Source organism: Epinephelus lanceolatus, chromosome 5, assembly GCF_041903045.1.
Source record: "Epinephelus lanceolatus isolate andai-2023 chromosome 5, ASM4190304v1, whole genome shotgun sequence".
Classification (NCBI taxonomy): domain Eukaryota; kingdom Metazoa; phylum Chordata; class Actinopteri; order Perciformes; family Serranidae; genus Epinephelus; species Epinephelus lanceolatus.
Window position 1 is genome coordinate 819602 of NC_135738.1, and position 140788 is coordinate 960389.

Below are 140788 nucleotides of genomic sequence, written 5' to 3' on the forward strand. Positions count from 1 at the left end.
TTACCTGGTGCTGAATTAATTAGCTGGATTGTTTTAACAACAACCAATAAAAATATATCCGGAGACAGTTAGCTTAGCTTAGCTTAGCTAAGCATAAAAGCCAAACCTAACAAACCCACCCACCAGCATCTCTAATGCTCTCTTATCAAACTGTCATGTGTCTCGTTTGTTCAAACGTGTAGTAAAAACCAGAGGTGGGGGACTCGAGATACAAGACTTGACTCGAGTCCGATTTATCGCAAATTTGAGGACTTGAGACTTGCTTGACTAACACTGATGAAAGACTCAACTTGACTTTGACTTTGTATTCATGACTTGAGATTTGACTTTGACTTGAGACAGATGACCTGAAAGGACTTGACTTTTTTTTATTTAATATTTGTGTTTTCGAGATGTTGAGAAGTTACGTTTTGTTTTTTAAATATGATGACGCACATGTTGCAGCGAGGGAGGACCAGCCTGCTGACATTCGTGCCCACGCTACCACATCTGTCCTCAGAGTAATGGCGGTACGTACGGCAGCATCATGAGCTTCATTTGTTTATAACCTACGTAATCAGGAAGGCTGCGTCGAGCTTCTCATCAAACTCTCGACAAAAAAACAAACGGACATATTTCCCAGAGTGCTAAACTATTCCTGAACATCTTGGTTCTGGTGATCCAACCTCAACAAAACGCCGCGTGGTCGCTCCTCAGGGCAAAATCCAACCTTCACGTATGTTTCTGTGGTTCCTCTGTGCCGACCTCAGCCTCCGTCCTCTCATTTCTTTTCACTGTTAATAAGTCACGTTGGCATCAAAGCTTATTAATAAAAAGGTAAAGTGGCCAGAAAAAGCAGAGCGGAAGAACATTTTTGCTTTAATATGCAAATTCAGCAGCTAACGACACAACGTGAATCCTGCTCAGGTCCAGGTCAAAGAAGAACGTGTGTGTGTGTGTGTGTGTGTGTGTGTGGGTGTGTGTCCACTTTACTGACTTTAACACAGACTGCAGAGTCCCAGTAAGACGACTGGAAACAGACTCCAGTCCAAACATGGTGAGACATGTCAGGACTCGTTGTGAGCCTCTAAGAAACATGAAACACCTCCTGTTGACTGAAGCTTCATGAATCAGCCTGAAGGTTCATCAACACTTTGATGTGAGCTGACACACACACACACACACACACACACACACACACACCTGATGGTTCACACTGTCAGTTATCTACATGTGGAACGTTACCTGAAAGCTGATGCTTCACTGTTTGTGTTGAAATGATCCGTGATGTTTAAATCTGTCCTCATGTTTGTCACAGGTCACTCTCCTGTTTCTGCTGGACTGTCAGATTAATTTAATATTTCTGATAATCTAAATGTTTAGATTAATTCATCCTGAGTGGACCTACAGTCACAACAGTCTGCTTCAGATCAGTCCTTCAGTCTTTAACAGAATCTATCTGCAAACTTTCTTACTCTGTCTCTCAGTCCAGATACACCTGTAGGTGGGTGTGGTTACCTGAGGTAGTCCCTGCGGCAGAGGATGAGGTTGGCGCGGGTGTAGAGGGTGGAGCCCACCCGGCCCAGGCGGCAGTCACAGCAGGCGCACTTCAGACAGTCCTCGTGCCAGAACCTGTCCAGCGCCTGCAGCATGAAACGGTCCCGGATCTTCCCGTTACAGCCGGCGCAGCCCCGCGACTTCTCCCTGGACTGGAGGGACACCAGAGACACACCTGGCAGGAAGCAGTCCAACAGGTGGACAGAGAGACGAGGACAGAGACACACGGGGTTAAATCAGAAAAGCTCAGGAACATGTCAACGTCGATCATGATTAACGGCCACGTTCATGGGAATATTAAAGGTCCAGTCTGTCAGATTCAGGAGGATTACAGATTACAGATTACAACCATCTGAAACTTCTTCTGGATTCCTTCAGTGTTGATTGTTGAGGAGCTGAATCATCCACAGAGGTCTCTTCCTCTCAGAAACACACAGATCAGACGTCTCATCTATAAAACAGTGGGTAGGATCCAAACTAAAAATGTACGTACAGACAAAAGCCAAAAATAGCGTCAGCAATAAAATCTGAAAGCTTGTCACTGAGGGGCTGCTAACTTTGGTGGCCGATGCAAAAACATGAATGTCTCTATCTAGAGTCAGTGTTTGGTTTGTCCGCTCTGGGCTACTGAAGAAACATGGTGATCTCTGTAGACGAGGACCTGCTGCCTGTGTAGATATAAACAGCTCATTCTGAGGTAACAAGAACAAAACCATTAGAGCAGTGATGACCAGTCAGTGTGATCTGCAGGGACTTTTAGCTCTGTTTTTGGTCTCCACCAACTCCTGAATGCTCCACCAGCTAGCTGCTAACGTTACCTGTCTGTTTGCTGCTGAGCTGCTGGTTGTTCATCTCCACCAACAAGTCAACGTTACATGTAGCAAAAACACAATTAGTCTTATTTTCATCTGAAGAAAAGACAACAATCAGATTATATTTAAATCCGACACACTGGAGCTTTAACATAATAATCAAAGGTATTGATAATCCAGAAACTTTCTAAATGAATGTTTTTAGTGACAGATTTAACAACTGTGAAGAAACATGTTACAGACACTGTGGTGCGTGCCAGTAAATTATAGTTATATCTAATGAAAATAAACAGTCAGGTTGGATAATAATTATCAACAGATGTAATCAGGAGTATAAAACATGTGAGAAGTCAATATCAGGTCCATCATGCCTGAAAATATGAGTTGAGTTTCAGTCTTCTTCATTCAGCTTAATAAAAGTATCACAGACAAAGTTTGTCTTTAAAACTGGAGACAACGTCTGTTTTCTGTCACAGTCCTGGAGGACAGACAGTCCTCAGACCTCCCTGTGTGTAACATGAAGAGAAGAAGCATGAAGACAGACATGTCTCTGTACTCACTGTCCTCCTTGTCCAGCACCATCCTGTCGTCACAACAGTCCAACAACAGATCCAGGAGGGTGAGACAGGCTGAGGCTCAAACTTCACAGCAGCAGCAGCAGCAGCTCCGCAGGAAGCAGCTCACACACACCGGCCATCAGAGCAGAGACAAACCAGCGTCTTCCGGTCCCGGTCCGTCCCCTGATCTGTCCTCTGATCTGTCCTCAGTGTGTCCTCTGATCTGTCCTCAGTGTGTCCTCTGATCTGTCCTCAGTGTGTCCTCTGATCTGTCCTCAGTGTGTCCACAGCCTGCTGCTGCTCTCAGATCAGCTCCTCTGTGCGGACTGAGCCTCCTCACACAGCTCCCTCCTCCTCCCTCCCTCTCCTCCTCCTCTTCCCGCCTGCTCCTCCTCCTCCTCCTCCTCCTCCTCCTCCCTGCGTGCTAATTATATAAAGTCATTATGCTCAGATGTGATAGAATCAATTATTCAGCAGGGTCCGGGCCTCAGCTCTTTTACAATCAGCTTATTCAACACCAAGGACACCAATTATCTCCGCGGCGCCCTGTAGACACAGCACCGGCACCACCGGCACCACCGGCACCGGCCCGGGCGCGTCTCTTTCTACTCTACGTGACACAGTTGTATCCAAAAAAAAAAAACAAAAGCCAGGTCACAGGTGAAGAAACAGGAATGATATGATGTCATAATATTAATAACATAAAATCTTCTGCGTCTGTTGAGTCAGTAAAACGCACAGTTTTACCTCTGAATAAAAAGTAACGTAAATTAATAAAAGTAAAAGTAAAAAAATAAAAGTATATGTACTTCAGATCTGCAATAAAGTACAGTACAGAGTAAATATGACATACTTAGATACTTAGTTACATTACACCTGTTACATGTAAAATTTAAAAGTACAAAAGTATCAACATCAATTTATAATAAAGTACCAAAAGTAATTTATTACTCGAATGCCTCATTTTAAAATAACATCCATGATGTCATTGAACTATAAAAAGTGACTGGCATTTATGTGAGCATCTCTTGAATGTCACAGCCGATGAAGGCGGGGCTAATTTGACTTCCTTTATCTGTAATATTACATCATAATGTATTAGTTGATTTTAAGGCTGGGTGATATGGCTTTAAAAAAATTTGCAATATATTTTAGGCAGTACTCGATAAATATCTTGATATTTTAAAATCCCCTGTAAACTACACCACTAAAATACAAGATTATTAAATGAACTACAGTTACACTAAAGTTAAATAAAGTGGTAACTGTCATATAATTAAGTTTAATAAAGTATTATTACAATGAAGTATTGTTATAATTAAATAAATCAAAGTGGAACCGTCTGTGCTTTTATTTTGAAGCCCCTGGCTCGTCTTGGACAGGAAGTGTCGATGTTTTTGCTGTGAACTTGAAGTTTCCTGTCAACAGTTAGCTGTTAGCAGTTAGCACAAAGTTAAACTGTTCCTGCACCACCTTTAAATGTGAGTATTTACTCACTGTGAGCTGGTTACAAACTAACAGCTCTCCAGTTTATGTGTTAATAGTATTTGCAGATTGTACTAATCTAATTGTACTGGTGCTCCATGGTCACAAAATACAACTGTGAGTCGTGCTTTGGAGCCCCACAGGTACAAAGACACCTCACCTGCTCACACTATCGTTAAACTCATTAAGTAAAACTGTTACAGCAGCACCACTAACTGTGATGATTTATTAACTGTGAGCAGGAAGCAGCCAAACAGCCCCACAGTTATATATTAATATATGTGCATGTCACACTGGTGCTCCATGGTCACAAAATAGTGATGGTCTGCAGCTGTGATATAAAAACACTTGGAACAGAGTATTTACACACTGTGATGCTGATACGTTTACTGAAGTAAAGGATTGAATACTTTGTCCACTTCTGCCTATGGCCTGTGCTTTAACTATAAAACTACAAGTCCTGACTACGACAGAAAACTGCAGAGGAAACAGAACGACCACAGGACGTCTGTAGTGATATAAGAATATTTTAGGGATAGCATGAATAAGAGCTGCTGTGAGTTTGTCCTGAGGAGTCACACTAGTGACGAGAGGTGATGATTCAGAGTGAACCCGATCACCACGGACATGTCTTCAGTCCCAGCTGATCAATTATTGGAACATTACAGTGATTTTCATCGGTGGCATCCATAAACAGAGCGCTGCAGCCAAACACATGATGAGGCTGTGAATCGTGCTCATTACACGCTGTGGCATAAACAACTGTTCTAACATGGCCCCAGGATCAGGTCACACTAATTAACCAGCACCATCGACCCACAATTCCCTCATTATCCGCCCTCTCATCTCATCGCATAGAGGCCGTCAAGACAGCTAACGATCAACCGACTAATTAATCAACTGATGAGGTGCGAGTGAAGCTGCGGGTTCCCTCTTCATTTGGGAGACACATGGGAGCTAATTAGTTCAATTATTAATGCATCTAATTAAATAGTTTCTCTGGGTGATGGCGGCTCAGGTCTCGTCTGTGCTGATAAATGGATCGGCGGAGCATCAGACCCCTCTTGTCCTTTCCTCTGACATACTTAAACTCCAGAGCGACGCTGAGGCTAAACATTACAGGCTGTTCACAGAGCCCATTAAGCTAATGGTGCTAAGAGCAGTCTGTGGCTCACATTAAAGGTGAGCTGTGGTTCGCCTCTAATTAGCACTCTGTGAAAATAGGAGGCCTTTTTTTGGCCATCTGCTGCGGCTCGCCTCACCGCCGTGTCCTCTGTGTGAAAAAGGGCAGAGACAAATTTAGGCTATGTTTTGTGTGGAGGCTGTTTGTCACATATGAAGCCACATGTCATACAGTACCAGCTCAAGTTAGACGGAGGAAACCGCTGCAGTCTGGGTTTAAAACCACAGCCTGCTCCTGCTCCTGCTCCTGCTCCTGCTCCTGCTGCGTGTCACACTGGAAACACTAAACCATTGTTGTTTAGACTCTGAAGCCTTTTATACGTGTTAGATTCAGACTGAACTTCACCCATTCTCCAACACGTCATTACATTGTTTTTATCTTCCACATGCAGTGTGCAGGAGGCACACATATTTTAATCCTGGTTAAAGGGATGTAAAGAAAAACTCATGGACGTGAGACTGAAGCAGAATTTATACTTCTGCGTCAAGTCAACGCCATAGCCTGACGTGCACCTCCCCAGAAATGTAACTCCACAGTGTCACAGTGACGCAGACCTCCTGTCTGTCTCTGTAAGCTGAAACCATTTCCCTCAGTGGAAACAAAGCTTTGATTTACTTTAATTTCACAGATAAGAAACAATAAACTGTGAAGACAATAAAGCCTCCACACACTGTGTGTGATTTATCCTGGCTGAAATATGAGCAGAGGAAATCTCTGCTAGCTGCTAGGCTAATTTATACAATGTAAAATGCCATAGGCTTGTGCTAATAACGTTAGCATGTTGTATCTGTGGGGAAAATGTGTCCAGATAAAGACAAGTGTTTGTCTGTGAATGCTGCGAGTTATAGTGAAGCTGATTTGTGTTTGAAACTGTCTCTATTAAGCCATGTTTAATGTGTGTTTAATGTGCATTTAATGTGCGTTTCAGGTGTGTTTAATGTGCGTTTAATATGTGTTTAATGTGTGTTTTAGGTGTGTTTAATGTGCGTTTAATATGTGTTTAATGTGTGTTTCAGGTGTGTTTAATGTGCGTTTAATATGTGTTTAATGTGTGTTTTAGGTGTGTTTAATGTGCGTTTAATATGTGTTTAATGTGCGTTTCAGGTGTGTTTAATGTGCGTTTAATATGTGTTTAATGTGCGTTTCAGGTGTGTTTAATGTGCGTTTAATATGTGTTTAATGTGCGTTTCAGGTGTGTTTAATGTGCGTTTAATATGTGTTTAATGTGCATTTCAGGTGTGTTTAATGTGCGTTTAATATGTGTTTAATGTGCGTTTCAGGTGTGTTTAATGTGCGTTTAATATGTGTTTAATGTGCGTTTCAGGTGTGTTTAATGTGCGTTTAATATGTGTTTAATGTGTGTTTTAGGTGTGTTTAATGTGCGTTTCAGGTGTGTTTAATGTGTGTTGAATGTGTGTTTAATGTGTGTTTCAGGTGTGTTTAATGTGTGTGTAATGTGTGTTTAATGTGTGTTTCAGGTGTGTTTAATGTGTGTGTGTAATGTTTGATTAATGTGTGTTTAATGTGTGTGAGTAATGTGTGATTAATGTGTGTTTCAGGTGTGTTTAAAGTGTGTTTAATGTGTGTTTCAGGTATGTTTAATGTGTGTTTAATGTGCGTTTAATGTGTGTTTCAGGTGTGTTTAAAGTGTGTTTAATGTGTGTTTAATGTGCGTTTAATGTGCGTTTAATGTGTGTTTAATGTGTGTTTAATGTGCGTTTAATGTGTGTTTAATGTGTGTTTAATGTGCGTTTAATGTGTGTTTAATGTGTGTTTAATGTGCATTTAATGTGTGTTTAATGTGCATTTAATGTGTGTTTAATGTGTGTTTAATGTGCGTTTAATGTGTGTTTAATGTGTGTTTCATGTGTGTTTCAGGTGTGTTTAATGTGTGTTTAATGTGCGTTTAATGTGTGTTTAATGTGCGTTTAATGTGTGTTTAACGTCTGTTTAATGTGTGCTTAATGTGTGTTTAATGTGTGTTTAATGTGCGTTTCAGGTGTGTTTAATGTGCGTTTAATGTGTGTTTAATGTGTGCTTAATGTGCGTTTAATGTGTGTTTAATGTGTGTTTCAGGTGTGTTTAATGTGTGTTTCAGGTGCATTTAATGTGTGTTTAACATGTGTTTAATGTGCGTTTAATGTGTGTTTAATGTGTGTTTCAGGTGTGTTTAATGTGTGTTTAATGTGTGTTTCAGGTGTGTTTAAAGTGTGTTTAATGTGTGTTTCAGGTATGTTTAATGTGTGTTTAATGTGCGTTTAATGTGTGTTTCAGGTGTGTTTAAAGTGTGTTTAATGTGTGTTTAATGTGCGTTTAATGTGCGTTTAATGTGTGTTTAATGTGTGTTTAATGTGTGTTTCAGGTGTGTTTAATGTGTGTTTAATGTGCGTTTAATGTGTGTTTAATGTGTGTTTAATGTGCATTTAATGTGTGTTTAATGTGCATTTAATGTGTGTTTAATGTGTGTTTAATGTGTGTTTAATGTGCGTTTAATGTGTGTTTAATGTGTGTTTCATGTGTGTTTCAGGTGTGTTTAATGTGTGTTTAATGTGCGTTTAATGTGTGTTTAATGTGTGTTTAATGTGCGTTTAATGTGTGTTTAACGTCTGTTTAATGTGTGCTTTTAATGTGCGTTTAATGTGTTTAATGTGTGTTTAATGTGTGTTTAATGTGCGTTTAATGTGTGTTTAATGTGTGTTTAATGTGCGTTTAATGTGTGTTTAATGTGTGTTTAATGTGCATTTAATGTGTGTTTAATGTGCATTTAATGTGTGTTTAATGTGTGTTTAATGTGCGTTTAATGTGTGTTTAATGTGTGTTTCATGTGTGTTTCAGGTGTGTTTCAGGTGTGTTTTAAATCATAGTGTTTTGGAGGTGTAACCGCAGAGTGACACAGACACACCACCGCACAAGTATTAATGCTCACACAGGCTCTGCATAGAGCTGACAAACAGATATCAATCCACCTTAAGGTTTGTGAAGTTTCTAGTGATTTTTTATTTTTTATTTATTTATTTTTTTTATATACTTTTCCCCCCGAGGGGAAATTCAGTTTTTCACTCTGTTTGTCAGTTACACACAGGTCCGAACACACACATGCACATACTGGACCTATACATGCACTAAGTGGAGAGATGTCAGAGTGGGCTGCCCCTGACAGGTGCTCCGAGCGGTTGGGGGGTTCGGTGCCTTGCTCAGGGGCACCTCGGCAGTGCCCAGGAGGTGAACTGGCACCTCTCCAGCTACCAATCAATGCTCCATATTTTGGTCCGGACGGGGACTTGAGGTACGCTCATGTTAACTGTGCATCCAAGAATAAACTCTCTGTAATTGTGACAATGGAAAGTAAAATATTTGGCGAGCTACAAAATAACCTTGACCCAACTCTTTACAGAAAGGACGAGGAAGAAAGCGAAGAATCTCAGCAGAGAGCTGCCGTCCTCTCTTCAGCCAGTTTGAGCTCCTGAGCTCTGGGAGGCGCTACAGAGTCTTAACTTAAGAAGTTCTTCATCCCAGCTGACATCAGGATCCTCGACACAGTAGGTGCTGAGTTTTAAAGCACAGACAGATGATCAGCTGATTTCATGTGTTCAGTGTTTATTCACATGCTTCAGTCACCAGGTGCTGCCAGTGTTGGAACTGTACATTTTATTCTGTGTACGAATCCTCACAAATGTCTGTTTTCCCTGACGTTGTAAAGCCTGTCGTATACGCACAGCACTGTTTCGTCTTTCCCTGGATCCCATCTTGAAAAGCATCTTTGGCGCTCTCTGACATTTTGGCGTGATGTCCCACGGCTGCAGATTCAGATTCAGAGTCAGAGTCAGATGCAGGCGGCTGCTCTCCAACGGGGAAGTTTTTGATCTGTCAGATTTAAACTTGGTGAGAAATCTTCAGACATGGGAGCAGAAACTTTTCGGGGAGTGGAGCACAGTGTTACTGCATCTGACTCTTCACAGCCTCTGTATGTGAATGAGAGGGGCCTGCTGGGCGGCGTCTCCATGACGACGAACATTTGTGCTGGTTCTGAATAAATCAGAATTCACACAGAAACTGTTTGAATCATGATGTCTGTTTGAGTCATGATGTCACTTCCTGGTCTGTAACTTAATGCAATCTCTCACTCAGCATTTCTCTCATCTGTCTGTCTGAAAACATGAAGTGTGTTCCTGGAGTTTACTTCCTAGTTTATTCTGAGACAAATCAAGAGTATAAACTGTAGAGGATCTCCTCCCCAGACTCTCTGTGCTCCTCTATCAAATGAGGTGAAGGAGTTCAGAGGCCTGAGGAATGAAATGATGTCAAACAGACTTTGAAGGAGTTTGAATTAAAGACAGTGAAATGGTTCTAAAATGGCTGAAAACCTTTCTGTCCAGTATTCAACGACCTCAGAATGAGACCGTGTTGTGCAGCCTGTTTGGACCTGTCACAGTAGACGAAGTGCCGAATCTACAGTCACATCTTCTACAGACTTTATACTTGTGGTTTATATTCAACACATTCCTGCACTGACTGTACAGAACTTTGTGTTTTCTGTTGTAACTGTTTCTATTTTACAGCTAGTTATGTTTTATATGAGGTCTCTGACCTTTCACACTGTGTTTCTGTTAATGCACCTGAGGCAACTTGTACACGCAAACCTCAGTGAGCTGTAAAAGCACCTGCTCGTCATCACTCACCTGTTCTTCAATCAATTCAATCAATTTTATTTATAAAGCCCAATATCACAAATCACAATTTGCCTCACAGGGCTTTACAGCATACGACATCCCTCTGTCCTTATGACCCTCACAGCTGATCAGGAAAAACTCCCCAAAAAACCCTTTAACAGGGAAAAAAAACGGTAGAAACCTCAGGAAGAGCAACTGAGGAGGGATCCCTCTTCCAGGACGGACAGACGTGCAATAGATGTCGTACAGAACAGATCAGCATAATAAATTAACAGTAATCCATATGACACAATGAGACAGAGAGACAGAGAGAGAGAGAGAGAGACAGAGAGAGACAGAGAGAGAGATGCAGGTAATGACAGTAGCTTACAACAACATTATTGAAAGTAATAATATTATAGTTATAGTTCTGGCTACTGTGGTACAATATGTTGAAAGTATGTATTAATATCTGGCAGTATACATGTGTGACAATAGTCATATGTGTATAATAACAGTAGAAGTATGACTAATGACTAATGATGGCAGCAGCAGCAGGAGGCATCTGGCAGGACCACGGCAGCAGCACAACCACACACGTCACGTTGTCCAGGCACCACTGTTCTTCCTCTCCTCATTGACTCCGCCTGCTCGTCGTCACTCACCTGTTCCTCCTCTCCTCATTGACTCCGCCTGCTCGTCGTCACTCACCTGTTCTTCCTCTCCTCATTGACTCCGCCTGCTCGTCGTCACTCACCTGTTCCTCCTCTCCTCATCAGTTCCTCAGTATGTCAGCTGCTCCACTGTCAGTCACTCTCTGTCAGACTGTCTCTGAGCTGTGTCCCTCACAGTTGCAGTTTTTGATGTTTGTTTTCTGACTTTAATCTAGACTTTGACCCTGCCTGTAGTTTTTCAGATTCAGCTTCAGTCCGACCATCCTGATACTGACACTGTGTCGACTGCCTGTCTTGTCTTCTTGTATTTGTGCTCAGTAAAGACTCCTCTTCGTGAACCTGCCATCTGAGTCCTGCTCTTTGGATTTTTTGTCTTTGAACTGTGATGTTTGCAGAACACTCAGAATACCAGAATTAATGTTGGTGATTAAGAAGATAAAACTGTTTCAGATTCTGATTCAGGTTTTACTAACAGAACTAAGACTGTCTCCACTGGATTCATCAGTGTCCCAATGATCATGGCAGAGAGCCTGGACCCTGACACTGACGCAGCTAAATGGAACTCAACCATCAGTCATTTTATTATTTGCACCTGCTGTGAAATGAAGCGATGCTCTGACTCAGCGAGGGCATCTCTGTGACACCGAGCTCTTCGTCATGTTCACTCTGTCTGCAGAGTTTCGGCAGCCGACGTCCTCCACAGCAGCGTGCAGTGCACAGACAGACAGCAGGACGCTGAGTCCACCACAGCAACTCATTAAACATATGAACAGATTACAGATGATTCCTTCCATAAAACACCAAAAAAACTGCTTTACATTCAGTGAGTGTTTCATAAGTCCAGATGGAGCTCATCACTAAGTGTTTGCCCACTAAACTCTAAATTAAACTGAAATTTGTTTCCACGCTTTTTTTTTTTTTAAAGGTCCAGTGTGTCAGATTCAGGAGGATTTAGTGACGTCTGTCAGTGAGGATTACAGATTACAGATTACAACCATCTGAAACTTCTCCTGGTTAGAATTCCTTCAGTGTTGATTGCTGAGGAGCTGAATTATCCTCAGAGGTCTCTTCCTCTCAGAAACACACACACCAACTGATTATCACCAGGAAACAGGTTCAAGTTTCACGATGCTGCCCATCACAGAGGGGTCGCCAACTATGATGACTGACATGAAAATGCAAAAACCTGAATGTCTCTATCTAGAGTCAGTGTTTGGTTTGTCCATTCTGGGCTACTGTAGAAACATGGCGGTGCAACATGGTGATCTCTGTAGAGGAGGACCTGCTCCCTGTGGAGATATAAACAGCTCATTCTGAGGGAACCAGAACACAACCATTAGATTATATATTTAAATCATTCTGGAGGTCTAACAGAGGACGCAGAACGTTCTTCACACAGTGGACTCCTCATTTTTGGACTCAAACTCTTCAGACGCAGCCTCGTATGTTCACATCCAGCAAGCAATCACTGTGTGCACTCATGCAGCGTGGCACACAGGACATGGCAATAAAAAATGTCCCCTGGAACGAGTTACAGGCGGCTGCTGTTCACATCATGTTTCCCTTCAGATCACAGACAGTAAACATGTTTCAGTCAGGATCATTCCACCTCTATCTTTTTCTCTTTTAGCTGATTTAAATTAGATCAAACTCTTATTTCACCGCAGCGACATGTTGTCTCCTCGTATCTGAAAGAAACAGATTTCCAGGCAGAAGCAGACTCAACATCTTTAACTAGTATTTATCTGTGCAGTCAGAGTTTCAGCCGCAGAGCGTGATGCTGCAGACGAGCCGCTCCAACATGGATCCATTTCAGCCGGAGCTTCAAGTCCTTGGAAGCCGTCCAATCCCCCGTCAGTATGACTAAGCTGCAGACTTTTAGATTGGAGTGGGGATGTGCTCACCAGCTGTGAGATTAAGGGGAACTGATCGATGGCCTTTCTGATTGGCTCTCGCCGTGTCCCAGCAGCATCCAATCCCCTCGGTTCAGATGCTTTTCCTCAGTCCAGCCAAAACCAATTCTTCCACCATGCAGGGGCCAAATAAGATCGCTGACCTGAAGCTACGGGGCCACGCTCAGAGGGGCCGCCTCCCCCCATCTGTGCTCCTCATCACTCTGACAGAACTCAGACCAAGAAGAAGAGGAGGATGAAGATGTGGAGATTTTATCGGCTCTTGTTTGATTTAATGTGTATTCTCTTTGACATCATTGTCACTGAGTGCTGATGCCAGCCATGTGTGTGTGTGTGTGTGTGTGTGTGTGTGTGTGTGCGTCAGTCAAACTCAGCCGGACACTGTGACTTCCTGTTCAGTCTGCAGCGACACAGCTCCTCCATCTATTCAAAGCAAAATGCTGCTGCTGTCGCTCCAAATGTAAAATGCATGACTTCCTGTGCAGCCAAGGAGAGAAAATATCTTTATTATAGAGAGACTAAAATCTTCTCTGTGAAGAGTCAGTGGTCGTTTGTTTGTTTAAAGGCTGAAACATAAAAAGGTTTCTGCATCATGAGCAAAATGTTAAATTAAATCTGTTAATGTGACGTTTACTGAGTCCAGAAAGACGCCTGCAGAGAGTCATCCTTCATCTGCTGTGATGATGATGATGAGGAGGGTGATGATGATGATGATGAGGATGATGGTGATGATGGACATGAGGAGGCTGCAGTGCTTCTGCTGCACAAACGCACATTTATTTAACAGATTTCAAGCTGTCGTCTGTATGAAGTGTTCACATGATCAACAGTTTTTTTCTAGACCTCTGACAGTAGTTGTTTATATTCATTGATGGGATTCAGATTAAAGGCATATTATCCTAAAACAGTGCATATAATAAAGCCTCATCTCCACCAAACCCTTTCAGTACAGTACCTTTGGAACCAGCAGTGACCCTTCAGACATGGTACCTAGACCGAGCTGAATCACAGGGCAAAGCAGTATTTGATGGAAAAAGTCTTTAAAGCCATGAGTACCTGGCAGAAACTATTTGGTTGTAACACAGTCTTGTTTGCACCTTTATGTTCCTTCAGTTCAGTAGGTGGCGCTGTGGGGACAAACCCCTGGTGTCCTGTGTTGCAGCCTCCTGAGCTGCAGGACTGTTGGACTGAAGTCATTCAATGATTCTGGTGTCTGTGCTGCCCTCTGGTGGATCTATCAGGGACATGTCTTTGTCTCAGAGGACACAGTTCAGCACATTAACGGTGCATTTCTCACTTCTGCCTTCAGACCAGTTTATTTTTAGCAGCTCCACAGGAAATTCCTGGAAGGCTTTAGAGAAATGTTTCCTCTCACTGTCGTCTAATTAAAGCTGAGCTCAAAGTGAAAGCAGCAGCTTCTTATTAAACAATGTTTGACTTTAATTTCCTCTGGAACGTTATGTTTTTACAGCATTTACAGGAGGAACATTCGTCTACAAAACACTGCGTACAGAAACTTGATGTTCAGCATGGGTGGTTCGTTGTGTCTCTGCAGCGTCGTGGTGACGTAACAGGATCAGAGAGGAACAACAGCATCACATCAGTTCATGTCCTTCATCGGTGTGTGTCTGTGTTTTTATTCAAAAATATAAGTTTTATAAAGGCGAGATGTTTCTTCAGTCACAGATTCTGTTCAAACACCAAATAAATACAGTAACATTTAATATGTACACACACACATATATATATCAGATGAGATGCTTACAGACATGATCAGATAGATTAATGTGAATGATGCATTTAGTCATGAGTAACATATAACAGAGAGTATGACAGATTATAATCAACAGGAACTGAATATAAACAAACACTGTGGCAAAACAAGACGCAGTGGGTCACATCTTTTATATCTCATATATCTTGACATGTGTGCCCACTGACAAAGCGGCTGTATTTGATGAGAACGTGTTGGACTCAGGTGCAGTGCACAGTGTCCACGGCTAACATTAGCTGGGCAGTGGGCGCCATGTTTACGCATGTTGACGCAGCTCGCCGTCTGTATGTCAGCAAAAGTATCAGAAAGTAAAATAAAGACAAAACAGTAAAATGTCTCTACTGTACGTCTAAATGGACAGAGCTTTGAAATGTGGTGCTGAAGACTCACAGAGTCAACGCAGCTCCGGACTGAAAGGAAACTTCTCTTGTATTTAACGTCCGGTCACTTGGTTTGTTGACGGTAATAGGTGATGAACGAAAAAACGCAAAATGAACATAAACTGATGTCCAATAACTTAAACCACTGACTGGGATGATTAAAGGAAACATGTCACTATCTGATCATCAAGGACGGAGGAGAAACTGATTACAGCCAGTCAAAGCTTCCCAGTCTGAAACCAGTCTGAAACCAGTCTGAGGTTTCATGTGTAAAACTACAGCAATGAACCAGTCAGATAGAAACTGTTTCAGACCTCAGCGGTAAGATTTCTTATCCTGCTCAGCTGTGTCAGCTGTCATCTTTGGCACTGATACGTTACATGGTTCATATCTGATATTCTGATATTTTTAGAGATTTCATTTTGACAGTTTTAGGCCACAGTTTTGAAAATATTTGCTTGTATTTAAAAAGTGTAGCATGTGTTATAAAGGCCACACACACCCGAGGTACACTTGAGTTAACTGACACTTCCCAGCTTCACAGCTTTGATTCAGCCTTTTCTCTTTCTCTTATTGGTGCACATAATTTAATGACACGATGTAATTACCAGCGTCACTCCACCAAACTTCAACCTGAGCAGAGCTCTCATTAAAGAATATGGTTAAAGTTAAAGTGTTGTGAGGACACCATGAATGACATCACACCCTCTCTGTGTGAGGACACCATGCATGACATCACACAGGACGCCATCTCTGTGTGAGGCACAGCTGAAGTACTTGGTAACATGAGGTTAATTTTGTGAGATGCTGAGGTAACAAAACTACTTGGTTAGGAAAAAGACCGTAAAAGATCACATCTGGGTTAAAACATGGACATTTGTTACATAACAATACGTTCAAACAACACTGATTTTTAGTTTCATGTGGGACACAAACTGAGGTCTCCTGGGTGAAAGTCTTGTTTTGTTTGACCTGTCCACTGACACAGACTTTCTCATTCTTTCACCCAGCTGGACACCAACATCGTTAGATGCTGATATGTGGTTAGCTTTAGGTTGTAATGTCAGGTTCAATGTCAGGACGACTAATGCCAACATCAATATGATGTAGAACACTGACGACAGATGACGCTGATATTTTGTTGTTTTGTGTTGTTACGTAGCCAAAATCTAGCATCTTCCAAACGTCTCATGCTGACGTCATCTTGACGTATAAGAACGACATTTAAGTCGTAAGGTGTGAAGAACAAAACCAAACATCCACATAATGTGAAATTCTAAATTTATTCAATAACTTAAATATCATCAACCTGATTTACATTTCAACCAAATTTTATCATCTGTCCAACGAAAGAGTCCAACGTCTTTCTGACATCATAGTGACGTCCGGTGCCAGCTGGGATTTGCTCTCAGCATAAAGTTTTCAAATGTCAGTCATGTGTTTTATAAAAATGCTAAAGGGTGTCTTTGGTGTCAATATCAAAGTGTTGGTATTTGTTCATCTGGGGATGAGAACGGAGAGCGTTCTGCTGTGACCTCTTCTTAATTAATCCTTTCTAAATATCTCTGTAAACTCAAAGTAGAGAAAAATGTTGAGGGCGAAACCAGAGCAACAAAAAACCAAAGATGTGAAAAAGACAAATATTTGTCTGTAAATTTTGACCCCATCAGATCCGTCCCACCGTCCGCTTATTTTGCTCTCAGTGTGAATGTGACATCACTGTTCAGACTGACAAACTAAAACAGTTTCAGACCTCTGGACCAGTTTCCTTTAACTGGGCTCCAGATGCAGTAATCCCAGTCCGTCCAGCTGACCTCACTGGGACCGTCACACAGACTTCCTCCTCTTCCCAAACACATTGTTGATGAGCTTGGCCATGGACTTGGAGCCGCTGTAGCGCCGGCGGTCCGCTCTGTACTTGAGGTGCTCCATCACCTGTCGGATGAGTTGGGTGAAGAGGTTGGCGATGTCCTGGTAGCTCTCGGCAGCGGACACCTCCTGGAAATGACAGCAGTTCTCCTGAGCCAGGCTGCGGCCCTCGTCCTCGCGGACCTGTCGGGCGTGACACAGGTCCTGTTTGTTTCCCACCAGACACACAGGAACCTCCGTCTCCCTGGAGACAGAGACAGATGTCAGTGAGGACAGATCATGTGGAGACAGAGACACCTCAGTAAGGACACATCACTGTTAAAATCCTTAAAGTACTGTTTCCAAAACAAGACGAGCAACGAGCCAAATCTAGTTCCTAAAAACACCATTAAAATTGTTCTGTTTCTGTTTTATCAAATTAAATTTGACTAACACAAGTAAACACAGATGAGTCCATTCTGTCCCGTCCTGATCTCCATCTAGAGTTACTCATCTACATTAATGCGGACACACGTGTCACTGACTGAATAAATCTCCTCCCTGTTTGGCACATGAGCGACAGCCTAATGGATGTTTGGTGCGTTTCTCCTGCAGACCAAATGTCTGTAGGTTTGATCATCTCACTGATCGTCATCAATCATTCATCAGTCGACTCTCAACATTCGTCGCATTCAGAGCAACATGAAGATCCTCATTCAGCTTCAGAGGAAACACAGCAAAGATACTCTGCGCCTGTTTTCTCGCAGTCTTTACAGCATGTTCAGGTGATACAGTGACTGTGAATCAACTGTTAGCATTATATTTCCCATCAATAAAAGCATTTGACTTTTAGTTTTGATTATTTGGATGTCTGAACTGTAACTTAAGGACTTCATGCTGAGTAAAACAGAAAGTTAACACTTAAAGACACTGTTTTAAAACCATTTAGATAAACTCAAAATGTCGTTAATACCGAGCTGAAAACAAGACAGACCTCAGTCAGGAAGTTTTGTTTTAACTGAAATAAATTAAGTCTTAACGCAGTACGATCCCTCAGTCACAGCATGTTTAGGTAGTTATTTATCGTAACACCTCAAAACTTGTGTAAAGAGTTTGTAATGAGAGGCCAACAGCTGCTCTGATCCACGACGTCTCAGTTTCCTGCAACCCATCCGCGGCACCCTGTCATTTTGTCTCCACGTTATAATGAAATAACCTCACTGTGTTTCTGACCCTTTGCAGTTGTCCATGCGCGCCTCTTTGATCTGCTGCAGGATGTTCTTGGCGTTGATGAAGGAAGTGCGGTCGCTGATGTTGTACACCACCACGAAGCCGTCTGCCCAGTCCACCGGTTCCTCCAGGATACACCTGGCCTCTGAGCTCTGGCAAGGACAACACATGACTTTATTTTGGTATTGAGCAAATTAAATTCAGGTAGTATGTATATAGGTTCCTGTATGAGCTGTGGCTCAGAGTGTGTCATCCACCAATCAGAAGCTCCACCAGTCCACAAACGGCTCCTGATGGCTGCTCCATCAGTGTGTGAGTGTGTGTGAATGAGTAGCAGGTGGCACCATGCACGGAGGCCTGGGCCACCAGTGTGTGACTGTGAATGGGTGAATGTGACATGTAATGTAAAAGGGCTTTGAGTGGTATGAAGACTAGAAAGGAGCTGTACGAGTGCAGGTCCATTTACTTGTTTTTACTGGGACAGATTCAACCAGAGAGAATTAGTCGAAGTAAATGTTCTTTACTTTTAGTGGATGTTAACTAATTAACAGCTTCAGATCGACAGGCATCATTGGTTCATTGACAGTTTAGTAGTTTCGGTCCCTGTCAGCTCTGGTTTGATTAAATAAAACTCAATTTGACTTGACCCCAAAATATCATATTAATTTATTTGACTCAAAGAAAAACAAACTGTGTAAAGTTCCAAATGTAAGGTATTATATACAACAGGTTTAAGCCAAGTATGCCAATACAGATAATGTACTTTTTATGACTATGAGTATCATACGAGTAAAATGTGTCTTTATCTGTACTCATTTATATCACAGTATATACAGTGCCTATAAAGTCTTCACAACCCTTGGAAGTTTTCAGATTTCTTTACTTTACAACATTGAATCAAATGTTTTATGATTTTGTGCTCGTAAATTAGCCCTTAAACCTGTCAAACACTGCTGGAGACATGACAGTTTGGAAGTCTGCACACATTATTTGTCTAAATGAAATTTTTATGCCTTAATTCACCTTGATTCTTATTTCTGACACATGAATTATTAATTATTATTAATCATGACTAAAAGTTGACTAAAATGTTTTGAATTTTCGTCGACTAAAACTGTGAATAATAATGACTAAAATGTGACTAAAACTAATAAACATTTTTTTCTCAAGACTAAAAGTAAATCTAAAATAGCTGTAAGAACTCAACTGATCACAGTGGATCACATGTTTTCAGTGGCAGATTGTCACGACACGTCACAGCAATGTGTCCTGATGTAGAAAATAACAGACTTCATCTCCGTCTCATTCGTTACTTTCTCTACGGACTCTTTGTCAGGTTGAGCTGTATTTATGTTTCATTAACGACATATTAGAAAGTTATTCACAGTGGGATTTCTCACAGTCCTCATTACACCTGATCCTATAAATACACCACTGTGTGTTACTGTTGTCCTTCTGTCAGAGCTATTTCTACTGTGACCAACAGCAGCTGCAGAGCAAGGGGAGGACGTCTGAGTGACCTTGAGGAGAAATAAACAGCGTAGGAGCGACACGAGGCCCGAGGACATGTCTGTAAAAACTCACTTATCCCTTTCTCTTTACTGACCATGGTTTCTTTCTGCAGTGCAGGTCAGGACATCGACTCATGAAAGGACGGCTTTACAGTGAGTGTAACCAGCAAAGACAATGAGCGTCTCTTGTTCTGCTGAGTTTTCCAATAAAATACAAACTGTGCAGTAAAAGGCCTCTCACCTCTTTGGTCCGGCTGAAGGAGAGGTACGCAGGTTATATGGATCTGTTCTTCAAAGATACACATCGCCTCAGGACACTCTCATAAACCTGCTGGGTTTAACTTTAACGTGCCGTACAGATCGTACATGTGCTGACACAGAGGTTACTGTCTGAGTGGGATTCATTCAAGGTCAGGGACTGAAAACTGACATGACTGTAGTGTTGTTCAGTAAAATACTTTAATAATGATCATATTTTCACCTCAGCTGAAAGATCTTTGATGGATCCACAAACATCTTTCCTGCTTCAGCTTCAAAAACTTTTCCAACCTCTGAATATACATTTAAACATCAAGCTAAAAACAGAAGAGTTTCTGTTTGTGACATTTTGGTTTTCTGATGATTTATTGACATGTTTTTGCAGCAGTGACTTTGCCGTACCTGAAGCTAATGACTGTCATAAGTCAAATAAAATGCTGGAGTATGAAATGTAACTTCCATATGGATAGACAGCTCATGGCTGAAACGTAGGAGGAAACCAAAAACATAAACAGGAAAGTTTTTATTCTACTGCTGCTCTGCTTTTCTCTACAGTTAAGCATCTGAATGTTTGGATCAGTTAGTAAGTGTGTTAGTGATGAGTTGTACCTGAGAGCAGGGGTCAAACACCTCCAGATTCAGCTGCCTGCCGTCGATCGACAGCCTTTTATGGTACAGAGAGTCTGTGACAGGGATCAGAAACAGAAACATAAATTAAGAACACTGATAAAATACTGACTGATGGTGTAAAATATAAATCTCTCTGTATATTTCGCATTGTGTGACATTCAAGTTGATTTGCTTCTGTCATGTGTTTTGTTGAGACCTTTTTCACTCCCGTCTCTAAAGTTGGACTCAGTTTATTTTGCAGAGCTGAACTGATCAATATTTTGTATTAGCATTGAGTAAATGACTGTGTATTGAGAAAGGTGACAAACTCGTCACATGTCCACGTCTGGTCATGGACTTTCCACGTCCACATATGACGTCCAAGGTACCCTGGGTGTGTTGGTTGTTGACGTTCTGGGACGCCGTGTCAACTTCAGCCTGTTACATGCATTGTCTGTTTTCAAAATACACTTCTGTTTTCACAGGAAATGTACAGTTTGATACAGTCTCTTTCAAAATAAAAGCACTAGGTCAGTACAACACCACCAACTGACGCACTTGGTTACGTTTAGTCAACACACACACGTGGTTACGTTTAGCCAACACACACACACGTGGTTACGTTTAGCCAACACACACACACGTGGTTACGTTTAGCCAACACACACACGTGGTTACGTTTAGCCAACACACACACACGTGGTTACGTTTAGCCAACACACACACACGGTTACGTTTAGCCAACACACACACACACGTGGTTATGTTTAGCCAACACACACACGTGGTTACGTTTAGCCAACACACACACGTGGTTACGTTTAGCCAACACACACACGTGGTTACGTTTAGCCAACACACACACACGTGGTTACGTTTAGCCAACACACACACGTGGATACGTTTAGCCAACACACACACATGGTTACGTTTAGCCGACACACACGTGGTTATGTTTAGCCAACACACACACATGGTTACGTTTAGCCGACACACACGTGGTTACGTTTAGCCAACACACACACGTGGTTACGTTTAGCCAACACACACACACGTGGTTACGTTTAGCCAACACACACACACACGTGGTTACGTTTAGCCAACACACACACATGGTTACGTTTAGCCAACACACACACACGTGGTTACGTTTAGCCAACCCACACACATGGTTACGTTTAGCCAACACACACACATGGTTACGTTTAGCCAACAACCACCGGGCACCATTAAACAATAACGGGAGATGGCTGCGTGTCCTGCCGATGTGAAAGGACAGCTTTTGTCATTGGTGAAAATTACTGCCCAAGTGCTGGTTGACTGCCTCAGCGTTATGCTTTAATTAGATAAAATCATGAAAGAGAGACAGACGTGCACCACAAGAAGCTGAAATATATAATTTACTGTTTAAATCTTTTCACAGCTGTAATTATATTCTGGATCATTAATCTTATGAATGCTTAGGTGAAATTAAAGCACTAAGTGATGAGATAACAACATCCCTGACGTGTGGAGATAAACTCTGCAGGACCAAAAACTCTCATCACATTCCACTGTCAGCAGATGTGGAAACACTTACTGGCATTAGAGGCATATTCACCGATGAAGCGTCTGGTCAGAAAGCGTACGAGGACAGCTGGAGGAAACAGACAGAATGAGTCATGGCATCGCAACACTCTCATCTCTCACAGGTGGCAGCAGCGAGGGTTAAATGACCCTTCATTCACTCCTGCAGGCGCAGCGCTGTGCAGCAGCCTCTCAGACTGCAGCGCTGAAACTGTAGCCTCTCATGAAAGAGGCTGTTTGGCTTTGCTGGAAGGTCTGTGAGCATATTTGGCACGATGAATGGATTTATTTCCTCCTGTGCTTCGCCTCCACACTCACAGCTACACATAAAACACATGAGTTTTGGCCCCACAGACAATCAGTTTCTATTATGGGCTCAAGCTGTGGTCACGGGCCTCTGACGGGGTAATACAGAGGTTATACAGAGGTTGTACAGAGATTATACAGAGGTTGTACAGAGGTTACAGTAAGAGACACACAAATATGGATATGGCCTAAAAAGCTACTCATGCATGCTGGCATACGGAGCGTACTGTCTCCATCCCAGAATGTAATTTCCTTAAGTCAATGTTGGTACACTGAGAGGAAGGTGCACATTCCCTCTCTCTCAGATGATCAACATTTATACAAGTTTTGATGTTTGAGAAACACTCGTTCACTTGTGTTTGGTGCTTGTGTTAAAGGAGTACCTCAGTGACCATGTGTACATCAGTGATTCACTAAGTGAAGAATCTAGAAAGGGAGGACATTCTTGATGAAGTGAAGTCGGTCACAAAAACAGCTGAACTACATCAAAACATCAGTTTACAAACTCTGACAGAACTCAGTTTAGTCAAAGTCTCAGTGGTCCCCAGTGACTTCAGTTATCAAGAGTTTCCTCAGGTGTTTGACTCTGTGTTCACCAGACATGTGACTGACATTCAGATGGTCCTTTGGGAGGTGAAGTAACGAGTGTAACCCTGGCCATGTTGGACATCATTAGACCCAGTGTGTTATATTTTGGGAGCAATCCCTGATGGAGCTGTAGATAAGAGAAAAGTTTACTTGCTGCATATCTTCTTATTTATCGGTGGCAAAGCATGAGAACTTTATCTTGGCCCAAACGGCTGCCTCCTAGCCGACAGGTTCATGAAAACATAAAAGCAAACTCCACAAAAAGACAAACACGTTTTTAAATCTTCAGGCTCCTGTAATTATTTCAGATTACCAAAAGTGCTGCACTGATTTCATTATAAATTGGCCCAAACTGATCTGTTTATTTTACTGTATTTTTATTTTTGTTTATTTTATTCCATTAAGTTATTTTTTGGAGCTTTTTTTTTACACGTTTCATGATTTATCATTTGTATGTTTATTTACTGAACTCTGAATAGTGACTGTATAATTCAAATTTGAAAAAACATTTTGTTAAAAAAGATAAAGAAATGCACCTTTCCTTTAAAATGTGTCTGTGGGTCTATTTTATTCTGCTGTAATGTTTGTTTGTTGCAAAGAAGGAAATGTTTACTTGTTTATCAGCTTCACTAACATTATGTTTGTTTGGTTTTACCTCTGGAGAGACAGAGGAATATTTGATCAGTATTTTTTGTCAAAGAAAACTATTCAGCTCTTAATGAGGATGGATTGATTCCACCTGGGTCACAGATTATTAATCTAGAGATCCTCCCTGATTGGCCGCAGACAGCAGGTGACAGCAGGTATAAAAGGTTTGGAAGGCAACAAACAGGTCGGTGTTTTTTACGTCTGTCTGCAGATCACGCTGAGTGAGAAACATAATGACTGTTTCTGTTTCTGCTTCTTAGAGTCGGTCTGAATTTTATTTAATTTTCAAACGTGTGTTTAGTGATATTTGCAAAGCAGTGTAAAGAAACACAGCAACAGAAAAAACACAAAGCAAAACTTAAGACAGAAAAGGATAAAAGAAGACACATAAATTATCCCACAGGTTCCAGAGTCCTGTCATGTGATATAATGACACAGTTCACCTGTGAAACCATCAGCCATTCACTTTAATTCTTCAATCAAACTAACAAGTTGTTGCCAGATTTTCTTAACAAGTTTGTCTTTGTTTGACATCTGATTTTCTCCGAATGTAAAACATGACCTGATTCATTCAGTCACAAATCAAACACTGGGAGCTTCTCAGACTGTGTGGACAGAGAGACAACCTGAGCTTCACTGGGGGGACTACCAATGTAAATCAGCCCCTGGCTGCAGTTGGGTGCATCTACATTTTCTTTTTTCTTCTCTTTAAAAGGAATGTTTATTGATGTACACTGTCCCTTCTTAAACAAATAAACGTTATTGTATTCATACCTGTCCTTCAGTCTACCTGGGACAACCAGCCCAAACAGTGTGGCTAAAGGTGCAGGGGGAAACTTTTATGTATTTCTTTTTCAATCTGAAAATCAAAGCCTGCAGCAGGTCCATACTTCCCTCTCACTCTACCAATCATCCTCCAGTCCATCACAAACATTCTTTTTTTTTTTTTTTTTATCTTTCTTTGTTTTTAACCTGTAGCACTTTGAGATCTTATGATGAAAAGGACATTATAAATAAAATGTATCATTATTATTATTATTATTATTATTATTGTTATTATTATTACATTCTGGAAAATGCAAACTTAAAGTCACAGCAGCAGTTCTTCTGCTTCCTTTTTACATTAACAGTTAATTAAGAGAACAAAACAAGACAATGAGACGCATGCATTTAAAGCAACAAGCAGAAAAACATAATAAATGGACACAGACACACACACACACACACACACACACACACACACACACACATACACACACAACGTCCACAGTAACAGCTCTGCTTCACTGCCAGACAGCCAGAACAGAAACATCCCATTGTGTTATGAAGCTTGAATGCAGCTCAGAGACAGTCAATCCAAACCAGGAGCTCAGAGTCGGTCAGTCTGAACCAGGAGCTCAGAGACGGTCAGTCACAGAGACGGTCAGTCCGAACCAGGAGCTCAGAGTCGGTCAGTCTGAACCAGGAACACAGAGACGGTCAGTCCAAACCAGGAGCTCAGAGATGGTCAGTCACAGAGATGGTCAGTCCAAACCAGGAGCTCAGAGACGGTCAGTCACAGAGATGGTCAGTCCAAACCAGGAGCTCAGAGACGGTCAGTCACAGAGATGGTCAGTCCAAACCAGGAGCTCAGAGATGGTCAGTCACAGAGACGGTCAGTCCAAACCAGGAGCACAGAGATGGTCAGTCACAGAGATGGTCAGTCCAAACCAGGAGCTCAGAGATGGTCAGTCACAGAGATGGTCAGTCCAAACCAGGAGCTCAGAGACAGTCAGTCCAAACCAGGAGCTCAGAGTCGGTCAGTCCGAACCAGGAGCTCAGAGACGGTCAGTCACAGAGACGGTCAGTCCAAACCAGGAGCACAGAGATGGTCAGTCACAGAGATGGTCAGTCCAAACCAGGAGCTCAGAGACAGTCAGTCCAAACCAGGAGCTCAGAGTCGGTCAGTCCGAACCAGGAGCTCAGAGACAGTCAGTCCGAACCAGGAACACAGAGACGGTCAGTCCGAACCAGGAGCTCAGAGTCGGTCAGTCCAAACCAGGAGCTCAGAGATGGTCAGTCACAGAGATGGTCAGTCCAAACCAGGAGCTCAGAGACAGTCAGTCCAAACCGGGAGCTCAGAGTCGGTCAGTCCGAACCAGGAGCTCAGAGACGGTCAGTCCGAACCAGGAGCTCAGAGACAGTCAGTCCGAACCAGGAACACAGAGACGGTCAGTCCGAACCAGGAGCTCAGAGTCGGTCAGTCCAAACCAGGAGCTCAGAGTCGGTCAGTCACAGAGACGGTCAGTCCGAACCAGGAGCTCAGAGTCGGTCAGTCTGAACCAGGAACACAGAGACGGTCAATCCAAACCAGGAGCTCAGAGACGGTCAGTCACAGAGACGGTCAGTCCGAACCAGGAGCTCAGAGACGGTCAGTCCAAACCAGGAGCTCAGAGTCGGTCATTCCAAACCAGGAGCTCAGAGTCGGTCAGTCCGAACCAGGAGCACAGAGACGGTCAGTCCGAACCAGGAACTCAGAGACGGTCAGTCACAGAGACGGTCAGTCCGAACCAGGAGCTCAGAGTCGGTCAGTCTGAACCAGGAACACAGAGACGGTCAATCCAAACCAGGAGCTCAGAGACGGTCAGTCACAGAGACGGTCAGTCCAAACCAGGAGCTCAGAGTCGGTCAGTCTGAACCAGGAACACAGAGACGGTCAATCCAAACCAGGAGCTCAGAGACGGTCAGTCACAGAGACGGTCAGTCCGAACCAGGAGCTCAGAGACGGTCAGTCCAAACCAGGAGCTCAGAGTCGGTCATTCCAAACCAGGAGCTCAGAGTCGGTCAGTCCGAACCAGGAGCACAGAGACGGTCAGTCCGAACCAGGAACACAGAGACGGTCAGTCCGAACCAGGAGCTCAGAGACTGAACAGTGAAACACAAACACCTCCTCTGCCTCAACAACAGTTTTCACTGCAGGTTAAAAATAAAATGTGGAATGTGCCTCACGGTGCAGATTTACCGTACGATCACATCAACTGCTGCGAAATAAGCTGCTGCAGTTTTCAGCCTCAAACACGGATCTTTTTCAGATATTACTGATGTGAACAGAGTGAGTGGCTCCAAATGTCGGTGCAGTACAGCTCAGCCACAGGAAACAGCTTCATTACAACATAAACCAAACCAGCAGCAGGAACTGAAGCTCAGCTGAAGGGACCGACTCCTCAGTGTACGACCTGTTTACCAACCAGAAATCAGCACCGTGACAGATTAGCTTTACTCTAACAAAGGCTGAGACTCTCTGAAGGCATTAATAATGTCTTTATTTCAGTTCAGTCTCAGTGAATGGAGCCAGTTATGTAACATGCCACCAAAGGCCAGTGAAAATAAAAGCTCCAGTGTTTTAACCTGAAAATCAGCCAAAAATGAAAACATATTCTATAATTTCCACAGTCAGGCTTCAACCTCACCATTGGTCGACATGGGTCAAAGTTTCTCCCATCAAGTCTGTTTTTATAGATCACAACTTCTGTGTGAAGTGGCATGCACCTCTTTCAGGCCTTGTTTTGTGCATACGCAGTGTCTATAAATGAACCCAGGCCTGCAGGAGGAGTGCTGGGCTTTGGAGACAGTTTCTGTGGTGGCCAAACAGTGGCACAGTAACTTCTGTCAGGTGCCCCGTGGGCCCAAAAGACTTTTTCCCAGAGACTTACATTGGGAAAGAGACGTCATGATTTAAATATTTAATCACCACTCAAGTAAGTGGAGCGTTAAACAGGAAGTCCACTGCTCAGCTGCACTAAGTCTCTAACGCGCCTGCTCTGTGGGCCCCATGCACATGAAAAGTTCTGTGGTTGATCTTTAACTGAGATCAAGAACAAAAGTTTACCCACTGACTTAAATCACTGATAGTACAAGTTATTATATTTACATGATAAATAGATTTAGATCTATTATTAAAACACATTTCAAACCACCTGCGTTTCAGTTTGAGACTCAGGATCATTCTGAACAACTCTCACCTGGACCCATCTGACCCTGACGACACACATGATGGACAGGTGGGTCAGCGACTCACAGGTGACCTCAGTGACTCTGTCAGGGTTCACACCCACACAGAGGTTCAATCCTGCAGCTCTGCACCAGTCTGTTAGAGCTGAGGAAGCCTCGTGGATGAGACGTGACACGTCTTCATGAAACTAAAGCAGATCCAGCTGTCTATGACGCAGCACTTAGGACTGAGTCTGAACGCTTCACCAATGATCAGGGGCTCCGAAAACAAAATCCAGAGTCCAGAGAGATGGAAATGACGGGAGCAGAGAGGTGACGGACAGGTGTCTGGAGAAAAGAAATGTATTTCCCCGTTAAAGGGTTTTTTTGGGGGAGTTTTTCCTGATCTGCTGTGAGGGTCATAAGGACAGAGGGATGTCGTATGCTGTAAAGCCCTGTGAGGCAAATTGTGATTTGTGATATTGGGCTTTATAAATAAAATTGATTGATTGATTGATTGATATAGGGATCAGTTTTAAAGTGTGAAGTTAAGACACAGGTAAATGAACTGCACCTGTACAGATCCTTCCACGTCTGCCGACCACTCAGAGAACTTTTACACCACGTCACGTTGGCACATTCACACACACTTTTACATTGTTGTAAATTAAATATATGTATAAAATAATATAATTTAGCTTCTCCCTTAAACTCTGATGTCTTGTTGACCAACAGATTCATCAGTAATTATAATAATCTAATTGTTAGTTGGGGCCCTGACGTGTGACGCCCGCCAGCTTTTCAGGTTCTGTTCAACAGGAAACTCATCATTAAGATGTTATATGAAAGTTATTTGAAGAGTTTTCTGACAGTCAGCTTCACTTATTCACCACCTGTTCAGGTATTTTTACTCAAATAAATGTTGACGAGTCTGAAACTGTTTTAATGTGCTGAATGAAAAAGCTTCTGGAGCCTAAAACTGTGATTTATTTATCTGTGGAAGAAGAACTCATTTCTTAAAAGTAACCGAATTCTGATGAAAGTAAAAGTCCTGCATTTAAAATTGTACTTAAGTAAAGGTTCAAAAGTATCAACATTAAAATACACTTAAAGCACCGACAGTCAAAGAACACATGATGCAGAATATATTCTTTATAATATCAGTGGATTATAATCATGACTGCACCGATGCTGCAGCTGCTGAAGGTGGAGATTATTTCACCCACTTTACAAACTGTTTGTTTCATCTACAAACAAACATCAGAATGTTTTTGTTGATTTATATTTTATAGCCTATAAACAATATAAATCTGCAGACGTCCAAAGTATAAAGAAGCATAAATGGAAACATTCAAGCAAAGCATCAAAGCAGTATCTGAGTGAATGCAGATAGTGAGTGGATTCATTCTGCACCATAAATTATCATCACTTTAAAACACTATGACAGAAAAAGAGACACAGTAAACAGGTTTATTCTCTCAGTAGAATCTGTTGTGAGATAAATGAACCTCCTCTGCAGCCTCTCACCTGATTTCCCAGCCCCCTGACTCCCCAGCAGAGCCAGTTTGATGTCGTTCATGCTGCTGGCCTCCGTCTGGTGTCTGTGTCTGGTCTCTGTGTCTGGTCTCTGTGTGAACGTCTGCAGACTGAAGTCTCTGTACGGTCCAGGCTGGACGAAGGACAGGACTGCCCCCTCTCCTCCTCCTCCTCCTCCTCCTCCTCCTCCTCCTCACAGGGCTGGTATAGGTTTATGAAGCTCGACAGAGGGAGAGGAGGGAAAACAAGCGCTCCCTCCTCCTCTGCTCTGTTATTCTCTCTGTTTTCTCTCTCTGTCTCTCCTCTGTCTGTTTTCCTTCCTTTCCTCCTCTGCTCATATATCTCTCCTCTCTGCCTCCGCCCCTCCTACACAGAGGTCACTCAGAGGTCACGGCTGACTGAACCTGTGTTGTTGTTTCGACTCTGACTGTAATCAGCTGACACCTACAGACCAGTGTAATTCTTCATACTGTGATGTCACAGAGAGGAGACAGACAGGAACACATGACAGATATAAATGAGCTCACTAATGAAACTCAGAAATTATGTTTTAGAGACAAAACAAAATGTTTTTCATGAACGCATCTCGCAAAGTTCACAGAGAGCGCAGAGGTGATCTCACCTGCTCTGAAAAGTGTCTTAAACCTGTGTTCTCCCTGATGGCCAGCAGGGGGCGACTCCACCGGCTGCAGAAAGAAGTGCGACAGTACAGAGGACTACGAGAAAATGACCCGACCTCTGACTTGTCTTGTTAACTCAGTGAATTTCACTTTCAGTTCTTCTTCAACACATCATGATGTTCATTTAGTAAACTTTGGTCTCATCTGGAGTAAAAAAGACGATAAAGCAGGATATGCTTTAGGGCGTGATTAACTTATGATTGACAGGTTTCTGCCGCAGCACTGGCCTCCGGTTCTCAGTCAGATCCACCCCTCACTTCTCCAAAGCTCCGCCCCTCGTCCTGATACAACCCGGCCTCACTCCCACCTCGTCAGATACCAAGGCTTGATCAGTGGCCCATCGGCATCAGACAGCGCCATACAGAGGCACCTTTGTTGACGCTCCAGGCCGTCACATCCTCACTGTGACCTCGTCACATGTCCACGTTTGGTCATGGACTTTCCACGTCCACATATGACGTCCAAGGTACCCTGGGTGTGTTGGTTGTTGACGTTCTGGGACGCCGTGTCAACTTCAGCCTGTTACATGCATTGTCTGTTTTCAAAATACACTTCTGTTTTCACAGGAAATGTACAGTTTGATACAGTCTCTTTCAAAATAAAAGCACTACGACGGTACAACACTGCCAACTGAGGTTTTTTTCCACGTGGTTAAGGTTAGCCAACACACACATGTGGTTGGGTTTAGGAAAAAAGAACAGGGTTTGGCCTTACAATCTTACAGTAAGTGAACACTGGCTTCCTTGGACTTGGACTTTTGCCTCCGCAACTTGTGTTGTTGTCCCAAAGTGTTTCCCTCTGAGGCCGTTTAAACAATAACAGCGACGGACCCCATATCAAAACAACTTGAAAGGATGGCTTTTTTTCTCTGACACCAGAAGTCACCGACCAAACACCAATATTCGATGACTTCAGAGTGAGACCGGTTGTCCCGGCAACTGCCGTAGAATAAAGTAAAGAGTGCGGAAGAACAAAGCGAGTTTAAATCAATATTACACTGAAACCTGCTGCGCTTATTTAACCACGTGTCGCACTCAGGATGCGAACACCAGTCTCAAAGTCCTGCACAAAATTATAACTTAACTCCCCATAATTACAAATTCAGGTGAGTATTTTTTATCATTTACAACTTTTCATATGTTTTTTTCATTTGTTTCTCGACAGTATTGAGTTTCCATATGTTGCGTCTTTGTCATTTGGAGTCATCGTCGACCTCTTTGTGATAAGATCTGGAAAATTCTCTCTGACTGTTAATAATATTCCAGCTTCAAGGAAAATCATTTTATTCAAATTGAATCGATGTATTTTCATGAAGAGAAAGTCAGAGATATGATGAGGAAAACATTTGGATGATTTTGGTTTCGTATTAATGAACCAAACAGTCGCAGCTCAGCAGACTGATGCAGTAAAAGCTGAAGCTCAGAGCGCCGTGTCGACATCCAGCACTGAAACCACTGATCACAGCATCAAACTGAATCGATTCAGACCAGCGATCTGTTTCCTTCAGCATCAGCCGCCTCACAAACTGTGGCACATGCTGCCAATAAATCATCTTGCAGTAGCTTCGATTTCACAGCCGCTAACGTCGGCCAACAAAATGAATATTCTTTAGACTCAAACCACATTTTCGTCCCCGCTGACCCTCCTGCACGCCGGGCACTTTGGGCTCATCTCCAAACTGCCTTCATTTTGTCTTTAATCTGTTTGTGTCCAAAACGTGTGCACCTCAGAGCGGCCGTCACGAGCTGGCTGCACTTGTCTCAGTGTTAACGGTGTTTTACAAAAAGAATCCAAAGGCTGCTTTGAGCCTTAACTTTGGGTTGTTTAGTCTGTTTACATAGTTTCTTTAGAAGGATAATAGTTGGACTGAAAACCCCAAAATTCAGGGTTTCCTTTCAAACATTACTAATTTAAACAAGTCTTTAAAAACTCAGCACATGATTCAACATGTTAGTGTCAATAGTGTAGCATCAAGAAATCTGTCAGTCAGCGTGAGGATGAGAAAATGTTTCCAAACCTCCTTTTTAGGACTTCGGCTCTGCTTGTGTTGACTTTAGGATCATGGATCTTTAAATACTGTAAAGCAAAAGCTGATGAAATGAAAACAGGCGGACCACATTACGTGAGTCTGAAGCTGTTCATAAAGCTCAGCACGCACACTGGACGAGCTTTTAAAATGTTTACCAGAATGAGGCTCTTTCCATTCAGCCATGTTTAGATATCATATACTCTGACAATCAGCCTGCGTGAGGGGAAATAATTGGGACCATGTTTTGAGTTCAGACGAGGACTGAAATCACCAAAAACACGTCACTTAAATTCTTCGACTCGCTCATCAGAGCGCGGCGGAAAACTGGAAAACAGACAGATTAATATTTCATATTGGGAAAACATGTTAGACCCAATCACAGCTGATCTCAGAGCAGTGAAGGAAGAATTTGAATCAGACTGGAAACACTGGAGCTTCATGATCTCAGTCAGCTGCAGAAAAACAATACGCCCCAAAATTACAAGAACTTTTATAAAATCACTCTTCCTCTCGTGCTCCTCATCATCACAACTTCTCAGTGAGCGTCTGTGATGTTCAGGAGGAATTTGCACACAGCGTCAGGCCCGCAGCCGTCTATCCGTCTATGGCGGCTTTTATCAGGCTGAGAGGATTTCTCTGAGCTGATCAACACGTGACCGCACGGAGGATTTCACATGGGACAACGTCATGTGCCGACAAAACTGCACACACACACACACACACACACACACACACACAAATGAGCATCAAAGGGCACAGCATGATGACGTAACGTCTGCAGCAGGACGCTGTCTGAGGGTTTTTGAGATGATCCAGCGTGTGTGACATGAGAACAGTCCTGTTGGAGGTTTCATCATGACTGTGACAGGAGACGCTGTTTCAGAGGTTAATGGTTACTGGCCGTCGCTGGAGTCTGGAGCCTGAAATTTACTGGAGAAAACTAAGCGAAAAACAGTCATTAGCAGAATCTGGATGTCCTGTCTCCTGTTTGTCCTCCCACACTCTTTATTCTGTACATGTATGTTTCAATACATCAGTGTGCGCCATGTTGAAACAACCAGACACAAAGATTAACGAGTCATTGATTGATTGATTGATTGACTGATTCATTCATTCATTCATTCATTCATACATGTGCCTCTGATGTGTCCTGTGTAGTTTAGTTCTACAGCCGCTCTTTCCTGTGGGGTCCCTCAAGGCTGTATCTTAGGTCCCAGTCTCTTTTCGTTGTACATGCTTTCTCTCGGCCAAATTATCAGAAAATAAAACACTCCTGTGCTGACGACACACAGCTGTCTCACCCTCTAAAACCTGACGACACACAACTGTCTCACCCTGTAAAACCTGACAACAGGTCCAGTTTTGTCAGTCTTATATACGGCCTCAATGAGGTCAGATCAGAAGTTGTCATCTTCGTCCTCTCGGACGCCATCCGAGGGATTTCTGACCAGCTCAGCAGCCTCTCCAGCGATGTTCAACCCCATGTCTAAAATCTTGGCCTGATATTTGACTCCACCTTTAAGTTTGACAAACAAATAAATGCAGTAGTAAAAGCCAAAGCTGCAGAGAGTCACTCACACTTTGATCTCCTCCTGTTTAGACTACTGTAACTCTCTGTGTGCAGAATTCCCTCAGGAGTGTTAGTTGCTGCCCTCTGTGTGGCCAGCAGGAGGAGCCGTTGCCTGCATAGTTAGCTCAGTGCCACATGCTGCAGGCAGAGGAAGGAGTGAGGACATACGGTGTGCGCTCGTGACGGATGTAAGCACATCTTCTAAGTTATTTCCTTTCAGTTATTTATGCTTCACGTGTCCATCTTGTTGTTTTATGTTAGGAATATTGACATGGCTGGAGATAATTTCTTTGTGTTTAGCGAGCTAACGTTTCTGCTTGTTAGGGCCTGTTAAGCTAACCTACTGCCTTGGAATGATGTCAGAAGTGAAATGCAGCTAACTTATGTGACTGTTACACATTTATACAGTAGTGCTGTGTCTAAATGATAAATGTATGATTAATGTATCTGTGGAGTACATTAAGTTATTATTTAGTTAAGTTTAGTAAATTACAGACATTTATGAAACCATACATGGTTTTGTGTATATATATGTATATTTCTGTTTGTATTTCAGAGACCACACATACGCATATGTCCATGTACCTTTGTACCCTTCTCTGAAGTGCCTACATAAAGCTAACAAACCGCTCTCTGCCTTTGTGTCAACTCCTTAATCAGAGTCCCACTGTGGATGAATGCCCAGCTACCACATCACGTGTTAACACACAGTTTAAGGAGTATATTTCCAATACTCTGTACACTGGTATCAGTCAGTCCTCTCTGCCCCGCCTCCAGCTGGGTCAGAAGGCTGCTGCTAGACGCCTCACAGGTACCTGGAGGAGAGACACACCTGTCTTAGCCTCTGTGCACTTTTAGATACAAACCTTACAGATGTAATGTATCAGTGGTTTGCAGTAACATATAATGTTAATAGTTTCTTCTGGCAATGAGGCTGTGCAGTGACACCAACTCTCAGGCTGTTCTTGCACTGTTTGTACTTTGTCCTACGAAACGCACCAAACCAAGTGAACTCAGAGTCATGTTAAGGTTTGTCTTCACCATGTTTCTGTTCCTTAAACCTAACCTCTGTAACTTTACGTTAAAGTATCTGATGCCATTCATGGGACACTCATTCATAGGATATCATACAATTTATCGTATGAGGACACCTTGAATCTTAACGCCATGTTTTTCTGTACAGTTTCAATTTTTTGAAGGAATTCTGGTTTTCTTTATCCTACAAAACCAGTTCTGATCCTCTCGTGTAAAATGTGTAAAAACTTTGAGTTTCTGCAGCAGCTGACAGAGGGACGATGATGGAGGGAGTGAACACATGGAAAAATTACAATGAGGCCTTTTTATCTTTTTCAGGAACTTATGATTTTGTTACAGGAAATGAGAGGGTTTATGGAGAACATGATTCAAATCTTCAGCCTCTTTCAAACAGCCTCTCTGGCGTGAGCTGTCAGCTGTCGATCATGTCGACAGACGTCTCACTCTCTCATTGTTCCAACAAGTCTGAGTTAACACGACTTTCATGTTTTAAATTTACACCTTTTAAATCTAAAGCTTGTGATGGCCCTTTACTGTCCGGAGTCTGTGAGGTCATCAGGAGTCATTCGCTCCTTCATTAAAACATCTTGAACATGTTACTGAACTAAAACAGTGTCGTCAGCGTGAAGGGCTGGACTGATGAAGTGCAGACGCAGAAGACACTCTTCATTCTTCTTCTTCTTCTTCTTCTTCTTCGTCTTCTCAAGTCTGAATCCCAAATTTGGGCGAGGTATTTTCAACATGCTTCTGGCCGCCGCGGCCTGGGTTCGACTCCAGCCTGTGGCCCTTTGCTGAATGTCTCTCCCTCTCTCTCTCCCCCTTTCACACTTCACTTTCCTATCAATTAAAGGCAAAAAATGCCCAAAAAAACAAAACAAAACAAAAAAAACAACCATTGGACACAGGTTTTATCTCAAAGACGAGTGCTGAGGCTTCTTCCTCTGTGATTCACCAGGTTCAGACAGACAGGCAGACAAACAGACAGACAGGCAGGCTGACAGGCAGGCAAAGCGGACCTACATGAGACGTCTGTTTGATGTTCTTCAATGAAACATCTGCACATTACAACACAGAGAGGAGGGCAGACATGTGAGTGAGGTTTACTGGACTGAATGAAGCGGGTTTAAAAGACACAGGAGGGGAATAAACTCCCTTTGAAAACATCTCACGCTCAATTTCCTCCATTTTATCTTAACATTAGCCGCAGGGCTGCTGGCTTGCCTGAAAGCTCCCTCTCATCTGTCTCCGTCTGCCTTCAGTGGACGAGTGTTTTTTAGATCCTGCTGGACGTGCACACAGATCAAAGCTGGTTTTATCAGCGGCTGCAGCAGATTTTGTCTATTTGAAAGTCTTTTATTGGTTCACAGAGTGAACCCTGATGGATTATATTACACAGAGGAGCGTTCTGACAGAAGTGTATGAAAGTATGAGCTCTGTGGATCAAATGGCATCAGCTATCTCACAGCAGTCACTACATGTTCTCCTCTCTTTGACAAATGAGGCTGAGTCAACTCTTGGAAGAACAAAACGTCCTGAAACTCTTCTCAATATGTTTAAGAGCTGAAAAGTGAAAACCACAATCAGCAGTCACACGCAGCGAGCAGACCACCGAGGACGACAGCAGCAGCGTCCAGCAGAAACACAGCAGATGAATCCACAGCAGGATTAGTACAGACAGCCGAGGACACTGTGAGGAGATTTATTCAGAGAGACGTCCAAAGAAAACGAAACACGTCCTCCATTAAATGATCAGACGCTCAGTTTGGACTCAAAGTTGGACCGTCTGAGGATCCTGAGGACAACAGAATATCAATGCATAACCTCTCATTATAATGTGAGAAGTTTCTTGTTTTAATGTTGATCTATTACTGAAGGAGACAACTGGGCACATGCTCAGGGGCCCAAAGTGTCAGGGCCCCCGGCCTTTACCTGCAAAATGTCACTGAAATTAACATGTGGCGACCAGGAAGAGACTGAATGTGACCATAAAAGATGCAAGGGAAGGGTAAAGAGACAGAAAACAACTATAAACAGACATAAACCAACTGTGAAGAGACACAAACAACTACCCAAAAAGGGCAAAACAACCACAAAGAGACACAAAACAAACAAACAAACAAACAAAAAAGGAGAGAAAAGCAGCACACAGTCTGTGTGTGTTGCTTGTGTGTAAGAGATGTCAGTGTATCCTCACAGGTTCATATATGTTACAAAAACAGTTTGTATGATATCCTGTGAATTTGCACCGCATGGATGACGTCACGTCCTCAACGTACAGTTACATCATTAATATAAAGTTACAGAGGTCAGGTTTAGGAAAAGGAACACGGAGAGGACGAACCTTAACATGACTCAAAGTTCACATGGATCTGAACATGTGACTCCAGGGGAAAGAAGACACACACAGAGACACACTGAGACACACTGAGACACACTGAGACACACTGAGACACAGACACACACAGAGACACACTGAGACACACTGAGACACACTGAGACACACTGAGACACAGACACACACAGAGACACAGAGACACACAGAGACACACAGAGACACACTCGTCCATCTGAGTCTGACCTGAATACACCCGGCAGTGACACAAAGACACAAAACTCCAGCAGCGACAATAAAACAACACAGAAGATCTGAATCAAAGTGTTTCATATTTAAAGTCATTTATTGTCTCACTGTCTTCATTTTGTCCGTCTGAGCAGAACTGAGAGACAAAACCATCGTCTGCAGACTGAGAGCAGAGACACAGCAGTTTACATCAATGTGTTTCATTTATTGTTATATCAATAAAAGAAAACGCTGTAGTGCTTTAAAATCACTGTGATTTCAAATCTTTATATTTAATGAAAAAAAAAATCTAAAAGCTTCAAACTCTGAGAGACGAGCTCGCCCCCTGGTGGACGAGTCAGGAACAGCAAACAACAAACCTAAAAGAATTCAGCTCAGAACTTTATTAGGAACATTAATAACCTGAACAGTAATTAAAAATAACAAATATGTTGTGGTCCTGATTTTCTGTGAAACTGTGTTTGCTGCTATCTGATCCTTCTCTCCCTCTCCCTGCAGAGTGAGTGCCGAGGGGCGGGGCGATCTCCGGGAGCACTGGGCTCCCGGCTCACCTGCAGCTCGTTCTGCCTAATTAGCCGGCTTCTTAAGCCACACTCTCTTTGTCTCCAGTGCTGGATTATTCTCCTTGCTATAGTATTACGCTCGTGCTCTCAGTGATCTCCTGCCTCTCGCCACGTGTTTATGCTCCAGTGTTTGGTCTCCAGGTTTTGTGAGTTTTGTGCCTTGTCACTCTTGTCGTTGCACTGTTGTTCTTGCTCTTTTTCCCATGTTTATGGTGATTTTCAGTTTGGCCTTTTCTGTTGTTACTTTTCCCTCAGAAAGAGTTTTGGTTGATACTTTGTTTGCTCGTATTTTTTCTGTGAACTGATTTTTTGTTGCTACTTTGTGAATAAACTACTTTTTGTACTTAACTCTGCAACTGGGTCCTGGCTTCCTTGTCTGGCACTTAACAAAATAAATACAAACTACATTTGATTAAAGGGAGAAAGAGAAGAGGAGAAGACAGTCGGGATATTTAACGTCTGAGTATTCAGACACAGTCAGAATCAGACGGGTCCACAGAGGTGAGAGTGATCGGCTGCCATCTTTAGTACAAACTGTCTCTCTGAATATTTCATCTTTTCTAACGATTAAAAAAAGAGCATTAAATCAGACGAGCAGGAGGTGGATCGGGAGGTGGATCGGGAGGTGGATCGGGAGGTGGCAGGAGGTGCATCGGGAGGTGGATCGGGAGGTGGCAGGAGGTGGATCGGGAGGTGGCAGGAGGTGCATCAGGAGGTGGATCGGGAGGTGCATCGGGAGGTGGATCGGGAGGTGGCAGGAGGTGGATCGGGAGGTGGCAGGAGGAGGATCGGGAGGTGGATCGGGAGGTGGCAGGAGGAGGATCAGGAGGTGGATCGGGAGGTGGCAGGAGGAGGATCAGGAGGTGGATCGGGAGGTGGCGGGAGGAGGATCGGGAGGTGGCAGGAGGTGGATCGGAAGGTGGCAGGAGGTGGATCGGAAGGTGGCAGGAGGTGCATCGGGAGGTGGCGGGAGGTGGCAGGAGGTGGATCGGGAGGTGGCAGGAGGTGCATCGGGAGGTGGATCGGGAGGTGGATCGGGAGGTGGATCGGGAGGTGGCAGGAGGAGGATCGGGAGGTGGCAGGAGGAGGATCGGGAGGTGGCAGGAGGTGGATCGGAAGGTGGATCGGGAGGTGGCGGGAGGAGGATCGGGAGGTGGCAGGAGGTGGATCGGAAGGAGGATCGGGAGGTGGCAGGAGGAGGATCAGGAGGTGGATCGGGAGGTGGCGGGAGGAGGATCGGGAGGTGGCGGGAGGAGGATCGGGAGGTGGCAGGAGGTGGATCGGAAGGTGGCAGGAGGTGGATCGGAAGGTGGCAGGAGGTGCATCGGGAGGTGGCGGGAGGTGGCAGGAGGTGGATCGGGAGGTGGATCGGGAGGTGGATCGGGAGGTGGCAGGAGGTGGATCAGGAGGTGGATCGGGAGGTGGCAGGAGGAGGATCGGGAGGTGGATCGGGAGGTGGCAGGAGGTGGATCGGGAGGTGGCAGGAGGAGGATCGGGAGGTGGCAGGAGGTGGATCGGGAGGTGGCAGGAGGAGGATCAGGAGGTGGCGGGAGGTGCATCGGGAGGTGGATCGGGAGGTGGCAGGAGGAGGATCGGGAGGTGGATCGGGAGGTGGCAGGAGGAGGATCAGGAGGTGGATCGGGAGGTGGCGGGAGGAGGATCGGGAGGTGGCAGGAGGTGGATCGGAAGGTGGCAGGAGGTGGATCGGAAGGTGGCAGGAGGTGCATCGGGAGGTGGCGGGAGGTGGCAGGAGGTGGATCGGGAGGTGGCAGGAGGTGCATCGGGAGGTGGATCAGGAGGTGGATCGGGAGGTGGCAGGAGGAGGATCGGGAGGTGGCAGGAGGAGGATCGGGAGGTGGATCGGGAGGTGGCAGGAGGTGGATCGGGAGGTGGCAGGAGGAGGATCGGGAGGTGGCAGGAGGTGGATCGGGAGGTGGCAGGAGGAGGATCGGAAGGTGGCAGGAGGAGGATCGGGAGGTGGCAGGAGGAGGATCAGGAGGTGGATCGGGAGGTGGCAGGAGGAGGATCGGGAGGTGGATCGGGAGGTGGCAGGAGGTGGATCGGGAGGTGGCAGGAGGTGGATCGGGAGGTGGCAGGAGGAGGATCGGGAGGTGGATCGGGAGGTGGCAGGAGGTGGATCAGGAGGTGGCGGGAGGAGGATCGGGAGGTGGCAGGAGGTGCATCGGGAGGTGGATCGGGAGGTGGCAGGAGGTGGATCGGGAGGTGGCAGGAGGTGCATCGGGAGGTGGATCGGGAGGTGGCAGGAGGTGGATCGGGAGGTGGATCGGGAGGTGGCAGGAGGTGCATCGGGAGGTGGATCAGGAGGAGGATCGGGAGGTGGATCGGGAGGTGGCAGGAGGAGGATCGGGAGGTGGCAGGAGGAGGATCGGGAGGTGGCAGGAGGAGGATCGGGAGGTGGATCGGGAGGTGGCAGGAGGTGGATCGGGAGGTGGCAGGAGGAGGATCGGGAGGTGGCAGGAGGTGGATCGGAAGGTGGATCGGGAGGTGGCGGGAGGAGGATCGGGAGGTGGCAGGAGGTGGATCGGAAGGAGGATCGGGAGGTGGCAGGAGGAGGATCAGGAGGTGGATCGGGAGGTGGCGGGAGGAGGATCGGGAGGTGGCGGGAGGAGGATCGGGAGGTGGCAGGAGGTGGATCGGAAGGTGGCAGGAGGTGGATCGGAAGGTGGCAGGAGGTGGATCGGGAGGTGGCAGGAGGAGGATCAGGAGGTGGATCGGGAGGTGGCGGGAGGAGGATCGGGAGGTGGCGGGAGGAGGATCGGGAGGTGGCAGGAGGTGGATCGGAAGGTGGCAGGAGGTGGATCGGAAGGTGGCAGGAGGTGCATCGGGAGGTGGCGGGAGGTGGCAGGAGGTGGATCGGGAGGTGGCAGGAGGTGCATCGGGAGGTGGATCAGGAGGTGGATCGGGAGGTGGCAGGAGGAGGATCAGGAGGTGGATCGGGAGGTGGCGGGAGGAGGATCGGGAGGTGGCGGGAGGAGGATCGGGAGGTGGCAGGAGGTGGATCGGAAGGTGGCAGGAGGTGGATCGGAAGGTGGCAGGAGGTGCATCGGGAGGTGGTGGGAGGTGGCAGGAGGTGGATCGGGAGGAGGATCGGGAGGTGGATCGGGAGGTGGATCAGGAGGTGGCAGGAGGTGGATCGGGAGGTGGATCGGGAGGTGGATCAGGAGGTGGATCAGGAGGTGGCAGGAGGAGGATCGGGAGGTGGATCAGGAGGTGGCAGGAGGTGGATCGGGAGGTGGATCAGGAGGTGGCAGGAGGTGGATCAGGAGGTGGCAGGAGGAGGATCGGGAGGTGGATCAGGAGGTGGCAGGAGGAGGATCGGGAGGTGGCAGGAGGTGGATCGGGAGGTGGATCAGGAGGTGGATCGGGAGGTGGATCAGGAGGTGGCAGGAGGTGGATCAGGACTTTCCCAATGTAACCAAACATGCCTGCAGTGAATGAGTGAAACAAAGCAAGAACGTCTGAGTGTTTCTCAGAGAGACTGATCAGTGTGAGCGTTGTTCACTTCAGACCTTTGACACCACACAGCCGACATAACGCACGCTTCTGACAGGTGAAGTTTCTCTGCTGCCGCCAGGCCGTCGTTACGTTTCACCTGCTCATAAAACTAACTCAAAATCTTTTATTCCCTGTTAATATTTATTCTTTATCTCTTTTATCGATGATTGTCTATTAACTCATTTTATCATTTATACAGCAGATCCCTTTGTTCACTGAACTCCTCTGTATATTGTTTATTTTATTTATTTTTTATTTTTTATTACACATGTATTTATGTGTCTCCATGTTACTGTGTGTTACAGTCTGTGTGCAAGTTGTTCAAACAAACTGCTCCTGATGTCCGGATTAATAAAGACTGAGACTGAGTCTGAGTCTGAACGTCTTCAGAGTCTCTGAAGGTTGAAGTGGTGAATGAGATGTTGTCCAACAGCCTGTACTTTTTCTAACTGTGGGTTTTTCTTTGTACTCATTCTCACTCTGTTTGACTGATCGATGGACTTTTTCTTTTCATCAGTTATCAGATATTTTTGCTGAGTCCATTACTTATATTTTTAATTTGAGGAAGCTGACTTTGTTCTCTCTTAACTTAAAGGTGGAGACTCCTCAGAGATCAACAATCACCATCCCATTTTCAAACTTTAGGTTTTGGCTAAGGTCCATGAATCTCAGGTAAATTTACAGTTAAAACTTTTTTTGTTTCTTTGATCTAAATATTTTAAATGATTTTCAGTCTGGTTTTAGAGGTGGACACAGCACCATTACTGCTGCTGTGGCTGTGACAGATGATACTGTTGGACACAAAACAACGTCTTTGCTGGTGAATCTTTGAGACATTTGATCCAGCGGACCACAGATTTCTCCTGAACAAGCTAATGAACGCTGGTTTCTGTCTTCAGGCTGTTCACTGGCTCCAAAATTATTTCGCAGATCATTCTCAGTGTGAAATAACTAAAGGCGTCCCCCAGGGTTCCATCTTGGGACCTGTTATGTTTTCTATTTTTATAAATGCTTTGGTAAAAACATTCAAGCAAAAATACATTTATATGCAGACGACACTGTCGTTTACACACGGTTCCTCCGTAATGCAAGCTGTATTTCAGAAAACAAAGTTTATGGTATTTTCAAAAGCTTGCTAACAGTGGCTTTTGATTTTAGCATTTTCACTTCTGACTGTAAATCCATTGAAAGACTGTCCTGATACATGTACATGGGTTTATGGGTAAATTACAAACATTCATTTCATGTACATATTGCTGCTCCAATCTGGAAGCTTAAAGTGAAGATTGGTTTTTATTTTCAAAATAAGAAAAAACTTGCACACATGCAACCTCCTTCATTGTATGTAGCCTTGAGTCAGTGCACCATGCGTCTCTACATTTTATTCTACAGTCCCTGAGTCATCACTGCGTTCTTCATGATTTGGTGGGTTGGACATCACTAACCACTTGCAGACAAAAGCACTGGTATATTTTTATCTATAAAGCAAAATCCGTCCGGCCGACCTCCGCTCCCATCTGTGTGTCAGCTCTGGTAGTTTCCAGCTCCAGGTGGTTGTTTTTCTTAATGAATCCCAGGTTTTAACAAATCTGAGGAAATCTTCATTCTGTTCGTCTGTGCACCATCGACGGCGAACAATCTCCAAAAAGCTCTAAAATTATAAACTCTTATATTTAGTTTCACATATAAATCATTAAATGATTCTTTTTAACAGTGACTGAAGGCAAAAACAAACTTGACCTTGTTAAAAAACAAATATGTCCATGTGTAGATTATGAAAGTGTAAAACAAGTTTGTCTGAATGCACATATCACCACATATTATTCCTGCATCACACCTGCACTGTGACCCTGATTTAACCTCAGTTAATTTATACTAAAGTCACAAATTAACAAACGTACAGGACGTTTCTAAAACTGCACTTTTTCAAACATGCGTTAGACAAACAGGAAAAAGTTTAATTCACATTTCACATTTTCAATTCACATCTTTAAGAAGATCAAAAATAATGTGAGAAATTAGCATTTGAAATTTTTTTATTCTAAAAAACTAAACAGCATCGATCCATTAAAAATAAGTTTCTACCTGAAATATGAAAAATGACTGAACCTGATGAGTTCCCCTGAACGTCCTTCTCTTCATACAAAACTCCTGTTTTCAGAATAAACTTTAAACTCTATTAAAAAGCTTTAAGGCATCAACATACAGAGCGTCTCTGCAGGTGTTAGTTACAGGTAATATTTTTTCCCCTTGAACACGAGTCTCCTCTTCCTGTAGTTCTCCTTCCTCTTCCTGCTGAGCCAGCGGAGGCGAGCTCTGTCCGTCCGGTCCTGGCTCGCCGACTGGAACGTCCGGTCGGGAAAAATCTCCTTCAGTTTGTCCAGGAAAAACACCTCCAGGCTGCGACCGGCCTGAGCCACCTCCGAGTCCGGCTGCATGGTGGAGAGGGACAGAAATATAAAATCACAAAGTTCAGAGGTTTTTTTCAGTTTAAATTCAGAGATAACTTCTGACACCAGACTGATCAGTTTCTTTATTCCACAGCCCTGTATAGGTGGACAACAGAGCGCTGCTGCTGCTGCTGCTGCTGCTGCTGCAGGAAGGAGTCCTAAAACCCAGACATGAGTTAGCATGTTAGCATGTGTTAGCACTTCCTGTTCCCTTGTCTTGAAGTCGGTGTGTTTTTTGTTCGATGTCTGAAATAAGGTCTGTGGTTAACACAAGCTGAAGAGACCTTTTTAGTGCTATGACATAAAGTACACCAGTAAATACCTGACTGTGAATTTAGAAGCTTTTATGTGTCTTAAAAAAGACGGTTGTTAACAACGGCCACAAGTCGCCCTCACGGCCTCATCGTGTTTCTACTCACACTCCTGCAAACTTTTCTGACTCAAACTTTACAACATGTAGATTCATCAGTTTATATTATTTTTTAATTGTAGTGAGGTTGGAAGCTGAGCGACATGACGTCAAAGTCATGTGACTGTGGCGTAGTTTAGTCTAACGTTAGCTGGCGGTTGCATTTAGGCTTAAAAATAATCATGAAGTTAGTCTATGAAGGTTTTCTTACTGAACAAAACCAGTCACAGAGTTTATTTTCTGCAATAATCAGGGTCGGACTGCATCTCTGCAGCTCTCTGTGAGGAGCGAGACAAAGATCAGACTGCTGATGTGGCGTTAATGAGCTTTGAGAGTTTTAAACTGCAGATGACGACTCCGTCTGACGCTGGTGATCCTCTGACGTCTCATCAGAGTCAAATTTTATTTTGTAGGTTTATTTATGTCCAAATATCTGAAATCTAATGACATCTGCCTCAAAGCTTGTGAGACCTTAGACTTCTGTGCACTGGTTTAACTAACTTTAGGGATTTATTTAGCATGAGACCAAGATAAGGAGAAAACTTGGAAGAAAGCCTTAACCTGGAAAACCTTAAAAGAAAATCTTAACTTAAGGTTTTTGTGCAACCCACTGATTTTCACAGTGTCACAGTGAGTGTTAGCACTTAGCTCAGTAAGTATCATTGTGTCTAAGATCGTCCTCACACAGCTGCTGCCGTGACTTGTTAGACGTCACCAGAGACCTCCTGTCAGACGGAAACCCCTGTCCGTCCCTGACTGTCTGTCCCTGACTGTCCCTGACTGTCCCTGACTGTCTGTCCCTGACTGTCCCTGACTGTCTGTCCCTGTCTGTCCCTGACTGTCTGTCCCTGACTGTCCCTGTCTGTCTGTCCCTGACTGTCTGTCCCTGACTGTCCCTGTCTGTCTGTCCCTGACTGTCTGTCCCTGACTGTCCCTGACTGTCTGTCCCTGACTGTCCCTGACTGACTGTCCCTGACTGTCTGTCCCTGTCTGTCCCTGTCTGTCCCTGACTGACTGTCCCTGACTGACTGTCCCTGACTGTCTGTCCCTGACTGACTGTCCCTGACTGTCCCTGACTGTCTGTCCCTGACTGACTGTCCCTGTCCGTCCCTGACTGTCCCTGACTGTCTGTCCCTGACTGTCCCTGACTGACTGTCCCTGACTGTCTGTCCCTGACTGTCTGTCCCTGTCCGTCCCTGACTGTCCCTGACTGTCTGTCCCTGACTGTCCCTGACTGACTGTCCCTGACTGTCCCTGACTGTCTGTCCCTGACTGACTGTCCCTGTCCGTCCCTGACTGTCCCTGACCGTCTGTCCCTGACTGACTGTCCCTGACTGTCCCTGACTGTCTGTCCCTGACTGACTGTCCCTGTCCGTCCCTGACTGTCCCTGACTGACTGTCCCTGACTGTCCCTGACTGTCTGTCCCTGACTGACTGTCCCTGTCCGTCCCTGACTGTCCCTGACCGTCTGTCCCTGACTGTCTGTCCCTGACTGACTGTCCCTGTCTGTCCCTGACTGACTGTCCCTGACTGTCCCTGACTGTCTGTCCCTGTCTGTCCCTGACTGACTGTCCCTGTCCGTCCCTGACTGTCCCTGACTGTCTGTCCCTGACTGTCCCTGACTGACTGTCCCTGACTGACTGTCCCTGACTGTCTGTCCCTGACTGTCTGTCCCTGTCTGTCCCTGACTGTCTGTCCCTGACTGACTGTCCCTGACTGTCTGTCCCTGACTGTCTGTCCCTGACTGTCTGTCCCTGTCCGTCCCTGACTGTCCCTGACTGTCTGTCCCTGACTGTCCCTGACTGACTGTCCCTGACTGTCCCTGACTGTCTGTCCCTGTCTGTCCCTGACTGTCTGTCCCTGTCTGTCCCTGACTGATCGTCCCTGTCTGTCCCTGACTGTCCGACATGATGAAACCAAAAAGTGTCCCAGTCCTCTGCCACATGTGGATCTGATCCCCACGCAGCAGAAATCATTTAATTACACTCAGTAATTAAATTAAAGCGGTGAAATCCACTCACGTAATTGAAGGTAGCGCAGTTTTTAAACATCAGCAGGACGTCATCGACAAACTGCTCGGCGGTGAAGTAGTGCAGCGTGTTGCTCTTGTCCAGTTTCCTGCGGATCAGCGACAGGTCGATGGGCCTCTTGATGATCTGGTAGTAGTTTCTGGCCTGAATTCACAGAGGTTATTAGATCAGTGAGGGAGAGACTGTTTTCATTTCGTCATGTTGTTATGACAGAAAAGTGGAACATGTGACATGTCGAGGACGACACGTCTCAGACAGGTTGATTTAACCCTTTAAACACACTGTTTCACTTTGAGCCTCACGGGTTTAAATCAGGTCTTTGTTATTACTAAAACATTTTAATAAGTTCCTTTGGATTCACAGTAAAATGAAAAGATGTAGAAGATAAAAACAAAACATTTATCATGTACACGACTCTTTACATTCAGTTATTGATGAACATTGAACATTTATATCATATTTATTTTATATTTTATACATGTGGCACCAGAAGAAGACGCTGGCATCATTTCTGCAAATCACAGATACATTTACATATTTCATATGAATCATATCAGTGAGGCAGTATCTGAGCTGACTGTGTCATCGGCAGGTGGAGGGGATGGTGGACGGTGAGACACCTGAGAGATGCCTGCCGAGCTGCAGACACTGTTCAACACCAACTAACTACATAGTCAGCTGTTTTTATTGAGTCATCACTGCGCCTCCGGGCAGCAGTGAAGGCACCAAACGTTATTATGTTGTTGCAGCCTGTCACTGTGTTTCCAGCAGGGACAGGGCCACGAAAAAGTGTTTGTTTTTTATCGAGACATCATGTTTCAGTGGCGTGAAAAGTAGATGTGTTCCTAAGAGACGTGTAATTATCATGACAAATGATTCTTTCAGCTTTGCTCTGATGAATGTTTTTCAGCTGTGTCAGTGTGACGTGTCTTTAATGTGAATCTGTTGGACTGACCAGGACGCTGACGGGTTCATGGAACGGAGCGCTGAGGGTGTGACAGTACAGCAGAAGGGTCAGCTTCTCACACCTCTGTACAGGAAACAGACAGACACACAGACAGACAGATACACAGACAGACAGACACACAGACAGACAGACAGACAGACACACAGACAGACACACAGACAGACAGATACACAGACAGACAGATACACAGACAGACAGACACACAGACAGACAGACAGACAGACAGACAGACAGACAGACAGACACACAGACAGACAGACAGACAGACAGACACACAGACAGACAGATACACAGACAGACAGACACACAGACAGACAGACAGACAGACACACAGACAGACACACAGACAGACAGATACACAGACAGACAGATACACAGACAGACAGACACACAGACAGACAGACAGACAGACAGACAGACAGACAGACAGACACACAGACAGACAGACAGACAGACACACAGACAGACACACACACAGACAGACAGACACACAGACAGACAGACAGACAGACAGACACACACACACACAGACACACAGACAGACAGACAGACAGACAGACACACAGACAGACAGACAGACAGACAGACACACAGACAGACAGACAGACAGACACACACACAGACACACAGACAGACAGACAGACAGACACACACACACACAGACACACAGACAGACAGATACACAGACACACAGACACACAGATACACAGACACACAGACACACAGACACACAGACACACAGACACACAGACAGACACACAGACACACACAGACAGACAGACACACAGACAGACAGACAGACAGACACACAGACAGACAGACACACAGACAGACAGACAGACAGACACACACACACACACAGACAGACAGACAGACACACAGACAGACAGACACACAGACACACAGGCAGACACACAGACAGACAGACACACAGACAGACAGACAGACACACAGACACACAGACAGACAGACAGACACACACAGACAGACAGACACACACACACACACACAGACAGACAGACACACAGACAGACAGACACACAGACACACAGACACACAGACAGACAGACACACACACAGACAGACAGACACACACACAGACAGACAGACAGACACACAGACAGATACACAGACACACAGACACACACACAGACAGACAGACACACAGACAGATACACACACACACAGACAGACAGATACACAGACAGACAGATACACAGACAGACACACAGACATATAGTCACTGAAAACCATCACTTCACTGTCAGAGACAGAATAAATTAAAATAATTTTACTGCTTCATGATCAAACTTTGAATTATTGATACCTGTCGTTACACTGAGGGAGTTTATGACTGTTTTCCCACAAACTGATTTTCTTCTTCTCTTTATGTCGAATTAAAATAAAGAAGTGAACATTAAACATGTGACGGAGGTCAGACAGCGTCAGCTCACCCTCTGGTCCTGATTGGACAGCGTGTACGGAGCTTTGACTCCTCCACAGGACGGTTTGTTCTCACAGTCGTACGTCTCCGCAGGCTCCTGATCACTTCTGCACAGCGTACACGCCCAGTCACCTCTGCACGACACACAGCACCTCATCACATTAAATATATATCTTTACACAGAGAGATGCATCTGGAACTTGCTCTGTATTCTTTAATGAGGATGTTATTTTATCTCCACTGAACTCTGCTGTTCCAAAACACAGTGAAATCTCACAGAGGAGCCACATGCTGCGTTTGAGGGACATACTCCTTATTTAACGTGAACTCAGTTTGTAGTTTTGTTCCTGTAAACAACACAGTGAATATGACACCATGTCCCCAAACACACACACAGTCACAACTGTCCCCAAAAAACTTGTTCATTCATTCATTCATCTTCTAACCGCTTCATCCTCTTGAGGGTCGCGGGGGGGCTGGAGCCTATCCCAGCTGACATCGGGCGAGAGGCAGGGTTCACCCTGGACAGGTCACCAGTCTATCACAGGGCTGACACATAGAGACAAAGACACTCACATTCACACCTACGGACAATTTAGAGTTATCAATTAACTTAATCCCCAATCTGCATGTCTTTGGACTGTGGGAGGAAGCCGGAGCACCTGGAGAGAACCCACGCTGACATGGGGAGAACATGCAAACTCCACACAGAAGGGCTCCCACACCCGGGAACGAACCAGCAACTGTGAGGCGACAGTGCTAACCACCACACCACCGTGCCGCCCCAAAAAACTTGTTGAAAATGATAAATAAATATAACAGCAACTTTATCTTTGTGTGTTTTATTGACACACACAAACCACTGGGTCAACACAACACCAGTACCCACACTGTAACTGCTGCTGTCAGACAGACACACAGACAGTTGGCAGGGCTAACTGTTAGCATGACGCTGCTAACAGTACCCAACAGTGATTAAAGGGTTAAACAACAGAGTTGAGGCATTGAGGTTTCTGTGTGAGTTTGTAAGGACCATTTAACGGCTCAGTGTGAGTGTGAGCCGCTGCTGCTGTGTTAGCTCAGGCTAAACAGGCAGACGTTGAACTGACGCTGTAAGTCCAGAGACAGAAAGTGGAGCTGCAGGTACTGTTTGACTACAGAGGGTTCAATTTAAGTCAGTTAACGTCTTCAAGCCTCCAAAAACTGCTCACTACTCAGATGTGGTCACAAGTGCTGCAGAAAGAGTTTGGATCCACTGTCCTGAGTCTCAGTGAGGACACTGACTGTGTGCAGCTGATGAAGGTGAGGTATGAAGAGTGTGTCTGTGCAGCACTTACAGAGGGAAGCTGATGAAGGTGAGGTATGAAGAGTGTGTCTGTGCAGCACTTACAGAGGGAAGCTGATGAAGGTGAGGTATGAAGAGTGTGTCTGTGCAGCACTTACAGAGGGAAGCTGATGAAGGTGAGGTATGAAGAGTGTGTCTGTGCAGCACTTACAGAGGGAAGCTGATGAGCGGAGGAATGTGACAGGACAGGTGGTAAACTTTAGGACAGCGGTCGCAGCAGAGCAGATCTCCTCCGTTCAGACAAACAGCACAGAAATCTTCACTCTCCATCTCCTCAGTCCCTGATCCAGGAGCAGGCCTCTGCAGGGACGACGACTCCTCCTCTACCTCCTCCTCCCCTTCCTCTACCTCCTCCTCCTTCTCTACCTCCTCCTCTTCCTCTACCTCCTGCTTGACCTGAGAGCTGTAGAGATCAGGTTTCTGATCTTCACCATCGTCCATCTGAACTACTTCACATTTGGTTTCATCCTCCAGCTCCTCAGTCTCCGATCCAGGTCCAGGCCTCTGCAGGGACTCTCCCTCCTCCTCTTCTACCTCCTGCTTGACCTGAGAGCTGTAGAGATCAGGTTTCTGATCTTCACCGTCGTCCATTTGAACAACTTCACATTTCATCTCATCCTCCAGCTGCAGAGGTGGATCTGCCTGGTCTGCGTCTGGTTCTGGATCCAGCTGGATCACCATGGTCTGTTCAGGATCTGGATCCAGATAAAAAGTCTCAGTTTTCCCATCAGAGTCCCACTCGTCAGAGTCAAACAGGATGTAGGTCTGATCTGGATTCGAGTCGCAGTCGAAGCCTGAGTCCTGCTCTGGTTCTTCAGAGGGCGAGCTGTCAGGACAGATCGGTTCAGTCCACGAGGTCAAGGTGAGCTCTGATTGGCTGAGATCAGACTGAGGTGATGAAGTGTTGTCCTCGTGGTGACTGAATCCGTTCTGCAGACAGAGAGGAAGGTGATGATGAAGATGAGCACATGTTAAAGGTGAAAGTTAAACATGTGCAGACGTTCATGTCTGTACCTGCTGAGGTCGATCCAAACAGGAAGTGAGGTCATGGAGTTTGTCTCGTGTTTGACATGGCAGTCTCACCAGAGAGACCACAGGCTGCAGACATGATAACCACACAGACCGGAGGTTCAGACGCTCCAGGGTCACCACAGGTATGAAGGAGTTACCCAGAATCCTCTGGGCCTCCGGGTGAATCCTGGGGAATAAATGAAGGTTTGATCAGAGGAGAAATATTTTATATCTCTTTATTTTATTTTATTTTATTTTATTTTATTTTATTAATGTATTCTTTCTTCTCAGAGCTGGAGTTTAGCAGTGATTAGCTTAGCTTAGCATTAAGACTGGAAACAGGAAACAGCGAGCCTGGCTCTCGCTAAAGTTTGAAATGAAAACCCACCAACACCTTTAACGCTCGCTGATCAACCTGTCACTTCCTGTTTGATGAATCAAAACAATAATTCAGAACCAATCATTCATGATTTTAAAAGGAGTCACATGCTGTCACTGCACAGCAGCCTGACACAGCTGCACTTGGAGCCCAAACATGTTTTATTACATTGGGTGTCTACACATAAACGTCATGCAGAAATAACAGTAAAGTCTAAATGATACTTTCTACCTGTCCTGTATCTGTCCTGTATTGCATTAGAGGACAGGACTTAGCAAAGGCTTAATTAACATATCACAATCAGAGGTACCTGTAGAGTCTACAGCCAAGAAACCTGTCACTGCAAACTGTCGCCCAGCTAACTGTCTCCAGTTCTTGAAAAGGGGTGAATGTGTTGGGTGGTGGTTGGAGAGGTCAAATCACTGTTATGTGGAGAGTCTGGTCAGAACTCTGGGTTTGCTTTTACAGACAGGTCCTCCAATAATCAGACGTTACTGCAGAGACGAGTTCCTTTATCTTACTCTGAGTCGGATGATGGGACTTCTAAGCTGAAGTGGTTTCACTTCTCATGAACCAAGTCCAGTTCAGACCAAAGACTGATGATGAGACGAGTTGAGACAAACAACTACTGTCAATGCTCTGGAAGTGACCACCATGAGACGGCGTATTGTCTCTAGTCAACGACTCTCTGTGCTTCTGATCTGTAACGTTGACAGGAAGTGACCGCCGTGAGACGGCGTATCGTCTCTAGTCGACGACTCTCTGTGCTTCTGATCTGTAACGTTGACAGGAAGTGACCGCCGTGAGACGGCGTATCGTCTCTAGTCGACGACTCTCTGTGCTTCTGATCTGTAACGTTGACAGGAAGTGACCGCCGTGAGACGGCGTATCGTCTCTAGTCGACGACTCTCTGTGCTTCTGATCTGTAACGTTGACAGGAAGTGACCGCCGTGAGACGGCGTATCGTCTCTAGTCGACGACTCTCTGTGCTTCTGATCTGTAACGTTGACAGGAAGTGACCGCCGTGAGACGGCGTATCGTCTCTAGTCGACGACTCTCTGTGCTTCTGATCTGTAACGTTGACAGGAAGTGACCGCCGTGAGACGGCGTATCGTCTCTAGTCGACGACTCTCTGTGCTTCTGATCTGTAACGTTGACAGGAAGTGACCGCCGTGAGACGGCGTATCGTCTCTAGTCGACGACTCTCTGTGCTTCTGATCTGTAACGTCGACAGGAAGTGACCGCCGTGAGACGGCGTATCGTCTCTAGTCGACGACTCTCTGTGCTTCTGATCTGTAACGTCGACAGGAAGTGACCGCCGTGAGACGGCGTATCGTCTCTAGTCAACGACTCTCTGTGCTTCTGATCTGTAACGTCGACAGGAAGTGACCGCCGTGAGACGGCGTATCGTCTCTAGTCAACGACTCTCTGTGCTTCGTTCTGATTTGCAGCTTTTCAGACTTGGCTTTGTGGCTGAATATAATTTGTAGCTTCTTAAAATCTGATGAGGACAGTGATAGTGAGATACTGGCTACAGCTGCATTTGTTGTAGTGATGAAGGTGACGTGCTTTAAACCCAGCCGCCGGCCATTTGACCAGCTGAGTGTCAGGTGACACCATCAGCCAGCGTGAGTCGAGCTCAGACTGCTGACACTTTTCTCTGTGATGCTGTCAAAACAGTTTCGTCTCGTCATGAATCTTTGGTCTGAACTGGACTTGAAAAAGCATATTTTTTTCTTTTTCCCAAATGTTATGTTCTCAGGTGAACGTGTTCTCAGGTGAACGTGTTCTCAGTGTTCCTTATTCTTACCTGATTCTCTTCAGTAAAGCTATCACGTCTCTTCCAGGCTGATGTTTCTCAGGTGAAGGCGGAGCTGCTCTGGTGTCTCTGTTGCAGGACTGATCTGACTCCATCTCACTGAATCCAGACCTGCAGACCTGTTTAAAACAAGACAGAGATTTAGAGTCATTCTCATCAGACAGGAAGTTGAAGCTGCTCTCTTCCTGAACACAGTAAACTTCCTTCAGCTGCTGTGAAAACCTTCTGCTCCATCGTTACTCTGTCGCTCTGTGTGTGTCTGTATTACGTGTTGTGTCGGGAGCCTTGGCTCCTCTCCTGTGGTTTCTGGATTTGAACCAGTCTCTGATGACACAGCCTCCAGAGCCAGCTGTACTCTACACCTGGTTACCCTGGGCAACAGGGTGGCCCGCCTCTGGGGGAAGTTGCCATGACGTCTGTGGGGTAGGTGTGCCATCTCTCTCCGGGAGGATCAAACCTCTGGGGATGAAAAAACAGAGGAGAAAACAGAAGAAGCTGCTGGTTTGAAATCTCCTGTGAGCTCAATGTTTGACGGCAAAATACCAGAATCAAAACAAACAGGAAGACAAAGCAGAGGAGACGCGTCAGGACGAATGAACTGCGCAGGTCTACGAGGACGACTCTACAGGTGAATGAAGGATGACAGAAGGTGCAGAACAGAGACACTGAGTCCATAACGATGATCAACACAACATGAACAAGATACAGGACTCAGGTTAAAGCTGCATTATAACTGAATCTTACCTGAGTGTGATGTCAGCAGGTAAAAACCAAGATGTCTGCTGCAGAGAGCAGAGAGGTGAGTGTGAGCGGAGGACGAGAGGGACGGCGCCGTGGTCCAGTATCAGGGGGGACAGGGACGACGTGATTGGTGGAGAGCTGATTCTCGTGATGTTTCAGATCTGCACAGCAAGTGTTTCCTTTAACGCCTGAACTGATCATGTGACGCACCGAGGGATTACACGCTGAAAGCATGGAGGACAAACTGCAGCCATGAAGCATCAGACCCTGAAGTCCGTCTGTCAGTGAGCTGGTGGACGGTGTGATGGAGCTGAGTCCACATGAGGAAGTTTATCTTTCCTTCAGTTGGATGGACAAACAGTTTTTTTTTTACTCACAGTGTTTCTGACCAATGAGGATGCAGGATGCAGGCTGCAGGCTGTGAAACTGACTCAAGATTTGAATAACAGACCAACTGCATGTAAATGAGCCTTAACTAAGTGTGATGTGGCGTGACCAGATAAACACACCATGCTTTCAACACTGTGTCTATTTTCATAACTGCCTGGTCACATTATTAACTGAGGCTCGCTGAGCTCCAGACTGACCCCAGACACACCCTTACATCGTCTGCTGCAGAGGTGAGGGACGTGTTCAGGGGCCGGCTGCACAAAACACCTTAAGGGTTTCCTTTCTAATTAAGGTTTCCTCATAATAAAATCAGTTGCACGAAACACACTTAAGTCTTCTCCCTAAGGTTTCCTTGGTTTTCTCTTTGTCTCGGTCTTGTCCCTTGACTGCTACACAAAAGCCCTTAGCAACCAAAGGTAAGGTAAAACAACCTTAACATCCCTCTGACTCAGTCTTAACTGCGACATGAGTTTATGGTGATACATAAACGAACGCATCCTGATCAGAGCGTTCTCAGACCACGAGAACCTGTTTTCTGTATTTTGTAGTTTGTTCGTGTTCCTCCTGAAGTTTCATCTTTCCTCCTCTGACCAGTCTGGTTTATTCTCTTCTTTGCTTCTGACAATTTTCCACTCTCTAACATATGAGACGACTCTGTGAGACGATAACAGGCGTCACAGGAGTCCAAGCAAACAAACAGTCTCCATGGAAACTGTTGCCTCTGTAAAGTCTCCTTCAACTCAGTCATTGAGGAAACCTGCTCTCACCCTGGTCACCACCTGTTCGACCCCCCCGCCCTCAGGCAGACGCTACAGGTCACTGAAACTCTGTTTGTTTCCTGAGGCCAGTCACACTCCTGGTGCACATACACTATGGTCACAACACTGTCACTACATCCTTCTGAGACTCTGTGGCCTCGTGTGATGACATCACATTTTGGGTTTCCTGCAGCTCATACTTCATTCTGCTTCACTCAGACCTGTTGTCCTCCATCATGCACACTTTGTGGTGCCACCTAGTGGCAGTAAGAGCACATTACACTAATCCATGTAAAAAGAAGATGGCTGCCATCTCTGCCAAGTCAGTCTGCAGCTGATCCTGAGACAGGAGGACAAAACCTGATCACAGTTTATGCCTCAGACTTGCTTATTTATGATTAATAATGTTGGTAGTTTCATATGACGACAAATTTAACAAAGTTTAGCAACAGGAACAAGATCAGACGCCTTTAATTAAAAAGTACTCTTTGAAAGACATTGGGACTTTATTATGGTCTCGTTTGAGGACAATGTTTTTTACACTAATCAGGTCAAGTCATACAAAAACAAAATTTCGGGTCTCAGGAGGATATTATAGGTCTACATGGTGATAACTAGTGGGACTTGTGTAATAGCTCCTGTCGACTGGCTGATGCACTCTGATAGTTTGTTATATTCTAACTCTTATGCACCAGCCAGAAGCAACACTCCTAATTTCATTGTTACCTGCACAATACAACAACATTAAAGGCTTTCTCATCTGATTCTAACACCACACTGTGCAACAGGTGGAAAAGTCCTGCATGGTTAAAGTTACTTAAAGATAAACTCTGCAGCAGTGTTACAGCAGCGACCCCTGTCAGTCACCTCTGTGACTCACTCTGTGTGTGGTGTGTTTGTCTGCAGAGACTCAGACTCTGACAGTTTCATAACTGTGTGAAAAAGTTTTGTATGCTTGCATTCAAATCCGTGAATTTGTAAAAAATATTTGAACTAATGCATTTTATTTTTGAATGTGTAGCCTACAGAGATCCGTAGCTGTGCATGACATTTTGTTAACAAATTAAAAAGATTTGCACAATTCTGAAAATATTTTGCAGTTGTGAATCAACTTTTTACAGTCACAATTTTTTTTTACAGTTACGCATCAAATTTTCACAGGTACAAAACTATGGAATAAAATTTATTCCATGTATTTTCATCCCTCTTTCTTTAACGATGTAGAAGTCATGAATCTGTTATTAGGGGCAGTAAAAAATAAATGTTTTCAACAAAGACATTAATTCAAAAATCATCTGAATGACTGTAGATGTTACACAGAGGTGAAATAAGTACTCTGATCATCTGTTTAAATAAAGTAGCAGCACCACACTGTACTCTGTGTGTAGGCCTACTCTGTGTACTGTGTACTGTGTACTCTGAGTACTTGGTCTACTCTGTGTACTCTGAGTACTTAGAGTCTGTAATAACAAGTTCTGCACTCAAAACTTCACTGAAGTAAAAATCACAAAACAGCATGAAGGCACATACCAAAGTAGGCCTACCACAAGTACCAAAAGTAAAATTACTCATTACCTAGGATCCATCATTTCAGAGTCATTTATATCTGCAGTGTGAAGGAGTAACTAGTTACATATAACAGAATTACATAAATAAATTATAAAACAAATGTAATTAAAATACAGTTACCAGTCAGAGTGCTGGTGATTACAGAGGGCTTACATATGAATATTTTATTTCAGTATAAAGTACAGTGCATTTTCATCAGATATTTTCATCAAATAAAATCAAACTTTATTCATACAGCACATTTCATACAATCATGGAGCCCAAAGTGTTTCACAGAGCAGAATTAATACAGCACAGAAATAATCACAAGTAAAGAAGCAGACATTACAACAATAAAATATCTAAAAGAAATTAAAAAAAAACAAAACAAATAAACACGAGGTGGAAAAAGAGATTTATATTAATATTAATTGTTTCTAATTTTAGTAATATTTATATAATATTTTATAATTACATTTTTAGGACTTTTTAGCTTTATTGCCATTTAAAACAAAGTAATTAAAATAGTTACATTACTCATTACATTTTAAACAGAGTAACCTATTACATTTCAAAACAAATCTTCTCATGATTATTGTTTTATAATTACTGATAAATGTTTTTTATCACTGATGTGCAGCAGGTGAAGGTGGAGCTAATTTCATCTACTTTATGAACAGGCAGGTATCTTACTCCATAAATTACTATGATAATAATATTATTTTAATTGCAACCTATATTCAGTACGGAGAATGTGACTCAGTGAAGTAACTTAAACTTTATGATAAATGAAAACATCAACATTTGTTCCCAATGTGTAAAAGTAGTAAAAGAATAAAGAAAAACTCAAATGAAGCAAAAACCTCAAAGTTGTATTTAGGTAAAGCACTTGAGTAAATGTACTTAGTTACTTTGCACCACTGAGTAAATGTACTAAGTTACTTTGCACCACTGAGTAAATGTACTTAGACCCCTCCGCTGCTGCAGGCGGCTGTATTGTGAATGTAATTCATCCACCGCTGGGCGGCGCTGTGACTTTCTCCGCACTGAGTTAACGCCACCCAAATCTCGCACAAAACCGCGAGGTTTCCAAATCCCGTTCCTCTTTCAACTAGCCTCCAAGATGGTAGGTGCTGTGATGAAACCCTGTGCTCTGAGATGTTGTTAAATCTGTGTCCATCCTTGTTTATTGTGACAGTAAACCATCATCTGATGGCGGCTAACAGTACATCAAACTCCTGACGTCACTGACCGGAGGATTTTAACCGTAGTTTATTAATATAACGTGAGTTAGACATCGGTTAACTGTGACGGAGCTGTGCACGGCCCTCCGCTGGAGCCGCCAGCTAACACACTTTGCTCTGAGGTTTGAACAGCGGGCATTAAACCTGTGAACAGTCTGTGTGAATGTGACCGCGGTGGTCTCGGTGTTAATGTATTAACGTTACCGGGAGCACCGTGCTAACTGTCCGGTTAGCTGTGAGCTGCCGGTAAACGCAGCTGAGTTAGCATTAGCGTCACTGGATGCTACACGGCATGAGAGCAGTCAGTCAGTGAGCGGCAGGGTGAAGGTGTTAGCGTTATATGTTACCGTGTGACCATCAGTGTGTGTGTGTGAGTGTGTGACATGTGGTCAAAGTATACAGGCTGCAGAAACTGTTGATTGACTCAAACACCGTCAGGTTATTTAGCTACTTTAGCATCTCCGCTAGTGTTAGCTCTGCATGCTGTGATGGGACCATGATGATGAAGATGATGATTGTTAGGTTTTCTAATCGGTATCTAATGTCTACACTGACAGCCTACCAAGAAGACCAAGACCAGGAAGCTCCGAGGACACGTCAGTCACGGACATGGTCGCATTGGTGAGTGTTGACCTGTAGTGAAGGTGTTCTCTGTGGTTCAGTCACACCTGGGTAACTCTAACATGTCCTCTGCTCACAGGTAAACACAGGAAGCATCCTGGAGGTCGTGGTAATGCTGGTGGTATGCATCACCACAGAATCAACTTCGATAAATAGTAAGTGCTGAATGACACGGTGACGTGTTGGAGCCGAGTTAGCGGTTCAGACAGCGACCTGTTGGACGTGTGCAGAGAAATATCACTGTGAGGAAGATGTTACTGCTGACAGATGGTCTGAAGAGGTCTGGTGACGGTTTAGCTACATAGTTTAGGGAACATGAGCCTATGAACTGAACCTTTATTACATATGTAAACTGTAGATTCATCAGCCAGCGGTAACTTCTGTCATTAGAGTGACATGATGCACAGATGTGTTTGAACCTGTTCAGTCAGCTGTTGAGATGAATGTTGTTCCAGAGACTAGAGTCTCATCTTGACATGACTCGTTGTCTTGGTGTGCTAGAGTCCTCTCAGAGTGAAGACTGGTCCTATTCACCGACTGGCTCTGTGTAGACCAGTCAGCCACATGGACAGTTACACACTGATACACACTGATACACACTGATACACCACGACCTCACTGATGCAGAGGCTGTAACAGTGTGAGATTTTCACAGTATGCTAACCGTCTCAAACTATCACGATGTCATCACAGTAACAGAAGGTTTTTGCTGGTTGAACAAACGTTTTGTGATAAATGAAACAGTTTTGTTAATGGTTTGTGTAAAGTCTCTCATTTAGAAAACAACTCAAACAAAGGAGATTTTCTGTCCAGTTACATTTTTTGCCCCAGTATCGTAGATGAGTAAATGTACATGGAGTTATTACTGTCAACTTTAATATCACAGTGTGCCTTGTAACTGGTTTACTGTTGTAACTCTGAGTCAGTGGTCACATCAAATTATTGTCATTGTTTTTAGAAACATGATGCACACTATGGGAAGTGATGTGTTTAGACGTGTATTGACATTTTAAACAGTTCTGTCATCTAAACACAGATATTAGAATTAATCTTGTGTTTGCACATTAATACAGAATGTTTCAGTGTGATCTTGCAGCTTGTTATGTTTCACAAAATTTAAAGTGGTCGTTCAAAAAGATAAATGATTTCTTTGGTTTTTAAAAGAAGGGTTTGCTTTGAATAAGCTCAGCACATGAATCTGACGACTCGTGTTCATATTGTCTGATCTGCAGAGCATCACAGCGTCTCAGAATAATTTATCACTCTCCACAGTACCAACAGACAAAGCTGCCAAACACAGCCAGTGCTTTTCTTTATCTGATGTCTCAGAGTCGGTGTAGATCAACAGTTGACCTTTTCTTTCTGTGTGTCCTCAGCCATCCGGGGTACTTCGGTAAGGTGGGTATGAGACATTACCACCTGAAGAGAAACACGGCCCACTGCCCCACCATCAACCTGGACAAGCTGTGGACGCTGGTGAGCGAGCAGACCAGGCTCAACTACGGCAAGAAGCCTGACGGACCTGCACCCATCATTGATGCTGTGCGCGCTGTGAGTATCCACCAACAGTTTGATCATCAACAATATGTTCAGTTTTCATCTCTGTTAGAACAGTGGCTGCGGTTACATGATGGCTTCTCATTCAGAATGAAATAAATCTGAATGAAATCATTCTGAATGAAAGTCTTTCCAGGTACTTTACATGAGAAATATTCATTCTGAATGAGGGTTTACACGGAGATCAGTTTAATCGCCTGTATTCGGATCTGCGCAAGGTTTGGGGCAGGGAACGTTTCTGATTGGATAGGGGGCGGGGCGGATGTTACGTATTTACATTTACCAGAAGAAAACACTGCAGTCCTCGCTCCGGATAACAAGATGCTTGACGACGCCGTTTGCACGCTATATACGTCATGGCGCCAGAAGGGCAAGGAAACGAGCATGCGCAGAAAGACCGCAATGAACTTAAAGAGGAATGAGTGTATACAAGTGTGAGAAATTCTTTCATTGGGAATTAGAAACAGAATATTCCAGCCCCTTACATCGGATTGAATTTTCAATCGCATTGGCCATTTTCATTCTGAATTAGGTGTTTACAAGATCACTTTTAATAGGAATGAACTTTCATTCAGAATGAAAAGGGAATTAAACTGTCCATGTAAATGCACTGACTGTTGGTGTATTGGGTCAGTCAGAGACTGAACATCTGAGACTGCTCGTCGTGACATCAGAACACGACGATGTGCTCAGTGTTTTTCTTAAGACTGAACACCAGCGTAGTTTAAAGACTAAAAGTAAAAGACAGTATTTAATCTGGAGTTTTTAGCAGTGAGGATAAAAATCTTCAGATGACTTTGAGACAGTGCCGTCTCTGTATCTGGGGTCGTTAATGACTAGGAAAAAAAACAAGATGTTTAATTTCAGCTGTTCGTAGCGTCCTCGTTAGAACTATTTCTCAACAGCTATCAATCGCTACGTTTACATGGACAGTTTAATTCCACTTTTAATCGGAATGAAAGGCCATTCCGATTAAAAGTGGTCGTTCCGATTGACAATTAAATCCGATTAAAGGGGGGGTGGTTTATTCTGTTTGTCATTCCAAATGAGAGAATGTTGTGTGCATGTAAACGTTCATTCCTCTTTAAGTTCATTCCGGTCTTTCCGCTCATGCTCGTTTCCTTGCCCTTCTGGTGCCATGACGTATATAGCGCTCATAGCAACGGGCTGAGATAGAGCAGTCGGACTCGTTGCACTCACCGGTTTCCATTCGCCACAGCACGGTCTTCTGCCTCCCTTCTTCGACCTTCTACCTCCCTTCTCCTCCTCAACAGACGAAGCATTAGCAGAACAAGGTTGTTGTCGTACTGCTGCTTCAAGAATATAAGCAAAACAAGCCTGAAAAAGGCACTAAGAACAGCGTCGTCAAGCATCTTGTTATCCGGAGCGAAGACTACAGTGTTTTCTTCTGGTAAACGTAAACACGTAACATCCGCCCCGCCCCCTATCCAATCAGAAACCTTCCCTGCCCCAAACCTTGCGCAGACCTGAATTAAGGCGATTAAACTGATCTCTGTGTAAACCCTCATTCAGAATGAATATTTCTCATGTAAACTACCTGCAAAGACTTTAATTCAGAATGAGAAGCCATCATGTAACCGCACCCAGTATCTGAGGTCCTGTCGTCACAGTGCAGCTGGCAGATTTGCTCCGTGATAACAAAACTGATTCTGATCAAATCAGTGTCTCTGGATTTGTGACAAGTTTAGTAGATAAAAGATTCCAACATGTAAAGACAGCGTGTGGTTGTGAGGTCGTTTGTCTGGCTTCTGTTTTTCTATTTTCCTAATCTTTGGCTTTAACCCAGAGTCCTGCACAGGTCCATTTCTTAAAACCCGCACCCATAAAGCTCAGTACCAGAACCAACCCGTACCCATCATTATGTCACAGTCAAAGCCGCACCACTTTTACCGATGACACAGCTTTTTGTGGGTTACCTGCTGGAATCGGCCCGGTGCACGACTCTGTGTTCAGCCTATTTCCCAGCAAGCTTTGTTCAGTGTGAGATATTTCAGTGTTGACACACACCATCATCAGGGATGAACCAGGTCTGACACTGAGACCGGAACCACCTCATAAACGTCCAGTCTCTGTCGTGTACGCATGAAAACTGTCCAATGACAGCCCCAGTAGATGGAAAATATTTATGAGGAACTGAATGTAATGTTAATCAGACCAAACCTGAACACATCAGTCAGCAGTGTGGGAACGTTTTGGCCTTTTATGTTAAGTAAATTTGTAAAGTTAATCCACCTGTTTTATTTAATTCGCACCCTCCACCCTAAAAGGATCCTGTGGACCAAACTGGATTTAGAGAGTTGTTCGACTGTCATGGCCGACACAAAGGGAGATTTGGTGTGAAAATCCAAACATGCACAAACTTATTGCCTCAGTGGTTTTGTGACCAAATTAAATTTCTCCCAGTGTCTAATGTGTTTCTCATGTCAGTCGACACAGGTGTGTTACAGGCCACAGTATACGGAACAATAAGTGAGTTTGACAGTAGAGAAGAAGAATATTTTCACCAACACATTGAGATGTCTGAAGTGGAGTCAGTGAACTTTGTGTTGGATGAAGAATAAAAGATGTTCAGTGTTAAAGACAATCAGCCACTTGTTCCGTGTGACCTGGCTTTGCTTCAACACTGCTGTTAATTAACGAGGTGTCACTGGATATTAAATTAATTTAGTTCACAGCAGTTGATATTATGGGCTGTTTCCCTGTTGAAACGGTTTACAGAATGTTGTCAGATAAGATGTTGGTTGTTATCTGGTTGCTCTAACGTTGTTCTCATCTTCCAGGGTTACTACAAAGTCCTGGGCAAAGGCAAACTGCCCAAACAGCCTGTGATCGTCAAGGCCAAGTTCTTCAGCCGACGGGCCGAGGAGAAGATCAAGGCAGTGGGAGGAGCCTGTGTGCTGATGGCATAACGTTCCTTTCAGTGTGTTTTTGCAAAAATAAACTGTATAAATGGAAACGTCATGTTCGTCATGTCTGATTAAATTATGTGCTGCAGTTCTTCTGCTCAGTAAATATGTCAGCAGGATTGTCACATGTATTTTTTAATGCCTTAATGCCGGCGTTGGCCATGACAGGAAGTATCATGTGCTCAGGTTGATGTATGAACGTCCATCATCCTTACTGCGAGGGAATTAGTTAAGATTTGGACGAAAGAATAAACCGATGAGAATTTGGTGGTCAAAGGTCAGCTTGACTGTGACATCATCATGTTTTAACGTCATATCTCAGGAACAGAAGGGGAGACATTTGGTCAGATACTGAATTGGTGACTAATCTTGAAACTGTGCTGATTGTATAGATCTTCTGTGTGTGAAGCATCCATGTTTTCACTGACATGGATGGAGACTGTCAGAGACACTGGACTGGTGGGCGGAGTCACAACCACGGGGTGGACTGGTGGGCGGAGTCATACAACCACGGGGTGGGCTGGTGGGCGGAGTCATACAACCACAGGGTGGAGTGGTGGGCGGAGTCATACAACCACAGGGTGGAGTGGTGGGCGGAGTCATACAACCACAGGGTGGTAATAGGTCATTTAAGTGCAGTAAATTTGTGTAACTGATGACATCACTGATGGAGGCTCATTAGATATACAGTCTGGGGTCAGTGAGTCACCTCTGGGTCACTGCAGTCTGCAAAATGTGGATTTAAAACATATCTCGAACATTTAAAGTAGAAATGAATTGAAACAGCAACACAGGTGTTTGAACAGATGTCAGAGACACTGAAGGAGCCCTGGGAGTGATGGCAGAGTGTGTTATAAGGGAAGTGACATCAGAGACAGGCAAAGAAAAAAAATATTAGATGACTTTTGTTACTGTTAATAAGTGCTGCTCTCAGACCTGTTGGTTTTTGGTCTTTTTAAAACTCAGTGGGGTGCAGCCCGTCACACAGGATGTGTCTGTGAGCAGGAAATGATCTGACCTGTCTCCAGGTGGAACAGTTTGAACAGTGGAGCACTGAGGACAGAAATAAAGCAGATCTCTTAATAAAGTAAAGATCTCAGAAAAGTTAAATATGACCTGATTAATAAAGTGTGATAGAACACACAGTCAGACTGAAACACTGAGATAAGACTTCAATATAAAATAAACTAGTCCATAGCCACAGGTAGCTGTGTCACCTTCTACCTATGCCTGTCCTCAATGCCTATGTGCAGTTTCACATAGATTGACCACGTCAGTGAGGAGAAAAACGTGGGACAGAGACACGTCACTGTGGGTGTGTGAGTTGTTCTGAGGGGGCGTGGCTTAACAGGCAGGACTTCCTGTGCTGACAGTTGAAAACAGCTCGAGCTCTGCTGAGCTTCACGAGCTTCAACACAACGTGAGGACACATGGATGACGACACACCTGTGACTCTGAAGACTTTCTTAACGTGTGTCTGTCGGTGACACGCCCACCTGCCCACCTGCCCACCTGCCCACCTGTCCGCGCGCTCAGCAGGTAAACTCGTTATTAATCCGTCCGGTCAGATTTGTTGACGCAGCGCGCGGAGAGTTGTGGAACAGAAGGTGACGTCAGCAGCGGAAGCCGGACCTGTTGGGTGTTTGAGTGTCTGACAGGAGATGAAGGTTCACTGAGAGAGAAGGAAGGTAATTTCATAGATACATATATATAATCACATGTATGTGACATCTGTGGGTAAATTACCATAATCCTCACGCATGCGCTGTTAGCTGTTGTCAGTGCTGCGTTCACTTGCACTGGTTGTTTTGTGAGTAACGTGTTTGTAATATTTGATTGTTCAATCAGTCAGATGATGTGATCATTGTTTAAACACCTGAATGTGGAGGAGTCACATATTCATGTTCTACTGAGCTCTGAGCTTTACATGTCTCAACTTTACATGTCTGAGCTTTACATGTCTCAACTTTACATGTCTCAACTTTACATGTCTGAGCTTTACATGTCTGAGCTTTACATGTCTCAACTTTACATGTCTCAACTTTACATGTCTGAGCTTTACATGTCTGAGCTTTACATGTCTCAACTTTACATGTCTCAACTTTACATGTCTCAACTTTACATGTCTGAGCTTTACATGTCTCAACTTTACATGTCTCAACTTTACATGTCTCAACTTTACATGTCTCAACTTTACATGTCTGAGCTTTACATGTCTCAACTTTACATGTCTCAACTTTACATGTCTGAGCTTTACATGTCTCAACTTTACATGTCTCAACTTTACATGTCTGAGCTTTACATGTCTCAACTTTACATGTCTCAACTTTACATGTCTGAGCTTTACATGTCTCAACTTTACATGTCTCAACTTTACATGTCTGAGCTTTACATGTCTCAACTTTACATGTCTCAACTTTACATGTCTGAGCTTTACATGTCTCAACTTTACATGTCTCAACTTTACATGTCTCAACTTTACATGTCTGAGCTTTACATGTCTCAACTTTACATGTCTCAACTTTACATGTCTCAACTTTACATGTCTGAGCTTTACATGTCTCAACTTTACATGTCTCAACTTTACATGTCTGAGCTTTACATGTCTGAGCTTTACATGTCTCAACTTTACATGTCTCAACTTTACATGTCTGAGCTTTACATGTCTCAACTTTACATGTCTCAACTTTACATGTCTGAGCTTTACATGTCTCAACTTTACATGTCTCAACTTTACATGTCTCAACTTTACATGTCTGAGCTTTACATGTCTGAGCTTTACATGTCTCAACTTTACATGTCTGAGCTTTACATGTCTGAGCTTTACATGTCTCAACTTTACATGTCTGAGCTTTACATGTCTGAGCTTTACATGTCTCCATGTTTAACAAGACGCAACTATTCATTTATCATCAGTCAGGGACTGTTCATTATTTATGAGGCGGGGGGGTGTCACACTCTCTAGCTCCTTTTACACTGCCAAATTTAAGTGAATGTTGGGCCGTTTTGCCGGCAAGCTGCGGCGTTTAGACACACAGAGCCGGATTGGCGAGTTGATCCGAGGTGCCCATTTTTCCTCCTCGTAGGGTAGACATATTGATGGAACCCTTTTGGATTAAACAGACTGAGGTGGCCTTCTGCAACGGGAGGAGCTGTTGATGACTTGTAGGAGGAGCTGTTGATGACTTGTGGGAGGAGCTGTTGATGACTTGTGGGAGGAGCTGTTGATGACGCCGCACGTGCGAGCCACTGGTGGTGGATAAACAGGAAACAGCTGATAGCAGGAATTAGCGAGCAGCTAGTAGCAAGAGGGAAACACAAACCTGACAGACACTGTAAAGATGAGCAACTGAGGAGACAAGGAATTGTGCGCCCTCCTTGTCCTCGCAAACAAAGAGGCCATTAACCGTCAGATGACGGGGACGGTGAAGGACGGGCCGACTTACGAGAGAATCACCGAAGGACTGACCAGCCGCGGCTTCCCTCCCACGTCACTGTTTACGTCACACGCTGAGCTACACGTTTTGTTACTTGCTCACGCCCCCCATTGCCCCGAAAAAGGCACATTCTGTATAAACAAAAGTAGGTAGGCGGCATTTTGCTGCACTCCCCGATTTTGTTTTTATACTGCCAATGCTGAAAAAACACTGATTGGGCTTTTTTCATCTTTTCACTTTAAAACATGTAAAATCTAATAAGTGATTTATAGATAGATAAAGAACAGTCTTTCTGCCCTTTAATTTCTCAATAAAAAGATTAATGTGGTTTTATAATGTCCATAAACAGTGAGAAACGTCCGTCTCATCCTCTGAAGGTGAAGGTGATGCCTTCAGGGTCCTTCTATAGTTCATAGTCTGACGTCATAATGAAACTGTGAATCTTCGTGTTTAATCAGAAGTTTTGACGTGTTTGATTTAAAATTGTTATTTTTCAAATTTTTTGTCAGTCAAGTGTGTGTGTGTGTGTGTGTGTGTTTACTGTGAGGTAAAACTGTCTGAGATCTCTGCGTCTTCCTCGTCTCAGCTGAAGGACACCTCAGATTAGGTCGATGATGGCGAGCCAGGCGTGGCTGGAGTCTTCTCTGCGGCGCTCTGCCAGTCTGGGTCGGGAGGTTCTGGAGCGAGCGTCCAGGAGGAGCGTCGACTGGACGAGCACCGGACCGTCCCAGACGTCCACCACCACAGACGAGGACACACAGATCCCTGTCAAGGTGCCTGAAGGTCCTAAATGTCCTAAATGTCCTCTCTGTATGAACCCTACCTTCAGTTAAAACCTGCTGTGTCTCACGTCTCGTTCTCTCCACAGAGGACACACTCAGAGCTGGACGACGTCTTTGGGACCATCGCAGAGTTGATGGCTCAGACGACTCAGCAGTGTAAGGTCAGTGCTTGTTGAACCTGCAGCCCGTCTGTGTTCACAGCTGCAGGAGAGGTGAGTGATCGAGCCTCAGACAGTCACACTCATAAACTGACCTCAGGTCAGATTTAAAGTGCAGAATCAGTTGCTCATGGTGAAGCGTGTCCATCAGGATCATGGGGTCATCAACACTCAGTGCACAGGATGCATTTAGACGTGTTGTGGTTCAGATACAGTCAGAGGTACTTTGTGTTTCTGTCCTCACGTTAGTCACTGAGGCTCTGTGTGCATCAAATTTTGAGCAGTTCCTTAAGTATAAGACCAAGATGAGGAGAAAAACTTAAATCCTTAGTAAAGGTTTTAAGGAGACCTTAAGGAGCAGACTTGAGGGTGTTTTGTGCCACTGATTTTGTTTCCAAGGAAACCTGAAGTCAGACTATAAGGTGCTCTGTGTGAGCGGCTCCTGGACTCTAACCTGTGACTGTGTGTGATCTGCAGAGGTTTTATGAGTCTGGCCGCTGCTCTGAGCCCAGCCACGCTGAGAGGAACCATGTGACCAGGTTTCACTCCCGACCAGCTGTGAGGACGACGACAGCTGCACAGTCACACAGGAAACATGTGAAGGCTCCGCACAGCAAAGTAAGAAGAGTCTGCTGCTTCGTCTTTGATCTGTCACGTGTTGTTTTTGACTGTTGTGACATTAAAATTAGATTTATACAGTTAGGTCAGAGCGAGCGCTCTGATTGGACAGGAGTTAGTCCCTGTGTGCTGATACAGTTTAACAGCACTGAGACTTTTAACTCTGCGTGTATCACTCCGCTCTACAGCTGATCTGAGCCAGTAATATGTTGATGGTTCGTTAGCTGACATTAAGGCTCGTGGTCACAAATAACACTTGAGTTAAATAATGAACAGTCAGAGAAGGACGAAGGGACGGAGAGAAGCCTGAGTACTTCACTGTAGACGTCCAGGTGTGATCACATGACATCAGAAGACGACGAAGCGTATTGATTAATCTGTTAACTCACCATCATCAGACCAGTTCCACCAGAGCTGTTTTATTTGTGCCAGGCTGTTAACATGTTGATTAGGACATGTTAACATGGAGCTCTGTGGGGACGCACTCTAGTGGACGTCAGAGGAACTGCAGGGTTTGGCTTCATGTCTCAGCCTCAGAGGCTGCAGCTGCAAGAGATGCAGATTTTGAGCATCAGTAACGTCCTCTGTTGGACACGAGGAGAACTTCACTCTGCTCCCACTCCTCTCGTCCTCGGCTCTGTCGGCTGCTTAAAACCTTTCCTAAATTAGCGTCTCTCTCTCTTCAGGGTCGTGTGTCGTCGTCAGGTGAAGATTTCTTCATTGAGGTCTCTCCAGGGACGTATGCCGTCACCGCCAGCATGCCAGAGTTAAACCAGCAGACTCAGCTGGTCAGCGTCAGAGCGGGAGAGAGTGTCAGCCTCACCTTTGACCTCTGAGCTGTCACCTGAGCCAACAGGTGACCTCTGACCTCCAATAACAGAACTGACCAGTATTAAAGCTGTGTGTTTTTATTGCCTGTTTTTTCACTGCTTTCAGAGTTTACATTTATTTAATCAGCTGCACTGAGACGCCATATTTTTACTGAGTGTTTTATTATGTAGATGTTGTATCTTTATGATGTTTGTACCTGCACCAACGCCACATCAGTTTATTAAAATAAAGTATTTATACCAGTTTCTGGAGTTTCTAGACTTCCTGTCTGCACTCTGACATCATGTGTAAACAGCGGCGTCTCTAGAGAACGGTCGCAGTCCAGCCGGCGGTCGAGGTTTGAAGCTGCTGGTTCCTAAAACATCTCTGATGTCGGCTCGTCTTCCTTTAGCAGCAGGAAGTGACTGAAACAGAGAGCTGTGATTGGGCGAGGCGCTGATCTGAGGAACGGGGAATGGGAACCTGGTGGGTTGTGGTGTTCTCCTCTGCGCCGCGCTGCCTGCGGATCAATACAGAAACTGATCAATACAGAAACTGATCACCATGATCAGAGCAGTGGTGTTGAGGTGATCATGTGACTTTGACCCCAACAACTCAGGTTTAAACTCAACTTAATCCTTAAACACAGCTCAGCTATCATCAGAGCAGCCTCACCGTGTGAATTAAATCTGATGACATCATATTTATTGATCAGCTGATTGGTGTGTGTCCCACCTGGCTGTGTGTGCTGAGGCTCTGGACCTGTTCGTCTCCAGTACCTCCAGGGAGGACGCTGCTGTTTATTCCTCAGCTTCACCGCTCTGCTCCCACCTTCACAGAGAGACGAGGAGGAGGAGGAGGAGGAGGAGGAGGAGGAGGAGGAGGAGGAGGAGGAGGAGGAGGAGGAGGAGGAGGAGGAGGGCACCTCGGGGTCGCTCCTCCTCACATCTGTATCTTTGAGGTCCAGCTGTTTGTCTCCCTCCGTCCTCTCAGGCCCGTCCCGTCCTCCAGAGCTGGACGCACGGCTGGGTGGACAGAAACATGGTGGGAGGTTTGAGACGGAGCAGCAGGATGAAGGCTGACAGCAGGAGGAGGAAGAGGAGGAGCGGGCACAGAGCCAGCTGCTGCCCCGTCCGGAGGCCAAGGTCATGACGTGGAGCTCTCTGACGATTCTGTCATGTTGAGAGGACGAGATGGACGAGACCAGGCTGCAGGGGACCAGAGACACACAGCTGTTCCACATCAGCACCTGAACGCTCCCTAAACCATCAGCTGGTGCGTCACACAGAGACAGAGACACATCAACACTTTATATTAAGAGCTAATAATTATCTAATAATAATATATTTCATTTTCTCCTTTTTCTAAAACTACTGACATTAAGTTAAATATTAAAGATAAGAAGGAAAAACACCAACGAGAGAAAAGAGAGAAATATAAAGAAACTGATTTAAACTTCAGTCACAATGTTAGAATGTAGATGTGCATTAAAAGTATATCATGGAACGAAATCTAATTTAAAGTTTAATATTAATGAAAAATATGAAATGCAGTTAAAGTAAGTTATGAAATATCAAAGACAAAAACGAGCATAAACAGAAACAGTCATGTTGTCAGGAACAAACTGATTCAAACACATGAACATGTAAATACACGTTTTAAAAAGTGCATCACTTAATATCACAAACCAACACTATCTAACCTCCTAAACCATCTCTGCGTTGTGCGGCCGCCATCACTCTCCCCGGCCCGTATCTCCTCAGATCTGGTTCCCATGGCGACAGGACAGCATCACCAGATACCAGACAGTGCGTGTGACGTTTGCTGAGGTTCAACATGTCGAGAGAACAAACCAGCTGCTTCTGAGAGGAGACGACCCCCAGACCAGCTCCTCCTGGATGGTCGAACTCCACGACCCAAACTCCTCCTCCTCCTCCTCCTCCTCCTCCTCCTCCTCCTCCTCCTCCTCCTCCTCCTCCTCCTCCTCCTCCTCCTCGGCCCTGAGTGTGGACACACAGGAAGAAGACATGTCTCTGTTACTGGGCAGCCTGAGAGGTGTCAGTTAACCTTTAACCCTGAGCACTGCTGAGGAGCAAATACTGAACCCTCAAACTGCTCCAGGGGCCCGTAAGATGATCGACCCTCTGCTGTAACTGTGTGTGTGTGTGTGTGTGTGTGTGTGTGAGGTGTGTAATAAGACACATATTTGAAAGACACATGTCAGCTGCCTCGTGTGGACAGACAGTCTGTGATGATGTGGACATGTTGTCTCTGCTGAGTTGACTCAGATCACTGAGATCTGAGAATGAAAAATGACTTTCAGATTTCATGTCGCCTCGTTTATAAACAGTATAACCTGTTAACTTCAGGTTAACTTCAGGTTAAGTTCAGGTTAACTTCAGATTGAGTTCAGGTTAACTTCAGGTTAACTTCAGATTAAGTTCAGGTTAACTTCAGGTTAACTTCAAATTAAGTTCAGATTAAGTTCAGGTTAACTTCAGATTAAGTTCAGGTTAACTTCAGGTTGTCTTTAAAAAGTCATTATAGTGAATATTTGGAGTCCGATGTCTCTGAGTCACAGACGCAGGAGACGTCTCACTAACACATGAATCCAGAGCTGTTCTGCAGCTTCCTGTCGTCAGTTCGATCCTCAGTCAGTGAAACGTGATCAGGTGATTGACACCTGTCTGTAAATATGATCACATGTCACCATGCAGCGTCTCCTCACCTGTACTTCCTGTATCACAGTTCCTACGTAGTAGAAACCGTCCACCTCCCTCCTGGCCAGCACTCGGCATCCTGGGAAAAACTCCGGAGCGCCCAGTGTTTGACCAGACAGCATGTAAGGATTACCCAGACTGCACCTGGGTGACCACAGGAGGCCCAGAGACACGTGTACAGTACAGGTACGTCATTTCATCCACAGCACACGACAGTATCTGAGCAAACCTGTGTAACCATGGAAACCAACCTGAGCAGAGGGGACGACATGCTGTGTAGATTTAATGAGCAGAGACACTTGACTGGCTCTGATGACTCACTCTCCACGACAGGAAACACCTGGTGATGGATATCAACGTGACATAATCAGAAATAAACACAACAACAGTGACATGAACAAAACATATAGAAAGTAAATATATAATGCAAACAGAAATATATAGAGAGGGAAAAAAGAGTGTTTCAATATTAAAACCAACAGGTGTAGATTTTGGGCAGAGACCCAGGACACGTGTCCTCCTCAGTATTTTAAAAGCTTCCAATGAAACATGAACATAGTCGAGGAGTTTAACTCCGTCCAGCTGTTAGAGCACGACGCAGAAATGTCTCTGGTAAAGTCGATGGTGTCTGACCTCAGAGACAGTCTGACAGGAAGTAGATGAAGCAGCTGTTCGTGGTTAAAGCGAGAAGAACTGTAACATTTACACCAAAACTTTAACCAGGAGACGCACCAAACATTCCAAAGTTTGTTGGGAGGCCCTCAGACCTCCTGCTGAATATGTGATGTTTGTGATGTTGCAAACACCTTTGTTCATGCATTTACACGTTCATGCACTCACACACCGCCTCACAAACACTTCAGCTACTCGCCACATTTCAGCCTCTGAGGGTTACAATGATGGATGGAGCTGCAGGTCACAGTTAGAAACATTCACACCAGTTTATCACCAGTGAGTTGAGTCTCACCTTCTCCAGCACGCCACTCTCACCAACAGGAATCATGTAACAGCTCCCCCTGGTGGCGCGGCTCAGACACTGCAGGTAGTCTGAGGTGTGTCTGTCCAGGTGAACACCTGAGTCCTGCAGGTAGAAGATGTTAACGGGCCTCCCTGCTGACAGGACGGGCAGAGCTGCCAGGACGGCCTGTGATTGGTCAGGGAGGTCGGTGCAGAGCAGGTGGACGCAGTGACAGGCGGAGTCAGAGAGGGCCACGCTCAGGGCCGCCAGGAGGTCTCTGCCGGGGCCACAGCTGATGGAGTGGATCCAGGACAGAGACATGTAGACGGTGTCCGGAGCACAGGGGAGCATGTGGTGGGACCAGCTCATCACCTGCAGAGTAAAGAGACAGAAGATCACCTGAGAGCTGTCCTCGTCCTCCGGCTGTGTGTCAGTGTCTGTCAGTCCGTCCTCACCTTCTCTGAGAAGGTCAGGATGTTGAACAGAGAGTCTCTGAGAGAAGCTTTCATCAGCAGCGTCTGAATCAGCAGCCGCTTCACTGACCCCAGAGCAGCTCTCATCTTCTCTGAGCTCTCCACCACAAACGTGACGTTACACCTCAGTTTACCCACAAACACAGGAAGCAGTGCAGCCTGACAGGCCGCCGTCCGTCTGGACATCATCCCCACACTTTAGTCTGTATCAGAGCGGTTTGACATCATCTGAAAATCCAGAGTAACTAAAAAAAAGATCAGAGATAAAAATCAGACAAGTTACTGAAAACAAAGAGACTAAAACAAAAACAAAATTCTTTGCATTTATAGTTTATTTTTTTGCACTTTTGGTTCAACCTTTTTAATGAGTTTTGTAGATGCAAAGTTTAAACGTCTGACACACCCAGTGAAACATAAAGTGGTTCAGTTGTACTGAATATTTTACAGCACAAATAAACAGGCTCCAGGAGAGCCAGGTTCATACCTGCAGGCTGAGGCTGAGGCTGAGGCTGAAGCTGAGGCTGAAGCTGAGGCTGAGGCTGAGGCAAGGAGACAAACAGCCTTTACACTGACCCTCAGATCCTCTGAAATGTTTCGGGGCCACTCACAAATTTAATGTAGAAATGCCACAAATACCAGAAACAGTAACACTGAATCTTCCTGCTTGTTTTGTTCAAAGATCAAAATTCACTGACACATGAATCTGAATGTGACATCTGACACACTCTAAAGAAGGATTCATGCTGTTTGTGGATAACGCTTCAAATAAATTATTTTTTTCAGCATAAAAAAATGTTTGAAGTGTTTTAATCAGCTGACAACTTATTTGTGTAAATTGTTCAAAATCATACGTATTCTTGACACTTCGAATAGAGTGAAATTAAAATAAATGAGAATATTTTGAACTAAATAATCTGACCCATAGCTGGAGTGACTTCACAGATTTTAAAAACAAAACATGTGATGAATTTATAAAATATGACCCTATGATACAAATAAAACTGTCATCAGTATCTGAAGAAGTGAAAATGTGCTCCACCAGCTGTAAAGTTAAAATGCATTTATACACATAAAAGCATCAGTGATAATATTCCAGTTATATGATCATATATCATAATAAAACTCTCTGAAATAACCAACAAAGACTTTCAAACTGAACCTACAGTCAGCTGTTCAGACTTTTACTGAGTGAAATCTTGAATGTAGGATTTTTTTTTTTTCAGGAAAGTACTATTACTTTTACCTCAGTAAAATATCAGAGTACTTCTTCCTCCACAGATCAGAGTTTCCTCCTCTTCAGACGGATGACAACAGGAAACACGTGTCATGTTGATGTTACAGGAAGCAGTTAGGGACATTTCTCTTTAGTCTTATAACACAGATAAATAAAGTCAGAGGGTTCGTTACCTTCAGTCAGCTGCAGACGACAGCCTCGCCTCACTGTTGCTGTTGGTTTCCATGGAGACATGTTCAGACCCACAGTCAGTCTTCTTCATGTCCACTGGAGGGACTGGAGCGTTACCAAACACTACTGTCATGTTACAGTTGTTATGGTGCCGTCAGAGGTCAGCTGATCTCTGCTTCCTTTAACCTGACAGACAGGAGTGAGACCTGATCTCTGCTGAGCCTCCTCTGGTTTTACTGACAGCTTTAATCACCTCGGACATTAACGAGCTTTGTTCTGTGAAGATTAAACTTCTTGTGGAAATGATGCAACAATACAGAGAAACTTTGACATGATTTTATTTGATACTCAGTGCTGCACTTTGTTACAGTCGCAGGATAAAACACATCACAGGTGCTGTTATCATCTCTGTGAAGGTTAAAGGCAGTGGCCTCGATGCAAAGACACGTTTTAGACTAAAAAACACTTTGACAACATTATAAAATACAGCAGAGAAACAGTCTGCAGGAGGTTGTGCTACATGTATCAGCTACAGCTCACAGGAAGTAAAAACCTTCGCTCCCCAGTGACACATAAACACCACTGTGTGTCTGACAGAATAATATTTATTAATCAGAAACACAGAGCTATAAATCACCTCTGATCAGTAATGTTCCAGCTGAACGACACGTCCGACTGCAGTGAGCTACAACATGAGGCTACATGTTACTGCTACATGAACAAGTGTCTGTGAGAACAGCTGCTGCTGCTGCTGCTGCTGCTGCTGTGTATGTGAGGTCAGAGTCTGAGTCATTACTGCTGCAAACAAACAAACAAACAAACAAACAGGCAGAGTGAGAATTCATCAGGTGAATCTGAAGTTCCTCAGAGAGGCGTCCAGCTGTCAGGATAAATAACTGTGCTGCTTTTGGTCACTGTGTTGTTGTTGTTGTTGTTGTTGTTGTTGTTGTTGTTGGGATGCAGAGAGCTCACAGGTACCTAAAGTCAGAGGAGCTGTAGAGTAAAAAGAACAGAAGAAGAAGAGAAACAGCTGGACAGTTTACATCAGGTGAGTTGGACTATCATCTACCTAAAACAGGAAGTGCTCTGTCAGCAAACAGGCTGATAAAGATCAGAGTATCTCACCTCTCATTAACAGTCCAATAAAGATCAGAGTATCTCACCTCTCATTAAACAATGACAAAGATCGGAGTATCTCACCTCTCATTAACAGTCTGATAAAGATCAGAGTATCTCACCTCTCATTAACAGTCTGATAAAGATCAGAGTATCTCACCTCTCATTAAAAAGACTGATAAAGATCAGAGTATCTCACCTCTCATTAACAGTCTGATAAAGATCAGAGTATCTCACCTCTCATTAACAGACCGATAAAGATGAGAGTATCTCACCTCTCATTAACAGACCGATAAAGATCAGAGTATCTCACCTCTCATTAACAGACCGATAAAGATGAGAGTATCTCACCTCTCATTAACAGACCGATAAAGATCAGAGTATCTCATCTCTCATTAACAGTCTGATAAAGATCAGAGTATCTCACCTCTCATTAACAGACCGATAAAGATCAGAGTATCTCATCTCTCATTAACAGTCTGATAAAGATCAGAGTATCTCACCTCTCATTAACAGTCTGATAAAGATCAGAGTATCTCACCTCTCATTAACAGACCGATAAAGATGAGAGTATCTCACCTCTCATTAACAGACCGATAAAGATGAGAGTATCTCACCTCTCATTAAAAAGACTGATAAAGATCAGAGTATCTCACCTCTCATTAACAGTCTGATAAAGATCAGAGTATCTCACCTCTCATTAAACAGACCAATAAAGATCATAGTATCTCACCTCTCATTAACAGACCGATAAAGATCAGAGTATCTCACCTCTCATTAACAGTCCGATAAAGATCAGAGTATCTCACCTCTCATTAACAGACCGATAAAGATCAGAGTATTTCACCTCTCATTAACAGACTGATAAAGATCAGAGTATCTCACCTCTCATTAACAGACCGATAAAGATCAGAGTATCTCACCTCTCATTAACAGGCCGATAAAGATCAGAGTATCTCACCTCTCATTAAACAACGACAAAGATTGGAGTATCTCACCTCTCATTAACAGTCTGATAAAGATCAGAGTATCTCACCTCTCATTAACAGACCGATAAAGATGAGAGTATCTCACCTCTCATTAAACGTCTGATAAAGATCAGAGTATCTCACCTCTCATTAACAGACTGATAAAGATCAGAGTATCTCACCTCTCATTAAACGTCTTTTTGACAAACTGTAGTTGTTCTCTGACCGTCGTCCCAAACACCAACATCTGCCTCTCCGTGTCGATCACACTCTGCAACAACAAAACAAAAGACATGTAGTCAACATGTAGGAGATGACACAGCGTTTCCTCTGGAAGCATCTTGTTCAGTTATTTACTCGTCTGGTGGTGAGAACAGTGACGTCATTTTGTCTGTTAGTTTATTAACTCTCATCCTCGTATCTGAGTTCACAATGACCTTTAACTGTTCCCGCTGTGACTGGGTGAATGATGAATGATGAATGAATGAGTCTGAGCAGTGGAGGATTTACCTTCAGTGACTTTAACGTCTTGTTTCCCAGAGACATCAGAGGTTTGTTACTTTCTGCAAAGACACATGATCAATGTCTGTAAATCACCAGCATCAAACTGTCTTATTTTCAATGGTTTTAATTCTTCTTCCTCACCGATGACAGTGAAGGAGCTTGTTATTCTGAGCTGGCCCAGAGTCAGACTGAGCTCCCTGATGTGTCCGTCCATACAAAGCTTCCTCTGAAATGGGAAACCATCTGTTTCCTCTTTGTTCTCCTCCACCAGATCCTTCAAACTTTGAGACAAACACAAAATGACTCTCTGAACACATAAAGTGACCTAATGTTAATAAAACAGACAGATAACAAACATCTCACCCTAATCTCTGCACAGTCTCTGACGACATCAGGTTCAGTCTGCAGCCTGTGTCAATCAGCAGCTTCACCTTCTGTCCCAAACACTGCACACATCAAATATTAAAATTATAAAAACACCACAGCAACACAGTTTGTGCTAAAACTCTGATCACTTCTTGACGCTCTGACTGAAGACGTGTACAGATATAAAACCTAAATGACTGATTACAGTTCTGATGAAGTCATAACAATATAATCTATTTTAAAAGTAATCTAAATATTTGTTTTATGTACATATTCACTGAGTCACCTTGCAGGGCACATAGATGAAATCTTCCTCCTCCTCTTCCTCCTCATCCTGATGTGAATTAAACTGGGAACATGTCAGGAGCAGTGCTCCGCTGTTCGGTGTGACTCCACACAGGTTCATCCGTCCTCGGGTCAGTTTGGCCTCCAGCAGGCGCTTCTGCAGGATGTGATGAGGCTGCTGTGACATCACAACAAATACAGTTAGAAAATGTGACCACGTGTTGGTTCATACTGAGTGATAGAATATGTTAAAAAAAAAAAGGTTGTTTTTTTAAATTATTTTTCAGTATGATAAACAGAAATAGTAAAAAGTCAGAAGTATAAAATAATAATATAAATAATGATGATGATGATGGTGATGATGAAGATAAACACATGTATCCTGACCCCCTGTTTGTTTAACAGTAGTATAACAGAACGCACAGTAGGCCTGTAATGATAATAATGATAATAATAATAATAATAATGATGATGATGGTGATGATGGTGATGGTGGTGATGGTGATGATGATGATGGTGATGGTGGTGATGGTGATGATGAAGATAAACACGTGTCCTGACCCCCTGTTTGGACGTGCCGAGCTTCTTGAGTCCGTCCAGAGGAAGCAGGTCAGCTGAGTCTTTATGGAGGAACTGGATCGCCTGTTTGAGTCTCCTCTGCTGCCTCAGAGCTGCAGGGTCCAGGACCACCGGCTCCCCCCGGGGCTCCGTCCGGTTCTCCCCCCGGGGCTCCGTCCGGTTCTCCCCCCGGGGCTCGGTCCGCAGCCCGGTCAGCATGTCGGTGAGTCAGACCTGATCCTGGAGACACGGCCGAATCTGTACCGAGGAGTCCCCGATGATGATGATGATGATGAGTTAGTGAAGAAGAGGAGACGCCCCCGTCAGGATCAGTGCAGGTAGTCAAGTCACACAGGTGACTGTACAACTTCCGGTCTAAACCTTCAAAATAAAGCTCAGATTTAAAAAACAACATGGCAAATAAAAATGAAACTAATGTAGTGCACCGCTCTGTGTGAAATATGATTTAAAAAAAGAAGAGAAACATTTAAATCAGTCAGATCACTGCAGTCAGCACTGAGACAATACACGTTAAGATGATCATTTACATGCAAATAAATGACTATGAGAATTTTAATTTAATTGTCTCTACGCTGTTTAATTAATATACAAATCCTGTCAGCAGAAGTTTAAGAAGTATCACATACACCTGTTATAATCCTTGTTTCTGGGGGATTATAAATTCAAACTATAAAAATAAAGTTGGCTGTTGAATCAGAGCTTTTATTTTGACAGCATCATCCGGTCCGTGTTCGGGTCTCGTGCGTGGTCTCGTGTCAGCTTCAAGGTGGGACTACTACGTCACTTTATTGAATCGTGACTCCGTTAGAAAAAAAATAATGTGGAAGTGTAAAAAATAACTTTAGTGTAGTTTATGACCTGGTTTATTGTAAATAACTGTAAACAACTGTAAACAGGTTTAATGACACACACACACACACACACACACACACACACACACACAGATGTTTGACAGAGAAATGATGAGAAACAAGTCACCATCACACAGTGTCATTATAATTATGTAATTATGGACATAGATTTATTACCCCCAGAAAAAAAATCAAAATGTATAAACTCATTTCCTCTTAATGTTCTTATCATGAGCAGGTACAGCTACAGATATACAGTGAAGGTAACATGTGGCTGCGATTGGTTTGTTTCCACTCGGCTCAGTTTACGACACAAACCATTCAAACGTCAGACATTTTACTTCTTAGAGATTTATAGCTGTATTCAACTTTATTCTACTTTTTATGTCTTTAAAACACAAAGCTCCAGATTGTAATGTATCTCAGCTCTGAAGCTTTGTTCACTTCACCTCCAGCTCTGACTGTTTTATATTGAAGCTTCTAGACTTTTCAGCTCTGCAGTCATTTGAGTTTTCACATGTTTCAGGCAGTTTGTTTCATATTTCTGAGTTTCAGCAACGCTTTTAGATTCATTTCAGATTCCAGCATCCACATGCAAATTTAACACTTAAACAATTAAAGTTTATGTCATTATCAGTTTAGTTTATTCCCTCCTGTTTCTGAATATATTTTATAAAGGATGTATGTTGAAGTTTTGAATCTATAAGTTCAAGTCTAGATTTGGATGAATATCAGTGGTGTGGTGGTGGCCGATGAGGTGGCCGATGAGGTGGATGATGAGGTGGCTGATGAGGTGGGTAGATTCTGTGTGTGAGCTTCACTGCATTGCCTATAGTCCCCATTTGTTCTTGTGTAGATTGTGTGTCGTTTGTTCATTTGTAGATGCTGAGTGTATATTGTTGTGTGATGGCTTCACTGCATTGCCCACACTACTATTTATTCATGTGTGTATATTTTGTGTAGTTTGTCCATGTGTGTGATTATTCTGTGTGTAGTTTATTCATGTGTGATGCTGTGTGTAGATGCTGTGTGTAGTTTGTCGTGTGATGGCTTCACTGCATTGCCCACACTCCCTCTGTTTTTACCCACAGCACCTTGTTTTCAACATGGAGGCTGAAAAACCTCCGCACACAAATCTGTTTATGTAGCTGAAGAACAGCTCTAACACGTCCTGAGTCACTCTGACGCGTCTCACACACACTCTCGATTTACTGTCGTTTGACTCTGAACCTTAAATATTTATTTCTTTTAACGCCGCGGCGCATTTTCACCCGAAAGCCCGACACAATACGAAAACCGACGCGGAATGGCGTCTGCTAGGGGCCCGGGAGTCTGAATAACAGCAAACACGCAGTGTGGACTGACCAATCAGAGCGGGAGCTGGGATCCCTTCAACCAATCAGCGTGTCTGAATCCGGAGTAGGCGGGCGGAGGATTATTGGGTCATACATGTTCCCGGTGTGCGGAGCGTTTCCTGCACTGGTGCATGGTGGTCGAACAGGAGGAATTGTTGGAAATTTTCAGAGGTTAGTATATAAATTGGTTTTTACCCAGTATGCATTATTCCCACAGCCATGTCCTCCCGGAGCGAGGGAGCGACAGGCTGCGGCTCGGACCCAGAACAGGGACGGAAACACGGTGAAAGATGAAATAAATGAGACATCCACCGAGTCAGAACGATATGTTATCATTAATTAGCTCGTTGTTGTGTCCGAACTGCGGCGCTTCTTTTAGCAGCTCTGTAGGAGCTTCATGGAGACAGTTAGCTAACCCTGCAGCTGTCACACACTCAGCTCACACTTCATTCATTAACTTATTATCACCGTTTCATCACCAACGAGACAACCTGCTGAAATACAGTTTGATAATAAACCAGTAAAAAAGACGTGATAGCTCCGGTCTGCGTAGTTAGCAGTGCTGTTAGCATGGAAGCTAACTAGCCTTCAGTCCGCTAGACACCCGGTTTGAAAGCTGCTGTCAGAGAGCTAACAGCACCGTTAGCCTTCACAGCAGAGAGCCGCCTCATCACACTGAGACACAACGTTTCATTACACAGGGACTAATGTGGCGAGTCATTGTTGTGCTAACAGCGCAGCTAGCTAGCCTCCAGATGCTACATTCGAAATAACAAGCGCCAAAGAACAGCAGCTGACAGAAGAAATATACAGAGGTGGAATGTAACTGAGTACTTTTACTCTGGTACTGTAACTAAGTACACAGTTAAGGTACCTGTGTGTTACCTGAGTATTTCTATAATCATGCCACTTAACACTTATAATATTATTTCACCACATCTCATAGTTTAATACAGTGATTTCTACTCCTCCACATTTCTCTGACAGGTTGAGTTAATCTACAGATTAAAGCGATAGTTTTGATTTTAAAGGTGGGGTTGTACAAGGTACTACACCTGTTATTAAGAATACCTAGATTCACAAGTTGGCAGTTATCTGGAATGTACTGGAATTTCTCAATTGTGAGATCAATAAAGGTGTATCTTACCTTACCTTATCTTATCTTATCTTATCTTACTGTCTACATTTGCTTATCTACAATATTTGTTTGAAGAAAGATATTTGCACGTCCACCTGTCTCAGGTGCAGGTGTGTTGTAAAATATCACCTGAGTCTCTCAACAGAAAATCTCTCAGACTGCTCAGCTTCATTAACGTTTGGTCCTCCTGGAGTTTTGTCACGAGTTGAACACTCTTGATGAAGCTTCACAGCTTATAAGTGTCATATGAAGAGGTAAACAAGGACCTGCTTTGGAGTCAGTAGAGCTCAAGGGCCCCAAAACTCTGAGGTGTAACGTGTATGTTTATTTATTTATTTTCAGGAGCATCACTCATTAATCAACATCACTGTAAATGTACCAGTGTTAGTGTCATTTTAAACTGTCTCTCAGCCAGATGCTACATCAGCTATCAAACAATAATTAAACACACAACATGTAAAATTAGGGAACATTTTATGGGTTAGTCCACCAACATGTATACAGCCCCTTTCATACAAGAAATGCAGCACAAAGTGCTTTGCAATGACGGCAGTATAAGCACTGAGTGCTTCACGTGAAAACAGACATAATGAACATAAAAGAGACTTTAAAAAATCACAGAATTATAAACTATAAATCAGAAAATCAAGTAAGATGCAACATTTTAAAAGTTGCAGCAGCATGAAGCATAAAAAGAAAAGTATATGCAACATTTAAACAGCTTATTAGTGAAGATTCAACAGTTTGAGTCTGTAGATGTTCATCTGTGAGTGTGTGTGAAAAGTTACTTCATATTGTCAGATTTTTGTCATTGAACTTTTCATGAATGTGAGTAGTTCTAGTTCACCTAAATTATTGTGAGAATATGTTCATGACTTGTCAGATAAACACTGTAAATAGTCTATTAAACATCTACAGGAGAAAGTGAAACAACTGAATTGTTGAATCTCATCTAATAAACTGTTGAAGTGTCGCAGAGACTCTGTTAACTGTCTGAAGGTGGACTGTACAGATAAAGGGTGACCAAAATTAGAGATGCACAATATTGGATTTTTTTGCTGATATGGGACATGTCAATATATAACAATTTATCTGACTGATTACCGACATAATATTAATTAATAGTAATTAATAAAAATAGTCATATTCATTCATTGTGTACATTAAGAAAAAAGCATGTTGGCCAATTCTGATGGCGCGTGTGTGTCTGTGTCCTCTGTGTGTTGTCCTGACCAGTGGACACCAGTATAAGTCCTGTGTGTCCTCTGTGTGTCCCCTGCAGCAGCTGAAGCATGCTCTTGGCCCAGATCAACCGGGACTCGCAGGGAATGGCAGAGTTTCACGATGCAGACGGGCAGCCGGTCACTCTCTGTCTGACAGAGGCCGTGACTGTGGCAGGTGAGCGTTCTTCATCAGACTCATCATCGTTGAAACACAGGACCAGAACGCAGGCTGATAGAACTGGACAGTTTTTTTATTTCATAGTTTTCAGATGATCACTCAGCAGATTAACAGGAGTGTACAGAGTGTATCTTCAGGTGAACAGCCTCAGATTAAAGTTTCCATTCCTCCTGAATCTGACGGTTGAAGTATTGTCTCTGTTGAATAATGTTTCTAGATGGAGATCAGATGGAGAGCATGGACACAGTGAGCCTGCAGGCCGTTACTCTTGCAGATGGATCCACCGCGTACATCCAACACGACTCCAAAGCTTCATTCTCAGATGGACAGATCATGGACGGTCAGGTGATCCAGCTGGAGGACGGCTCTGCTGCCTACGTCCAACACGTGTCCATGCCCAAAGGAGGTAAAACCAAAGATCTGAAGGCAGTCAGTCATGTGTGTTTCATCTGGATGACATGATGTCGTCTCACTCCTGTGTACACACTGTAAAGATATCAGCAGACTCCAGATAAACAGAGGTCACTGTTGTTGTTGTTGTTGTTGTCGTAGGAGGAGACAGTTTACAGCTTGAAGACGGACAAGCAGTTCAGCTAGAAGATGGAACAACAGCCTTCATTCACACTCCCAAAGGTAAAGCACGTTAACACCTACGAGCCTGACTGATCTTCTCAGAGACTCTGAAGCTCCTGTCATCTCTTTTTTCAGGTATCTCACACAGTGTCAAAGTGTCGCCTATAAAAAATCAAATTCAGTCAAACCAGTTATCAGATACTGAAACTAATGTATGTGTCTTCAGTTGGTTATGTTGAGTTCATTCTGCAACTCATTTGTGACGAAGTGTAACCTGCTTTTAAACGTCATCAGTTAAAGACACACCTTCAACAGGTAGACCTGTTGTCATGGAGACGCAGATCCCTGCTGGGCTGGGCTGTTGGCCCAAACCAGACCAAATCAAACCAGGCCAAGACTGTTGAAAAGGAGTATTTGTGGACTTTGGGATGAGTTTCTGAACATATCTCACACTTTACTTTGAACACAACACTCCCCTGTGTTCAGCTCAGATCTGTTTGGTCTCAGACTAACGCCAGAATCCAACGTTGAACTCAACCAAGTGAAAGATGCTCAACGATTGTCTGCTCGAACTAACAAACAGACCCAGAAATGTTTAAGATGTTAATAACTCCTCTATAGCTCAGTCAGTTCGGGGGAAAGTTTGAGCGCTCTCATGTCAGAATCTGTCCATCCTTCCTGGACAAACAGCCATCGTCGTGTTCACACTGCACCTGAGCCCAGTTTCTGTCTCTACGTGAAATTGCCCCTCTGTGTTTGTGTGCAGATACGTACGACCAGAGTGGCCTGCAGGAGGTGCAGCTGGAGGACGGCAGCACCGCCTACATCCAGCACACGGTGCACATGCCCCAGTCCAACACCATCCTGGCCATCCAGGCCGACGGCACCATCGCAGACCTGCAGGCCGAGGCCGCCGCCATCGACCCCGAGACCATCAGCGTGCTGGAACAGTACACCACCAAGGTAAAATACTGCAGTGTGGAAACTTCAGGTGTGACACAGAATCACGGTCAAAGCTGGAAACTCTGTTTTTACTTATTTCTCAGGGTAAAGTCTCGATTTACTCGTGTTCAGTTTTTAGTATTTAGAGAGTTGCCAGAAAAGCACGTTGGCTCACACACTGCAAAATCTCACCTGATGAAGTAGAACATCCTGGTATTTCTGGCATACTGCTACAGACCTGTGTGTGTCCTCTCTCCTGACATCTCTCCTGGGTGTGAATGTTTATTCCTCTGATAGTATCGGCTTCAGCATGAGGTGTGTTGTCTCCCGTCAGGTGGAGAATATAGAAAACCCTCTGGGGTCCTTCGGCAGAGTGGAAGCAGACAACGGCGTCCACATGCGGGTGAGAGGATCTTTTCTAAAGTATCTTCTCCATGATGTTTTTTACTCCTCTGTTCAGGTTTAACAGCGAAGTCTGTTTTCTGTTGGTCTCAGATTGTGTTACAGGGTCAAGACAACAGGCCGAGCAGAGGCTCAAACGTAGGAGAGAAGTCTTTCCGCTGTGAATATGAAGGCTGTGGAAAACTCTACACCACTGCCCATCATCTGAAGGTAAGTGTGTGTGTGTGTGTGTGTGTGTGATTGTTTAAAGGCAGTGATCCTTCACATCGTCCTCCTGTGATGTTGTTAGTTTGTTTTTCAGCCTCTCTGCTTCACACTGTGGTTTGTGTGTCCTGCAGGTACACGAACGCTCCCACACTGGAGACAAACCGTACGTCTGTGACTATCCCGGCTGTGTGAAAAAGTTTGCAACAGGTAGCTGTGGAGACAGTTTGGGTGCTTTGAAGTGGGGATGGATGACGTACTTATCCAGAGTCAGTGTGTCACAGACAGCAGGTGTCAGCTGGTGCACACCCAGTTTGCAGAAGCAGGCTGGAGTGATGTCACAGAAGCTCAGTGACGACCTGCTGAGGACGTGGGCAGCAACAATATGTATTTTAGCCACCTAAAAAAAATCAATATCAGTTTAAGTGTGTGTTATATTTATAATATTTTCACTGTTTCACCTTAAAGTCAGTCAGTGCGTTCTGACAGGGAAGTCCTTCACGGCTTCAGTTCCCCATCTGTCCTCTCGCCACAGCACTCAGGAGCTGCTGGTCTACAGCTGCCTCCATCAGTTAGTTAGTCTGTGACTTTGGTATTTTAATGGGTTTAGTTTAGATTCTCCAAAATCACACAACAACACAAACAAACTAAGTGATGGAGGCAGCAGCAGACCAGCAGCTCCTGAGTTCACTGATGTTAAATCACTGTTTTTATCTGTGGAGGCTGGCTGAAGAGAGCGTTATAACATCTTTGGTTACCCGTCAGAAATCATACCTCATATGACCCCACTGCAAAAAGTCCAAACTACTTTGAAATGCTGTGTCACTGAGCTGTCTCGTTAACTATAAAGACATTTCATATGTGTTTTAAGAAGAATTAACTGTCATGTTCATGCCAGTTTGGCCAGATTACATAACTCAGAGTAGAAAGAGATCCAGCTGACATCAGGACATTTTGGCAGATTACTTTATTGACTGAATACCTCAATGAAAATGCTGTAATTACAACAGTGATGTTTTTGACAAACAAAATTGAGCCCAGGTGCTACAACAGATGATTACACTGAACTGAAGGTGTTTAACTGAATGTAAATGATTTGATTCTGATCTTTAGGGTACGGACTGAAGAGTCACTCACGAACACACACGGGGGAGAAGCCGTACAGATGTCAAGAGCTGAACTGCTGCAAGTCCTTCAAAACCTCCGGAGACCTTCAGAAGCACACAAGGACTCACACAGGTACACAACAAGACCAAGGACCAGTTTGACTTTGTTCTTCTATCCACCTGAGGAGGTGTGTAGATGTCTGTTATATGTATGGCTCAGGGTTTATCTGCTGTTTGCTGGTGCAGAGAGCTGAAGTGAAAACTGCTGCCTGACCTTGAGGCTGTTTATTTTTTTAAATACAGAAATGAGTGCAGCTGAAATGATGAAATGATGAATGATGAAACTACGAGGTCAGAGTCACTAACCGCAGGTTTCTGAAACAACACAGACTGCAGGGCAGAATTTGTCTCCAGGTTTTATTAGATGAGTGTGAGGAGCTGAGTTTCCCCACAAAGCCACCAAACTGCTGGAGGAGTTTTCAGCCACATGTTCATCATGAGAAATAAAACTCTGAGCTGCTGTTTGTTTTTGAATAACTGCAGTTTTAATCTCAGTGCGATGAGAAGAAAATATCAACAGACCCAAACAATAAGGAAATATGGAGATGTAAACTGGAATGATGATTAACTCTTAAAGGGACAGTTCAGCCCAAAAAAACAAAAATACATACTTCTCCTCTAACCTGTGTTCATCAGTCAGATAGTTTCAGTGTGAGCTGCAGAGTGTTGGAAATATTGGCTGTAGAGACGTCTCTTCTCTCTGATGTAATGGAACGAGGTCAAACCGAGTTTGTGGTGCTCAAAGTGCCAAAAAACTTCAGCAACTCACACCAAAACTATCTGGACTGATAAACAACACTACAGGTAAGAGGAAGGGTATTTTTGGTTTTGGATTGAACTGTTCCTTTAACCTATGACATCCCACGTCTTGTCTGCAGGAGAGAAGCCCTTTAAATGCCCGGTCGAAGGCTGCGGCAGGTCGTTTACCACCTCCAACATCCGCAAAGTTCACATCCGAACACACACTGGGGAGCGGCCGTACTACTGCTCTGAGCCAAGCTGTGGACGGTCCTTCGCCAGCGCCACCAACTATAAGAACCATATGAGGATACACACTGGTGAGTCCTTTTCCTTTACACTCCCTGTTCACACAAACTAACGAGTCCTCAGACTGTAGTTTGGTGTCATTCTGCAGTTGTTGTATAAATACTCTTCGTGACCTCTAACATTTAAAATGAAATTCAAACCTGCTGCTGTTTCTCCTCCAGGAGAGAAACCGTACGTGTGCACAGTGCCTGGCTGTGAAAAGCGCTTCACAGAGTACTCCAGCCTTTACAAACACCATGTGGTTCATACGCCCTGCAAACCTTATAACTGCAACCACTGTGGGAAAACCTACAAGCAGATCTCAACGCTCGCCATGCACAAACGCACAGCGCACAACGACACAGAGCCCATCGAAGAGGAGCAGGAGGCCTACTTCGAACCCCCAACAGGTCGATGGAGACATAATGATACAGAGATAAAATCTGTCTCTGTTAGAGGTCTGTGAGATCAATAAAGTTAGATCAAACTGAATGCAGAGAACAGTTTATGGACAGAATAGAAACGGCAACAGTTTTAGTTTTTGTTTCAAAAAAACATTTTCCGGTTGCAACTCTGTGGAAGAATTTATTTCCTTTTTTGTCGTAAATGAAGATAAACTAATGATATTTAAGGTTCACACAGTTGGTAGAATGAAACAAGTCATCTGAATACTTTACTTTGTGCTGTGGGGAATAATAACAGGCAGTTTACATTGTTTTCCTACATTTTAAATGATTCAACAAGATCATAACTGTCAGATTAATCCGTTGTGAAAATAAATGTTAGAATTGATAGAAAATTAATCAGCAACAGACAAATACTAACATGTTCCAGCTTCTCCTGTGTGACTGATGACTAAGTTTGTCATAAATGATTTCATACTGAGTATCTTTGGATTTTGGACTGATTGTCAGATAAAACTGAAGCTACTTTGAGTGGGAAATTAAAACTTTTTCCACTTTGAATTTATTTATTTTTAACAATGAAAAAAAGAAATGTTAAATTCCACCGTCTGTGACTGTGGCTGATTACAAACAGGAAGCCATAAAGAAACACTAGAATATAAATGAGTAAAGTTAAAATGAGAAGGTCTAAAAAGAGTAGCCATGCCAAAAATGTGATAACATACAGGAAATACAAAATGAAATATAAATGACATCATCTCAAACAGTGACAAACAAAATCTTTCTGTCTCCGTTCAGATGCCATCGACGACCCAAACGTCAGCTACACGGCGGCGGTGGTCGAGGCAGAAGACTCGGGCTCAGAGCAGGTTCCTGTGGAGAGCTCAGACATGATTGGTCAGCAGCACGTTGCCTTGGTAACGCAGGAGGACGGAACACAGCAGCAGGTAACAACGCAGTGACATCCTGTGTAAATATCCTTCTAAAGTGCCTACAGTCGTCCTCAGTGGTCACAGTGTCAGCATGTGACACAACACTGACGTCTCATCATGAGCACACTAACCTGACTCCAGACTGCAGCCCTCCTCTCACTGTGTTGGACAGTTAGTGTCTGACATGTATCCTGGTGTTGAAACAGTAAAGGACTGGAGGCAGGATGATGATGATGATGATGATGATGAAGCTGATGATGAAGATATGTAGAGGAGAAGGTGTTCAAACAGAACCTGGTCGTGTTGTTCAGCAGCAGATTAAACTCTCCTCTCTGTGTTGTGTCTCACATCAGGTCAGTATCTCTGAAGCAGACTTACAAGCTATGGGTGGCACTATCACCATGGTAACCCAAGAAGGAACAACCATAACCATCCCCGCCCACGAACTGGCAACGCAAGGTGCTCACTCGGTTACCATGGTAACAACAGACGGCTCAGATGAACAGGTAAACACTGACTGAGGTTTGTGTGATGGCTTCATGCTTTTTCATACAGAGGGCCGTCGTGCTTCGTCACGTGAAGGGTTAATGCACAGCTGCTGAGTCGACTGTTGTCAGACAGTTTAATGTGTCACCGTGATGTCATCAACCTTTGACTCAACATGTTACCAAGGAGACAAACAGCCACTCAACAACAGCCTGTTTCAGTTTGCTCATCTTTCACCTCACTGAGGTCAACAGCCGACTCTCTGCTGCACCTCCATGACGCCACCAGGTGGTGTCACACCGACTGATTTGAGACCAAAGCTGTTGATTGACTGGTGCACCGTGTCTCTGTCTCCCTCAGGTGGCCATCATGGCGCCCGACATGGCCACGTTCCAAACCGTGGAGGAGGCCGGCTACAGCCAGGAGCAGGACAGCATTCATCCTGTCACGTTACTGGCCACCTCCAACGGCACTCACATCGCTGTGCAGGTCAGTAGACACACGCCACAGGGGGGAGGAGTCTCAGTCTGTGAATTTGATTTGTTAGAAGAAGAAGAAGAAGAAGAGTGGATACACCTGCTGCAAAATGAATTATTGGAAAACAAGTTCAGCAACAGACGACAGTTGAATTTAGAGATTTCAGTTAAAGGTTTTGTTTTGATCCGACAGAGTTCACTGCACGTCTGTTCATCAGTTTAGTTTTAGCTGAAAACTTCACTCACTGACAGGAGCTTGATGTGATGTGACAGCAGTGACTCATGTTAGTATCATGTATTAGTTTCAGTCAGAAGGGAGTACCCCATAATGTTTCGCCATCTTGAGAATACCTCCGCCAGCGAGGGACATACAGCCCCGCCTTCTGTGTTTTCGTTGAGAGCCAGGCCAGCACTGCGTGACTGAGAAGCCGAAGGAGAGGAGCAAGAGGCGCTTCACTACGACCCCGGCACTACTGCAGCATAACACAGTCCCACTCTCTGAGCGTAATGCAGCATCACGGGAGACGAAATCCTCGTCGCCAAGAAAGCACAAAGGGAATCACACAGCCGTTACCGTAGTTGCAATACATGTTTGAAACAGTGAGGCGCTAGAGTGCGCTATCCGTTTGAATGCAGTATATGATTTGAATGCTAGATGGGAGGAGTTCCTACACACTGTGGCTTTACGTCAGAGGCAGACAGAAGAAATCTGAAATCATGAACAGAAACTAAAACACACTTCTAGTTAGGTCAAAAAAACACTCCTGTCATATTAATAAACACATTTTCACAAATATGTGTGTCAGGGTCTAGATAAATATATTTATATATATTTATATATGAAAGGCGCCTGAATGCAGCAGGACGACCTGAAGTCTCTCCAGGTGTCAGAGTGAATCGGGAGCACTGATTGGTTCTCAGTCTGTCAGTCAGCGTTTGTATTAACCTGACTGTGTTCCTTCTGTCTGCAGCTCAGCGACCAGCCGTCGTTGGAGGAAGCCATCAGAATAGCATCACGAATACAACAGGGAGAGTCCCCAGGTCTGGATGATTGATGCATTAATTATGGACAATGATTTAGCTTCAGAACATCTCGTTTGGACTTTATCATCGACAGAAATCGCGAGTCTTCCTCCATCTTTTCTTTTTTTTTCCACAAAAGAAGAAGTGAGCTTTTATGTGTACATAGGATTTTGATAACTGGAGCTCTGCTTTGCTATTTTATCCCTCGACCCTGAGACGGGAGGGGGGGGGGGGGGGGTGCTTTCTAATGTTTATGGTGCACAGTGCACAGTGCAGTGTACAGCTAATGCTATTTCTAATAAAAAAAAACAAGTGTGTGATTAACTGACTGATGGAGTGTAAATCCCTGTTAGACACACAACATCAACACAAGTACACCACACACAGAAGAGAAATGTTCTACATATGGATTCAGAATGAAGTTTACTCTGCAGGATGGATGGTCTCACACAGCAGTGATCCCTCCTCATCATCACCTACGACCCACTCTCTGTGTGTGGAGGTGGATTTGTCTGAACTCATCTCAGCGTCTCACAGAAGTAAAATTAGCCATAAAAACATACAGTCGGTGAGAACATGAACCACCAGATAAAGGACCATAAAATAAAAACACGTAGTGACAGACAGGTGAGTCTGTAGGTCAGTGTCTATTTTATGAGTCATGTTTTGTTTGTACAAACTTCATCTGTAAAGTAGTTCAACTCAGATTAATGCAGTAAAGTACAAGTGGAGTTCAAGTATACAGTTACATAAAAGTGAAAGATACTTGAGTAAATGTACTTGGATACTTTCCACCATTGTTTGAGCTTTGTAACCACTGAGAACAGATTTATGAGGGACTGTTCTTTATTTATCGGATAATGAGGGCTGGCTCAGGTCCTTGAGCCTCCCTGAGTGACTGGAGGAAGATCCTTGAGCCTCCCTGAGTGACTGGAGGAAGATCCTTGAGCCTCCCTCCACCATAAATGAGTTATTAGATTTTTAAAACTAAAAGTTGAGGATGAAATCCTGGAGTTAAAAAAGCCTTTTCTTTCTTATCTTGTCATTAATGGTGGTCAGTTCATGTCAGCAGTTTATTTATTTTTATACAAATTTTACATGATTTATAGGATGAAATCATTTTGATGAATTACCACTACTGTCTCACATGATGTGTTCGAGGACCGTCAGATATTCGAAAAACCAACAATGATTTCTGTTTCTACAGTTTCTGGCTGTGATGATGATGATGATGATGATGATGTCATCTTGGTCATTTAAAAATTTTTTTTTTTTTACTTATTTAACGTACTTTTTATGTATTATTTATTTACTTATTCTAATTTTACAAAATACTTTTTTTTCGTATTGTAAAACTTTAACACTCATGCCTTCTAAACTGCATGTTTTGTTTAAATTGGTTTAACAACACAAATTACAACCACTTTAATTTCATGTGATTAATTAATTAATTTATTTATTTTCTTATTTTATTTACTTGCTATTTATTACTTATTATTACTTACTTATTTTAATTTTTACAAAATACACCTTAATTTTGTATTTTGTAACATTTTAATGTTTTCGCCTTCCAAACGGAATGTTTTCTTTAAAATAACAGCAGTAAAAAAAAGCCCTGAAAATTCTGTATAATTACTTTATGTTTTTGATTTTTACAAATATGTAATTACCTTATTTTTATTACTTATTTACTTGTTTTAATTTCACAAAATACACTTAATTTTGTATTTTGTAAAAATTTTAATATTTTCTTGCTTCCAAACTGACTGTATGCAAACTGTATTTTGAAAGACAACAATGCATGTAACAGGCAGAACTTGACATGGCTACATCAATGCAGAGCCTATGCAGTAGCAATCTGGAAATAAATATAAAAAAAAATGTAAAAAAAAAAGGATTTTTTTTTCTTCCTTTAATACTACAATTCAATACAATTTAATACTACAATTCAATACAATTTAATACTACAATTCAATACAATTTAATACTACAATTCAATACAATTTAATACTACAATTCAATACAATTTAATAATACAGTTCTACAATGTAAATTGCAGAATCTGTAGGTACAGTATGGCATCGATTTGACGTAGAGGTATAAATCCCGCATTATGCTACGCCACTGGACTTCCTCCTTTATTCCCGTCACAATTTCTATGGCCACTAGGGGTTACTGCCAAACAATCAACATAAATTTGGTTCATAACAATCTGCTTCTACAAACGACCTGTGGGGGTTTTATTTTGTGGGAGGACAGGCTCAATAGTTTGGTAAAGTAGTTTGAGCAGGCACAAATGATGACACAACACTAGGCTAGAGTAAAGAAAATAAACTGTATGGCGTTAGTACATCGTCCACAAGAGAGTCTGGAACAGTGCGTCTGTTGATGCCTGCTACCTGTATATATATATATATATATATATATATATATACAGTACAGGCCAAAAGTTTGGACACACCTTCTCATTCAATGCGTTTTCTTTATTTTCATGACTATTTACATTGTAGATTCTCACTGAAGGCATCAAAACTATGAATGAACACATGTGGAGTTATGTACTTAACAAAAAAAGGTGAAATAACTGAAAACATGTTTTATATTCTAGTTTCTTCAAAATAGCCACCCTTTGCTCTGATTACTGCTTTGCACACTCTTGGCATTCTCTCCATGAGCTTCAAGAGGTAGTCACCTGAAATGGTTTTCCAACAGTCTTGAAGGAGTTCCCAGAGGTGTTTAGCACTTGTTGGCCCCTTTGCCTTCACTCTGCGGTCCAGCTCACCCCAAACCATCTGGATTGGGTTCAGGTCCGGTGACTGTGGAGGCCAGGTCATCTGCCGCAGCACTCCATCACTCTCCTTCTTGGTCAAATAGCCCTTACACAGCCTGGAGGTGTGTTTGGGGTCATTGTCCTGTTGAAAAATAAATGATCGTCCAACTAAACGCAAACCGGATGGGATGGCATGTCGCTGCAGGATGCTGTGGTAGCCATGCTGGTTCAGTGTGCCTTCAATTTTGAATAAATCCCCAACAGTGTCACCAGCAAAACACCCCCACACCATCACACCTCCTCCTCCATGCTTCACAGTGGGAACCAGGCATGTGGAATCCATCCGTTCACCTTTTCTGCGTCTCACAAAGACACGGCGGTTGGAACCAAAGATCTCAAATTTGGACTCATCAGACCAAAGCACAGATTTCCACTGGTCTAATGTCCATTCCTTGTGTTTCTTGGCCCAAACAAATCTCTTCTGCTTGTTGCCTCTCCTTAGCAGTGGTTTCCTAGCAGCTATTTGACCATGAAGGCCTGATTGGCGCAGTCTCCTCTTAACAGTTGTTCTAGAGATGGGTCTGCTGCTAGAACTCTGTGTGGCATTCATCTGGTCTCTGATCTGAGCTGCTGTTAACTTGCCATTTCTGAGGCTGGTGACTCAGATGAACTTATCCTCAGAAGCAGAGGTGACTCTTGGTCTTCCTTTCCTGGGTCGGTCCTCATGTGTGCCAGTTTCGTTGTAGCGCTTGATGGTTTTTGCAACTCCACTTGGGGACACATTTAAAGTTTTTGCAATTTTCCGGACTGACTGACCTTCATTTCTTAAAGTAATGATGGCCACTCGTTTTTCTTTAGTTAGCTGATTGGTTCTTGCCATAATATGAATTTTAACAGTTGTCCAATAGGGCTGTCGGCTGTGTATTAACCTGACTTCTGCACAACACAACTGATGGTCCCAACCCCATTGATAAAACAAGAAATTTCACTAATTAACCCTGATAAGGCACACCTGTGAAGTGGAAACCATTTCAGGTGACTACCTCTTGAAGCTCATGGAGAGAATGCCAAGAGTGTGCAAAGCAGTAATCAGAGCAAAGGGTGGCTATTTTGAAGAAACTAGAATATAAAACATGTTTTCAGTTATTTCACCTTTTTTTGTTAAGTACATAACTCCACATGTGTTCATTCATAGTTCTGATGCCTTCAGTGAGAATCTACAATGTAAATAGTCATGAAAATAAAGAAAACGCATTGAATGAGAAGGTGTGTCCAAACTTTTGGCCTGTACTGTATATATATATATATATATATATATATATATATATATATACAAAAAAGTAAAAAAAAAGTACAATTATTGAATAATTTATCATGTTCATGTTCACGTAAATATTTGATGTGATTTATTTTCATCTTTTATTTGAGTTAATGAATTAAATATGTTAGTGTGTGTTGTTCTTCCGGCGGCCACAGGGGGCAACATTGAGCGCATTCCACAGCTACAAACAAACTTCGTGATCAGGCGACGCTGAGGTGAGATTTACTCTTTATCTGATTTATTCTTTATCTGAAGCGTTTAAAACAAAATCCTTCAGTTTCACCAGAGAGAAGACTGACAGGATGAACACTAACAGGTCGGTGTGACAGATGTCAGTCTGCTGAACCGTCACACCTCCGTTTAAGAGCAACTCACAGCTGCTTCCTTTTGCTTTTCAACGGCAGGGAGGTGAACTAACGTTATTTATATGATAAAACATCTGATTATGGACTCAGTTACGGTTTGTTTAATAACGGCGAGTTATCTGACTCAACGTGATGCAGATTATTGTAATAAAAACACAACTCCTGGAGCTGAACATTAAAATATTAGCGCTAGAAGATGCTAAATCTCTGTCACTGGACATGTTGCTGTTTAATACATTTAAGTTAATGTTTAGCTATAATATCATTCAGGCGGGATTAATCATCAGCCACAACATGAATCATCACCGGCCTTGTGCCTGTTTAACCACCACGTGCTGAATATTTAAAAAGAACTGTAAAGTTAGTTACACATCGACAGCTGGTTAAGCTAGCTTAGCTGTTAGCTAGCTTAGCTGTTAGCTAGCTTAGCTCATGCAGCTAAAGCAGCTCCTGTGTGCTGTCATGCTGCTGTAATGTAACTCTACCGTTGTAACGGCCCTGTTTGAGTTACTTTATTGAAGTGTGACCATTCACAGGGAGCTTAATGTGGGTAACGTTTAACGTGACAGCTAAGAAGAAGCTAACGCGAGAAGCAGGTTAGGCTGCTGCTAGCTTTGTTATGCTAGGTTAGCTAGCTGAGCGCTGTTCTGGTGTCAAGTAGTTTTGACACAAACGTGGATGCGAGTTAACATACAGCTCAGTGGCTCAGTGTAACCAAGTGTGTATATTCAGATGCTGTATTTATGAATCGTCTGGACGTGCTTGTACTTGAGTATTTCTGTATTATGTAACTTAATACTCCTCCTTTACATCTCCGAGGCAGATATTGTGTCTGTAACTGCACTACATTTGTCTGACAGCTTTAGTTACTTTACAGATTACAGTATTTCATCCACTTCCTGTCCAGTGAATTCCACACGTGTCCAGTATGTGTGAGTTAGGGCTGAAACGTTTCCTGGTCAAAGCACCAGTGCTGTTGGCCTGGTGGGATGCAGTGGTGTCTTCGCGAGCCAAATTAACCACAAAGGTCTCTTGCTTTCCTGAACCAGAAAATTAATGTATGTCTATTACAAAGCAGAGTCAGTTCTACTGTTTGCATGGTTTGCATGCGTGTCTTGGTTGTGTGCGATTTAAAAAAAGAGGATCAGCGGTACAGATTGCAACCAGCTGAAATTTCTCCCAGTTCGAATTCCTTCAGTGTTCATGGTTCAGGAGGTTTTTACAGGGAGCCAGATTATCCTCAGAGGTTTCTTCTTCTCTCAAACAAATGGATCGTGTGACGTAACAACCTGATATATAATAACAACCTGAATAAAGCAGTTTGATGTTACAAATCAGTGTTTCTCTGATGCTGTGTGGCATGTCAGACGGGCTGCTCAGCCACCACAGCTAGTATGTCATCTTTTTCCTCTCATAACTTCAGAGCCAGACATTCAGGAGGTTTTCTCCAGGAGCTGAATTATCCACAGAGGTCTCTTCCTCTCCAGAACAAACTGACCAAGTAATTTAAGGTGGAATAAAACAGTTTAACGTCACAACTCAGTGTTTTTCCGACACTGCTCTTCACAGATGGGTTTCTAACTACTGTGGCTGCTGTGAAAATTTAAATGGCCCAACCTGGAGCCAGTGTTTGGTTTGTTTGTTCTGGTCTGCTGTAGAAACATGCTGGTGAACATGGTGATCTCCATAAACGAGGACCTGCTCTTTATGTAGATATACTCCCAGTAGATACAGTTAAGGATCTGAATATTTAGAATTGTTTTTTGTGTTTTGTGAGCTGAAGACAAATTTCCACTCATTGTGGACAATAAAGATATATTCTGTTCTGTATTTCCTCCACCAATGCTTGAACCTTCTGTCTTTGTTCTCCACAGTGATGTGACTCAGAGGCAAAACAACGTGTGACTCCATGGAGCAGCAGGAGGAGAAGAGATAATGCAATAAAGTAAAGGCACCTTCAAGTAAGTTAGTGTGCTTCAACCTGTCTGTAACTTTGTCTTCACTGACTCAGGCTGGACTCCTCTTACATATGTCTTTACTGGGACGTTACTGTGCAAAGCTTGATTGCGCTCTTATATTCTTGTCTATGTGCAGACTTTCACCATATTTCATGTTCTTTGACAGCATCTAAATTTGGATAAGATCAGCGTTTATTGATCACCAGAGGAGAATTCAGGTTTTGCAGCAGCACAAGGACAGAAATAAATACAGATAAATGAGCGAGTAAAGACAGAATACATAACATAATGTCAGATGTAATATGATATAATATATAATTAAAATCTATAAATATCTTTGAAAACGTATCATTATTATTAATGAATGATGATAATAATAATGTGATTATTTTGGGGTTTTTTTTTTCTTAATTTTTTTTCGTTTTGTAATCACTGAAAATAATACGTCGCAATTAAAACATTTGAAACAGAAAACTCGTCCCAGTAAAAACTCACTCTAACCTTTGGTCCATCAGGGCACAATGTCCTCTGGCCACAGGCTGAGGGACGTGGAGCAGCAGCGCCCCCTGCTGGACGGGGAGGATGAGGCGGCGGAGAGGAGTTCCCATAACGATGCAAAGCGACTCTGGTTCATCCAGGACTGCTGCGGCATGGTGTGTGCCTTCATCACCTGGTTCCTGGTGTTTTACGCTGACTTTGTGGTCACCTTCGTCATGCTGCTGCCCTCCAGGAGCTTCTGGTACGCCGTGGTCAACGGGGTGGTCTTCAACAGCCTGGCTGTGCTGGCGTTGGCCTCCCACCTCCGCACCATGCTGACCGACCCGGTGAGGACGCTGAGGGGAGACCAGCTGAAACAAATAGTTTGGGGCTAGAGCTATCTGACAGCAAAATATTCTCAATATAGCGTCCACTCAAACTGATATTAATATTATTTTAAGTGGCTGGAATACATTTTGCTGTTTATTCTAATCCACAGCAGTGTATAGCTGAGCTTCTGGGGTGCCACTCCCACACGCTTTGTCAAACAGGGAGTGTGCTGACTGTCATCTACTGTATATAACACACTGATGATGAGGAACTCTCTCACACAGCCCCACTTCAAAAAACCTGACCTGCCCTTCAAAGACGTTTTCCTTTTCTCTCTTCTCATCCCCTCTGTTTTCTCCCTCCACTCTTCAGGGAGCCGTTCCCAAAGGAAACGCCACTAAGAAGTACATGGACAGTCTGCAGCTGAAGCCGGGTGAAGTCATCTACAAATGTCCTAAATGCTGCAGCATCAAACCTGAGAGGGCTCATCACTGCAGGTCAGAAGGGTTCAGACTAAACATGAACTCTGTTGCTCACATGAGAGCAGAACAGGACGCTGGACCTGAGAGAAATTTGCCATAAAACTAAAAGTATGAGCTAAAAGAGGCTGAAAAGCTCCATAGAGCTGAGAAGTTGGTGGTAAATCTCTCTGCATTCAGCACATAGGTATCAGTGCATCTCCACTAACCCCCACTGAACAAAAATGAAGCCAGAATATCCCGGATATGGTAGCAATCATCTTGCACTGGTTATGTCATTTGGAGCCGGAGACTGCGCAGTAGCGTCCTCTGCTGGTGTTGGGGAGGTGCACCAGGAGGCAAGTGAGATATTTTGGCTTCAGTTTTGTGGGGGGGGTCAAAGAATCCCGACTCAGGGTCCACTCACTCGCTTTTTGTGCCTCTGCATTGGTGGTGGCCGCAGCCAGAGGTGTTATGTGATATCTGATATCTCAGGAACACCTTGAGGGCGTTTGTTCAAATTTGACGTCACAGATAAACTGATTAGATTTTGGTCGTCTAAGGTCACTGTGTCCTCAGGAATTCATGTGCTACTTATGACAACACATCACACAAAAGTTCAGTAGGATAAAATGATGAAGTGATGACGTGTTATATCCAAAAAGCCAAAGGTCAACTTCACTGTGACGTCTTACACCTGTGCTGACTGTATAGATCTTCTGTGCTGTCAGGTTGAAGGTGTGTGTGAAGCGTCCATGTTTCAGATGCTTCTGTGCAGCAACATCCATATTTTAAGGGTCGTCTACTGTCGTGACTATATATGAGTCACAGAGTTTACCGCACATTCATTTATTTGGAGCTAGACTGTTAGTTCAGAGCACTGTTGGAATAAACCGTTCAGTTATTCAGAGCACCACACACTCGTGGAGCGCAGAGTGTAATCTGGGCACAGACAGAGCAGCAGAGGGATTTTTTTTTTGCTTCTGTTTGTTGGTGCATACGTGGAACAAACAATCAATATATTGAGAGGAAGAAAAATAAGGTAGTACTGTAACAATCGAGCATTAATGTAGATTAGAAAAATTACAATTAAAATATGACAAAGATGCTTTTTAAAAGTGAAACTTAAGGGTTCATTAGAACGCTCTGTGTCTTAGAACAACAGTGCTCTCGTGTTAGTGTGGTCTGTTGTTTTCCAGCCTACTTCAGATGGAAGCCGTGCACCTCACAGTCCAGCGCCAGCTCTAAAAGTTTGCTTTCACTGCTCCTCTAATCCATCAATCTGATCTCATCAGCTCTGACCACAGATTGATCAACTGATCTGATCCGCTCAGCAACACAAACTCAACAAACTGCTGCTGAGGCGCTGCGTTCACAGAATTGCAAAAACTTTGGACTCAGAATGATGGTTGTTCTTCTTCATCCTCTTCTTCTTACTTCTTTTTGTCTATTCTTCCTCTTTTGGTCTCTCTTCATCCTCACCCTTCCTCTTCTTTCTTCTTCCTCTTTTCGTTCATCTTTCGTCTTCTTCTGCTGCCTCTCCTTCTTCTTCTACTTCAGTATCTGTAAGCGCTGCATCCGTAAGATGGACCACCACTGTCCCTGGGTCAACAACTGTGTTGGGGAGAAAAACCAGCGCTTCTTCGTCCTCTTCACTGTGAGTTTATTTACCGTCATGTCCACTTACTAATCTCATACTTAATTTCAGACTGACTTCCACACACACAAATGATTTTTTAAAGTTTGTTGTGAAGTAAAACAGAAATGGTCCTTTTGTTGCATCGATAAATGACTCCTATATTTTTCTTTTTTTTAACGTGCAACCCGACAGTCAGTCTTCATCTGCTGATTGAGGAACCAACGATGGTGACAAATCTGTGTGTGAATTAGACTGTGTAGCTGCTGTAGCACTTTTATCAATAGTTAGAACAGTGTTTAGAGCTCAGATGTTGCACTGGCTAAAGTAAAAATAAAATGAAAACAAGAACACATTTTGTGCAGTCAAATTTCTCACTTGCTGCATTCGCACTGCTTTCTCTGCATGTTAACTTCCTGGCGCTCATGTTACACATTTGGCACCACAACAAGCTGAACCTGATCAAAGTATGTGTTGTAAAGAGGTGTGGTGCTTTGTGTCCTGTCCACAGATGTACATCGCTATAATCTCCAGTCACGCTCTGGCTCTCTGTGGATACCAGTTCGTCACCTGCATCAGAGTCCAGTGGAGAGGTGAGTCCTACACGCTGCTGGAGCTGCTGATTTAAACTATATGTTCTTCTAATGTTCAGTTACCTGTCGTTTATCTCAGGCTGCAGATTCATTAACGTTGTTGTACAGAGTTTGTAGAAAATCATTTCAGCATGTCTGGTGTGATTGAATCAGGAGCCTGTGGTGACAGAAGTTTTGTGTGTGCAGAGTGCAGTGATTTCTCCCCTCCGGTGACGATGATGCTGATGATCTTCCTCTGCATGGAAGCCCTCCTCTTCTTCACCTTCACAGCTGTTATGTTCAGCACTCAGGTCCACTCCATCTGTAACGACGAGACGGTGACAACATGAACTCTCTATATTCTAACACTTAGTCACTACTTCCTGTCTGAGTTGGGTCGATCTGTGTGTGTTTGTGTGTGTGTAAAGGGGACGTGTGTATTTTGTGTAATGAAGTATTGTCCAGATAAACATGACTGTGTAGTTTAGTATGATGAGGACGTCTGTGTGTAATGAGGTTGTGTATCTAGGGCTGGGTGTAGTCTAAAAATGTTTCGGCACTGGTACCTTGACCTAAGTATTAGTTCCTGAACAAAACTTTGTCCACTAACAATTTTATAAAATCAGCTTTAACAAAGAGGAAACTACATTTGACATAAGGGATCAAATATCCTCATTTTTACACACTTACAGCAGTTTCAAAACATAAAAATATAAACGTATTTTAGAAGTTTCCTGTTTCAACTCTTTAGTGTTATGTTTCAGCACCTTGGCATTTTTCCACTCAAAGCAGTTTTGGGGATGTTTTGATGTTCAAATATCATCTGGACTTAATTTTCCAGAAGACTCTGACCCACTGACTGTCCTCTACAGCCTGCAGCGGCCTCAGGGCTCCGGTAGTTTTGGCATTTTACTGTTCACTGTGGAGGACACTGCAGGCAGCAGAGGAGTAAACCTCCTGAGAGGTGCATCCAGATCTGTAACGTTAGGCAGACGAGAGAGACGGATGGCTGCAGTCCGTTCTCCTTCTTGCAGTTGAACATGGAGCATCCTTCTCTTCTTTTTATCTATCACTTGCACTTTCTAGTGTTCCATCAAATTTCTCATGTTGCTGTGTTAACGTGCTGTTGGCATTGAGCCAGATGAAACTGAGCCACACTTTGGACAATCTTTTCCTTTCCTTCTGTTTTTTACACCAAAGCAGCACACACTGTCGTCAAGCCTCTCAAAACTCAGGGTCCAACATTAACGGTTGCCCGAATGCCCGGGGCAAGTAAAAATAGCCGGCGGACCAGCAGACCCTGCGCAGACATGCCCGATCGGGCAAGCAGCACCGACTCGGACACACACACACACACACACACACACACACACACACACATACCAGACAGCCTCTCAGTCCTTAGCCGCTAACGTTAGCTCATGTACAACACAGGTACCACAGAAACTTTTACAAAGGGTCATAATGTGCTTCTAGTGACTGTCAAATCACCAGCGAAAGATGTTTTAAATGCGGACACGGAGAGCAGAGCGATAGATAAGAACAGCCTGCTGCCTGCTCTCATGGGACAAAGATCCTCTGAGAAGAAAGATGGTTCACTCTGCTCTGCCGCCAGGAACAAACTGGGAGGCAAAGATCCTCTCTGAGGAAGAGGGTTCACTTTGCTGCAGGGTTCACCAAAATGTTTTTTTGTTTTTTTCTTTTAATAAATTGAGCACACATTAAAGAACATACAAGATCCTGTACAGAATTAATACATATAATACAATACAATAAACACTGTTAAATTAAATGAAGGAAGAGGATTTTTTAAAGTCAAATAAAATATTGGGGATTAATGTAAAAATATACATAGAGACATATAAATAATTATATAATTTAAGATATGTAGGCTATGTTAGGTAAATACTCCTGTCAGTGACCCCGACCACTGGCATTGGCAAAAGAACTGGAGTTGGTCCCCGGACGCTGCACTGCGGCTGCCCACTGCTCCCAGTGTATACAGTAGGATGGGTCAAATGCAGAGGTCAAATGTATGTAATGTGCTGAGAAAGGACAATAAAGAATCTTCTTCTAATAATAATTTCTTAATAACTAGGAGATAACAAAAGAATAAAGAGATTTCAAAGACTTTAAAAATAAGGGATATGAATCAAAACAAGAAATGAGATATATCCCCAGTCATGCACACCCAGTTTTAATAAACTCAGTGCTGTTTTTCAGCACATACATTGTTTTGTCTTCATTCAATGTAGTTAGCACATATTGTTATTGCACCATCGGTTTTGGCCTTGGTGCCCCAATAAATTTGTATTTATCAAAGGCCAAAGTGGCCTTGCCCTAAAAATATCTTAACTCCAGGCCTGTAATCGTGTATTTCCTCTCCTGTTTCTGTCCTCGGAGGGGCCATTTGCAGTGTGCTGCTTTGTTATGTGCTGCTGCCTCCATTGGCTGAGATTTACTCCTTTAGGTATCAAATGACAGGCTGATGGTATCGAAGCAATTCAGTCCAAGTTCAGTACCCAGTCCTGTGTGTGTGTCTGTGTGTGTAATGATGTTGTGTGTGTCTCTGTCACTAACAAAGATGTGTGTTTGTGTTTGTGTGTCAGGAGATCGAGCGTCTGAAGAACGAGAAGCCGACCTGGGAGCGTCAGACTCGCTGGGCGGGGCTGAGGTCGGTGTTTGGAGGTCAGCCGTCGCTGCAGTGGATCAGCCCCTTCGCTGGACTCAAACTACCAACCCTGATCCACAGACGCACCTGGAGGGGCGGGGCAGAGTTCTCCGTGTGAGAAGCTGTCAGTCAAACACTGCACAGTGGTGGTGTTTCATGGTGGTGATGAACCTGCAGAGTCCAGCTGGGTTTGCAGAGCTCATCTTTACCTGCAGTCTGTCACTGAGTCAGAGGAACTGGGCTCAGATTCTGCTGCATTATGCTCAATCTCCACCTCTAACGCCCGACCTCTGACCTTCCTGTCAGGTGGAGGAGCATCATCCCTACAGGAGAAACTAAAGATGTAACCTGGTCAGACTGACTGGAGGCCGACGCTGTGTGCAGAATCTTTAGGAGGGTTTCTTCCTCATTAATCAGTGGAGGAGTCTGAATGTTTTTTTAAATGTGCTCATTAAGATGCTGGATCTTCTTGGAGCAGTTACTGATTACTGGAATCTTTATTTGACCAATAATCATAGAATTTGTTTCCTCACATTTTGGGGGAACCCTTAAACTGATTTATTTTGCTTCTGTAGAAGTTGATCTGCACCGTGTGCATCAACATAATAATAATGATCCTTCCTTTCAGTTAAAATAATATCATCTATTTCGGGCCCCTGTGGAGTTTCCTCTTGTGGTTTCCTGAGATTCAACAAATGTATTACGCTTATTTCCCTCATCAAAACATTTGCAGCGCTGACTCGTAAAGTATTTTAAGTCCTGTATTGTTTGCACCTTTTGTTGGCACATAACTGTAACTGTGGATCAGTGGGATAGTGTAACACCACTGTAACACCACTGTAACACCACTGTAACACCACTGGCAGGTTTGTGGATCTCATCACTTGTGTTCTTGTACGTCCTTGTGCTCGAGACAAACAGAGCAGGAACTGATCCATGGTGCTACGAGAGCTCTGAAACTCCACAGGAACCTTTAAGAAATCATATTATAAAGGTAAAAAGAAATCATATCAAATCATCAGTTATCTTTTTTTCTTAGATTATTTGAAAGCCTCAATCAATGAATCAAACACTCCAAAATTCCTCCTTAGATCAAACTTCTTTTCTTTCCTTAAAAAAGTCACTCTGAATGTTCTGTTTTTACATTTCTCAACACATTTGGCCTTCTGCAAGACCGTCTCTGGATTCTCATCCCCAAACCTCTCTTACCTTTTTGTGTTTGTTCACGTGAGTCAGCTTCACCAAACCATATTAACTGCACAACCATGTCGTCAACTGTTTGTTTCAAACACCTGAACCTTCAGATGACTGTATCAAGCCAGGTTCATTCACATAACGTTCAAGAAAAGAGTAAAAATAACTTCTACCCTGAGTGTGAAGTTTTGCTGTCGGACTGTAAAAGTTGCAATGCCAAAATACTCCTGTACTACGCACGATAAAAGACATAAACGCTACGAAAATCAGAACTAAAATCTGTCGTAAGACGTCCTCATAACATGGCACATCACACTGATTATTTCATTTCTATTAACCATGATGTTAGGGATGGAAATATTGATCCATTAGTTGGTGACGTGTCCAATACTTTGGTTTAGCACCAAATACCTGCAACACTACCAACATTCAGAAAAGCCGCAGCTGTACTTTGTTTTTACTGCTGATTTGCAGACGTTAGCATGCTAACATGCTAAGGCAGTGACTGTGGTAAACATAACACCTGTTAATCATCAGCATGTTAGCGTTTAGCACAAAGCACGCTGTGTCTAATTACAGCCTCACAGAGCTGCGATCATGACTCTGGTTTTATCTTTGTAGTCTTTATTTAAACTCAGATAATTTACACTAAGTGTTTAGCACAGAGACGATCTCCTCTGTTGACACGTTGGCTGAGGTGCTCTTCATATCTGGTATTAACATGTTTCGGCTAATCAGGTCGCAAGTGTAAATGACAACTCTGACGCATTGTGATCTGATCACTCAAACCAATTACCAGTGTCATATCTTTTTAGTGTAAACGTACACATGCTACGTCTTAATTACTTACTTACTTAATTAATTACTATGGGGACCTTCTATCAGAAGTGTTGTAGGCGATAACAACATCTGAAGGCAGCTAGAGACACATGATAGACACATGATAGACACATGATAGACACAGGCGTAAACGGTGATTTGTCTCAGTTGTCTCGTCTTCTTGTTTCCAGATCACTAGAACATGTTAGTACCAGGTGTAAGCAGGCTCATAAATAACAAATATCCTCAGGAACGGATCTTTCCTGACACCTCGTACCCTCAAAGTGCCGTTTGTGACTTTCACTGTCTGGAAAATGAAAACGTAGCTGTTAAGTGTGTGCGGTGAGATTTAACCTTGTGCACTGTGTATGGAGCCTCACTGAGCTCCTGTTTGACATTCCCATAGAACGTGAAATGTTCTGTATGTTTTATTTTTTTAACCCTGTACAATCTGTATGAAACCACAGTCAGGACTGGACCATTTTTCTTCACCACCTCTCAACTGGATGAACCTCATGGGATGAACAGCTGATTGCAAAGTGTGTCTCTGGTTATTTCATGCTGCCTCTTCCTCCTGCTCACTCAGGGGAGTTTTCTTTACTCATCATTCATGAAATCATCTTCCACAAACTCCTTAAGTATTTTACCTCACCAGGTGAAACCAGGCGTCTGCGGGTCCTGGACAAAGTCTGAAACACTCTTGTTTATCAAAATGCAAACCTTAAAGTCATTAAATGTTCCTTCTGTCTGTACAGAGTCAAATCAGTTCCATCCTGCAGACATTTATAAAGAACATGGGTATTTATTTGACTCTGAAAACCACTTCAAGTATCCTTCAGTTTAAACTGAAGTCCAATGAGACTCGCAGACAAACCTGGACAAAACTGTTAAGAGAAAACTAAGGGAATCTGACTTTTCAAAGAATGTATCGGACTGCAGTGACTGTACATTTGTTTTTGAGATTTCAGAGATTTTTATATGTTGATCTGTTTCCATTTTTCAAGACACTTCGAATAAACCGAGATCCTCTCTACCTCTTTAAAGAATCTCAGCTTCTAACTGGTTTTATTGTCTTGATTTATTTGTTTTGTTCAACACCAAGATGTGTTCAGCAACTGCTGGCATGATTGTAATTACATTTACTTTTGAATATTCCTGCTCCTCTAGAGCATGAACCCTTATGATTTTGTTGACTCTGTCACTGTTCCTCGAGCACGACAAACCTCAGGACAAACTGGGCATTTTTTGCTGCTCCACCAGCAAGACTGAAAATCACTATTGACCACATGTTCCAAAAACATAAAAAGAAAGATGCAGCAAAAATGTCCTTTCTGATGCCCCTATGGTCTGTAAAACAACGTCCCTCTAGGGTGCCCCTGGAGAGAAGATGAAGTGGCTCCTACTGTGTCTTTCTAGTCGAGAAAATGAGTTGACATGCATTCTAGGGTGCCCTTCCAGTGGAGAAAACAAGATGAAGTGGCCTCTGTGGTGACCTTCGGGTAAAGAAAATGAGAAGAAGTTACCTTCCAGTGGAGAAAACAAGTTGATGTGCCCTTAAAACTGAGAAAATGTAACGTGGTCCCATGAAGGCTGCCCTGTTCTATAAAGCTTTTGTGCCTGCTGGTGCCCTACTGCATGCTGTTGGTGCCCTTTTTATGTTAAGTTTTCCACTGCTGCCCCTCAGACAGTTGGAGTCCAGCGCTGGCCTCAGCTGTACTCTGTGTTTACTGCTGATTGGTAAATGTTAGCATGCTAACACAGCAAACTAAGATGGTAAACATATCTGCTAAACATCTGAATTGAAGCATGGCCTCAGACTCTAAGTCTTGTTTCCATGTTGTCTCCACAGTTTTGGTTCTTTGTGAAGTCCTTCGAGTGTCCAGATGAACCTGAATCCTCCTGTTTCCATTAAGACTGAGATCATCCTGATTTTCAGCATGTGAACAGCTTCATGCTCGGATGCAGCAGGTGGGAAAATATTTCTCAACCTAAGTCTTAATTGTAACCTCTATAATCTCATATAAATGTTCCTCATCATACTGAGACATAACTTGACCCTGTGTGGTCTTTGCTTTTATTCTCTCCTTCAGTCCCGCAGTGGGATCAGTCATTCGTCTGTGTCACAGTGACTCCATCTGTGGACTCAGCCCACTTTTCCCACTGACAGAAGCAACGTGTTGGTGCCAGTTAATCATTCCTGATCGCTCCACACAGACTCAACCTGCAGCTTTTCATCTAGAGGAGAACTCTCCATGTTCTCAGACATGTTCTTCAAGATTGCCTTCTTATTTCTCATCCTGGTGTTTTGGGGTCCGGTTCATGGCGGGCCCCAGACGAACCTCCACCCCAACATAACAGACCAGGAGCTGTTCTGGGGCAGCGACCAGTACGACTTCTCGGTGGTGCTTCCTGCTGCAGGGCTGGAGTGTTTCTGGCACTTTGCTCATCGCGGAGAGAGATTCTACTTGCACTTCATGGTAAGAAGAGAAGCCGAGGCCTCGACACGTTTCCCTCAACATGAGTTTTGTCTTTCTTTTGTGTTTACCTTCTTTTAAGCTGCAGAAAATACGGTTTCAAATCTGAAGCATTTCTGTGTAAGATTAAATATCCATTCCAAAATGTTTTCCCGCTCTGAATTGATCAGACGTTCAGGCGAAACAAAACATACAGAAAATCTTTCATAGGAAATTATTTGGCAGAAAATCTTGTGTTTGTACAGAACGCAGACACAAAGTAAGAAGCTCACTGAGAAATGAAGTTTTCACACCTTTTATGTTCACTTAGACTTTTATTTTATATATAGTACAGTAGTGTTTTAATATGTATTTTATACATAGTCATATATATACATCCTAAAGTACATGTGAACATACACCGAACTCTTTCTGCTGTTACTGTCTGTCTGTGTGTCTGTCTGTGTGTCTGCAGGTCCAGTGGGTGACGGGAGTCGGCCATGATAGACACCTGTCCGTCACCGTCAACGCTCCCGGCGGTCTCATAGTGTCGAATGTTGATGATGCCAAGGGTCAGATCAACTTTGAGGCAGAGGAAACAGGTAGCTGTCTGTCTGTCTGTCTGTCTGTCTGTCTGACTGACTGACTGTCTGTCTGACTGTCTGACTGTCTGTCTGTCTGTCTGACTGTGTGCTTTCTAACCTCCAGCTCACACACAAGCAACTCACTTCGCACTGACCATTTATGGTTGTATGTGAGCACGTAGAGGGCAGGATACCAGGCTGGTCCATGTGCGCACAACTCCAAGTTGATTTGGAAGGAAAGTGCGTACTGATAGGCAGACGCACTGTTTTATAAATCTGAATATTTTTTGGTGTTCGTACATTTCCTCATTTGTACGTACACAAACATTTAGTGTCATAAATGAGGCCCCAGATCTCCTTCAGCTACAATATCACAGACACACATCATTTCCACTGCTGGAAATACCAACTGCAAAGAACCTAGACTGGTACTCTTTGGTAACTGGTGATTGCTACCAGTAGCTACTGACTGGGGAAAACAAAAGCACCATCGTCTTCCTGTTTTGGTTGCTCAATGGTTGCCACACTTCCTTCCAGCTGTAAATGGAGCCTTCATTTCTAGAGAAATCAGAGCTGGTGGCAGACAGAAGTGTAGAGTGAAAGCAAGGCCTATAGGGAAGAAAAAAAAAATCGTTATTTTATAGCCGTTATGTTTTGCAATCAACGTTTACTTCGTAACAGTTGAAGCAGTGAAGTAAAGATGTGCAGAAAGCTGTCTCAACATTAACACATTACTAAAACCACAAATAAATGTCATTTAAATGATTGATGTAACTTAAAGGGAAGCTTTGCTGCTTTTCAACCAGGTCTGTGTCTCTGCGGTGTGGGGAGTGTGTGCAGGTGAGCGGTGTTTGGCTTCACCACGTGCCAGCAGTGCCAGGAAGCAAACGATCCCCTGGATGACGCCTCATCTCGTGTCGGTAACAAATCATTTCACGTCATCTGTTGGATGAAGGCTGGCGGATGGGCAGAGAGCTCTGGAGGCACCGTTCATCTGCACACACTCCCCACACCGCAGTGCTCAGTGTCAAACTGTTTTTCCTGCTTTAATTCATTCTTTATTTTACTGATAATGAAATGAGTGAGGAAGTAACTAAGTACATTTACTCAAGTACTGCACTTCAATACAGTTTTGAGCTACTTACAGTACTAGAATATTTACATGTTCTGCTGCTCTGACTTCACGACAGGGAAATATTGTCCTTTTTACTGCACTGCATTTATTTGATAAGTTTAGTCAACAGTGACTTTGCAGAGTTGGGTTAATAAAGGTCAACAAATAAATGATGATGTTTCATTTAGCAGCTACAACATTTAGTGATGAACACATGAATGCATCACTAATTAATTAATAATCTTAATGACCTTCATCTCTCCAGTTTGAGCTGCAGGAAGGTTTCACACACCGTGTGTATGTTCTGTCTCACGTGTCGTGTGTCTGCAGGTTTCTACCAGATGTGTTTGAGCAACTTCCACAACCGCTTCGGCACCATGCAGGTCTTCCTCAGCTTCGGCGTTTATTACGACGGCTTCAAAGACCCCAGCAAGCACAAAGAGGAAGAGAAGAAGAAGAAAGAGGAAGTCAGCAAAGACCTGAACAACACACTGAGCGTCATACAGGTACACACACACACACACACACACACACACTAGTGTTGGAGGAAGTGCTCAGATCCTGTACTGTATTTGGTGTTTGTTTGTCACATCTTCAAGAATATTGTTAGTGCAACATCACCCTGACGTCATGACATTATTTTAGGGTCAGATCGCCCGCCCCTGCTATAAACAGTGATGCTTGTAGTATTTGTTGCAGGACGCGACTCACAAAGTGGAGAACTACGTCTTCCACATGTTCCGCTACTACAGCTTCGGCCGCATGAGGAAGAGTGCCGACTACTTCCTGCTCCTGTCCAACTCGCAGTACATCACCTGGTGGTCGGTGGTGCTCAGTCTCCTCATCATCACCTCTGGGTACCTGCAGCTCCTCTTCCTCAAAAGACTCTTCATCACCAAGACCTGCGCCGAGGAGGAGAAACCTCGCTGCTGACACACTGAAATCAAAATGTGTCTGCATGTAGGATCACTGCATGTATTCTTTCTGGTGTTGTGTCTGTGCAGCTGAGCGTCGTCACACAGCATGAATAAACTTCACTGTGAGATGATGATGTCAGCAGTTTGTGATGTTTCCTCATGTTTTCCGTTGAATCGTGTGATGCAAATGACGCAGAGACGCACTATTCACATCTTAGCATCAGTTGAATTTTTCAACTTGAGGGAGAAGTTGGTGTGACGCTGTGTCCCCAGAGCCTCTCAGCGCTGAGCTCTAGTTGAGATTCTCTTGACGTTACTGAGGATCAGAACAAACAATGTCGCCGTCTGTGACCACCTGGAGCTCTACCACTTAACGTCAGTATCTAATAGAGACAGAATATAAAGGAGAGGGCTCGGAGAAAACTGAGCAAATCCACAGGACAACATCGTCAGTCCTTAAAATATGTGTTTGTGACTTGTGCAAATTGTTTTGTTGAGTTGCCTCTTTGCAAAATGCTGCAAGTCAATGGATCCCAACTTGGGTCCAGATTTCTGCTTTGGCACAAGTTCAAGGTCCACACAGTTTAATATATTCAGTATCATACTTGTGTCTGTCGTCCAGCTAGTTTGCTGTCTCTGTCCAGGAGCTATCTGTTAGTCACTCACTCACTCTACAGCAGGAAACAGCACTTCAGTGTAAAAGCTTTGTGCTGGAAATTCACTGCACCCACCAGTTGGGAACCACTGCTCTGTCTTTTATTGTGGGAAGTAAAATAATATGAAATGAAACAATGAAAACTACACTTGAGTGTTGCTGTCTTGGTTCATGGTGGTTCAAAGACACGGAGCCTCTGTTTTAGCTGTCAGTTGTTCTTTACTACAAACCAAGTTAGCCGTTGGCTGCCTTCCCCAGTTAGTACGACCGTCACACAGCTGTTACATTCACCATTTGCAAAATACTCCCAAAAACAACCAAACACTCAGCAGCTGTAAACACACAAGCAACGCAGTGTGACAAGTTGGTCTGCATTTGGTGAGAACACACCATCACAGAGTGGGTAAGATTACCCTGAAATGTAGCACAGATTACAATGCAGTATGTAATTAGTGAAGTAATCCATCAGATTACAAAAAAATATACAATGTAATCTAATTACTTTTGGATCACTGGAGGCAGCCACAAACATTTGAGTTCCACAAATATTCATTTTTTTCTCTCAAAACAGTGCTGGCAAAAACTGCAGGTGCGCCGTGTGTGTTCTACAACATCCATATTCTGAAGGTGAAATGATGGAGATGTTGCTTTGGAGGTACCTCTGTTATTTCTGCCACAGTAATTTAGAGTGTATACCTGGGTGAACTGGGTGAACTGGGTGAATTAATGGTTTATTTCAGCCATTCCAGAGCTGGTGATTGTTGGAAGAGTGGATAAACAAACTAAGACAGCCTCTTTGAGTTTTATTTTGTGTCTGTGGACTTTAGATGAAGTGTCTCATACGATGATAAAATGTTTATTTAAATAATAATATTTCTGGGCGGTTTCTGGTTCAACACAAAGGATCTTTATCTCTAACAAAAAGCTCTATCTCTGTGGGGATCACTTCCAGAATGTTGTCAGACACTGAGAATGATAGTCTGAGTCTGTCAGTGGCAAAACAAATACTTGCAGCCTGTTTCACTGCTTTCGGCTGCAGAGGTCTCTCTCATTTCAGGAGTGATTGTTCCCATCAGTGACTTAGACAGAAAAAAACATGGAAAAATAGAGTCCAGGTTGAAAAATACCAATTTACCCTCTAAGTGCATCGACTGCTCTTCGATTAATGTTTCCTTTTACTTCCTGGCTCTTGAGCAACACTGCATACATCTTTCTTACAGAATGTAGTTCATTCATTGTCTGACTGGTTTTTCTGAATAGTTTTGTAGCACAGGGCTGACTGATCTGGAGCACAGCGAGCCGTTATCTACAGTGATGTTATCAAGTGTGTGTATTGTGACATGTGTATACACTCAATGTACACTCAACACAACCAACAAACACCTGGGAAGAAGTAACCACTGCATTATCTCTGTTTGTGCAGGCACACTCGGTGATGTGGCTGTACTCAAATGTGTTCAACACAAATCTTAACACCTGTACTTATGGCTCTAACTGTCGCCAAGAAAACACACACAAGATAAGATCTTACAGTGATTGGATGTAGGAACAGGACAGATATCAGTGGAACAACAATCAGCTCTGCAAAACAAACACACACAAAATAGCCTTAAGTGTAATGGTTGAAGATACATAGTTAAACACGGTGGTCGGACCTATCGGGGGCTGTTTCTCCTGTGCTTATTTAATTTGTTATCATCTAGGATAAATCAAATCTACCAGCACAGAAGCTAAACAATGTACTGGGGATGTGAAGTGGACGAGGCCGCAGCAAAAACATATTTTGACCGTCTATATCATCCGTTTTTTTAGTTTTAGTTTTAGTTTAGTTTATTTCAGTCATCACACACACACACACATAGTACAGTAATTATAAACAATGAAACAACACATTCTATTATACAGTAAATTCAAAACAATCTGGACTGCACAATTCATTTTTGTGTGAATTTAATGATGACTGAAAAGGCAGAAGCATAATGCTTACATAAGCCTGTCCTACATTGTTCAGTTTAAGCTATCTTCCAACCCTTCCAATAAAACGACGGATAACAATAATGTCAAATAAGATCATTCACATTTGTAACCTTCAATCATAGCTTTATACATCATTCTTTTAAAAACTAAAATCAAGTTGCACATCCCCAAACATATATCGGCACTGTTCCACAGCTTAACTCCAACAACAGACATGCATCTTCTTTTAATCCCTTTTTTTTAGCTTTTTGCACTGTAAATGTACAAACATCTCTCAAATCATATTTACACTCATGCACAGAAAAAACCTTTGTACAGAGTCTGGGCTTTGATTCAGCTTTAAACATTATTTGCGTTATTTCATAACACACCAAATCATTAAATTTTAAAATATTGGAATTAATAAACAGTGGGTTAGTGTGATCATAGTAACCAGTCTTGTTAATAATACGCATGGCTCGTTTTTTTAGTAGTGTTATTGAATTTATAATTGTTTTAAAAGTTGCCCCCCACAGTTCTACGCAGTAAGACCTATAAGGAAGTATAAGTGAACAATAAATAATATACAAGGCCTTGGCATTTAGTATATCCCTTCATTTATATAGGATTGCTGTAGACTTTGAGATTTTACCTCTAACATAATCAATGTGTTTTTTCCATGTCAATTTATGATCAATCACAAGCCCTAGAAATTTTGTCTCAAAAACTCTTCAGTATGTTCATAACCAGTCTTTAATTCAATCTGTCCATCTATTTCCTGTCGGTTTCCAAATACCATAAATTTAGTTTTCTTCATATTAAGAGACAATTTATTAACATCAAACCAAATTTGATGAATCAGTATTCCCAGTTCCTTTTCTACAGCCAACACAAGTTCCTGTAAATTCTTCCCAGAGCAAAATAAATTTGTGTCATCTGCAAAAATGATAAATTTTAACAATTCTGTAACTATATCATTAATATACAGTATGAACAGTTTTGGACCAATCACAGATCGCTGGGGTACTCCACAGGTGACCTTTCTGAATCCTGACCTAATATTATTAATTTCCACACATTGATGCCTATTTTCCAAGTAACTTTTCATCCAAGAGGAAGCTACACCTCGTATCCTGTACTTCTCCAATTTTCTCAATAACTGGCCGTGATCTATTGTGTCAAAAGCCTTCTGCGAGTCAATACAGATACCAATAGAGTACTCATTATTTTCTATCACTTTTGTTACTTCTTCAACCATCTGCATTACTGCATCAGTAGTAGTTCTGTTCTCCCTGAATCCATATTGGTGTTCACTTAGCAATTTGTATTTATTAATAAAAAGATCCAATTGTTTTACAAATAATTTTTCTAGTATTTTTGGAAATTGAGGAAGAAGAGATACCGGTCTGTAATTCTCCATACAATGCTTATCACCGTCACTGTGATGATGATACTGTCGCACCTCATCAGACATGCCACAGATGCAGCAGAGGAGAACAGTGACGTCACCGGCAGCAGAAAACTATGAAAGTACAGCAATAGTTTCATTTTCCTCAGTCTGCAGACCTGAATCAACAGGACGCTCTGCACCAACACCCACCGACAGGTAAACGTCTGTGCACCATTTAGATTAATCAGAAAAGTGCTGTTTAAATCATTTTGTGTTGTTGCTGTAGACAATTAATTTTCCTTGTAGTATTCCTCCAGACTGATGCATTTTTGGTCCTATTTGCTGTTTGTAGGAGGAGGAGTAACAATTTTATAAACTTTCTTGACTCAAGAAAAGACTCTCTTTAATCTCTGCCGATATTTTAAAAAAATAAAAATAAATAAATAACATTCTACCTTTTATTAACTTTTTCATACTGTGTCAGCATGATTCAGCTTTATGCAACATTTTGTTTTATATACTGTTTGAAATTTTATATTTATGTATCCCATCAGCTATAATATTTATTCATTTTATAATATGTTTATACTTTATTTTTATTCTATTGGTTTTGTGTTTCTGCATGTTGTGTGCTGTTGGTTTTTTGATGAATGTGTCAAAAAAGTGTGTCGTTATTTTATGATGATTTATAAATCGAGACCAAACTTGTAAGCTGGCGTTCAGACTGGAAACAGCCCTGTATTAAACCAACAAGGCTGCGTTGACGGAGGAATTTTCTTCAAGACATGAATCTGATTCAGGGAGTTGAGTTTGACAAACAGATTAATGTGTGTACAAGTTTATCAGACATAAAAACGTTGCACAGAAAGTTGATACAGTAGTAGTAGTAGATCACACAGATCTGCTGTCGGCCTGAACACAACCTCAATCTTGTCTGTCTGTATATGCAGCCTGCTTTTTGTTTGCCTGATGAAGACCTCATAGGTTTAATTGTGATAAAAACATTTGGGAGTTTACAAATGTCTGTGTGCAGACTGCCTCTCCTGTATCTTCAGGACTGTGCAGGCTTTACATTTTGGTATACAGGACGATAAAATGCAGACAACAAAATGTCTCTGAGTTTTTTGAAACCACATCTGTTATGATAAAAATCTCACTTGTAACCTTTGAGGAATGCAGCCAGTAATGTCTGATAATCACGTTTGGGAAGTTTTTTGTGAGATTGTAAGTAAAGCCCGTCCCTCATGTACTTCCCAGAGATCAGTTTGGATGCATCGTGACGTGCTGGTGATATAACATCAGATCTTTCTTTTAGACAGACTAGATTAACTGGACAGAGAGGATGTCTCTGTGTGAGACACTGTAAAAGATAGAATGTATTGTTGTTTTATTATCGTCATCACAGTGTCAACTTGTGATAAAACATTACAAAATGGCACTTTAAAATGTGTCGATGTTTTTATCAATGACTTTTGTGTTCACTTCAATTTGTCCAGTAAAGGAAATTTCAAAATATTTATTTGTTGTAATTCAACAAGGAGTTTGTTGTATTTTAGCTATTTACAGAAACCAGCAGTTTGTCAACAATGCATCTGACCACACGTCATTTTTAGACCTGCACACAGATTGGCGCACAGCTTGGTGCACGGTGTAAGACAGAACCAGTTGTGTTTAGAATCGAAGAGGAAACCTTTATTGTCAGTGTGCAGAAAATATACAGCGAGATGAGGAGTGCTACATCTAATCAGGTGCCAACGAGCCAATAAAACAAACAAGTAAAAAAAAGACAACATAATCATTCATAAAATTGTAAATTGTGTAAAAACCCGGCTGTATCAAGCTGTTGCATATGTGACATAAATGGTGGACTGCACTTGAAAAGCAAAATTATTTCATATGTATAGATTTATGTATATGTGTTTTTCCTTGTTTCATGTTGTTCGTTCATGTTTAATCTGTCTCCTGTTTTATTTTGTAGATTCTCTCCTTATGTGTCATGTCTGCTTTTACTTCCTGTCCGTGTGTTTTTACCCCGCCTGCTTTCTGTCACATGTGTCTGCCATCAGTGTCGCTAGTCCTTCCCTGCTCCCAGAGTCTTCCCCTCACACCTGTTCTGTATTAGTTGTTTGCTCCACCCTATAGTGTCCCCCACCACACCCTTGTTCCCCATTTCCATCCTTTTGCCTGTGTCCACCTGCTGCAGCTGTGTCTCATTCTTGTGATTAGTTTTCTGTGTTTGTAAACCTCTGTGTTTCCCTTTGTTCTATGTCAGTTCGTCTGTGTTCATCGTGGTGTTGGTGGTGTCTTGTGTTTGGATTTCTTCTCTCAGTTTATCGTATTATCCTGGTTGGTTTTCAGTTTAATTTGAGTTCTTCTTTCTTTTGAATCTTCAGTTACCTTCCTGTTTTGGATGGTTTATATCAACTCTATTAAAGCTCGCTTTATGTTAAACCTTCAACCTGTCTGCTGCTCTGCATTTGGGTCCTTCCTGAACTAAAGCCCCATTCCCATCGAGCAGTATGGTTCAGTTCAGTTCAGTTCAGTTCAGTTCAGTTCAGTACACTTTATTTCGTTCCCACAGTGTAAAGTTGTGGATGGTCCCAACAGAAGCGTTCCTTAGCGTCCCCATGTTTGGTCCCCCCTCTGTTGGGGTACCTAGCACACAGATCTGGTACTAAAAGGTGGAGCTGTGAACACTGCAGTCTGATTGGTCAGCAGAGGACGGTCACTGTGCTCAGGGCTGAGTTGTGTCTGGTTTTGAGGCTCATGTAACCACTGTTCATACTGTGGAGAGTTTTATTAGTAAACTGTAACTATAAAATGAAAGGATGTTTTGCTGCCTCTCACAGCAGCTGGAGTCTGAGAAAAAATAACTTCATTCACTGGGCCGACTGCCGGCAACTTTTAAGGTGGAACGTTAACTTGTAATGTTACTCAATGCATGAGTTGATGACGTGAATCCATCAGCACACCTTAAATTTCACTGTGACAACTTTGACCATCACTTTAGTTTTTATATGACACACACTTTTAGTAATGACTTTAAAAATATAGATTAATTTGGAGCGGATTATGTGAAGGTCATATATTCTAATCCTCACTTCCTGTGGGCTACAGCAACACTAAACCCCTGAGCTTGCCTGAGAAGGACTAAATGCACAAAGCTGCCATTTTTAAATATCCCATGGAGAGAGACTCTCACTGCAGCCTGTTCTATTTTGTTCTGAAAATGTCGGAGGATAAACGAGGTGCAGACTTCCATCTGTGTGACTGGTGATGAGGAAATACAGCGAGTGCTGGACTGTTTGCAGTGGAAACGCTAGGGTCTAGGTACCAGGACTGAAGGGTTACCTTTGGTTCCAAAGGTACTGTACCGAAATGTTTGGTGAAAGGGGGCTTTATTTATGACAGGAACGTTGGTTGCACTGACAGTTTTACTCTTGAGATACAAACAGGTACGACATAGAAAAGAGACGCAAATTCCCTTTTGGCTATCGATCCTATTGACGCCAGGAACCATCTCCAAAATAAAAACATAGTTTCTATAGTATCGATATATTCTGGTTTCGATCAGCCCAGCCGTAGTTGTCTGCTCCTGTGTGCTCGACCGCTGTCTTGCCATCCACTGTCCCCTCCCACTACCTCATGAGAAACTCAGCTCATGTATTTGTAATCTGAACTTTGTACCACACACAAAAATCTAACATATCCGTGGCTTGCAAAAATGTACAATGCCAACGGGATTTATTTTGTACTTTGATTTATCTTTGACTCATCTTATGCCTCTGTTTTTTCAGCTGCTCATGGAGTACATAGACCAAATCTTGACCTTGTCTAAAAGCATCTTCTGGACTGTTACTGAGGTGAAGTCCAATAAAAAGCGTTGTCGTCGTCTTGCCGAAAGAGTCAAAGCCCTGGAGGAGCCCGTTGTGTCCATCAGGCAAAGAGGGCCGGGCCAGATCACCCCAGCAGTGAACAGAGCTCTGTGGAAACTCTGCATGACTCTCAGCACAGCCCAGGAGCTGGTCAGGAAATGCACCAAGAACAATTTCCTGAATGCACTGAAGTGCAAAGGCAAGTTCAACAGTGTGAACGAAAGTCTCATCGACACCTTCCAGGTCCTGTCCAGAGCTCTGCATGTTGACCAGGGCAGCGTGATGCACAGGGTGTTTCAGGAGGAGGACGATGATGACTCAGATGATGGACTGATGCTCTTTGGTTCCATGGCCCCCATGCCCTACTCTAGACCCATGGCCCCTGCCCGTTATCCTGCTGCAGCGGCCCCTTCACCTTTTTTTGCTGCCCAAATGCCTCAACCCGTCACCCTCGTTCATGCAGCAGTGATGGGGGTGGAAGATGATACCGTGTTTTATGCAGAGGGTGTTTTTCTCGCACAGTGATTTGGGAAGGTACTGTTGGAGTTTCATTGTCTCTTATTGTCGTATTTACTCAGTAACCAATTAAAGCAACTATAAGGAGTATTTTTTAACTAAACTGAACTCTATATGACCGGCATAAGCAAACTAGACCATCAGCAAGAAGATTGGCTATTTCTACATAGTTATTTTTAGTCTGTCCCCGTCAGATTCCCGCCAAATCAGACCAAACGATTTACAGCACGCAGACCAGAAGAGCCTGGTTACACTTCCCCAGGCAGTGAGTCATACATTAGCCAGTTTAAAGAAAGCAGAACATTTTTCTTTAGAGAATTCTGACGTTATATTTTGTGGTTATGGCTGATGCTGGGACGGGATCAGCAAAGAGAAACAGAAAAGAAATGACTAAAGTGTGGGCGAAAACATGAGACAACCTTGGTGATTCTAAAAAAAACAAAAGAAAAGGCTCAGACATGGAGTTGCATATTTGAGGGTTTACTCACGAGAAAGCCAAAGAATTAGTACAACATGACAATTTATAGTGTCTGACAACCAAGTAATAGAAGTTGATACACCTACAGCTTTCCAGTACGCATTAAAAGGCATCTCCTGTTACTTAAACTACTGTTTTCCTGTTATTCAGACAACCAGTTCCAAGAGTAGATGCTTCTCCTCACATAACCAAATTTGGTCACGTCAGGGCTTATAAGTTTATGTCAGGTCACGTACGCTATGATTCTAAACTGATCCTGAATTGATCCTCTTCCTCCTAAACATGTATGCACAAGAAGTCCTCCAGCCCATTCAACCACATGCAGCTGTTTGTTCCAGCTCCTTAAACGATTTACAGATTCATTTTTAAACATGTTAACTTTGTGAAATGGTCGCAGCTGCACCACAACCGCTTGGTTAGGTTTAGAAAAAAGATTATAGATTTGTCGAAAAGAAGTTAGTATTTGTTACTAATGTAGCTTAACATGACATATCTCACATACTAGGTTAGGACATGAGCAGCAGTTAAGTCTGTGTTCGTTTCATCCGTCCATCCCCCCTCCGTCCCAACCTAAACAGACTTTGTTGCTTTTTAATCTACGTTGCCTGACTTCCTCCTTTGCGCTCGCTGTAATGATTACAGCCACTAGAGGTCACTGCCCAACAATAAATGTAAATTTGGGTAATAGTTGCTGCTTGTAAAAACAACCTATGTGGTCATAATTTCGAGGGAGACGGTCTCGATTTGTAATGTGTCTATTTAATTTATGAAATACTTTGTGAGATGTGGTTTGACCAAGCGGCAGCCTCTGGGTTTGGAAAAAGTGACAAAAACTGTAGTTCCTCTAACGGCCACTTGAGGCTGACTCCAAGAGCGAGTCAATCTCCACAGACCCTCATGTTAAAATGCCCAACTTTACAGCAGAAATAAAGATGTTTACAGCCTGGTACAAAGATCAGTTTTGGTCTCTGTAGCTAATTTCAACATTCATGACAACTGTCATTTTTATATAACTTACCTGTTTGCGTTTTATTAAGGCTCCAGTTACACATAATTAAGGGCGGGCCGCATTGAGTGGCAGGCTGTCTGTGAGGCGTCACTACAGTCTGTGAGTGGGATTCACCCCTTGCTCCTCCACAGCGCCATATATGGTCACTTCTGGCTCCAAAACACCAAAATGCTGAATTCAAGGCCTCAAAACCAGAGTGCACAAACCAGTGGGTGACATCAAGGTAGCTAGATCCATTATTTTTACAGTCTATGGGTTTAACATCAATATATGAGTTTATGCTACATGTAGCAAATCATGTAACACACATGACTCTGTTTCACCATCGTCATGTTACAGTTATTAACCTTACATCACCACAGATAGATGCACGACTTCATCACTGTGCATCCTGCAAACAGCTGTGTTTATAAAAAGAAAAGACAAATGCAGCCAGATCGAGATCTGTACGACACAGGCGGTGGTTGCCGTGGAAACATTACTGCTGTTGTCCACAGGGGGCGCCAAATTCAACACAAAATGAAAGTTCCATGTGGTTGCTTTAAGAGACTTTCAGAGTAACACTGACCTTTATCAGTGTATAAGGAACAATAAAAGATAAAACGTACTCCTAAAAAGGATTTTAAATCACAACTAATTCACAAAGCCATTATTTAATTACTCGTGTGTGGCTTGAAACTCTCCTCTTTCTATCGTCTATGCTAATACACCTTCATGATTGTGTACATCAGATTCATGTGCCGTTGGTTAAATTATAACCACCGTAAAGTTTACCTTTTAGTTTGAACTGTAAAACAACATACTGTCTTTGTGTCTACCTAAGGAACAATTTATTATAACTATGTCCTGAATACACAGTGTAAACAATGGATAAGTCTGGTATTATATATTTTTCTTATTGTTAATAAATCCCATGAAAAGACCAAAACCAGCAATGTGTCAGTCCGTCTCTCAATATGTTCTAACTTCCTGTCTGTGGCTGTCAGCTCATTGGTTCCTACTGAAGATGTAAATCTTTAGAAACACAAATGCACTGATGTGTAGTTTCATTAAAAAGCGAGTCACTGTAGTTGTAACAACTGTTCCAAGAATAGGAGAAGAAAGTACCTTTGATAGGGATTATTTCCAGCTGCAGCTTATTGAATATTAAAAGAATACTTCAGTCACAACATGACTATTGGATATCACTTGTTCACCATGTCAGTCAATCAATTTTATTTATAAAGCCCAATATCACAAATCACAATTTGCCTCACAGGGCTTTACAGCATACGACATCCCTCTGTCCTTATGACCCTCACAGCTGATCAGGAAAAACTCCCCAAAAAAACCCTTTAACAGGGAAAAAAAAACAGTAGAAACCTCAGGAAGAGCAACTGAGGAGGGATCCCTCTTCCAGGACGGACAGACGTGCAATAGATGTCGTACAGATGTTTTATTGAACTCATAAAGAAACCTTAATTATTTCTCGCATGCCTCCACAGTGAACAGAGAATCCAAAAACTTCTTTAATTAAGTAAACAGGGACTGCATTTAACAACAGCAAACTATATCAAAACATACGTTTACAAACTCTCACACAGCTAATGCAGGACAATCCAAGTCTTATACATATTTATATATACATATATATATGTATATATATGTTTTCTTTAGTGTATAATCACCAACAAGAATTGCCTTGATTTTGTTACCTTAAAATGAGCCGTTTATATCTACTTAGGGAGTGGGTTCTCGACCACCAAGATCGGTATATTGCACCACCATGTTTCTACAGTTGCCCAGAATAGACAAATCAAACACTGGCTCTAGATAGAAATTGTGTTTTCACGTAGGCCACCATAGTTAGAAGCCCCTCTGCTACAAGCAGTGTCATAAAAACACTGATTTTTAAATGTGACATTTTAAACATCCCGGTTAAAAAAAGAAAAAGGTGAGCTAACATTAGCACGTGGTAGGCTAACATTAGCACGTGGCAGGCTAACAGCCCACCTGCAACATGCCAAACATACACTGGAGACACACTCATTTTTACAAGTCTAAATCAGCAGGTCTGTTTGTTTTGGAGAGGAAGAGACCTCTGCGGATAATTCGGCTCGCAGGTAAAACCTCCTGAACAATGAACACTGAAGGAGAAGTTTCAGCTGGTTGCAATCTTTAATTCTCACCGCTAGAGGCCACTATGTCCCCTAAATCATACACAGTGGACCTTTAAGTGAAAGAAGTGTTTTTGTTAGATAAGAGACACATTCAGTAGATGGAGGCTGCCAGATTCACAACCAGTGTTACTAATTTTGGCCACAAGATGGCAGTATCAAATCCCCCTAAATCTTAAACACTGAACCTTTAAAGAGGCACATTAATTTAATGTAAATGTGAGTTTTCCACTGGTGTCTCTTGCTCCGTCACCAGGTATGTACAGTAAGACGCTTTAAAACCACATAAACTTTAAAGGAACAGTTCACCTTTTTGGGAACCTCACTGTTTTGATGTATAACCACTCTCCGTAAAACTGCAAATTATGTTTTCTACACTTCGGGTTTTTGTGCACATGGAACAAACAAGATATATGGTGTTAATCAGTGAGCAGCTGAGGCGCTAGTACGTGATTGTGTTACCTTTTGAATGGAGCTAAGCTATCTATTTCCCTGTTTCCAGTCTACGCTAAGCTAACTGGCTTCATATTTACCACACAATTATAAGGGCGGTATCAGTCTCCTGAGCTAATTCTCTGCCAGGAAGCTAAGTCTATTCCTTTAAAGTGAACACAGGTAAGGTAAAACAGGTTGGATGCAGCTCCTGTGACGTTTATGGTAAAGTTTCATGAAACCTGAAACACAAGCGGTGCATGGTAGTGATTTCATTGATACGTTATCACAGCGTTGTGACTGAGACTTTGTAGATGTGGTTAATAATTCTTTTCCAGCTGATATCAAAGAATCAACAGAAGGACGCAGCAGGTTCCTTCATGTCCTCGTCCACAGTGAGCTGCAGTCATGTTGCTGACCACTCTGCTCGTCCTGTTGAGCTCTCAGTGCGTCTGGACCAGAAAGTCTGAACCTGTCCTGGATGAGGCGGACGCAGGTTTCTTCAGGGGGTCGGACAGGTATGACTTCGCTGTGGAGGTGCCTGCCGCAGGAATGGAGTGTTTCTGGCACTTTGCTCATCAGAGTGGAAGCTTCTACCTGACGTACATGGTGAGAGTTGATCACTGAAAACCTGGATTGGGTTTCATCATGTCTGCAGAGATACATGTGTTTGTAAGCTGATGTGTGTTATGAGCTGAATGCACAGTGAGGTCTGTGTGCCTCTTGTTCTCAGGCTTATCACACTGACTTTCAAGGTGATCCAGTTTGACTTCTGAACATGTGATCATTGTCGGTGTTAGCACAGCATTAGTGTGCATAAAAGCTTTCTCATACCTTGTGTGGAAACACAGATATGTGCGTACAGTATACAGTTTATGGTTATTAGATATGAGAGACTTGGGTCCTCTTCTTTGTTCTGGATTTTTCTCCTCTTCAAAGCTTTAAGTCTATCAGAACTTCTTTTCAGTCCTCAAACACAAACGTGCAAAAATGCAGCTTCATGACTGAAAGATTTCAAATTGAACGTCTACGCCAGGGCTCAGAAACCTTGCAGATCATTTGGCTGAAGTGACCCTTCGCTAAGTCCTGCCTACGGACGCAGACTGGCCAATCATAACATAGGATGGGGCCGGCTCAGACCAGGGTCAGACAACAACACAGCTGTGCTCCATTGACTCGAATGCAGTCGCTTCAGATTTCCATCATTTCCAGGCTGGTTTTGTGGATGTGGAGCTAAATGTTGTGCCTGGGGCACATCCTGTATTAATGACACTCGTTACCTGGAGAGGTTGGAAAAAGATTTACGTTTCTTCCCTGTTCCAAAATCAAACCTTGAAAAGTGTAGGGTTAGCTAACGTTAGCTAGCTACTGAAGATATAGAGTGTGCCAGTAAACCCAGAACTCCATTAGCACTTTTAGCACTTCCGGTGCTCTCGTCTAAAAGTCAATATGTTTTTTGAATGGGATTTTGGTAAAATGTCTCAAATAAGGTCTGTGGTTAACAAGAGCTTAAGCGAGTTTCAGGTTTTGTTCTACGACATAAAACACGTCAGTAAATACCCTACTTGTGAATTTTGAAGCTTTTACGTGTCGTAAAAAAAGGCGGTTGCTAACAAGTTGCTCAATACGACTACAAACCCTGTCGGGGACATTAAACGTCATCACCCCCGAACAGGCGAGAGTGCTGGCAGTCCGCCATTACAGCTTCTTATTTAGCTTAAACAGTCCGATTTCCCCATTATACAATGTTTTTAAAATAAAGCAGCCGAAATCAGTTGAAAGCTTAGTGGCGGTGACGGCAAGAGTCATGCGACCGTGGAGTAGTCATGTAGTCCGTTAAAGCCTAACGTTAGCTTTTTACTTCTGGCGATCGCATTTAAGCTTCAAATGCGGTATGAAAGGTGTTCATATGTGAAGATTATCTTGTTGAACAAAACCTGTAAGTATCATAAACTTGTGTTAGCCACAGAGCTTATTTTCTGACATAATCCAAAACGCAATGCAAAAATCACATTCACTTTCTCTTCGGGAACCAGCGCGATGCTAAACTTCCGGGTTTTGACGTCAGCCCTGGCACACTCTATAGCCTACTGAATGTATACACATGCTGCTTTTGCTTTGTAATGATTCTAACAGTGAAACAAAGAGCGACCCTGCTGTACAGGAACCAGTGAAGGGAAGCAGGGACACTTTGCTCAGATTCAACCAGCTGTGTGTCATCACAGTGTGTGTCATCACAGTGTGTGTCGTCACAGTGTGTGTCGTCACAGTGTGTGTCATCACAGTGTGTGTCATCACAGTGTGTGGCATCACAGTGTGTGTCGTCACAGTGTGTGGCATCACAGTGTGTGCAGATGCAGAGGTCAAACACCGTTCATCTGCACACACTGTGATGCCACACAGCTGGTTCAGTATCAGTGAAGTTTCCCTTTATATTCATTGTGTTGTGTGGCGATCAGCAGTGATGTGGTGGTTCACTTTTACACTGTGATCTGTAGCCTATAGTTCGGCTTTAGCTTCTAACTATCTTTGTCTTTTTAACCTGTTGTTGCTGCTGAGTCAGTTTGACATCCTGGATATATCCTTCTGTCTGCTTCTCTCTGACATCACTGCTTCCTTTTTCCAAAACTATGATTCCTCAGGGAGTGCAGTTAGTGACAGTGTGGGCTCCATGCTTACTCTGACAGCCTGTCGGACCATCACAAAGGGGCGGGGCTTAGTGAAAGGTCAATTGGCACACAGCAGCTTAAGTAATGCCACACTAGCAATAAGTATGCAAGCATTTTTTGGAAATGCTGAAATGCCATCTCATCTGCATGCCAAATGACCTCCTTTGCAGCCATTCTTATCGCAGCCACACACAAAGTCTTCTTTTATTTTGACACCTCTTTTCCTCACTTACCTCACTTCATTTACCTTTAACTGAGAGCATTATTTGCCCTTATTAAGATGAACATTTGTTTAATTTTACTCAAGTTATAATTGTGTGTTTGTTTTCTCATTCAAATCGCATGCGTGTTTTCTCCCCCACTTTATGTTTAACTGCAGTTTCTTGAGTTTTGGAAAGTAAACCTTTGTGTGCAAAAGGAGAGTTTCATGGCTGATGCATTTTGACTGTTGCCCACGAAAACAGACTTCTCTTTCTCAACCTCCTCCTTAATACAAAGACCTGCTCTACTCTGCCTCTGATTGGCTACTAATTGCCTTCCGGTAAAAACAGGAATGTTGCCGAAGTGGGCTCAGCAGTCGATAGCAGGCTCACTAGCTAAGAACGCTGAAGTAAATCTTTGGGTATTCCAGCTCTCGTGGACAAAGCAGTGGCGTTTTATGTGTCAGACGGACCGTTCTTTGTGTACTTAGTAGTTTCTGGACAACAGTGGAGCTTTATGGCTGAGAAAGAAACTATATCAGGCTGGAGATACACACAGTAGCTGATGTGGTTTGTTGACTTGTTTAATTGATGAACACAGGTACAGTGGTTAACGGGGATGGCGAACAATCATCAGTTGTTTGTGACAGTCCACTCACCGCAGGGCGCTCTCATGGCTTCAAAGAACGAAGCCGTCGGTCAGATGAACTTCCAAACTGAGGTGACAGGTGAGATCATCACAAACACACATTATATATCAAAGAGTTATATCTATCTATATTGTCTCTGAGGTAACTGCAGTGTCCTCCCTACAGGTTTTTACCGGATGTGTCTTGGGAACCGTAACAACCAGTTCGGAGGCATCAGGGTCTTTGTGAACTTTGGTGTCATCTACGAAGGTTTCGAGGAGTCAAAGACCGAGATGGAGGAGGAAGTGAAAGTCCTCAACAACACGTTGGCTGGTATCGAGGTATTTACGTCAATTCAATTCCATTCATGTTGTATCTGGACGTGGAAAGTCCACGACTAAACGTTGATATGTGACGAGGCCGGAGTGAGAATGTGTTGCCCTCCCACCCATCCATGTGGACTTTCTCGCTCTTCATAATACCTTACGTGCTCTCAGTGTCAATATTGCTGTTATATAGCTGAAAGTCTGATGCATCTTATAAAATGCTTCACAGTCCGAGGGGCTTGACAACACGTCAATACTTGACAACCTGGGGATGAGAACAGGCTGATAGTACTGGAGAAAAATCTGAATAAACACTAATTAAATAATTTATCTTGCCCTCTTTTCCAGATTTTGAGACAAAGTTAGCAAACTTAAAATTAAACAGTCAATCCAACGTTTTGCTAATCTGAACACAAGAATATTTCAGGGTTTAGTCGAGCCATTTAATAGGACATTAACTCTTTGGGCTCTAGTTTCGCAGACCGGGTGAGGCGGGGGCGCAGCGCACCTACGCTTTGCCAACTGGGTGTGGCCAGGCGGATTTTGTAAGTTTGGCACACCGTGCGCCTGGCGCAGCTACTCGTCTGTCCCACCTCCGTCCCTCCTACCTGCGCAAGTCAGAAAGAGGGAGGAGAGAAGGCGTGGAGTGGGTTTTACACACATCACACCAATCAAATGAGCCCCTCTCCTCGCCCTTAAATGCGCCACGCGAAGGCGTAATGAGAGTTTACTCAATTCGCCATGGCAGAAGAGAGCAGCAGTGTCAGACGGCCAAACTTCTCCCAGGAGGAAACTGATGTTTTGGTCCGGGAGGTCCAAGCTCGCAGTGTCCGAATATACAGAACTGCGAGCAGACCTCCACGGGCTGATGATGCAAAGGTAGCCTGGGAGGAGGTCACCACAATTGTAAATCAATGCTGTGTTTCTCTCGTGCGCACGCGCTCTCTCTTTCTCTCTCGCAGTCTCACTCTGTTTCTTTTCTTTTGACTTTTCTAAGATGACAGATGCTGAATATATACTCCCTATCTGATGCTGTGGCTGTTTGTGGTTGGCTGAGAGGGATGTGAACTCATTAGTTTGCAGCTGTGTTAATCAAATCAGGTTGGGTTTCCATTACGCGTGCCAAACGTGCCAAACGGTGCCAATCCCCTTTGATCTGACATCAGATGTGACGGGACAGTCGATATAGAGATACATTTATGTGCTGATTGCAGATAGTTGCATTGAATAGTGGTTTTGTGGGTATTTATTGCATTGTTAATGTGCCTGACATTCTGGAAACCTGCCTGTGAGGTTTTGGTGACGTGTGCGCACTGTCTGCCGGTCGGCCAAACTTCGGCTGGAGACCTGGTTTCAGCTGGCGAGCTTTTGGCGCACCTTCGGCGAAGCCTTTTGGCCGAAACTGTCACTGCGCCAAGCTGGATCTGTCGACACCTCCCCCTGCTGCGCCGCCACACCCATCTCAGCGCACCTCGGTCTGCCAAACTACCAAACTGAGCGCGCCTCGGGTCCTCGGTTCGCCACCCTGCGCCGCACCAGGAAACTAGAGGCCATTGACTCATTTCACCCAAATCACACAGCTCACACACTTCCTCCTTTGAATCAACAGACCTCAGTGACCAGACAGAGTGGTGACTCTAAAGTTCTTTGGCTTTTAGATAAACCAGAGGTAACATCTGATTCAGGGCCAAACTTCTGTGTGATATGCACATATGTCCTTAATTTTGGCTTTGAGTGAATGTGTTCAACACATTTCTTTTTTTTTAAGATTTCAATCATGAGTTACCATTAGAGCACAAACTGTCCCTGTGGATGTACGGCATAGCCACCTTCTCACAAATTACTTAAAGCATTTTGCCCATGAAGAACTGTGTTTATATTCATTATAATGTTTTGGACTTTGACCAACTACAGGTACTTCCACATGTGACTGTGCTTAGCCTGTAGTTTACTATGATGTGAAACTATAAACTGTACCATGTCTGGTTTAGGGCAGTGTGCAGAAGCTCCAGAATCAGATCTTCCACATGTGGCGTCATTACAACTTTGCCCGCATGAGGAAAGGGAAGGATCACTACCTCCTCCAGTCCAACTTCAACTACGTCACTTGGTGGTCAGCCACCCAAAGCCTCGTCATCATCCTGGCGGGATACCTGCAGCTCCACGTCCTCAAAAGACTCTTCCACACGGACTCCAGCAGGCCACGATGCTGAGAGAAGAACTTCCACACCACTTCCAGGAGGCTGCTTTCACCAGCTGCCATGACCTCTACTGTCTCACATCAGAGTTTCAAGTTGGAAAAGATAAAAGATTGTGCACACTTTCTGAAGCTAGAGAACACAAACAATTTTCCGAAAGACATTTGTTTCCTAAATGTTCTTTTGTGGCCTTAAATTTGTTCATGTAGCCACCAAGACGTCTCACAACTTATTGTCTCCAGTTCTAGGTCATATCTCTCAGATATGTCAGACAGCTCTTTTACAAAATGTCTTATGATGCCACTCATGAAATAAAATGCTCTACATTTATCTGTTGATATCCAAAATTTGACTGTCAAAAACAGCTGCAGAGCATCAGTTGATCTCAGAAATACATGGTATGACTTCTTAACATTAGGGCTCATTTATACTTCCTTCACTTACAAAAATAGATGTGTCCATCTCAAACGTTGTGACCATCACTGCCCTCATACTTCATGCGTCCTTTAAGATGGCATCGATACAGCCAATAGATGGCACTACAGGACAGAGTCAAAAGCATCACACAACAACAAACAAGGCGATGGTGGAGGAGGTCGTAATAACAAATCTGTTGATGGAGGCAGCGTTGTAGACGGCAGTGGTTTGGCCATTAAATACACTGTGACATGTAAACAGAGAATTACTTTGCTTTTGTTACCGATTCGTTCAGTTATGCCATTTTTAAAACATCTTTGTCGACTCCTTCAGTCACACCTCGCTTGAACTACGCTACACTGCATCCACGATCTCCAGTGGTACTGCTGCATCTCCTCCGTATCTGTAAGCTTTCAGAAAATGTTCCCATATGGACAAAATGGACGAGGAGTACGTATAGTAGGCTTCATCCATGTTGTCTACTTTTTTAATGCTGAGCAAAAATGAGCCCTTAGGCTACACTCTACAAAATAACCCCCTGGTTTATCTTTAAACAATTGTGGTAACAAACTGCATGCATCTCTTTAAGTAGTTCTAACTCTGCCCTCACTGAGTCAATCCCATGAATCTTTTATAATCCGACAAACTCGATTATATTAGTACAACCAACATGATTGGCTTTGACCTCAAAAAATTTAATTAAGTTGAACCAACTTAATATTCTTTCAAAAGTTGTGGTGATATTTACAGGTTAAGTTATTTTATTTAAGATATTGTAAATGATTTATTTTAATTTCTCCTAAATAGAAAATGTTAAATATGCGCTACATAGTGCTCTGAACTCCTCGAGTTGAAAAACTTCAACTCAGAGCAGAAAAACGCTCCACGTCATCTCTACCTTCTCTCCATTGTCCAATCAGATGATCTGAGAGGCGGGCCTTCTGTGGTGGTCACAACAACAAGTTTACAGTTGGTAAACAATGGAGGAGAAACTGGTGGTAGTGGTTGCTGGATACCCAGAGCTATACGGCCTGATGATAGACAGCAGGTTGTCAAACTGCCCCTGAGTCATCCTAAAATCTGGCTGTAAACGTCCATGATGGAGGAGAAGCTCCTGGACCAACTGGTGGTACTCCCCATGATCCAGCCTCTTTTTTAGGGTCTCATGTACCCACACAGATCTCTGTTTATCTGCTGACAGCCTCTCACCCTCAACCAGAGCTACAGACAGCACCCTCTGCCTCAACAGTTGAGTAAGTAATTACTGGGGGGAAAAACAGTACATTGATTACACAGAAAGGTTTAGGGTCAGGAGGCGATGGCGTGGCTGCCTGACAGCGTTTCATTTACTAGTGGCATCCAATTTAAAGGGAAAAAAGGGCCTGCAAAACACCTCCTGTGTGATCACAGCCTTACACTGTATTAGCAACAGAGCAGGGCTGTCGTACTTGAGCCTGTGCTGTACTTGGTTCCCTGTTTGCACCACTGGAGACCTGATTTTTACCATGGCACAGCCGGCTAGCCGTGGGCTACTCTAGACTAGAGCTGACAAGTTGAGCTCAGTCACTCGGTCACTCGGTAAGTATTGTTCTTTGTATGTAGTTGTAAGACAACCAATGTTGTCTTTTCCAGAGTGCACCTGAATGTAGAAACCTGTAATGGACCTCAGTGATTAGTTTGATGTTAGATCACAATTTTAGCTTTGAAAGACACTATCGCCAATTTTGGTCTTGAATAGGACTCGATTTGCTCTGGACTCGGTCTTGACTTGGTCTCGACTGGACCTGGTTTTGGTCTTGACTTGGACTCGGTTAAGGTGGTCTTGACTACAGCCCTGCAACCTCCAGCAGCCTGTTGGAATACACTAAGAACCTTGAATATATGAGTGGACGCAGGTTTAGCTCCCCGTTAAAAAGCTTTGATAAGAATGTCTCAGTAAGTTTGTGTGAATGACGTTGTTGTTTTTCTGATAGGAAATCTCACAGTCTAATTTTCCTGTTCTGGATGTCAGAGCTTTTGATGCCAGCAGGCTCCTGCTGTTCCATCCTCAAACTGGACAAACAGGTTTAACTAACAAATGCTTGTGTTCATTTCCTGACAGACAAGACTTGAGATTTTTTCCTGTAAGTGCTCATATTACTGCTGGATGCCAGAGCTCTTGATCACTGATGTGTTTGATGCCAGGGGGCTCTTTCCGTTGCAGCCTTGAAGTGGACGAACAGGTTTGTTGTGATGGCGTCTGTGGCGCGTTGTGGGCACAGCGTCAATGATGTCATGAATGTTTCAGGGAAAAACCAGAGAGGAAAAAGAAAGTTAAAGTGATACCTTGATACAAATGCATATTCAGTTTCTTTAATTTACACACCTTAACAAAAACTTTGCAGCTTTATGAGATCTGACATAATCACTGCTGTCATATGAAAACTTTTTAATTTTCATGGGCTTTAAAATCTGCTCAGTTTTTAGCTTTGTGCCAAATAATACATTTATCAGATAATCCAGCTGGTTTGTGACTGAATCACTGTGACGTCACGCTAACGACAACCGTCACTTCTGAGTAGACAGCTAGCAATCTATTTAAACTGAAGACATATGTAAAATCGGCAAACATTTTTATTTATTTATTTTTGTTGTTGTCATTTTTAGCTATAACATATTAAAGATATATAGATTAACAAATGGTAAAACTAGGCCGCACTGATTCAATATAAATCAAGATTACGTTACTGTATTGCCTATTTCTCGCCTACAGTGTTTTTAGAAACATATTTTAGTGCCCTGTTTAGCTGTAGTAGCTGAATTTGTAAGCAGGAAGTGGGTGCCATGCTGTTTCTTACACAGTGAAAATAGAGACTGAGGCTCCAAATCGCATACGTTTTACTTTTGATATGTACAGTATTGTAGCTGCCCTTCAAAAGTATGTGATGTTGCATGCAGTGTGCACACAATCAGGACGCACTACTTCCACATAACGTTACACCCTGAACTTTGACCCTCCTGCTCATATATCCGTTACCATGGACCATATATTTATGATTATTTTATTCAGTTAAACAATTAATATTCCTATTATTACCAATCAACTGGTCATCAGTCAAATGAATGTGCTGTCATCCATCATTGCGGCTTCTGACAGTCGATGTGAGGTATCGTCCGCTGAGCAGAGAATTGTGGGTCAGAATAGACAGAAAAGCATGCTGGCTTGCAAACCGAAACATCAGACTGGATGTAGTATATTTATGACATAGTGCATTTGACATGCTATGTACTGGGACATACTAAATCTTTTCCCAACATCGTATATAGTATGGTCGGATGAGTTTTGGACCACACAGTAAAAAACTGAGATTAAATGGTAAAACTCAGATTGTTGAATATTTCCCACCTCATATGTTTTCAGAAACATGTTTTTGCTTCCTGTTTAACTGTGAGAGATCATTTCTTGCCAGCATGCCACCATTGGTTCAAATGGACACGTTTGCATGACCTCACCCCCAGCAGAAGCATTCATTGGTCCGTTGTGGCGCAGTGCATTCTGGTAGTTGTAGGTTGTCTCCCTCTTGAGCAAAGGTATCCTTTTCCTCTGTCTTCTCTGGTTCTGTAGCACCACTTTCAAAAGTATTTGCATTGACATCCTAGTGTTATTAAAAGGCCGTCTTACCAGTGGTGAAACACTCCGTTAAGAGGGGATCTTTAATGGCCAGTATGAAGAGGAAGAATGAATTTCTCTTTAGATCTCTACCTGACTCTTGTTTAAAGACAGGATAAAGAATTTATCCTTTAATCCCTCAGTTCATCTGGAAATATAAAAAATGCTCACATTTGCAGATACATAACACACGTGATGGACTGTTTTTCAGACACCTATGCACACATTGCATTCAGGCAGACTGAAACTACATCTTCAGAAAATGTGTAAAAAATAATCATTTCTAGACTTCAGGCACATATTAGAGGTTTTTGTGCCGACCACGGGCATATTCTATGGCAATAGGTCCCTGGCACAGACATGATGGAGGGCCGCACCACCTCTCCGACACAGAAGCAAGACACACAGACTTTATAGTTGTTTAGCATCTTTTGTAATTGTGGCACTCTCTGTGGTTTTGTGTGTGTGTGTTTTTGTGTGTGTCTGGGGTTGTTTTGCCCTTTTTAAGTCATCGTAGTTGCTTTCCATCTCTTTGTGGTCATTTTCAAACTCTTTGTTGTCATTTCGAGTGTTTGTAGTTGCCTAGCCTTTCCTTTTTGAGTCACATTGTAGTTGCTTTCCCGTTCTTTGTAGTCCCTCTGAGCCTCTTTGTCGTAGCTTTCTGTCTTCGTGGTCAATTTGTGTCTTTTAGTTTGTAGTTTTTTAACGTTTCTTTTGGTCATTTTGAATCTCTTTCTGGTTGATACGTGTTAATTTGAGTGACAGGTGAAAGCCACGGGAGCCCCTGACACTTTGGACCCTTAGGCTTGTGCCAGTTAGGCCTGTTCAGTAATCCATCCATAGCGCCAAATACACAACGGACAGGTGAACAGAAAATCAGAAAATCCCCCAATCCAGGTGTGTGGAGCTTGTTGCGTCATACCCAAAAAGGCTCGAGGCTGTAACTGCTGCCAAAGGTGCTTCAACTAAGTGCTGAGTAAAGGGTCTGAATACTTATGCCAACGTGACATTTCAGTTTTTCCCTTTTAATAAATTTGCAAAAATTTCTAAAATTGTATTTTCACTTTGTCACTGAGGGTGACGGCAGGTGTCAGCTCTGACAGCTTTGACAGGAAGGGCAGGGCATGGTTTCTGGGAGTGGGTTGGCACATCATCATAGATGACATGAATGTTTCAGGTGAAACTCAAATGCACTCTAATATTCTGTAACTTGCACACTTGGAGTCAGACGCACCACTTGTCAAGATGTCTCAGGTAAATAATCTTTTAAGGCTTTTGATCATTTCTAACTGAAGTCCTTTGAAACTTTGCTCCTTCATGAGATCTCATATTATCACTGCTGTCAAGTGAGAAGCTTTGTGACAATTCATACATTTGTTAGATAATTAAGTTGTTTTTAAATGGTTTATTTTGCTAAAGAATCTGTCTTAATTGCTTTGAGCAACCACAATCTCAGCTTCCAAGTTACCTAATAATGAACCGCTGTATCAGTCTGTTTGAGAGGAATTAAAAAGAGAGACTGCAAAAATACTCTGTGGTTAAATTTGCAAATATAAAATAACACCTTTGTGGCACTGTGAAGGCAAAATAAAAAAAGTCAAACCAAAAATGTAGATTATGGTAAGAAAGAGGATGAGTCCGCCTGAATAACAGCGTGCGAGGGTCCAAGACATCAGGTTAGATGGCTCCACCCACCTCTAACAGACAGTCAGAGGCTGTCACTCACTTCAGCTCCTGTTCACCAGACTTGTTTAATTTTCAGTTCACTTCAGTTCACTCTGTGCAGTTCACAAGTTTGTTTTAGTTCAGTGGCACTTTTCCATTTCAATCTAAGCTAACTTCCTCTGTCTCTACAGAAAAGCCAAGATCCAATGGGCAATGTCACAAACATCTTGTCCCTGGTGGAATTTACCTTGTCCCTGTGTTTTAAAGTCTACAACATGGCTCAGAATGTGAAGACCAACAGGGAGCGCTGCCAGCGAATCGCCCAGAGAGTCAGAGCACTGGAGGAACTGGTTCTCAACATAAAACAAAGAGGGCAGGGACGAATCTCTGGTGTTGTGGAGAACCCTCTGAGGGAACTCTGCAACACTCTGGCCTCTGCCAAGGGGCTGATGATGAAATACTCAAAAAGAAATTCTTTTAAGAAATTCCTGAGGTCCAGCAGCCATGAAGACGAGTTCCACATGCTGAATGAAAGACTCACTAATGACCACCTGATTCTGTCAGGTGCTCTGCAGATCGATCACGGGAACATGCTGCACCAAGCCATTTTAACCGTTTCAGGAAGGAGACAGGATGAGGAGTATTACAGTGATCAACTTCGGGATGTCCCTATTGGCACCCTGCACCAAGGACCACCGTATGGCTTCACAATCCCTATGCATCACCCCAGCAACATTCCCCCGCTGCCAATGCCTGATCCCACAACCCCTGTGCCGCCCCCCAGCATCCCCCCTCCCACACTTGTCCACTACACCGTGCCACCCAGTCCTCTATCTGCAACCTTTGCCCCCAGGCCTCTTTCCACTACCATTGTCTCCAGGCCTGCCCACATCTATTACACCACAGCCCCCAAGTCTGTCCTAGGCCCCCTGGCCCCGATGAAAGCTCCCATGCTCCTCACCAGAACTATAGCCCCAACGACTTTTTCATCACAAAATACCTATCTGTTGTGAGAAGTCAAGTGGTCAGCAACTCTTTGGTCCCATAAAATGAGGGGAAACTGCCGTTAACAGTGATGGACAGTATTTCTCTGATGTGTGAGGACAACAAGGGTTGGTGAGAGTAGGTGTTTCTGTGATGATCTGGAGAATGCAAGGATGAGGCCGATCATGGAGTTCTTTCTTAATGCATGTTTATTACGAGCTCGGATCAACATGGCTACATGCAGAAGCTATGTGTGATGATGTGAACAGAGAGAGAGACAGTATTTATAGGCTGGTGGTGGCACGTACACTGTTACCTAAATGGTGCTTTGTGAAATTCAACTTGGACTTAAGCCAACTAAAATTAGTCTAACTTGTCCATCTAGCACTTCTGATGCCATGACAGCTGTCCTGGTGGAACATGATCCTCTGGGCCCAGTATTTCAAAGTGATCTCATAGGATTATCCTGGCCGGATTGGATTAAATCCTGATCTGATCTGAAAACTGGGCATTTCAACACAGATCAAGAGGATCCTGATCCTGAGGATCAGGATTCAGATCTGGTAATCCAGTCCTCCCTTTAATCCAGATAAAGGCTGCATTTGGGTATTTCAAAAGTTAAGGCAGAGATCTGGATCAATTTGATACCAAATTTCAGGATTATTTGGATCCCACCTCAGAGGTGGATTTGACAAAGCCTCAGCTCCACTTCTCCTAGATATTGTTACTCAAGATGTTCATTACACTTAATCTAAATTAGTGTTTTAGTTGTAAGTAATTTCAAGCATAGACAAATATTTTTTGGCCATACTTCCAAACGCTAAATATTTATCCTCTGCTACTATGATTGTTTTTTTTTTTGTATGACTGATTACCTCATTGATCATCTACATTTTGTTCTATTTTATTTATGTTTGAAATAAAGATTTAAAAAAAAAACTGCTGTAAATAAGAGTAACAAATACAGACCTATTTCTCAACGTCTAGTTTCATCTAGTCTCACTCACCAGACCTTTCTCAAGAAAAGAAAGGTCTGGCTGGGCCGACTCTCACTTTAAGATTGGAGAAAAAAACGCCCCGGCTGTTTGTATTTCTTTCAACCAATCACAATCGTTCTGGGCGGTGCCACAGCAACGGTGCGCTTGCAAAAATATTGCCGGGGGGAAACAGGTTTTGGTGTAACACGCCCACAAAAATATCGCCTACAGGATGCGAACCATGGCAGAAAAATGGCTACATCCCTGCAAGATCAAACACCGCAAAAGTTAGTTAAGGATGTGTTGAAACCTGCAACCCGAGGTGGTAGGGCGGGACTTCAGCGGGTGGCTCATTCCGCCCAATGAGAGGCTGATCTATGCAGCGAACTTCTGCCCACTCAGACTAAGTTTCACCTAAAATTGTTACTTGTTTGTACCAAAACATCCAACATATATTTGTGGTCAGACAAAGGCAAGGAAATGCAATGCAAAGCAAATTTATTTGTATAGCACATTCTTTTCTTTACATAGAGTGCAAGAAACAACACAGGGATTAACATAATAAGCACATGGACAACAATTCAGTCCTCTGACACTTCTGAATGAACCGCATAATTCATACTAGTATGTGTATTTTTCCAATACTGCAGCAGTCTGCTCTGCACACATGTAAACATTTTGGATATTTTTAAAACATCCGCTGTGTTGGCAATAACATAATGTTAAACTCTGAACAGGTTGGTGTTTAAAAAGAGTTCATGTATGACGTACTTCAGATTAATTAAATTAAAGGGAAATTTGGGTTTATTTCAACCTGTCTCCTATCGTCCTAAATTTGTTTCAAGTGACTAGTGACATAGAAATAATAGTTAGCATGTTAGCCGTTAGCCTAGATACAGCCGGGGTGCATAGTAGCGTCAGACAATTCAATTTCACAAAGCTCTTCGTCAGTGTATTCTGGCTCAAATAAATAAGGGCGGCCACCAAACTGCAAAATCAAAGTCCTCCTCCACAAAGTCGAAGTCTGGCAAAAAGTCAGCCATTATTCTATAAATCTTTCATCAGCAGCTGTTGCTGCTTGTTCTCGCGAGATTTCAGGCACAGTATGAGATCGCTGCTTGTTCTCGCGATATTTCGGCCGCGCTTTGGGAAGCAGAGGTAAACGGTAAACACACGGTAAGGTAAGACAACAACTCTGAAGACCACCTAAATGTGGAATGTTAGTATATAGGCTTTCCACATCGAGAGGTGATGGCTGCTCTTATTTATTTGAGCCAGAATACACTGACGAAGAGCTTCGTGAAATTGAAGAACGGAAGAGGAGAGAGAGAGAGAGAGAGAGGCGCAACAGGTAGAGGACGAGAGAGGAGGAATGGCTGCTGCAAGGCTGCGTAGCTCTGGAGATTGGTGGTGTACCTGTGAATGCTGTGCCCCAGTGCCCACAGAAGAGGAATGCCTCTGTTGCAAGGAATGGGACCGGTTGCAGCCTTAGCTAAATGGTAAACAACAAACATGGCAGCACACCGGTAAGGTAAGACAACACGTTTACATGTCGTTTTCTATATGTTCTCTGACATTTATTCTAACGATATGAGGCGGTCTTTGTGGAAAAAAAGCTTGTTTAGTGGACTAACTTTGCACTTGAAGGTTGCCCATTCACTTACGTTTTAACAGGTCTGATGCTACTATGCACCCCGGCTGTATCTAGGCTAACGGTTAAACATGCTAACTATTATTTCTATGTCACTAGTCACTTGAAACAAATTTAGGACGACAGGAGACAGGTTGAAATAAACCCACATTTCCCTTTAAGTAAATTAAGCCATAGACCGCAAAATACACCAACAAAGCCAGCTACCTCGCTAGCCTGCTAGCTAACGTTATTTAACATGCAAGTCAATGGAGCCGCGTTAGCTACCATTAGCACAACCTCGGCTCAATTAGAGATTGGTACGCCCACGTTTTAAGTAGGTGACAATTCAAATAGCTGGCTTACATCAGATGGTGGGTGGCCTTCATATGGTCTTAAAAACACTACACATTAGGTAACGGTAAACTTACATTTTGTTGTGAAAGCTGTGCTACCAACTGCTCCTTTCATGAAGTAGTCCACCATAGAGACAGAGTGCAACGGGTCATAATCTGAAAGCCACGCCCCCAAAGGGGAAACGTTTCAGATCCGGGGGCGGAGTCATGAGATTTGGAAATCCATATCCAGTCAGACTGGGATCAAAGTGATCCACCCTGCCAGTGTTTTGAAATACCCAGATAAAGTCAGCAGGATCACCTTGATCCCTGACTGAGAAAAGGAGGATTTCACCTTCTCTCTCTCTCTCTCTCTCTCTCTCTCTCTCTCTCTCTCTCTCGTGTCCTATTACTGCATGTCACTAACTTGGCCATTCTGGATGTCACTAATGTTGGGGTCAACATATTTTTACCTCACTCGGCGGCACCATAAATGTTGGGGTCAACACACTAGGCTTCACACGGAGGCACCAGATATGTTGGGATTTAATTGCCTATCGGAAATAATTAATTATTATGTTAAATAATGTGACTTAATTAACATTAAATCACCTCGTGGGGCACCATTCCCGTAAAGGGAAAAATGATAGCCAGTTAAAGATATCAGTCTCATAAAATAGGCTAAACTATTAATTTGGAGTTTGATTAATAATTAAATTAATGACAACAACCAAAATTAACAGTAACGCCTGAAGGATTTAGGAGTTCTTGACGCAGCAGAGGTTGACTATTCGTTCACTCTTGTACAACATTAAACAGACAGCAGACATGATTCCAAAGAATTATATTTATTCACAAACTAGCAAAGCAAACCAAAACACACAAATTCTAACTATAGGCCTATACAAGCTTGGTGTGTCTATGTGTGTGTGTGTGTGTGTGTGGTTGCAGAGTTAGACGCTGGGTGCTAACTCACTTAGTTCCTTGTTGCTGGAAAGCTAGTTGCAAACCTTGTGTTTGCAACAGAGTCTGTGATCAGTTGCCCTCCCTTTAGTGGTTTGGGCCTCTGCTGTCCCAGGCCCAGCCGGAAAGAGGGGTGCAGCTGTTACAGCAGCTGGAGCAAGAAGAGAAAGAAATCTGTTGGAAGGGAGCAGATCTTTGCAGGATGCCTGTGACATCACAGAGTCACATGTCACTGAAAAAGTTCTGTCCAATCAAGTTGTGAGACTTGGGTCTCACTGAGGTGTGAGGTGAGACCTCCTGTGGAGATGGGTGTCACCTAGCCCTCTTTGTTTGAAGACAAAGAGCATGCAGAGGAAAAAACCTTTAAATTGTCCAGGGATGATTTTACCAAATGATAAACCATTTGTGGTCCTGTGAATCCCAACACTAACTCGGCTTCTTCTCCGGAGCCTTTGTGCTCCACTGTCTCTCAGATTAACTCATATCACAGCGGTGCCTGGACAGCGTGACGTGTGTGGTTGTGCTGCTGCCGTGGTCCTGCCAGATGCCTCCTGCTGCTGCTGCCATCATTAGTCATTAGTCATACTTCTACTGTTATTATACACATATGACTATTGTCACACATGTATACTGCCAGATATTAATACATACTTTCAACATATTGTACCACAGTAGCCAGAACTATAACTATAATATTATTACTTTCAATAATGTTGTTGTAAGCTACTGTCATTACCGTCTGTCCTGCATCTCTCTCTCTCTCTGTCTCTCTCTCTGTCTCTCTCTCTCTCTCTCTCTCTCTCTCTGTCTCATTGTGTCATACGGATTACTGTTAATTTATTATGTTGATCTGTTCTGTACGACATCTATTGCACGTCTGTCCGTCCTGGAAGAGGGATCCCTCCTCAGTTGCTCTTCCTGAGGTTTCTACCGTTTTTTTTCCCCGTTAAAGGTTTTTTGGGGAGTTTTTCCTGATCAGCTGTGAGGGTCATAAGGACAGAGGGATGTCGTATGCTGTAAAGCCCTGTGAGGCAAATTGTGATTTGTGATATTGGGCTTTATAAATAAAATTGATTGATTGATTGATTGATTGATTACCCGGATTATTCTGATCCAGATTACAAGTTTTGAAATCCTGGGCCCTGGGGTTCTTTGACCGAGTATCCACTGGTCAGTGAAGATGTAAAATACATACTAACAGTTGGGGAGGAGAAAGACCTCTGGGAAGACCAAATATATGCATAGAATTTGTACTTTTTACTGCACTATATAATTTATAGCCATAGTCTTGTAGCAATTTATTTATGAATAAATCATGATTAAATCAATCAAATCAATGGCTCACAACATTTTTGTCTGGTAGGGGTCCCTTGTCATGTTTCAGATGTTTATAAGTTGTTCCCAAGAGACATTTCCTCTCTAAACTTCTCACATGGTTTCAAAATAAATCTTTAAGGCAAGAGATAAAATAATCATCTATTTCAGAAAACAGTAAATATCATAGAAAAGGCCCAGACATTACAAAGTTTGGAATCAGAACTTGGTTTCCCCTTTTTCTCTCCCATTAACCATCTCATAACCCCTAGATTTATCCGGTGACCCTTACTAACTGTACAATGCTTGATGCATCAGTATTAACGATGTGATGTGATATATAATAAAAAATATGCCAATCAAGGGCACTTTTTGATACTTTAAGAACTCCCACTGCACTAGCCAGCACCTGGGCGTCAGCCACAACAGTGACGTGTAATACACAAAACTAGCAAGTCTGAAGGTCTCAGTGTTTAGGTTACATTGCAACCTGTTCACCCATGGCCAATAAAAACAACTGAA

General features: G+C 43.2%; 12 protein-coding genes and 1 non-coding gene across 18 annotated transcripts in view; 8 read left to right on the top strand and 5 right to left on the bottom strand.

The window, feature by feature from the left end:
- The window catches only part of LOC117262822 (rhombotin-1-like), a 25872-nt gene extending 22631 nt beyond the window's left edge, over positions 1-3241 (bottom strand). The window contains exons 1-2 of the mRNA XM_033635974.2: positions 2909-3241; positions 1498-1711 (exon numbers count right to left, since the gene is read on the bottom strand). Of these exons, the coding sequence (XP_033491865.1) occupies positions 1498-1711; positions 2909-2930 (236 nt within the window). The 5' untranslated portion in view covers positions 2931-3241. The remainder of the gene's footprint in view (positions 1-1497; positions 1712-2908) is intronic.
- Positions 3242-14514: 11273 nt separating this feature from the next.
- LOC117261908 (ras-related and estrogen-regulated growth inhibitor-like protein) lies at positions 14515-29208 on the bottom strand. Its single transcript, XM_033634496.2, has 5 exons — positions 29024-29208; positions 21999-22055; positions 20420-20493; positions 18045-18193; positions 14515-17076 (listed from the first exon to the last, which is right to left on the bottom strand). The coding sequence occupies exons 1-5, from the start codon at positions 29073-29075 to the stop codon at positions 16791-16793; spliced, it is 618 nt and encodes a 205-aa protein (XP_033490387.1). The 5' UTR covers positions 29076-29208; the 3' UTR covers positions 14515-16790.
- A 13149-nt stretch (positions 29209-42357) lies between these two features.
- On the bottom strand, positions 42358-53884 carry LOC117262755 (uncharacterized). The gene is made up of 9 exons (XM_033635875.2): positions 53605-53884; positions 53129-53319; positions 52852-52979; positions 50666-50849; positions 49803-50581; positions 48317-48440; positions 46851-46925; positions 45887-46039; positions 42358-43438 (listed from the first exon to the last, which is right to left on the bottom strand). Exons 2-9 carry the CDS (start codon positions 53294-53296, stop codon positions 43235-43237), a joined length of 1815 nt encoding a protein of 604 aa, XP_033491766.2. The 5' UTR covers positions 53297-53319; positions 53605-53884; the 3' UTR covers positions 42358-43234.
- Positions 53885-57339: 3455 nt separating this feature from the next.
- rpl27a (ribosomal protein L27a) lies at positions 57340-62696 on the top strand. The gene is made up of 5 exons (XM_033633960.2): positions 57340-57423; positions 58099-58162; positions 58242-58317; positions 59539-59713; positions 62521-62696. The coding sequence occupies exons 1-5, from the start codon at positions 57421-57423 to the stop codon at positions 62647-62649; spliced, it is 447 nt and encodes a 148-aa protein (XP_033489851.1). The 5' UTR covers positions 57340-57420; the 3' UTR covers positions 62650-62696.
- On the top strand, positions 58614-58742 carry LOC117262930 (small nucleolar RNA SNORA3/SNORA45 family). The gene has a single exon (XR_004502154.1). It is a non-coding gene; the product is annotated as a small nucleolar RNA SNORA3/SNORA45 family (small nucleolar RNA).
- A 1284-nt stretch (positions 62697-63980) lies between the features above and the next one.
- akip1 (A kinase (PRKA) interacting protein 1) lies at positions 63981-68715 on the top strand. 2 transcript variants are annotated; one of them, XM_033634642.2, is made up of 5 exons: positions 63981-64334; positions 66670-66856; positions 66952-67026; positions 67501-67641; positions 68328-68715. In XM_033634642.2, the coding sequence occupies exons 2-5, from the start codon at positions 66695-66697 to the stop codon at positions 68475-68477; spliced, it is 528 nt and encodes a 175-aa protein (XP_033490533.1). In that variant the 5' UTR covers positions 63981-64334; positions 66670-66694; the 3' UTR covers positions 68478-68715. The 2 variants fall into 2 exon arrangements, with proteins under 2 accessions (XP_033490533.1, XP_078023686.1); XM_078167560.1 differs by having other exon boundaries at positions 63982-64334; positions 66686-66856.
- On the bottom strand, positions 68711-72992 carry c5h11orf16 (chromosome 5 C11orf16 homolog). Its single transcript, XM_078168308.1, has 8 exons — positions 72585-72992; positions 72139-72501; positions 71423-71511; positions 71180-71315; positions 70154-70409; positions 69355-69723; positions 69187-69312; positions 68711-68971 (listed from the first exon to the last, which is right to left on the bottom strand). Exons 1-8 carry the CDS (start codon positions 72789-72791, stop codon positions 68754-68756), a joined length of 1764 nt encoding a protein of 587 aa, XP_078024434.1. The 5' UTR covers positions 72792-72992; the 3' UTR covers positions 68711-68753.
- Positions 72993-74327: 1335 nt separating this feature from the next.
- On the bottom strand, positions 74328-78161 carry LOC117262080 (nuclear receptor-interacting protein 3-like). 3 transcript variants are annotated; one of them, XM_033634752.2, is made up of 7 exons: positions 77808-78161; positions 77248-77421; positions 76959-77041; positions 76737-76876; positions 76602-76654; positions 76274-76362; positions 74328-75000 (listed from the first exon to the last, which is right to left on the bottom strand). In XM_033634752.2, exons 1-7 carry the CDS (start codon positions 78021-78023, stop codon positions 74976-74978), a joined length of 780 nt encoding a protein of 259 aa, XP_033490643.1. In that variant the 5' UTR covers positions 78024-78161; the 3' UTR covers positions 74328-74975. The 3 variants fall into 3 exon arrangements, with proteins under 3 accessions (XP_033490643.1, XP_078023687.1, XP_033490641.1); XM_078167561.1 differs by having other exon boundaries at positions 74328-76197; positions 76236-76362; positions 77248-77424; positions 77808-78160; XM_033634750.2 differs by having other exon boundaries at positions 77248-77424; positions 77808-78159.
- A 1904-nt stretch (positions 78162-80065) lies between these two features.
- On the top strand, positions 80066-90524 carry znf143b (zinc finger protein 143b). 2 transcript variants are annotated; one of them, XM_033635826.2, is made up of 15 exons: positions 80066-80202; positions 82452-82567; positions 82788-82976; positions 83123-83203; positions 83910-84106; positions 84420-84488; positions 84581-84697; positions 84826-84901; positions 85805-85930; positions 86736-86915; positions 87066-87341; positions 88086-88234; positions 88573-88725; positions 89066-89194; positions 90153-90524. In XM_033635826.2, exons 2-15 carry the CDS (start codon positions 82462-82464, stop codon positions 90234-90236), a joined length of 1932 nt encoding a protein of 643 aa, XP_033491717.2. In that variant the 5' UTR covers positions 80066-80202; positions 82452-82461; the 3' UTR covers positions 90237-90524. The 2 variants fall into 2 exon arrangements, with proteins under 2 accessions (XP_033491717.2, XP_033491718.2); XM_033635827.2 differs by having other exon boundaries at positions 87066-87293.
- A 3924-nt stretch (positions 90525-94448) lies between these two features.
- Positions 94449-105821, top strand: LOC117262342 (palmitoyltransferase ZDHHC7-like). Its single transcript, XM_033635244.2, has 8 exons — positions 94449-94510; positions 96535-96621; positions 97134-97442; positions 97798-97922; positions 99444-99540; positions 100031-100112; positions 100299-100429; positions 102701-105821. Exons 3-8 carry the CDS (start codon positions 97140-97142, stop codon positions 102878-102880), a joined length of 918 nt encoding a protein of 305 aa, XP_033491135.2. The 5' UTR covers positions 94449-94510; positions 96535-96621; positions 97134-97139; the 3' UTR covers positions 102881-105821.
- A 116-nt stretch (positions 105822-105937) lies between these two features.
- On the top strand, positions 105938-110644 carry LOC117262647 (transmembrane emp24 domain-containing protein 6-like). Its single transcript, XM_033635704.2, has 5 exons — positions 105938-106743; positions 106866-107252; positions 107704-107830; positions 109257-109432; positions 109626-110644. Exons 2-5 carry the CDS (start codon positions 107028-107030, stop codon positions 109857-109859), a joined length of 762 nt encoding a protein of 253 aa, XP_033491595.1. The 5' UTR covers positions 105938-106743; positions 106866-107027; the 3' UTR covers positions 109860-110644.
- A 12066-nt stretch (positions 110645-122710) lies between these two features.
- LOC117261592 (transmembrane emp24 domain-containing protein 6-like) lies at positions 122711-128955 on the top strand. 2 transcript variants are annotated; one of them, XM_033633961.2, is made up of 4 exons: positions 122711-122919; positions 125781-125907; positions 125995-126149; positions 128126-128955. In XM_033633961.2, exons 1-4 carry the CDS (start codon positions 122719-122721, stop codon positions 128345-128347), a joined length of 705 nt encoding a protein of 234 aa, XP_033489852.1. In that variant the 5' UTR covers positions 122711-122718; the 3' UTR covers positions 128348-128955. The 2 variants fall into 2 exon arrangements, with proteins under 2 accessions (XP_033489852.1, XP_078024474.1); XM_078168348.1 differs by lacking the exon at positions 122711-122919 and adding an exon at positions 123501-123598.
- Positions 128956-133617: 4662 nt separating this feature from the next.
- Positions 133618-136306, top strand: LOC144463583 (uncharacterized). The gene is made up of 2 exons (XM_078168349.1): positions 133618-133652; positions 134255-136306. Exons 1-2 carry the CDS (start codon positions 133644-133646, stop codon positions 135074-135076), a joined length of 831 nt encoding a protein of 276 aa, XP_078024475.1. The 5' UTR covers positions 133618-133643; the 3' UTR covers positions 135077-136306.
- The last annotated feature ends 4482 nt before the right edge of the window (positions 136307-140788 follow it).

Excerpts from the sequence above, each read along its gene's own strand:
- LOC117261908 (XM_033634496.2), bottom strand. The coding sequence starts at position 29,075 with ATGAACGACATCAAACTGGCTCTGCTGGGGAGTCAGGGGGCTGGGAAA. Across the intron at positions 22,056-29,023 it reads TCAGGGGGCTGGGAAATCAG|CTGTCCTCGTACGCTTTCTG; the intron begins GTGAGAGGCTGC and ends TGTTTCCTCCAG. Across the intron at positions 17,077-18,044 it reads CGCATGGACAACTGCAAAGG|GGAGACGGAGGTTCCTGTGT; the intron begins GTCAGAAACACA and ends CTCTGTCTCCAG.
- LOC117262755 (XM_033635875.2), bottom strand. The coding sequence starts at position 53,296 with ATGGCACACCTACCCCACAGACGTCATGGCAACTTCCCCCAGAGGCGG. Across the intron at positions 50,850-52,851 it reads GCTTTACTGAAGAGAATCAG|GATTCACCCGGAGGCCCAGA; the intron begins GTAAGAATAAGG and ends TTTATTCCCCAG. Across the intron at positions 46,926-48,316 it reads TGTCCAATCAGGACCAGAGG|AGGTGTGAGAAGCTGACCCT; the intron begins GTGAGCTGACGC and ends TTTCCTGTACAG.
- rpl27a (XM_033633960.2), top strand. Across the intron at positions 58,163-58,241 it reads TCACGGACATGGTCGCATTG|GTAAACACAGGAAGCATCCT; the intron begins GTGAGTGTTGAC and ends CTCTGCTCACAG. Across the intron at positions 58,318-59,538 it reads AGAATCAACTTCGATAAATA|CCATCCGGGGTACTTCGGTA; the intron begins GTAAGTGCTGAA and ends GTGTGTCCTCAG.
- akip1 (XM_033634642.2), top strand. The coding sequence starts at position 66,695 with ATGATGGCGAGCCAGGCGTGGCTGGAGTCTTCTCTGCGGCGCTCTGCC. Across the intron at positions 66,857-66,951 it reads ACACACAGATCCCTGTCAAG|AGGACACACTCAGAGCTGGA; the intron begins GTGCCTGAAGGT and ends TTCTCTCCACAG. Across the intron at positions 67,027-67,500 it reads AGACGACTCAGCAGTGTAAG|AGGTTTTATGAGTCTGGCCG; the intron begins GTCAGTGCTTGT and ends TGTGATCTGCAG.
- c5h11orf16 (XM_078168308.1), bottom strand. The coding sequence starts at position 72,791 with ATGATGTCCAGACGGACGGCGGCCTGTCAGGCTGCACTGCTTCCTGTG. Across the intron at positions 72,502-72,584 it reads TCCTGACCTTCTCAGAGAAG|GTGATGAGCTGGTCCCACCA; the intron begins GTGAGGACGGAC and ends TTTACTCTGCAG. Across the intron at positions 69,313-69,354 it reads GCCCTCCTCCTCCTCCTCCT|CCTCCTCCTCCTCCTCGTCT; the intron begins CCTCCTCCTCCT and ends CCTCCTCCTCCT.
- LOC117262080 (XM_033634750.2), bottom strand. The coding sequence starts at position 78,023 with ATGCTGACCGGGCTGCGGACCGAGCCCCGGGGGGAGAACCGGACGGAG. Across the intron at positions 77,425-77,807 it reads TCGGCACGTCCAAACAGGGG|CAGCCTCATCACATCCTGCA; the intron begins GTCAGGACACGT and ends GTGATGTCACAG. Across the intron at positions 77,042-77,247 it reads TCATCTATGTGCCCTGCAAG|TGTTTGGGACAGAAGGTGAA; the intron begins GTGACTCAGTGA and ends TGATGTGTGCAG.
- znf143b (XM_033635826.2), top strand. The coding sequence starts at position 82,462 with ATGCTCTTGGCCCAGATCAACCGGGACTCGCAGGGAATGGCAGAGTTT. Across the intron at positions 84,107-84,419 it reads TGGAACAGTACACCACCAAG|GTGGAGAATATAGAAAACCC; the intron begins GTAAAATACTGC and ends GTCTCCCGTCAG. Across the intron at positions 84,698-84,825 it reads CCACTGCCCATCATCTGAAG|GTACACGAACGCTCCCACAC; the intron begins GTAAGTGTGTGT and ends TGTGTCCTGCAG.
- LOC117262342 (XM_033635244.2), top strand. The coding sequence starts at position 97,140 with ATGTCCTCTGGCCACAGGCTGAGGGACGTGGAGCAGCAGCGCCCCCTG. Across the intron at positions 97,443-97,797 it reads GCACCATGCTGACCGACCCG|GGAGCCGTTCCCAAAGGAAA; the intron begins GTGAGGACGCTG and ends TCCACTCTTCAG. Across the intron at positions 99,541-100,030 it reads GCTTCTTCGTCCTCTTCACT|ATGTACATCGCTATAATCTC; the intron begins GTGAGTTTATTT and ends TCCTGTCCACAG.
- LOC117262647 (XM_033635704.2), top strand. The coding sequence starts at position 107,028 with ATGTTCTCAGACATGTTCTTCAAGATTGCCTTCTTATTTCTCATCCTG. Across the intron at positions 107,831-109,256 it reads CTTTGAGGCAGAGGAAACAG|GTTTCTACCAGATGTGTTTG; the intron begins GTAGCTGTCTGT and ends GTGTGTCTGCAG. Across the intron at positions 109,433-109,625 it reads ACACACTGAGCGTCATACAG|GACGCGACTCACAAAGTGGA; the intron begins GTACACACACAC and ends TATTTGTTGCAG.
- LOC117261592 (XM_033633961.2), top strand. The coding sequence starts at position 122,719 with ATGTTGCTGACCACTCTGCTCGTCCTGTTGAGCTCTCAGTGCGTCTGG. Across the intron at positions 122,920-125,780 it reads GCTTCTACCTGACGTACATG|GTACAGTGGTTAACGGGGAT; the intron begins GTGAGAGTTGAT and ends TGATGAACACAG. Across the intron at positions 126,150-128,125 it reads ACACGTTGGCTGGTATCGAG|GGCAGTGTGCAGAAGCTCCA; the intron begins GTATTTACGTCA and ends TGTCTGGTTTAG.